Source organism: Mesocricetus auratus, unplaced genomic scaffold, assembly GCF_017639785.1.
Source record: "Mesocricetus auratus isolate SY011 unplaced genomic scaffold, BCM_Maur_2.0 Super-Scaffold_2245, whole genome shotgun sequence".
In the NCBI taxonomy this organism is placed as follows: Eukaryota; Metazoa; Chordata; class Mammalia; order Rodentia; family Cricetidae; genus Mesocricetus; species Mesocricetus auratus.
This window is the reverse complement of record NW_024429180.1, coordinates 17,753,914-17,898,092: the sequence shown is the minus strand read 5'-3', so window position 1 is coordinate 17,898,092 and position 144,179 is coordinate 17,753,914. Positions and strand designations below refer to the sequence as shown.

The 144,179-nt window shown below is 42.3% G+C and overlaps 2 long non-coding RNA genes across 3 annotated transcripts; one reads left to right on the top strand and one right to left on the bottom strand.

Annotated features, from left to right (window-relative positions):
* The first annotated feature begins 46,772 nt into the window (after positions 1–46,772).
* LOC121141352 lies at positions 46,773–54,510 on the top strand. 2 transcript variants are annotated; one of them, XR_005878247.1, is made up of 3 exons: positions 46,773–46,885; positions 47,520–47,597; positions 54,366–54,510. It is a non-coding gene; the product is annotated as an uncharacterized LOC121141352 (long non-coding RNA). The 2 variants fall into 2 exon arrangements; XR_005878252.1 differs by having other exon boundaries at positions 46,773–46,891.
* A 5,186-nt stretch (positions 54,511–59,696) lies between these two features.
* LOC121141345 lies at positions 59,697–107,692 on the bottom strand. The gene is made up of 2 exons (XR_005878236.1): positions 107,222–107,692; positions 59,697–60,243 (listed from the first exon to the last, which is right to left on the bottom strand). It is a non-coding gene; the product is annotated as an uncharacterized LOC121141345 (long non-coding RNA).
* Between the last annotated feature and the right edge of the window lie 36,487 nt (positions 107,693–144,179).

The following is a 144,179-nucleotide window of genomic DNA, read 5'->3' as shown; positions in this document are numbered from 1 at the left end:
TGCTTGACAAGGTTAAGCCCGTTGAAGATCTGCAGTCCTGTTCAGCTTTATTTTCCATAGATTTCTCCCGATAACCATGGCATGAACTCTAAACTATGTGTTAGGACTGAAAAGAAGCCAGAAGGTTTTTATTAGGGGTTGTATTCCCATCTCATTAATTTTCTGAGTGGCAACAATGGATCTGTGTCCTCTGTTTTTAAAAAAAATGTGTGATTAGGATAAACTGGTTTTGTTTTTCTATATTAAGCAAGTTCAAGCATAATCTCTATTTATCGTCTCTACCTCTATCCTATCTCCCAACTCAATTTAGCAGTTGTCTTTATTCACTTTTTAGGATCCAACTAAGCAATTCATTCTGTTTTCCTGTGCTTTGTTGTACTTTGAACTAATAAGAAAATTGGCATACTTACTCTACTCTTTAGACCTCAGTAAGTGTTTTAGGAGGATTCATATTCTTTAATGTGTGTTAAAATGAGGCTGTGCAATGTTTTCTTTTTCCTCCTAACTATGGGGTGATAAAAATACTATATGGAGGGTTTGGTTAGGCTCAGATGATAGCACAGCAGTGTGTGAACTTCCATTATAGACAGATTTCCTGTCCCTGCTGCAGGATGGTGAGTGTGATCAGCTGCTGGGCCAACGTCCTCTCCCTCCAGGACACTGTCAGCTGTCTCATTTGTCTTCCTACAGTGAAACAGTAATTTCAGCACTTAGGGATAGATTTCCAATGAGACGAGTGTAGTGACCTTCGTTTTGTTCATATTGACAACTACAACAGATTAAAAAGGTTTTTTTTCATAAAACAAAGCCCAATGTGGTTTAATGGATTACAGATCCAAACTTTATCTGGAACTAAGAGATTGTGAATATTTAGGACAGTTTTTCAGGTCAGAACACATCCTGTGCTGTTGAGATGACTCAGTGGATAAAGGCACTTGCTGCCAAGCCTAATGATCTAAATCCAGTTCCTGGGGCTCTCATGGCAGAAGGAGAAAACTGACTTCCACAAGTTGTCCTCAAATGGTGCTCGGTCATAGAAGTCGACAAGAGAACTCAAGGCTTCTGGTTTCCATTCAGCAGGGTTTTGTTTTGCTTTCATTAAATGGTTCTGCTGTTGCCAGAAAGTAAAACAAAAGGAGACAAATTTGCAAGGAGGAATTTCCTACTCCTTTTATTTTCAAAATTACAGTTGAAATGGCCAAACAACTTGTAGTTCTTCGCTCTTTTCTTCACTCAATTCTTATTGCTGGTCAGCTGTTCACTCTATCTATAGTAAACATAGATGCTACACAGGAAGCAGTCCCTGCAGACGCAATGGGAACATTCCTAAAAGAAATGTACTTGGTTTCAATGATGCTCACGTAGTTTCCACCATGTATCAGACCTCAAGAGCGTTTTAAATTTTTAGCTGTTTATGTCCCTCGTCTGTAGTTAGGGTGATAAAGCCAAAGAGTCTGTACATGACCCCATGTCTGTGGAGTGAGAGGTGGCAGATAGTGGCTTTTATTTAGTGTGTTTGGTATTGGATGCTTAAACCACTCATTGTCTTAATTACTTCTTTATGTGAGTGTTTAGGTCACTTCTAATTTATTGTCATCTGTCTTAGCATTTTATACTAGTAAATTAAAGATTTATTTAAATAAACTAAATAAATGAACTAAAGTGGGCAGACTCAGCATCAAATGGAAAAAGGACTTGGGGGCCAAACTTGGAAAGCTACTCTTGCAGCTTCAGGCTATTGCTGGCTGAAAACAAAGAATATGGCAGAGTGAAGATCCAAGCACACAGGGCTACTGCCCACAGAAGACTGGTCTAGGCATTAAGCAAAAGTAGTCATGATTTGTCCAGTGACTGTTATGGAATGAGGGGACCTGGGAGGGGATGGAATACAAACCTGAATCCCATATTTCAGATGACAGGATTATTTGTGTGTATGATCCAAAATAATTTACCAATAAGTCATCATCTTTTAATGATAAAGCTTATTTTTGCAAGGTCTGTGGGTAGATGTTAAAACAGCTCTCAACTCAAGGTCAGTGGACTTGTATTGGATATTCAGAAACACATACACAAGCAGGAGGACATATTAATGACATTCAAAAAGTGAAATCCAATAATTTATCACCCTAACCAAGCCATTTTCCAAATATTAAGGCTCAGAAAACATTCTTAAAGTGCAAGAAAGTGTATGATTCAGTGCCTGAAGAGTCTTCTATGTTAGCACGTGGTAATTGGAAAAATGTCCGTGAGAGAATTGGTGCATGTAAGTCATTTAAGACCACTAAGGTGGACAATGAACTTACAAGTGCCATATATTGTGATAAAATAAAAACAATGCAATAAAAATCTAAGCAAGGAAGTTTGAATAAAAGGAGAAAATAAAAGGAAGTTCACCATTACAGAAGTGATGGCTAGATATCAAAGGAAACTAGATGCCGAAGTCCTTGATAAGTCAGATGGTAAAATCCAAACAATAAAAGAACACTAAGCATGTTGAGAAATATACAAAGGCGACTGCTATGGATATGACAGCACTGTCCCTAAATACTAAAGAAAAAATAATAAGTGAAAAAGTTCATGCCATATAGTCCCGCAGAAAAAGAATGTTCAACAGAATCCATATAATTAAAACCATTATGATACTTTGGGCAGAGTTCATCATTAACTATCTGGGAGTGACAGGAGAGACTTAATTTGCCTTATCAGAAGAGGAAGACTTACTCTTGGCACACACAAAACTAGGCCTGAATTGTGTGTTTAGAGAGAGACTACCAGTTTTTCCCTTTGTAGAAGTAACCCTGGAGATCTTTCTGCACCAGATCACCATGAGACTTGTAAAATGTTGATAGTAGGTTTTTTCTGAGCAGTAGAGGCTGAAGAACTCTGTGCTCATCAACCTTTAGGATCTAGAAATAGAAGCTGACATAAGACGATGTAGTATATAGAGCACATATATACCAAGTAAAACTATGAAAAGAAGGGAGAAATGTTTTCTTCTAGAGGGAAGGAAGAGATTACTGGGAAGGGATACCCATGACTTCTCAAATACTCTAAGTAAATGAAAAGATGAATATTTATATATTTGGCATAAATGATACATAAAACTACCTTAGGGAGAGCATTTCCTGGAAATTATCTCATAAGTTGTCAAAAGCCTCTGCCCATATACAGTATTCCTTAGAGCTCGGAGGTAAATACACAGAATATTGAGTCTCTCTTTCTCTCTCATTTGCTAGTTAAAATGAATCTTTCTTTTTAAAAAGACTGTTTAAAAATGGGGTCATGAGTTTCAAGGCTGCCTCACTGATCAAGGAAAAAGCAGTGAAGATAATAACTTGGCTTTGGTTCCAACCCACACTTAAGTTACCCAAGAACGTCAGTCTCCACTGGGCCACGCAATGTGCCGCCAGGCCAGGGAAAGCAACTCATGGGAATTCAGCATCTTATCTCTCTGACATTCTGGACATAGCGCTGTCCATTGAGCCAGAATCTTCCCACAGTGTGTCTCAAGTTTCATAGCCCTTCTTAAGTCCCTTGATAACATCAGCCCTATCCCCAGAGAGCAAATGTTACCATCATTTAAATAGAATCTCATGTGGGGGCATTTGAGGAACCAAATGAGTACATGGAGGTAGTGTAAGCTCAGAGAAAGGAAGAGTTCTTGCCTCATCATTTTGTAAACATTTAAACATGTCCTTGAGGGAGAGGGAGGAGAGAGATGGGAGTAGGGAGAGACAGGGAAGGGAGAGGGAGTGAACGGTGAGGGAGGGAAGGCAAAGAATGTCTGAGTTTAACTCCTCAGTTTTGTTGTGAGCAGACGAGGACCTCTCTATATCTCTACCATTTTTTAAAACATCTAATAGTTCCAATTGTCAATCCTTTGTATGGGGACAAAGTTAAAGTTAAATATTAGGAAGGACAACGTTTCCCTCTTTTGCTTCAATAGGTTGAGTGTGAGAATAGATGACCTCAGCTTGCACACACTTGCATCAATACTTATTGCCAATAATCAGGAGGCAGAGGCAGGAGGATCAGGAGTTTGGGGTCATGCCTGGTGCACAGTAAATTTGAAGCCTGTGTTAAAAGAGATCCTATCTCAATAGACAGACAGACAGACTTAGCAAAGGAGTAAAGAGATGGAAAACTTATGGATGGAAAGCATTTCAAAGAAAAGTTTTTGTGAGGAAGCTGAATGAGTGCATAATATGGTCAGTTTTGAGGCATGAGGTCCTAGACTCACAGAGATCCCTTTGCCTGATTCATATTTATAATGCATCGTGTGTGTTTGTGAAACACAAAGTAAAAAGTGTAACCAACAAGTATTTCAGAGTGAAATGTGTTACAAGTACTTGTGAGTAGGGACTGAGGAAGCCTGAGGGCTAGCTAGCGTGGACCTTGATAAAATGTTGGGTGCCACAGGTACATATTTATTGGAGTGCTATAAGTCCATTTTACCAGAAGGGTAAAGAAAATGACTCTTTTTGGCAGAGGGAACTGACTTTGCAAATTCCTGAGGAATGCTGACTTTAATCTAACCACTGGAAATCCTCCTGTAGTCTGGCTTGACCTCACTTCTAGATATTTGGACTGCCTTTTGGAGTATGGGCACTTTGAGTTTCCTTTAGACCTGACAGTGGGGACCAATGTCACTGATGGCATGAAGTCATTCTTGTGAGTTCTCCGAGTTTTCTAGAAAGTGTTGTTTAAGAGCATCAAGGCTGAACCCACCCATCGGTCCTTCTTCCTGTGTTGGCCTCCTATGGAACACATGCCCACCTTGTGGACTAGCATCAGAGTGGAGTCCAGATGTGTGTCATTCCCTGAAACTTCCAAAATTGTGAGCTCAATGCACCACTACTTCCAACGTAGCTTGTCTTGGTTATTTTGCGATGGCAATGCAAAGCTGAAAATTAGAGAAAGCACAAGCTAATCTGGAGAGATTAAGAAAGAACAGTCAGAATATGAAGGTATGTCTGAAAAACGTTTTCTGCTGTTGACTTGAGCACTTTGCAAACAAAGTAAAAGGTACAAATTCACTTGGGCCCCTAAGACATTAAGTGCCAACACATATATTATCACTCTAGTGTGGATTTGCTTTTCAAGTTAAGAAGCCAAAAGCAGAAAAATGTGAATAAGAGCATTCTACGAATAGGATAAAAGAGAATTAGAGTAAATGGCGGCAATGGTGCCGCACTTTCAGATCTCTGGGAACTCTTCCTGCAGGGTTTTTCATTTTAACACAGGATCCAAACTTTAAATTAAAGGGATTAGGCTTTTACTGAGGGGATTTTGGGCTTCGCCCAGCGTGTGAGGGTGCTATCTAGGGGGACAGTGAGACATTTTTTATCTTCCTAAACCCACACAGAAGATGCAGCTGCTTACTCTATTCTGATGGGTGATTAGCACTTGTGAGAGGGTTACTTAAAGATGGTGTTTCAAAAAAAAAGTTCAAAGTTCAAATAGGTAGTTAGCTCCCCATGATAAATACTTTGAAGAAGAACACCTTCTTTTTGTATATCCTCTGGTATATATGATAAAAGAGTTCCATTTAAATATTCTCTGCCTTCAGGAAGTTTGCCACGAGGAAGGAGTAATTAGGAAGAGCATGGCTTTGAAGAGGAAGGCAGAGCTGTTTGAAACCAGCCTCCATGCTTGCTAGTGAGGGGACTTTGATTTAGCCTCAAAGCCCACCCAGGTCTCTGCTTCCACGCTAGAAAACCTGGCTATTGTGTGAGGTTGTTGTAAAATGTATTTTCATGTCCTTCCTGAAATAGTGCAGTGGCTTCACAGAGGGACCCTCGATTAGCTAAGGAACAGAGACAGCAAGAGTATCGTGCTCAAGATGGGAGAGTAATGAGAGCAGTTGTGACACGTGTGATCAACCCAGACAATGGGAGAGCACCTGATGACCACTAGCCAGGAAATGATGGTGAATAAATTGCTTTTCGTTGGCACTGCTTCCACCTTCAACAAGATGATAAGGAGGGGTAGATTTTTCTTTTAGTCAAAACTAAAAGATCTTATTTGTGCTATCCATATTCCTTGACAGTTTTTGATAATTTTCAGTAATACTGTGACACTGACGTCATTTTCCTTTTACGAAGGGGGGGGAGGAGGGGGGATTTTGTGTGAAGGCGGCTGGGAGGTAGAAAGTCAAGATGGCATAGGTCAGGAGGAAGAGGGAAGGCCGTGGTGGGCAGAACTAACCTCTGCATCCTCAAGGAGTGTCTGAATGGAGGAGTTTGGAATTAGCTTCCTCACACTGAGTCTCTTATATACTTCCACATTGCTTTAATTAAGAGTAGGTCTCAAAATATTACAGAATTGGTCATCTTTTGTATTTTCACATTAGACTCTGTCATATGAACTATTTTTGATGAAAAAAAAGAAAACTCTTGCTTATGGGGCTATGGGTAGTACTTAACCCTGGCGCACAAATAGACTTTGAGTGCCCATGCCACGATATGGGAGGCTCTCTCAGCCGGGACTCTTGGGGGAGGGCCTAGGCCCTGCCCTGGATGAAGTGACAGTTCCTGGAGATCCACCATGGAGGGCCTCACCCTCCCTGGGGATTGGAGTGGAGATTGGGTGGGGGACTAGGGGACCTGGTGGGGAGTGTAGGGGAGGAGGGGTGGGAGAGGGAGCTGGGATTGACATGTAAAACAAGATTATTTCTAATGTAAAAAAAAAAAAACCAAACAAACAAACAAACAAAACCTCTTGCTTGAAGGTGCTCCCAGGTATAGTGTTGTGTGGGTGTGACTTGTCCCCTGTAAACTCATGTCTTCAGCTGGTGCACAGTCTTGGGGGGGCGCAGAAACTTTGAGACATGGGACCTAGCTGGTGAACACAGGCTGCTATGATTGGTCCTTTGAAGGTTATACTTGCCTTCTGTTCTGATCCACTGACATTCGAGGAGACCTCCAGGATACTCCCTCTGTCGTGGTGGACCGAAACTGTGGTGCAAAAGGAAACCCCCCCTTCTCTTAATTTGCTTCTGTCAGCTATTCCGTCATAGCGCTGAGAAAAGTAACTATTGTCAAATGCTGTCCTCTGGGCACAAAAGCCATTGCCACTTTAGTCAGAGGAACTGTGATTACCCAAGGAACCCCTTAACAAAGTCAACTTTGTTGTTTTTTTCCTCCCTGGAAGGGGGAAAAGGAAGGACCATTAGATCTTTACCTGACACTCTGGCCTCTCCCTCCTGCGTCTCTCTCCAAGCAGAATGAAAGTCTGCCCCATTACCCATCATCTCAGAGTACTTGTGTTTATGGGAGGTGGAAAGTTTTAGGGCTGAAGGAGGAACAATATTCTGCATCTATGGAGAAGTTGTTGTCCATGCTGGGGTGAGACTTCAGTGACATACTGTTTTAGAGTTACCCATACCCCTGTAAATAACCCCTTGCCCATGCATGTATGAGTAAATCCAGTTAAATCATAGAGTCACTAGCCCAGATTTTGGGTGGTGGCATGATTACTTTGATCAGTTGTTGGTGTCCTGTGTGGAGTGAATAGACATCTGGTCATGTCTCTCCAGGAAAATTTCATGCAGCGTTAACTGCTACCTACATCATAGGTGGCACATTAGTGTAAGATTGACTGAAAAGATGATATTCTCATAAGTCACTTTGGTGATGCTGTGTTTTGAGGAATGCATCCATTAAGGGATCTCATTGTTCATGATGACCACAGAGAACACTCCACTTACCTGGGAGTACAGCAGCCTGCCACACAGCTAGGCACTATGGTACATGCTGTCACACATGCATCCATCATTAAGACATCAATGCATGGCACACAGCTGTAGTTCACAGATCTCACATTCTGTTAAAAGGTCTTGGCTGCTGTGCTGATTTACAGAAATCTCTCTACGTGTTCCCAATCCAGGTCAGACACATGATTAGTTTAATTCCATTCTTAGATTTCCTCAGTCATGTTGAATTCGTAGCACTTATCAAGACAAGTTCCGTAGCAAATACCTTCAGCTGTACTGTGACAGTTGTATTGTGCATTGTCCGCCCTATGTTGCCCCAAACAACTACATGTCAGGTGGCACTGGCCCAAATCTTTCCTTGTCCATACTGACAAAAAAATCTCTGGAACCCAAAGATGGACTGAAATATACAAATGGTGAATGACCAAGCCATATATAAACTAGATCTCTGGCCTGTTTTGATATCAACCACCCCAGAAATCAACCAGTAATTTAAATAATCTGTCCAGGAAAGCCAGTCTACTGTCTGCAAGTCATATCTGTGGGAGCTAGACCACTATGTATAGAAATTAGCCAGAAATTCCAACAGTTACCCCCATAACAAGCAGCTTCCCCACTTCCAACAGATTCTAGTCAACTCTTACCCCAAGGCTGTTCCCTTCCCATTTTCTGAGGTCTTTATGTCTGTAAAAAGCATCTATTTATTGAGATTATATTGATTTCTGAAACATTAAATTAAGGGATAAAAGGCAACTTGGAATTGAGAAATCCGAATGATGGTGACTTGCTGTAGCAAGCCCCGGATACATAGCCATTACTTTGTTTTCTTTTGGTTGGTCTTCGCGTGTTTCTGTGCCAGGTCCCGGGATGGCCTGGCATGGCTCCTCAGGTTGGTTTTGATACCAGTTTCATGCCTGAGAAAATATGCCGCTTCTCAGTTCTAGCTGTTGCCCCTTAGCCCAGGATGGCTGCTTCTTTACAGCGTGGGTTACTCAGCTCAATGGGGCTGCATATAGGTCTCTGAAACACAAGGAACTGGTCCTCACTGCCCTGTTGGATTGTTTCTTGACCAGTTCCTTGATGTCAAGAACCCCATGTCTTTTCTCAGAGCCAGAAGTGCACTCCAACTCTTTCTTACATGAGTGTTTGTTTCTTTTCCTTGGTAAAGAAGGAAAAATTAGAAATGGAGTGTTTGACACATTAATCAAGTATCATCTCCCTAGAACCCAAATAATTTCTTTGGAAGTTACCTGAATGTTAGAAGGCAAGCAGGTGTTTTAGCATAGGAATAGATGAAGCTAAGTGTTTCTGTGGTGGGAAACTCTATGGTGAGCCCTTCAGTGGTGATCTACTTGTTCTGCCTTTAATATTCCATGTCAAGTGGCACATGTATTCACATCTCGACGAAAGCTCATTTGCCAATCTGTAGCTTATCTTGAAATCATCTTTAATTTTCAAAATCAAGAAAACAGTTTTTTACTAATTAAAAACAATGTTTTCCCAAGTCAAATATGTGTTTTATTTATAGTAAATTTGTATCTGCTAGCTTTTCTCATGTATTTCTTTATTGTTCTGCATACACAATACCTTATTGTTGCAAGACATCATCGTGGTGCAATCTCTTTACAAACAGTTAACTAAGACATGTTAAAATGTATTGTACATTGTGCAATTGTTTCAAATAACCTAGGTGACTTAAACCTGATGAACCTTCTGAGTTCATGTCCTTATCCATGATGACAGTGTAATCACAGCTTGCTTCTCTGGAGTTTTCTTTCAATACTATATAAGACAAACGCTGGTTTCAGAAACACTGAAGTATAAAAAAGATGTCTGACAACTGTGACACAGTACATATAAAAAAGACAAATCTTATCCTTCCTAATTCATCTTCAGCCAGGTTTAGAATGAAGGTGGTTAGGCACTCAAGAGAGATATCACTTTTAGAGGTCTATTGCAAAAAGCCTATGCCCAAGAAGGCAATAATCTGTATCTCTTTCCTGGCAAAGATAGTCTTTTGTCAAAGGCAAGTCCTGTCATTCTTCTTCCAGATTGTATCTGAGCTCTGTCCTTGAATCCCTCCATCCACCACACAGACTATGGAGTCCTGGCATTTCTGCAGTGCCTCTCCTCCATTAGCCACCATTGTCTCCACCGTTGCTTCTTGCTCTCTTTTTCTCCACAGGACAGAAGAAATACCTTTTAATAGATGAGGCCACCTTAGTCTTCTGCTAAAATGCTTTATTGAGTTCCAGCTGTAAATCAGATAAAGCCCAAACTTGCCTGCTCGTCTCTGCCCCCTCCATCACAATGCACACACTGGCCTTTTCCTTTTTGGTACCACTCTGATTTCTTGCCTCAGGGACTCACGCCTTGGGAGTACCAGCACTTTGTTTTCAAAGCACACTCACAGCATCTCAGGTGCTGGCTGAAGTGGTAAAATGGAAGAGGACTTTCCTGAAAGCTCTGGAAGAGGAACTTCCTCTCCCTGCTCCTCCCTCCCCCCACCCCACCTTCGTGAGCTACAGTTCTAAAAATTCACACTTTGTTTTGTCACCGTCATATTGTCAGTGGGTAGACTGACCTTGGGAAAGGTTACATCTTCTTGAATCCAAGGCTGGGCTTAGTAATGATCCATAACTCTCTGTGGGAAATGCATGGAAGGAAACAGTCACTGGACACAAGACTAGTAGAGGTCTGTGTTGGCCACCAAGGTCCCAGCTGAGATCCTGGAAGAGGAAGCACTTCTGGTGGGTCTGTAGGGTCTTTCCGAGTGGGAACAAACCTTGGATGGGGCTGAGAAGTCTAACTTCAGGTCTTGGAGGATAACAGCAGTAACTAACTTAAATGTGTACTTAATTTTCCTATGAGTCTATGACTTTATTTTTTAAAGGAACGATAATCCCTTCATTATTTATTACTTATCCCCAAAATGGTATGAAGCATTTGTAGGTGGAATTGCCTTGCAAGGCTAAGTAACATGCGGACGTGGAAATAAGGAACTTTCTATACGAACTATTTCAAGTCAGGCACCTGCCTACAGCTCCTGAGAAGGGGTGCAGCACATGTCGGAGCTACAGGACCTGGGCTGAAACTGTAAGGGTGTGACTGACCAAAACTTTCTTGGATTGCTGTGTTTAAGGTCTTTAGTTTTCTACTGTCATGGTCATTATTTGCTTTGTAGGGACATAGGAAGAGAGCATCTGTAGGGTCCAGGCTCAGGCACTGACCACACAGAAAAGTGTTCTACAGCTTTTTTTCTTGATCTTCTCTGTAGTTTTCCAGATCTCCTTCTTCCAGTATCCTTTTCACCTGGCACGTTTATTCTTAGAGGAGAAATAAAAAGGTAAATTAACTATGTAAATAATTAGAGACTCTTTGCCTTACAACAGACAGTCACACTCTTAAGTTAATGAAGCTCTGTAAAATTTCAAGCATTATCCAACAAACTGGGCAGCATGTGAGAATTGTTTCTTTGTGTGCCTCGTCCTTATAGGTGAGTCTTGGAGCAGGGATGACTAGCTGCCTCCTCCCAGAATTCCTGCTCTCTTTCAAGGGGTAGTGTCTATAGGTAGTGGCTGTCCAGCCAGGACTGTGTGTGTGCATGTGTCTTATTACCTCCAAGTAGGGCCACGTATGATATGCACCCCATCAAGGCCAAGGTGTAGGATCAGTGCTGTCCTTCTGTCTGCTTTTTAAAATCTCCTTTTACAGGTAGGTATGGAACATGACTCAGTGCCTAGACCACGATCTCTCCTCATACAGGAAACTCTTCCCTGAATGCCCATCCTGGCTGTCAGGTGAATGAGAAGTGAAGTTCTATTTGGTTGGATCACAGAACTTTAAGTCTTTTTTGTTGTTGTTGTTGTTATAACTACTAAGGTTGTAACTACTATAGAAAGATCTTGTTAGGATTAGAAATGAGTATAAGAAGTAATTTTATCTCCTTACAATTAGGCATATTATATATGTACAGCTATAAGCAATGAAAATATCAATTATGAGGACTAATACAGAACAAAGAAAATAATTTGTTGAATAAAAATGTTCTAATATGCAAATAAATTCAAAAACAAATTTTCTCCATCTTCTAAGACATCCAAACTGCCAAAGTGGAATTATGAAAACCCGTAAAACAAGTTAAAGGCTGTTATCTTTGTATTTATCATACAATGATGATTTATTTTTATTTTTGACATTGTGTCTTCCTGCTCTTTTTATCTTTGTCTGCTTCATTGTTTCTAATGTTACTTTGAAAATAAGCCAGGAGGTGGTAAAAGCTCTTGTTTTTCCAAGTCACGGAAACAGCTGACATCCTGTCTCTCTCTATTAATGAGTAATAGACAGGTGGATATTTACCAGTGGCTCCAGTTGAATTATGACAAGACCCATCATGAGCCCGGCAGGGAGGCTGTCTACTGTGTGGTGTGAGTAAGGATAGCTCACAGCACAGCTCCTGATTCTCTCAGCAAGTAGGGACAAGTTTGCACATTGCTGGCTCTCTCTAAATAGTCCTAACAGTTGTTTTTGTAAAGGGCATTACAATTATTCTCTTGGCTGATGTTTATTCTGTAGGAAATCTCTCTCAGGCCTTTTGTTGGAGACGCTAAAGCACACAGATTTTAAACAAGCACTGAGGATTAACAACAACATAAGAGTTCTTCGTTTCTGAGAACTTGACATGTTCCTGGGACCTGTGGCAAGATATTGGCCCTTCCACACCGAAGTTGCCCTACTGACTTCAGGGCAAATGAAAGAGTGTTTTTGGTAGCCATTGAAGTCGTGCAGCTTGTTAAAGTGTTACCTGGGGAAAAACCTGTATACGGTAATGTTGGATCAGAAAGCTCCCAGGATTTACAGCCCTTGTCTCATTCTCTCTTTCATCATGGGCCTTCACTGAGCAGGTGTGAAGTATTACCGTCCTTTCAGAAGGAGGTGGAGACAAAGCAATTTGCAGAAGGTATAATTCACAGCAAATGTTTTCTTTAGCTCTTCTGGAGCTGTCTAATCTACCTGACTGAATGAGGGAGTGCAAGAGGTGAGCTCGGAATGACTGAGTACATTTTGGGAGCGTGATGTTCTGTTAGTAAGAGACTTCCTAGAACTGAGAAAGAATAGCTTTGTGCTGCTCTTATATAATTCTTATCTCAGGACATTTCTTAAATGGGTTGAGCCTCACTCTCAAACACTTATTAGCCTAGCACAATTAATAGAAAATAGAGAAGTTTCTGGTCTTGTAAAAATGGGCTTGGAAGCTAGGTATGGTAGCCCTTAGCTGCAATCTCAGCACCCAAGAAGTTGAGACAGGAGGATTGCAAATTAGAACCTAACCCTGGCTGTGGGGTAAATATGTGCCAATCTGGGCTGCATAATGAGACCCTGTCACAAAGGAATAGCAAAACAAAGCCAAGAAACAAAAGAATAGAACCAAGTAACCAGTTACTGTGTGTATGGTAACAGCTGAACAGATGAATAGATAAACATAGTTGTTCAGGAATTAAATAATAGAACAATAATGCTAATTGTCGTGTCTTTACAAATATAGAGAAAACTGAAATGCATGATGAAATTAGGGAGTAAAAGACATGTGGATGAGGGTAGAAAGAGTATAAGAGGCAGAGGCAGTGGGTAACTACAGAGAACCCCTGTCTTACGGACACAGTAGGGTAGCATACACAGGAATGCAGAGCAGTATGATAGCATGCACAGGATCAGTGGAAGCCCAAGCCAGATCAAATTTGAGCACAGGGATGGCAGTTGGGCCAAAAATCTTACCCCAGCTGTGGAGAGGGCAAGACCATTTTCTGTAAGAGTGTAGCCCCTGCTAGGTTGGCCACACTCCAGTGGAAGACTACACTTGGGCAGCAGAGCTGATTTTAAGGGCCTTAAAAAACACAAAGTTGGCTGAGGTAGGGAAGGGGGTGGACCTGGGAAGGACTGGAGGAAGAAATTAGTATGATCAAAATAGGCACAAAACTCTTAAACAGCCAATGAAATAAGGCTTTTACAAGGCAGTTAGCTCATGGTTTCTCCTGTTCCATACATCTGAAATATCATGAGCCAGGCTAAATGTCAGGGCAAAAACTGAGGCTAATGTAAGGTCACTGGAAAGATGGTGTCATCTTCCGCAGTGACTGGGCCCTTAGTGCCCACACTCAGCCATTTATACTCATCATTTCCCTTCATCTTCATAACTCAAAGAGGTTAGCATCTCTATGCTCACTTTGCAGGTGCCAAAATTGAGTCTTTAAGAAATTAAGCAATGTAGAGAACTCATGAGAGTAACACATATCAGATGTGTAAAAGTAGAAATTTTCAACAGATGTTTTTCTTAAGTACCTACCAACTGAGAATGAATTGTTATCTAATGCCTTCTAAGTATCAGGGATAGTGCTACATACTGGGGGTCTCGTGAAGAACAACGTTCTAGCTCTCTTGAAGACAACAGTCCTTACCTCTCACATATCTTTCTACCTGACCAATCACCTTCTGTGTGACAACACTGGATTACACAGCGTCCACCTGCATGTGTGCAGGTGCAGACTTTTTCTACATTTTTAATCAACAGGAGAGAGAAATAAGTAGAAAGCCCGCAATAAACATAGATCTCAATGAGGAATGCACCCATCACCCGAAAAGATGGACTCTCACTGCCCTAGGGGAGTCTCAGTTTCTCTAGCTGCAGAGAAGAAGAGTCACATTGGAAAGATATCCAGCTGAACAATGAAAGTCAGAAAATCCATGGGGATAAATATTGGTAAATGTTTTGTAGTTAGACTCAGAAATACAAATTCTTTTCATTTCCTAACATCCAGTTCATTTTTCTACTCTTACCTTTTTTTTGACACTAATAACATTCTTTTAGAATTTATAGAACCACAGCAGCACAAAAATAAAAGTGTACTACAGTTCTTCAGAATTACAAGCCATTCAGTTATTGACTTTGATCATGTTCCATTATCCAATCCATTGCTAGCTGGCCAAACTCCTGGTCTCACAATGAGGCCCTGGTATTTTGTATCATTCAGAAACCCAGGGATCAGAAGTTCTCATGAGCTAGAATAGCCAAGAACGTGTAGCTTCCATAGTTAGACAGCCAGTGGCCTACAGTTCCACTACTTCCAAAACAGTGGACCTGGAGAATCTCAAAGTCCAATCTCCCTCTCACATACATGAAATCAGTGCCGCACTGCTTTGGAGGACTCAAGAGATGATAAAAGGTCCTTGTTGGTATCTGCCCCAAATAAGTGATCAGTATTAATCTTTGTGATTACTATTTTAAGTAATCATTAGTAAAATGCCCCATTATATTTTATATATTCAAACTATATTTTAATTATATGATTTCATTTGGCTTCTCTTGCTCTAATTTTCTTTTTTCATGGCTTTTTAAAAACTAATTTTATTCATCCTATTAATCTCATAACATTTTGCCTACTGTGCATGGAGTTCTGGGAAAGTCAGGAAGGGAGGCAGGCAGGCAGGGAGAGAGGACGAGGAAGAAGTTTTGCTAGAAGATGTCACATACCTGCAGTTCTCACAGGGGTCACTGTGGTGTCTTGTGAAAATGCTACTTCTGATGTAACAGGTCTGTCATAGGGCCTGATAGTCTGCAACTCTTGTGAGCTCTCTGTGATTCCAATTGGCTGGCCCTTGGAGCTTACTTGGTAGAGAATATCCCAAGCAATAGGATTTCAAGAGATTAGTGTTGGCCCTACTTCACTCATGATATTAACCTTTTTAAAAAGTGCTTTTCATATATCTTTACAAGGGTAAAAGTTTGATAGTTTTTCACAATAGTGAGTACAATTCTCCTCTACTAAGAGAAGCCTGGGTAACACTTTCTTACAAATTATTCATAGCAAAAGATAGATTATTTTTATCCCAAGGTCTAATTTTTTCTTTAAATTTCTAGTTATATTATGCATGTTTCTTGCTGCAAATCACTCCACAAATTCTTTACTTGAAAAAAAAGTAGAATATAAAGCAATTCCTTTAACTCTATACTTTTGTTTGAAGTACCACTGCCTTAAAAAAATCTAAAATTTTAAGTAAAAAATTAAAGTCAAGTGAAATAGAGAATATTTTGGATAATCTTAATAATGTACCATCTTTGGACCATGAATCAGAAACTACTTTGTGTAAAAACGACAGCAGTTTTGTATTAGAATAGACTGACAAGACGATCACCAATTTCTGTTCATTTAGCTATCATGAAGATCAGCTAACAAGTTGTTAACGCTCAGTAGAAGTAGCATGTAATAATAAGGACTAGAATCCTATATGCAGGGGTTTGCTAAGATATTTATACAGACTCAAGTGTTGGAACGTCAGTGAGGGTTGTCAAGACATGGCTGGGTCCACAGGCGATGACTGGTGGAGCTCTCCTATTTATTTCACACACATGTCGGCTCCATTCACTCTCATCTGCTATTATCTCAGCTTTTGTCTTGATCTACTTTCATCTTCCATATCAGGAGCTGAAACCCTCATTCTTCTAATTGTGTCTGACATGAAACTGTCAATCTTATCTTTGAGGCTTTTGTGGAGATGTTCCAGATGTGTGGGCAGAGTCTAGGCTTGTGGGCGCGAATGGCCCCTGGTGCTTAAATGTCACCCAGCCTCCAGGGCTGTCCACCAAAGTCATGCACGTAATGGCACTTCAGAGCACCTTTGTGATCCAGCCCTTTATTTTACCTCTTCAGAAAATGACCAGTATAGCGTGTCATTTTCTCTGCCTGCCACTCATCAAGTCTCCTATTCCCTAAGCAGCACTTAGAAATGTCTTTCAGAAAGCTGTGAGCCTTCAATATATCGTCTGAGACTTTAGGAAGTATACCTAGAATGAAACCGCTGATGCGATTCCCATCTCCACCTATTCTAAACATTAAACACAAGTATGTTTTGCGTGTGTGTGTGTGTGTGTGTGTGTGTGTATCATTTGTCTTTTGTTTTTTTTTTATTTAAATTAGAAATAAGGTTGCTTCACATGTCAATCCCAGGTCCCTCTCCCTTTCCCTCCCCCCCCCTCCCACACCCTCCCACCAGCCCCCAACACCCCCCTTTCCCCAGGGAGGGTGGGGCCCTCCATGGGGGTGTCCATAGTCTATCAGTTCATCCAGGGCAGGGCCTAGGCCCTCCCCCAAGAGTTCAGAGTAAGAGTGCATCTCTCAATGTGCGATGGGCACCCAAAGTCCATTTGTATGCCAGGGATAAATACTGATCTACTACCCAAGGCACAATAGATTACCTAGGCCTCCTCACTGACACTCACATTCAGGGAGTCTTGATCAGTCCTATGCTGGGTTCCCAGCCATCAGTCTGAGATTAAAGAGCTACCCCTTGTTCAGGTCAGCAGTTTCTGGGGGGTTAAACCAGTCCAGTCTTAACCCCTTTGTTCACCAGTCCTCCCTCTGTCACTGGGTTCCTTGAGTTCGGCTCAGTATTTAGCTGTGGGAGTCTGCCTCTGCTTCCATCAGTCATTAGATGAAGGTTCTGTTTCCCAGACTCTCTGGCCGTGGGATTATAGGCTGGCACTCCCCAGATCTATGTCTAAAATCCATATATGAGTGAGTACATACTATGTTTGTCTTTTTGTGACTGGGTTACCTCACTCAGGATGTTTTCTTCTAATGCCATCCATTTGCCTGCAAAATTCAGGATTCCATTGTTTTTTTTTTTTTTCTGCTGAATAGTACTCCGTTGTGTAAATGTACCATATTTTCTCTATCCACTCTTCACTTGAAGGGCATCTAGGATACTTCCAGTTTCTGGCTTTTACAAATAACAAGCATGTTTTGATGATATGATTATCTCTTCATTTGTGAGTGACCTTTACGATTGTAGGTGTCAAAGGGGTCAAGACCATGCTGGGGAAACACATGAAACAGCTGACCTGAGCACGTGGGAGCTAACAGTCTAACAGCTGGGGAACCAGCATAGGACAGAACCAGGCCCCCTGAATGTAGGTGTCAGTGGGGGGCCTGGGCAGTTTATGGGACCTCTGGCAGTGGAAACAGTATTTATCCCTAGTACATGAATGGGCTTTGGGAGCCCATTCCCTATGGAGGGATACTCTCTCAGCCTAGATACCGTGGGGAGGGCCTAGGTCCTGCTCCAAATGACGTGACAGACCTTGATGATCGACCTCACTCACCCCGGGGAGTGGATAGGGTGTGGAATGGGGGAGTTGATGGTGAGAATGGGAACATAGGATGGAAAGGGAACTGGGATTGGAATGCAAAATAAGATTTTTTTTTTTTTTGGTTTTTACGAGATAGGGTTTCTCTGTATTGTTTTGGAGGCTGTCAGTCCAGCCCGGCCTCGAACTCACAGAGATCTGCCTGCCTCTGCCTCCCGAGTGCTGGGATTAAAGGCGTGCGCCACCACCACCAGGCTAAGATCGTTTTTAATTTAAATAAAAATTAATAAAAAAGATTGCAGGTGCCTAGGGAGATTTCTGAGGACTCACATGGTGCTTTTTCTTATGCATGTTTTACCCTTTATGTCCTCTTCCGGTCTTCATTTGGAGCAGATGATAGACCCCACATAGACTCATGATTCACTGGGATTGTCTAGAAGCGGACTGTGCCATTGTTCCCTGTCGTTGCTTTTAGTATCACTGTCTGAATATGGCATTTATGCTTTCTCACTTTTTCTCTTTTGCTTTAACAACACCAGTGAACTCATCCTTGGTAAATACACTTCAGTCTAAAATTTGTTGCTTAAAAATCTTTCCCTTGCTTTTGAGTGGTACTAAGTCAGTAAGATACATATTAGGCATTACTGAAAATTTATGTAGCCAAGCTGTACACAAAATTTTGATTATTTATGGCTCCTGATCACTTTAGAATTTCTATTTGTGTAATTTTTATCTATTTTCCCCATTTGATAGCTTGTTTGTCTCTTTCAGCTTTCACACGTGAGACTGAGGGCATGGTCTAGAGTTTGACTTTCTGTCTCCCACAGTGCAATGTCTGTACTCAGGGCAAAAACACTTCACTGCCACCCAATAGGAGAAAACCTGTTCTTGTAGAAACCTGCTTGTCCTTTGTTCAAGCTATGAAATAAGATAAACATATGCTTATCTGTTTCAAAGGGTATTTTTCACTATTATGAAAGTGAATTACATGTCCCAGGTGATAGAGGAAGTATTTAACATGGGTGGTCATTATTCTCTCACTTTAATGGGAATGTTAATGTAGACATTGAATGGACCAAAGAAATACATGGACAAAGCTGTTGTTGGTATTCCAGGGACCTTATTTTGAATGGAGAGACCATTCAGGTCATAGACTTTCCTCTCTTTTCAGCTACAACTGATGGCTGGACTTCCTTGATAATTAAATAGAATACTGATTAGCATGCACTACTTTGCACATTGGTGAAGTTGAGTGTGGTATTTCAACAAATCCACACAATGAGCTCTGATGAAATCTAGTCCCACCTAGTCCTCCCTCCTGTTCCCCTCTTCCCCTCTTTTCCTTTCTAATCTCTGGTATTCACTTTTGTGGAGGGTGGTATTCACTATTGTATATTCGCAGTGAGTCTTTTTTTTTTTTTTTTTTTTTTTTGGTCTTTCTATGTTTGGCTTACTTCATTTAGCATAATGTCCTCAGATTCCATCAATTTTACCGCAGGTGACAGGAATCTATTCTCCATTGTCTTTGAATAATATTCCATTGTATATAGATATAGACATCCTTCTCCCACAGTGATTAAATTCATCAATTACAAAAAAAAAGCAACCCTCAGACATGACAAAAATGCAAACTTTAGGAAGCAAAAGGTCCCAGTACACTTCCATCCCAGGTGAATGCTGTCAACAGCTTCATGTATATTTTTCCAAATTAATTTTTCTTCCTTTATGTGTCTGTGACCACCTTTTACAAAATCAATCCATATAAAGCATGCTGCAATTTCCTTTTCATTTTTCAATATATACATGTTAGCCTTTTTCCCATATAAGAAAACATAGGTCTTTAAAGGATAGTTAACATAAACATTAGGTGTTAATTAGAATTATGTTAAAGGATGAATTTCTGCAAACAAAGCTTTAAAAATATTATTTTTACTACGTGTGTACATTTGTGTGTGTGTGTGCATGTATATGAGGGCATGGGGTGTCAGGGGACAACTTTGGGGAAACCATTCCTCAGGTTCCATCTTTACAAGAGGATCCACTGCAGGTCATCAAGCTGGCTCGACAAATTCTTTACCCACTGAGCAATCTCCTTGATCTTAAAAAATCCTCTTTTTAAAAATAAACACAACAGCAGGACTTTTGAGCCAATGTCATGTAAGAAAATAGTTTAAACTAGAAACAAGCCGATGTCTCCAGATCCCACAGTGGAGACACTTTCAGAGGAATAGAGTAAACAAGAGAGAGTCTGATGAGATACTAATTATAAAGGACACAGTCAGTTCCTTCTACAGGATGAAAATCTCCTAGGGCTTCCCTGGAGGCCTGGGTCTGAAGACTTTAAGAACAATGGCTGGATAAAAGATACCATACCTTAGATCCCCTTGTGAAGGCGAGGATGTAATGATATCACCAGACCCAAGATAAATGATAAATGGGTGTTTATTGGGAACAATTGCACAGAAAAATGCAAAGAACTGCCAGAGCGATTCTCTGCTCTCCCTACCGGATCTACTCACCCAACAGAAAGAGCAGGCAAAAGAAAGCCATGCCTCAAGTTTCTCTCTTTCCGGTTCCATCTGCCTGGAGACACACCCAAAGGGGTGTGGCCACGGTTTCAGGTCCACAGACCAGATGCCTACAGCCTTGGGGGTCTGAAGAGGAGATGGCCATCACCACTCACCCAGATGCCAGGGCTACGGTCACCGAAACGTTTCACTTCAGGCATATGGGGGGTGCGGGGGTAAGCTGCACCACACAACTGCGCACCAGCTGTAAATTTTCTCTGAAACAGAGGCAACATGGCTTCCTGGGACACTGACTGTTGGACTATGGAGAGCAACATAACAGGCCCAGCAGAGAGGCCTACTTTCCCTTGAATGTGGAGTTGATGGCATGCGTTCCAGGGGCCCTCATAATGCCTGCGAGCAACTGGAATTCTCCACCCAGAAATGGGTGGATGTCTTATACAAACAACAGACAGAATAAATTTAAAATCGCTCTTCAATGGCTGTTTAGGCTTCAAGGACACCTGTGTTGGCTTGAGCTGGGAGTCTTTGATTCGACCCCAGAGATTCATAAAAGCAAATACCTATGTCTTTTTCTCTGTGTCTCACTTAAAAATAAGGATTCCTGGCCTGAGGATTCTCTAAATTCCAGCTGGAATTGGAATGACCAGCCTAAGATCCCGGCAATTAATTTGACTGAGAAGCTTTGTGCAATAAAAAGACACTCTTCCCTCCCTCCTAATCAGGCTGGAAATATGATAGATTCAGTTAATCTTCACCAGGCAACGTCAGACATTTTAGATCCACTTCTGCCGTGTGATTAATTGCCTCAGCACTTGGCAAGTCTGGAGCAGGACAGTTGTGCAGGAGGTGGAAGGGGAGCAGGCTGCAGCTGGCCCGATGTCTGTTACTGCTCAGGCCTGGCCTCTGTTCCTCCTCACCAAAGCGCAGCTGCTCTATGTCTGTCACAATCAATGGGATGACATTTCCGAACTGGTAATTACCAAAAGGATTCCTGTTGATGCCTTTTGGAGCTGCCAATCTTCAGGGTAGCTCTTGGCTCCTTCTGTGGACAGTGCGTCTGCAGTTGGCTTTTTATCTCGCTCTTCATGCTTGAACTGAAAGAGAGGTTTGTGTGGAGACTTGTACCTCACTCCCTGGTCCTCTTTTCCTTCCCTCCATCCCCAGAGGGAACACTTAAGAATATCACAGAGACCTTAAAACCCCCCGCATGCACACACGCACGCACACACGCAGTACCGGTTGAGGAGTACACTGGAGAAAAGGTATCTCTGAAACATGCATGGAAACTGAAGTGAGATATAAATGTTCTCACCTCCTGTGTAGCAAAGGCCTTCATTTTCTAAGGCTTAAGTGAGAAGACTATTCCTCAGAATTCGGCACACACATCAAAGGGAAGCGTTTGGACAATCCACTGGCTTCAGTAATCCAGGAGAAGTGTTCCACGTTGGCCTGTGTCTCTTTGCACTGTTATAGTCTTTCAAAGACACACATGCGATTTAGTAGGCAATTTTGGGGGGAAAACAAATTATGCTTTGGCTTAAGGGCTCCTTGGGAGGGGGAATCCTAGGCACTGGACAGGAATACGTCTGTTCCTTCCCTCAGCAGAGACTTGCTGCAGGCTTGATGTGCCAGGCATTGTTTAAACAATGAGAACTGGGAATGGTACCAGGAGGATCCTGGAGAGGGAGTTGGAAGAACATTATTTAGATTTCCACTGAATTGCACTTGAGACACTTTCTCCTTCTGTCTGTCTTTTCCTTCCTAATTTCAGGCTTTAAAATCCTAAGGCTTAATATGTCCTACTCATTCACACTGTCGTAATTTGACGATGAAACGTCTATTGCCTCTGAGCCTTGGAGCCACAAGAATTAAGACGAGTTTGAAATAGGGATGAGTTTGAAAGAGTGGCACAAAATAAATAAAAAAGTCAATAAAAAGACAAAGTGGCACCTAAACATTAGCCAATAAGAAATTTAGGACAAGGCACACATTTAGAATGATAAAGGAAATTTAAAAGCTGTGAAAAAGAAAGGAAACGAAGAAAAAAGATGACAGATGTCCTTGATGTGCAATTCGTTTACACCTTTATAATCCTGTCACAAGTTAAAAAGATAGTAAATGAAAAGGCTTTGGTTACACATAGCAAACACCATGGTGGGTCTACATGTACGTCAAAGGTCATGGGTGGTTGATTCTTGGGATGGCTTGCCTGAGTGGATGCTAGGGTTTATGACCACAGCATCTTACATGAGAAGATTGTCCTGCACATCACTGACCCAGGAAATAAAGTTCCAAACTTGAAGTATGATTGTGTATCATTTTCATACATAGTAAAGCAAAAATGGAAACCACCTAAGCTTAGTTATAAGCTGGAGACCATCTGTATTTTCACACAGAGTGTGTTGTTTCAAAAGCAAGAACAAGAGGATAGACACCAAAAGTTCATTAGTGAGTTCCAAGGTCTACTGGTAGAAGACAATGGAGAGTCACACATTTTTATTTTTATTTTTTTTTGCTTGAAGAAAACATAGATGTGTATTCCAACACATCCAACACATCAAACAGTGAGCGACAAGAGTTGTATAAAACTGAATACACTGAAAGCCCCCGAATTACACAGTTTAGTTGAGGAATGCCTATGGTATGTGATCAGTCTCAATACAGCTGCTAGTTTTTGTTTTGTTTTGTTTTTAATGGGGTACCAGGGCCACTGAGATGGCTCCATGGTTAAAAGTGCTCGCCAAACATGCCCAATGACTTCAGTCTGGTCCCCAGAACTGACAAAGTGGAAGGAGAGAACCAACCACTTGTGCACTCCTCTAAATAAATGATTATCTTTTTAACAAAGGAAGCTGGTCAGTGGTGGCTCACACCTTTAATCCCAGCACTTGGGAGGCAGAGGCAGACGGATCTTTGAGTTTGAGGCCAGCCTAGTCTACAGAGAGAGTTCGAGGACAACCAGGAGTACACAGAGAAACTCTATCTCGGAAGAAAGCCATAAATAAATAAATAAATAAATAAATAAATAAATAAATGAATAAATAAATAGATTCGCAAGTTCAACAAGCTGATGCACCATTTTCTTGTGATGGAGGAACCTAAGTCATTTAATAGAAGCTACTTCTGAATTGCTGCATATACATACTACCAGAGTATGTATTGTGTGGGTTACAGTTGTTTGCTGAGGAAGCAGGAGACGGTGTCGTGAGAAAGCACCGCTGTGATTCAACTGGTGTTGTACATATCCGTAGGTGCAGCTGAAAGCTTAGGAGAAGCTGGCTTCAACCTGGGGCTGTGGGAAGGCTCGCTGCCAGGTGGGTGACTGTTAAGTCACACATGTGCTTCAATTAGTTACAAATGAACAAATCTAAAAAGCTTACGTGGTCCTTCACACTGACTGTAATACAAATGCTGGATAGTCACAAGTCTTCAGAGGTCCCTGGGTTGGGGCAATATATAATGTTTGATTGCCCATCTCCGTTCCAGGTGCTGAATGATGTGGTAAGATAGCTTACAGCACTCTGCATGTTGCCTCTGTGGGAGAATCTAGAACAGTCCCTTTTCAAGAATCTATGTGTAAAGGCCCCTGACACTCAGAATGAGCCTAGTGAATTGTGAGCCCCGTTGTTTCACTCAAGGGAACTGGGAATTTTCCCCAAACCCTGTCTTTGCATTCAGGAAAGTGGGTACCATGTGATGACTGCATTTGATGAACACAAGAGTCCATCTGACAACCATTTACTTACCCATGCATTGTTTGCTGCAGAGGAAACATTATTTGCCTTTTCTTTCTTTGTCCCTTTCCTCATATAGACAATGTTGCTTGACATTTGTACCATCTTTCACAATGGCAAATTACAATTTGTGTTTTACTGAACCAGATGCCGCAAGAAAACAAATGTAGTTCTTAGATGTTCTAATGTCAGTCATTCTTATGTTAAGAATATTGGGTAATGTGCACAATAGTTACATAAAGGTTAAAGTCACGTGTACGACATTTCTCAAGGTCAATATTGTAAACATTTGATTTCATTCTTTTTCCTTTGCTACACATACTAAATATGTCATTTCTAAGCCAAAGTTAGTTGAAGATGTTATTTTCTCTCTTGCTGCCCCTGTGGGCCACTTAAGAAAAGAATGTCTGCTGAAGGAGCCGTGTTATCTTCGGAACTAAGCATTTGAACCGCCCCATTGCTTAAGGACCAGTCAACCTCTTTCTAGGCTTCAGACTCAGTGGAGTCTTGGTGGAAAAGGAAGCTGATATTGCGGGATAAATCATAAGAGGGTCTGTTTACTTTGGGTCAAATATTGAGGGACTTCTGATATGTAGTCATTAAGGTGAGTGGAAGCAAACATCCTCCTCACTATCCAGGGCAAAGAAAGCTCACAATAATCTCTCTTGTTTCTTATCTCTGCTTTCAATGAGGTGTCACCACGCGCACACCCTGGAATGCGCCACTTCCTCTGCCGTGGGTTCAGGGCAGATCTGTCACTCACTGGAAGCCTAGCTTTCCTCTCGATGGTGACGGAATGACTTGCAAGCGGTAACTGATTTAATCAATATGTTGTCTTTTCTTAATGTGCTTCTAATGTAATAGAAATTAATTCGTAACAGTAACAGGAGAGACTCTGGAAGGCTGTTTGACCCCTGTGCCCTTTCTTCTCTTACTAGTGACCCCTGAGTCATCAGAGCTCAGGATTCCCATGAAAACCACGATGTCGTGTTAAAAGAGTTATGCAGAGGAAGAGATGTTTTTGACAGGTTTGTTCTGCCACGTTATTTATTAATATTTTCCAAAACTCTGCGTTGTGTTTTTAGTTTTTGAAGAAAACCTGTTACAGTGGCTGGTGCAGTATTGACTGACTTGTCTCAATGTCAGTCAGGAGGGATGGGGTTGGGGGAGACGAGCCTCTGGGGTGGATGGCTGAAGCTCGCTTGGCACACGCCAGCCGAGTTGGTAAGCTCCAGGTCCAGTCATGGACCCTATCTCAAAAGTAAAGTGAAGATGACTGGAGAAGACACGTGATGCCAGACTCCGGCCTCCGTAGGGACACACGTTCAAAAGTATCCACGTGCACACACCCATGTGACACATACACACAAGAGGAAAACTGTTAAGTAACTTCAACTATTAACACCACAAGATTAGGTTGGCTTATGAACAAATCAACTGACAATATTAAAAATATCTCATACAGCAAGTTCTGCATTTATACCTCAGGAGATGTCCAAGAGGAAGTTTAGAGTAAGCATTTTCTTTTCTTTCTGCTTTTTCGTTTGAGATAGAATCTCACTGGTAAGTACTATTAGGCTATGTTTGGATATTTCTCTGACACAACGTTAATTAGGACTTTCCAGAACAACATCATTGCTTTGGGTGTAGTATGACACAGTATAACCAAAGGGCCTAAAAATAGATACATGGATATTGCACATAAAACATGATTTATTTAAAAAAAGTTCACACGAGAACATTTTTCCCTTAGATGAAATATCTTATTAACTAATTAGTTGTTATAAATAAATTCATTTCTCTATATAATTATGCTTTTTAAAAGCTTACAACTTGATACTGTGATAAAATTCATTACTCTATATGGCACCTAAAATACAATTTTAAAAAGTATTGCTTTTCTGCAATTTCATTAGATTCATGCTTTCATAGATTAACTGCAGAGCAAATCATATGATAGGCAGTTTTCTAGGAACAGTGGGGCACAGCCGTGGTTGGGGGTGGGGTCTTAGGTCTGGTGAGGGGGAAAGACAGCACTTCATGATAAACAGAATGGAACCCTATTCAGAAGGTCGTGGGAGTGTTAAAAGATGGCACCTGACTCCCAGAGGCAAATTAACCTGGGGAGATTTTCAAAGGGCATGTGCTTCCCTTCATTCTGACCTCTAAGTCTCACACCTGCCATCTCCCACCTGAGGGTCATGTCAAAGTCTTCCAATGACAGACTTCCCAGGGCCGATGGAGTCTAGCTTCCCTCCTGTGTAGCTCACCAGAATCTTAGTAGAGCAGCTTCTCATGTTTCACATTTAGCAGACTCTTCAGGCCATTCCCCTTCATAGACAACAAAATTTAGTCTTGTTTTTCTTCTAATGGATGATAGTCTTGATAATTTGCATATGTGTCTAATCACATGTTGTGGCATGGGAGAGAGGATACGGGAGGAGGAGGGGGAAGTCCAGGAGGGTTCTTGTGGTAACCGTCTGGATATTTTTCCTTCTTAATACTTTTTGGTAGAGATATTTGCCAATGATATTCCGGGAACAAAATCTGGGAAATCTTGCTCAGGTTTTGTGTGTGGCTCTCCAAGCCTTTGTACTGTTCCCATTAATGGTCTGTGGTTAATTCCAAAGAAATCCAGACGTAAACACAGCAAAGCCAGTAAATGGCGTGACGATGTTGCTTCTGCTTAAACAAACAATAAGGGAGAAATCCCCAACTATTTAGAGCGAAACCACCAAGTGATGGTAGCACAGTGAGTGACCCCCATTAAGTATCTGCCTAGGGTATCAAGTCTTCAGTCATACATACCTTGGGAACAAAGAGATTTCTACTGCACAATGATATCAAGAAGACAGCCTTAGGGGCTGGAGAGGCAGCTCAGTGGTTAGCAATGCTTGCTATGCAAGCATGGGGACCTGAGTTTGGATCCTGGCACTCACATCAACAAATGGGCACCGCCACACACCCCTGTGACACCGTGACATCCCTCCTCCTCACATCTGGGAGGAGAGGCAGCAGGTTGGCTGGGGCCGGCTGCCTAACTGCAGCTTCAACGAGAGTCTCTGTTTCAAGGGAATAAGATGGAAGGCAATAGGACAGGTCACCCCGTGAGAACATTCATGGGTGCATGCTGTGCACGTATGTGTTTAGGTGCTGCACACACAATTGAGAGGACCTTCCCAATCCTCTTGTGAACACGGTGAGGTAGATCAGGTAGATCTTCACTTGGTAGGCAGAAAGACTAAGCTTCAGGAAGGTGTGTGGACTGTTTCTTCATCCAGTACGCTTTTCACCGTGGGAGGCTCGGGAATATTTTTTTCTGTTGATGAGGTGGCGACTTGTGGCAGTCCTACTGTTAACACAAATTGTGAGACACAAGGCTGCCCTCTGTTGCGACCTACAAAGTGTATCTGGAATTTGACTGTTAGAAAACCAAAAAGCACCGAAAGAAATGCCCTTGTCTCACGCCACGCCCCAAGACAGTTCTCTCGGCATCTTCAGAACCGTGTAAGCCAGTCAGGTGGGAGCTGCCAATGAGAAGCTCCCATTTACACCAGCATCAAACCGCACTTGAAACTGTGCCATTTAGCTAATGGCGGCTGGGAGAAGGAGAGCCGGCCTCTCCCGTGAGTGAGCACCCTTACTGATTACCTAGTGCGGACTGGTCACCTCTGAAGTAACACACACGTGTGCACAAGCACATGCAACAAAAGCTAGATTCAACAGCTTGTCATTGCACACACGTTTGTGCACACACATAGATATATGCACACACGTGTTCCTATCAATAACAACAAAACAAGAAGAGGCTATGAACTTGAGTGGGGCAGGGGAAATGTTTCAGCGAAGATACTGGTGCTGGGGGAGGAAAGCAGGGGAAAGTGATGTAATTGTGAAATTTAGGAAAATATTTTAAAAATAAAATAATAAGATAGTTGCCACTTACTTTATGGGTGCAGGCAAGTGTTGAGGAGGGGTGCTGGGTTTTTCAGCTTCCACGAGCCACATGTAAATCATGAAACATGAGGAGGAGAATCAATATCAAGGGCATGGTTCCAATCTGCCTGTCACTTCTGGTGCGACAGTGTAGGGGTGAGGTGGGGTGATAAGAAGGGAAATGAGTATCCACACTCTCATTTATGCTTCTGAAGCAGTGACTTGTAATTCAAAGTTCATTTGTAAGTTTCATAGGGTCAGTAATTTAGATAAGAAAAATCAATTTCTGTCTGGTCTCTTCCCGGTAGTCTGTCTGTAGCTGAGCTCTGCTGGAGGGGGAGGCTGAGCTCTGCTGGAGGGGGAGGCTGAGCTCTGCTGGAGGGGGCGGCAGTTACTGTTGCTTCCTCTGCAACTGCCGCTCTGCAGAGAAATCTGGGTTTGGTGACCTCACTCATGATGATGAATGGAAAAGTAAGAAAGCCCTGCAGGCCCCAGGCAGGGGTCTGTGTGTCAGATATCTTCCATGGACCAAGAGTCCTGGTCACCACATAAGGGGGAGAAGACTTGGACAGAAAGTGAAGAGGTAGGAGCACGACCAGAGGAATACAAGGAAGATTGTGCTTTGACATCTGGGCATGGGTCAGGGCTTGGGTCCCAAATGGAGCAGGAGGCCTTCAAGGCTGTTATGACTACCTCCAAGGGACAAAGTTCATATTCCCTTCCTTCTTGTTTTTGATATTCCATGAAATAGGTGGCTGATCCCGTGACTCAGACAGACATGTCCACATGAGTCAAAACTCCCAGAATAATAAAACTGATAGTTTCTTCTTGTACAGAAGTACTGACTGCCTCCTTGATGTTAGGAAAAGCAGGACCCCCCAAATTCTTAAGGTTTCATTTATCGTTAGTATTCTTGCGAACGGTAGGGCTTATGATAGAATTATTGAGAAAATGAGCTGGTAAGCTCACTACAGGGAGCTAACTCTCAGGAGCACAGAGGTAGGAGGCCAGATCTGGAGATGTCGGGAGGGAATTCCCGAGGCTGTAGAAGAGCGGTGAATCTGAGACACTGAGCATTGAACAGGCCAACTGTCTGTCACTGAGCCAAGGATGGAAAAGGGTACTGGATTAGTAGAGAGAGATGGTCAGAAGAATTTGCATTGGAAACAAATTTAGAATAGTTTTTTTTACATACTCTTTGTTGTGTGAATGTAGAGCTGATGGAAGAATTATAGTTAGCTTTCATATTACCCTGCTTTATGACAAAGTTTGCTTGCATTTCCTAAGATCCTGACGGACAATGGTGAGAGGCAACTCTCCATTCCACCATCTTAACTGCTTGCATGTACAGATTGCCCCCTTCTCCCTGATTTCAGAACTTGAGTAGACTTCACGTAGTGTCTATGTGTGTCCCCAACAGACCCATCGAGTCTCATGGTCTAGAACTTTCTACCCTGCCCCCATTCTCATGACTCACATTTTAATATATTTGCTTTCTTCCCATTTTTCAGTACTTTTCTGTCCACTTTTAGGGATTTGACAAAGTCCTATCTTAGTATTTAATGTGCTATCCATCCCAGAAAATGCACTGATATAGTCTAGTCAGTTGTTGGGAGATACAGTGATCTCTCAGAATCTATGGGGAGTGGTCTCTGGAATCCCCGGAAATACCAAAATCTAATGACTCTGAAGTCTCTTATACAAAATGTCACAGTATTTACATGTAACCTATATACACATGTTTCTGTATGCTTTAAGTCACTTCTAGATTAGTTATAATACATAGCACAGTGCAAATAGTTGTACTGTTTAGGGATAATGACTGTTTAGGAATATACACAGAAAGTAATGTCTGTGTATATTCAGTACAGATACGGTCCCACAGACAGAGAGAGTCACCAGTATGTTATTTAAACACAGAGGGACTTCAATTGTTCAGGTACTATAGGAGTCACACTGGTAGATACATTGGGAGTAGAATCTGGCGATATGTTGGAAGGACAGGAGGACTTTCTGAAACGCTTTGAAAATGCTGAATTTCAATGTCTTACAATAAGATAATACATTAATTATTTGGGGATAGTTTACATGGAAAATCGTAGCCAAAAGCAAAATATTAGTATTCCTGTCATTGTAAAGTCCCAGAGTAGAGAGCACAGAGGAGTTTGCAACTAAATATCCTTCTCCAGGCCCTTTAGCACCTTCTAACGATTTCAGTTTGCTGAAGGGATACGCGTTTGAGAGGCAATGAAGTTGACTTGAAGAATTTAGAGTTTAGTTTTATTTGAAGTACACTGTGAATGGACCCACAGTGCTGAGGATCCTCTGGGCCTGTTTAAATAGTGGTTCCAATTTCCTTTTTGAACAGTCTGCGTGTCAGGCAGGGAGGGTTACAAATGCTGATCTGTGCTATGTGGAGCCCTGTCCTGGGACAGGGCATGGTGGGAACTCCTTGCAATCTAATCCTTTAAGCTCAATTCACACACCTGCAGTGACGTTTTTCCTTGACAGCTTCAGGCTCCGGTCCTTCCTTCCACCAAACGCATATGTACTGGTTGAAGTTGCACTATTGATCCGGCCTCTCAAGCATGGGCAGCAGTCTGGAGAGCTTTGTCCACAGAGATTCTGGAGATGGATGCTGCTTGGGAGAAAATATCACATATTTATTGACTTCCTATTATGAGCCAGGCACCATTCAGTGTCTGGACACTTAGCAGTAAATAAGGCAGACGAACATTCTGGCTGGGGAGACAGACAATGAGTACCAGACAGGAAAGTGGAAGCAGATGAGATAATGGCAAGCATTATTAGGGCGTGGGGGGAAGTAGAACAGGAGCGTGGGCTGCATCGCGACTTGGGCCAGCTTTCAGGAGGGTCACACATATGTGGTTTAATGCCCCCAAATTGTGTGGACTGCCGAAGACCGTGTCTTAGGAGTGTGAGTTTGCCAACGGAGGTGGGAGATGGATGGGACACCAAAAGCCAGCACCAATTTTCTTGCCATGTTCCTTTCTTTGGGGTGTGGGACAAAGCCTGGGCCGTAAACTACCTTACACACGCCTAGTTCTTCAATATTGCCAACATGCAGAAATCCAGGAGCAGGGTTCTGCAATGAGACACCTGGTTCTGCAGAGTTTCTTGCTGGTTCAGTGCCATGATGCTTTTGACAGTTTGTTGGAGCCTATAGAGTTCTTTTCTGAGTAACCATGTATAAGCATAGTACATGAGCTTACCATGGAAACTAACAATAACAAATACAGTATGCAGTTCTCTCAGCTCAAGGCTGATAACCAGTGAAAGACTACACAGGTTTTTTTGTTGTTGCTATTATTGCTCCCCCGCCCCCACCAGAAATATTACCATGCAGAAACTGAACTGCTGCAACCAGAGGTCTTGTTCTATAGATAGAGCAGAATGAGCATTGGGAGAGAGGTGACAGTTCGTCTTCTGGGTTTATCTGCAGATGAAGCTGGGCACATGTTTAATGTAGTTTGTCAAACCGAGGCCCAGAGCATAACTGGTCATTTACTGGTTTGTTTCATTAGTGAGTTCTGGGACTTTAGGTGGAAATTACTTGGGGGATGACCAGCTTAACCATATTATGACCATAGCATAGGGAAGAAAGGGATTTAGAGGCCCAGACAGGCTAGATCATCCTGGAGCCAATGAAGCTGGAACCTGGCCAGTCTGATTAAAGATGATGATAGGCATGAGGTAGACGGGGCCATAGAATGACTAGGACCACAACGGAGGAGCAAGGGTCCATGGTCGGGGCTACAAACATGGAAGGCAGAAGTCTCTAGGCTAACTGTGAAGCCCAGTTCTCACCGAGTGGAATTCCCTGCTAAACCACAGCAGCCCAGAAATTAGTCCAGTCCTTCCAAAAGAGTTGTGCTATCGAGTAAAGCTCCAGCTTTAGTTTCCACAGGTGACTGAGCAATGAATGGAAGAGCAGAAGAACCAGAAGACTCTCGATTTCTCATCCTCAGAAAGCCGTAAGAAGGCCACGGTAGAGTGCTGTACCAGGTGACTCACCCTCTCCTTCCACATGCACCACAGTGGCCTCACTCTCAGCACAGCCAAGGCTGATCTTGTCATGCACCTCCCTTTTTTGGTGTGTGATAACTTTCTGTCTCAAGTTGCACTGAAAAAAAAAAGCAAACACACAATGGAGTTTTTCTGAGCGTCTTTGTCTTCTTGGTTTGTCACATGTAAAGTGTCGTGTAAACTCCATGGGTCCTACATTTAAAGCAGATCATGCCACCGCTTGTTGGAAAACAGCTCCTTTTTGGCGGGACACTGTTACCTCAGCTTTAGACATCTCCCTAGAGCTGGTGATCAAGAATCTAAGTTTTTTTTTCAATCTTTTTTGTTCTTTTCCCATTAAAATTCTCAGTTCTCATCACAGAAACGCAAAACATTTTCAGTGATGCTTTGGTCTTTTTGCATTAATTAATTCACTTTTAATGTTAATTAATCCACTTACGTTAAGTAATCCACTTTTAATGCTCATCAATCCACTCTTTCCTGGTTACAGGTTATGTTTTCCTCACTTCTTTGCATGTTTGCTTATTTTTTTTTTTTGTTACAGAGCAAATAGTGTGAATTTTATAATTTTAGATGCTGGATGTTTTTCTTGTTGTTTAAACCTTTGGGGGTTTTGTTGTGTGGTATGATTAGTCAGTCAGGTCTTCTGAGGCAGGCTGTAACCCTTCCTCGGCATCTGTGGTGCAGCTTCAAGTGTGCCTGACTCAGTGTCACTGGTAAGGGGTAGGAAGGTGTCTAATATTCGTTATTTGTTATGAGGTCTCCTCACGCTGGCTTGTGAAAAAATCCAGCTGTTCTTAACTCTGGCAGATGCTCTTTCTTGGGTGTAGTAACGAATCCAACCCCTTCGTACTCAAAGAAGCCAGGCAACCCTCCAGCTTTCTAGGCTCGTATTGTCCAGCTCATCTATAGCATCAAGTGATGCTAATTCAGCCCTCACCTTCTGTCTTCCAATCTTACTCAGACACAGCACAGACCTTTTCAGGCCCCTTCTCTCTGTGTCACACTGGGAAACTCTCCTTAGATTTGGGACAGAAGGCATCTATTTGTGGAACTCTGTTTTGCTTTGTCTTCCCCCCCCCCCCCATCTCTGAAGGTGCAGTCCCTCCTGTCCAGAGTCTGAATATTAACTTTTCTCCTTAACACATACTAGTAAGTTACATGAAAACACCCCTGTTACTGTCAGAATTCCCTGGCCGGATGCAGAAGACCTTAATGACGAGTCTGTGTTTTCCCTGTCTGTTCTTCTCCCTTACTAGTCCCTGGTTTGAACTACATTTTAGTTTGTTTATTCACAGCTACGCAGGAGCCTAGAGCAATCAATGGTTCACATGTGTTGGATGTTAAGGAGAAACCCTTTCTCTAGTACATTTTATGGCTTAGTAAACAGATCCTACACAAACTCTAGATCAAGTAGTATTCATCTTTGAAGCCGCATATTTGTCTCTTCAGGCGCTCATAGAATGAAATTAATGTTATGCTTCATGGGTAAGTAGGTAGGCAGACACTAAGTGAAAACCTAAAATGCTCTGAGTAATTATATTTAACGCCCTTCTCCCAAGTCCTCTCAGTGTGTCTTTTCATTCAGTAGGTGCATGTCAGATGGTATCTTGACGTTGGGCACGGGAGTCCCTTGTAGATGTCACAGAATGAGTGCCATGCAGCCACTTTGTCATCCAGGTTCCGTACAGCTGAGATACTGAGATGTAATCTGCCATACCTTATATTAAAGTTCACTAAAAGTTCTCAAGGGCTGGACTGAAGGCTCAGTGGTTAAGATCACTGACTGCTCTTTCAGAGGACCCAAGTTCAGGCCTTATAATCCCCATTGGGAAGCTCACAACTTCCTGGAACTCAAGCTCCAGTAAATCCCACACCCTTTCTGGCTTCCAAGGGAACTACACATTCTCCTTCTCTCTCTCTCTCTCTCTCTCTCTCTCTCTCTCTCTCTCTCTCTCTCTCTCTCTCTCTCTCTCTCTCTCTCTCTCTCTCTCTCTCTCTCCCTCCCTCCCTCCCTCCCTCCCTCTCTGTCTGTCTGTCTGTCTTTCTCTCTCTTCTCTCTCTCTCTCTCTCTCTCTCTCTCTCTCTCTCTCTCACACACACACACACACACACATTTTTTTTAAAGGCTGTTAAGACGAAACCCATTTTATAGTTAACTGAGGTTTAAAACCCCAATGATCCAGTCTCCAAGGTTTCTATTTCCAGACTCAAGGAAAACTTTCTTAAGGTCCAGAATAATATAGCAGATTTTGTTCTTTCATGTTCAGACACATGCAGTGAAAAGCTCTACTATCCAAAACAGTGAAAAATAACTCTGTAAGCTTCTGGGTTTTAAATTCATTTACCCAAGTCTTTCATTATTGAGAAAGACCAAAACTTTTTTTCATGGACTAGCATTTTTTTCTTTTACTTGTGGTACATAAATATTTATGTTATAAAATATCTTTAATTATAACCTCACAAGCAATTATAAATGTCTTTATTCTTAAAATATATAGATCTTATTTGAATGGAAGAACAAGAGATTTTGAAATATATTTTACTGAATTACATAAAGTATGTCCTGGGGCCACCATTTACTAATTATGAACCTTTTAACAGTGAAACATCAGGACAATTGCTCTTAATTTTAAGGTACTTGGAATAATAGTTATTTTCTTGACTTAAAGTAAATGTAGACTCTTGGATTTCTAAAAAAATAACACAACTCTATCTAGTCAATGTTCATCACTAGCCATCTGATTCAGGAATGTGTCTAGTTAAGTCATTGGAATGAAAGGGCATGTTAGTACCTCGATTTCTATACCTCATCCCTGCTTCTACTCATTTCTGGTCAGTGGACCAGTTTCTCTTAAAACAAAAAACAAATCTAGGAAGTTGAGCGAGAAGGGGAGAAGGGATCATCCTGGGATGTCTCTGATCCTCTCAGCATCTCAGCTTGAGTGCTTTGACAACACCTCCATCTCCAGCCTTTATCTTAGATCTTAGGCTTGTGGGTTCCTTGAAAGCGAAGACACCATCTTCCATGAAGACATCCCCTTCCATGATCACCTAGAACTCAGTCGACATTTCGAGAATTCCCACAGTTCCTGGAGCATCATTCCGACGGCATTTCTTTGTCCCTGTCTTGCGCAGGATCTGCGATGACCTTTCTTCTACTGCTTGCCCAAGATTCAGGTTGAATGTGTGAAAAGTTTACACCTGAGGTCTTCTACCTGCAGAAACGGTATCGCCTCCCAAGCTAGTCTGTACTCTGCTTCTCCACCCTGGGTGATGTCTTTGGGTTGCTCAGACCCGAATCAGACATAGCCTACTCTGCTCCTCAGTTTTCAGAGGACACGTGGGAGCTCTGAGAATGGTCTCCTTTGTCTGCACAGTGTTCCATGAGGCTGAGGCAGAGCTCTGCATTCCTACTCTGTCTTTAAAATGGGGGTGAGGGAAGACTCACCACACAGCTTCTGCGCCACCCCCCCAACCTCTCCAAACGCCAACTCCTTTGTTTTTCTAAGATTAACTATTTTATTGGCAAATAGTGGGCATAAAGCATCAGTGTTACAGACTGTCCACTGTTTCCTCTGCTGATTCTGTCATATGTGGACATGGAATTAAATCTTTTTAACCAGGATGGTAATTGTCATTTCCTACTATTAAAAGGCTGAGACTGAAATAGTTCCATGTTAAAAAACCTTTCACGTTCCCATTTTAAGACATGCTAACTTGTCCAGACCACAGAAAGAAAAATACCCCCAAAGGAACATTTGAGAATTGACATTAAATATTTGCTTTACATTCTTAATGTTTGTAGGAAGCAAATTTCATGTGCTTTTAAGGAGTTTATTTTCTGATCGGTTTTGCTATTTTAATGTTGCATTCCACTCCAAGAATGCAGTCTTAATTTACAACATGTGCCGCTAGGAAGTAGGTTCAGGGGACCAATTACATTCTAAATCATGGGTTACACTTATTCATGTTTTATACCCAAAATTCCAACTGAGTGCTCAATGTGGAAACAATAGAGATGAGTACAGCTTAGCACGGGGAACTCCTAAGAGTCCTCAGGGAGACTAATGTTGTCTCGGAGGCACAAGGTGTTCCTCTCTGGTATTCTTCACCACAGCCGTGAGAGCAAACGCTTCTTTGTACTGTCTTCTAATTTCCCACCCTTGGCTTCCTCCAGGAATAAGAAAAGGTCTTCCATATTGAATGAAATCTTAATCTGGGAACCGATGCTATGAGTCAGTAGATGACCACCAGAGGGCAGTTAAGTAAAGCGTGTCACCTTAATCCTGCAGGCACTGGGGAATTATGGAAGGTTTCAGAGCAGGGTAGTGACCAAGCCTGAAGCTGAGTGTGGCAGGTGAGATGAAAGAATGGACACAGAATCAGACGCGTGGGCTGCATAGCACTGTGGGGAGGGTGCAGGGGTGTATAACACTGTGGGGAGGGTGCAGGGGTGTATAGCACTGTGGGGAGGGTGCAGGGGTGTATAACACTGTGGGGAGGGTGCAGGGGTGTATAGCACTGTGGGGAGGGTGCAGGGGTGCTGAAGAAGATACTTCAGTGTAGAACAGAGTTCTGGAGATATCAAGTGAAGGAATGTTCACAGAGTCAGGTGCAGGGTGTCTATAGAGGGAGGAGAAGCATGGAGAACAAGTTTCCTGTGCTTGGGATTTCAATTCTGAAGATTGAGTTATCGTCACTTAGGAATCCATTTCCACAAAGTCCATTTCATTGTCGTAAAATTAATAAAAAATTAAAATGTGGTCTTGAAGTTTTGATTCATTAAAAGTCTCCTAGAAACCCAGTGACAGAGAGAGAGGAGTGATGAGTAAATTGGCAAAGAATGGTCTGGCAAAACCAGCAGAGACAGCTGATCTGAACAGGGGAGAGCTCTTGGACCCCAGACCGACAGCTGGGAGGCCAGCATGGGACTGATCCAGACCCCCTGAATGTGAGTGTCAGTGAGGAGGCCTGGGCAACCTATGGGACCCTGAGCAGTGGATCAGTGTCTATCCCTGGAATACAAACAGTCATCGTGTGCCCATAGCACAAAGAGGGATGCTCTCTCAGCCTGGACTCTTAGGGGAGTGCCTGGACCCTACCCTGAGTGAAATGTCAGACTCTAGATATCCCCTATGTGGAAGGAATTGGCAATAGTGTAGGAGGCTGGGGGGGGGGGGATGGGGAGTGCGGGAGGAGGGGAGGGAGAGGGAACTGGGATTGACATGTAAAACAAGCTATTTAAAATTAAAGTAATAAAAAAAAGTCTCCTAGAACATTTACAGTATTGGTCTCTGATAGTTTTGGAGAATCTAGGATAAAGGCATCAGCTAGTTCTGTGTGTGTTTGTGTGTATGGGGGGCAGACGGAGAGAGGGGAGAGAGGAGAGAGAGAGGAGAGAGAGAGGAGAGAGAGAGAGAGAGAGAGAGAGAGAGAGAGAGAGAGAGAGAGAGAGAGAGAGAGAGAGAGAGAGAGAGAGAGAGAGAGAGAGAGAGAGAGAGAGAGAGAGAGAGAGAGAGAGAGAGAGAAGCAAATGCGGTATCTGCCTTCCTTTGTTGGTTCCCTTGGTTGCTCCTTTATTAAGTCACAGAAATGTGGAGAGGGGGCCCTGAATCTGCCTCTCTGGTGTAGAGGGCTGGCCGGTGGGGAATCATGGGTACATATCTCAGGAGGGCTTTGGGTTAAGTCCGCATTACGTCATGGCACTTACACCTCACCTAATTAGCAGACTGGAGATTCAGTGCAATGTTGCCCTAGCATCGCTGCATTCAGCCCATACTGCTCTTGCATCTTGGAAAGCTTTAAAGCTAAGCCCCAGAAGATGGAAACTAGAAGCCAGATGCTGACAAACACCACTGTTAATATGACGGATGGATTCTGACATTTTTAATTTCAGTTCTGCAATTTCTTTTCCTCTGTCCTTTCACTGCTTTGGCTAAAGCAAAAGTAGATGATGTCAATTACAAAAATATACACTAAAGTTTGTTTCTTTTCTATTAGAGAGCCTGAATTTTTGACATAAGATTCGAGATAAAGAACATCATGCCAGACTTTCCGAATTATGTAATTGGTTTTAGCAAATAAGCACTTAGGATAAGGGTTTCAAAAGCCACATGTATCTGGTTTCTCTCTTACGCTCCCCTGGAGTTTTGAAGCCACCTGTCCCCAGGTCCCTGCCACACTGATGCCTGCTTTTCTGATGATTGTCTATTTCAGACTCTGTTGAGACCATGTGTCTAGTGGTGGTCATCCCCATGGGCTTTCCACCTTACTTTGTGCCATCACCTTGAAGGGCTCTGTCACTCATGATTAGTTCCTATTTTGGATAATGCATTCTTTTATATCCTCTAAAATATATTCAGGGCTAAGGAGTTGGCTCAGAAGGTAAGGTTTTTGTCATGCAGTTAGTAAATACCATGTGTGCCATGTGTGCTTGTGTTGTGGTGTGTGTGTGTGTGTGTGAGCCTGCTGATAATCTAGTGTTTTTACAACAGAGCCATTCATCCTGGGAGTGAGCTGGACAGCTAGAATAGTTGTATGAACAAGTTTTGGATTGAGAGACTGTACGCCAATGAATAAAATAGAGAGTAATCTAAGGAGATTCCTAATGTCAATTTCAGACTTCTGTATGTATGTGCATATATATATATATGTGTGTGTGTGTGTGTGTGTATGTGTGTGTGTGTGTGTGTGTATCCAAACAAATGAAGACAGACAGACACATGCACACAGACACATACACACACGATAACTACCCTTGACCACCTGCCATGATCTCTTCCCTGGATCACTCCAATTGCCTCCAGCCAGTCTCCCTGTATCTGCCATTGCCTCTGTACAGCCAACGTCTTAACCTTATAGGCAAGGATTCTGGTCCAGCTCAAGTCACTCCTTGGCTGAGAATTCTGCCATGGCTCCTGATTTTAATGAAAGACAGTCCTTCAAAAGACCTAGAAGTTTTAGCTACTCTGACTTCATCTCCTATGTCTTACCCCTCCCTAACACACTCTTATTAAACCTGCTTAGAGCATTCCAGGCAGAGTAAACACCTTAGTTCCTTCAAGTCTTGCTAACAGGCTGCCTTTTAGATAAGACCAACTCCAGTTACCCTGTCTTATGTTGCGGCCTGTTCTCTACCTTACTGATTTGTTGTTGACTTCCTTCTCTGATCCACTTTCATGGTGTGTGTGTGTGTGTGTGTGTGTGTGTGTGTGTGTGTGTTTCTAATATGCAATATAATTTATTTACCCTGTTTTTAACTTAAAATGATCTATTATTTAGGCTTCTGTCCATTGGAATGAAACTCCACATGGACAGAGATTTTCATCTATTTTATTCATTGGCCAAAACACGCTTCAGAAAGCGTAATAGCACTCATTAAATATTGCCAGAGTACATTGTCCCTTCAACCACAAAGGTTCACTGGTGAAACTGACATAGTTTGAGAGCTATGGGTGTCATTGTTTAAGTTGGGGTCTCTCACTGAGCTTGAAGCTCATGGATTCAACAAGACTGGTCATCAAACCCATGGGTTCGCCAATTCCCACCTCTCCAGCACTAGGATTAGCACCCTCCTGCACCTAACTTTTTTATATGGATCCTACTCAGGTCCTCAGGCTTGTATAGCAAGCACTTCACCGCCTAACAGTCTTAGCTCCAACAACTGGCTTTCAAATCATGTTAGAAACGGTGACTTGTAAGACTGTAGCATTTTAGTAAGTTAGAGATATTTCAGGATTAAAATCACAAATTATCTTCATTTCCCATGGGTAAAGTAAGGAAAGAGAGAAGGGATAGGTGATAATCAGGAAGGAGGGGATCGCACTAAAGAACGAGTTTTGTTACCAGCAATGTTTTATTGTTTATTTGTGCTGCTGATCCTGTTCCAGGGCGGGAGAATTTCTCATAGAACTGTAAAGATTAAGATCTTTCAGTTTTGCCCTATGTCTGTTGCCTCTCTTCAGTGCCCAGAACTCCAAGGGCTGGGCTAGGCGACCCTCACCTTGGGCTTGGAGTCAGTGCTTACTTACTTACTGCTGGGACCATTTATGATCACGTCAGTTCCTGATCACCTCTATCTTTAGTGAAGTTTCTACAACTTAGCACATTTTACCACATAGACAGGAAAAGCACACCCCGCCCCCAGAGTTTGACATGAAGCCTCCACCAAGCTCATCCCCCTTACCTCTACATGTCTGCCTATCATACTTAAATGGTTCCCTTTCTGTTTTCCTGCCCCCATTTTCTTGCTTCATTTCTTTTGACAATACTATCACTTCTAACCCATTATTTACCCATGCATGCATTCTGACCCAGAGAAAATATAAGATCTAGGATGGTAGATGACCTTTTACTACATTCGTTATTGATATGAGCTCAATGTCAAGAATAGCACTCAGAGTATCACAAGTATAAAGTGAATGATATGAATGGATGCATTTACCACTGTGCATAGCTTCGAGGAGTTATACACGTTTTGGGACATGAGATTAGACTGACACCACATTGTGGCCTTCTGCACCTCAGGTGCAACCTCATTGGAAACCTGATTGTATTTAAAAATAGAGATTATCTTGTCAAAACAGAAGTATTCTTTTTAGTTTTAGCAAAGGTTGGGAGATTGTCATGAGAGGGGACACAGATTTGTGGAGTAAGTGATACACACAACATTAAAACATTTTTTACAAGTAAAATTTCCCGCAAACAGGGTATAAGAATATTTGTGATCCTGTTTTGGGAAGGGGGAATTCTCTCTGTCTCTGTTTCTGTCTCTGTCTCTGTTTCTCTCTCTCTCTCTCTCTCTCTCTCTCTCTCTCTCTCTCTCTCTCTCTCTTGCTGCTGAGTCAGCTACTTTATGACAGGACAAGACAGTGCAGAGGTTCCTCCATCTTGTATTCTTGCTGAGGCCATTTTAAGTTTAGCTGGAATTTTATCTCCTCAACGGAGAACCCTGTGAAAATCACCCAGCTCTATTCTAGGAACACAAGGTTAAGATGCCCTGAATAATTTATCTTAGCTTATGTTAAACAGCCTGCTTGTTCATACTTCCTGTCTAGCTGCCAAGAAAGATGTGGGATATACTTTTTGCCTAAAGCTCTTTGCTCTAAAAGTTTGGATCCACACATGGGACGCAAATACCTGAGTGCAGTCCCAGCCAGCTGTAATAAATTCCTTGAATTGCCTGTAGACTGTTTGAGTCGTCCTCTCTGGTGGGCTTCCTGTAACAATTTCTCTCAACTTAATGGTTTACAATAACATGCAGGCATAGTGGACTCTACAAATTAGATAGTGCTCAGTGCAGACAGCCTTTCTCTTCCCCTTTCGGTACCAGATAGAATAACTCCATATCTTCGGAGGCTGGTATCATCTCAAGTGTCTTCATCCACGTGTCGTATGGCTCTAGTAAGGGTTTTTGCTGGGTCGGCTTATGTCTTTTGGTAAAATGTTCTATAAATGATTACCTAATATGACATGCACACTAGTATCAACAATAAAAGCTCCAAATTAAGATCAATTCTAGATGTGTCTATCTTTATAATGTATTAGAGCCCCAAAGACAGAATTCATGGAAAACATTAGAAGAGAAGAAAATTTTCCACTTGGGAGGGAATATGGTGGGTGAAGAAGAGGGGAGTGTTCTGGTTGTTTCTTGGTGTTCAGCAAACTACCAACACTAAGAAGCTTATGCCTCCATTTTTTCCCAGGTTTCTATCAATATATGAGGAGTTTGGAAATGGTATGGGGTGTAATTCATGGCTCCTTTAACTGTAGCATCTCATGTTAACATGGCTTCTTTCCTCATATATTTAGTGTTTCCTTGCCTTTCTCCACATGGTGTCCTACTGCTATGGACTCAATATTTGTGCCCTCTCCCCCAAACTCGTATGTTGAAATCCTGACTCCAAAGCGATAGTATCTGGAAACAAAGACTCTAACAGGTGATTAGGTTCCTCGTGAAGAAGATCAATGCACTGTGGAAAGAAATATGGGCACATGACCTCTTTGTCTGTTCTCTACCTGGTGAAAGTACAAAGAAATGGTGTTTACAAACCAGACGGCAAGCGCTCACCAGACACCAGAGCTGCTGGCATGCTGGCCTTGGCTGTGTTAGCTTTCAGAGCTATGAAAAATAAATTTCTGTTCTTCAAGCCTCCCACTTAATGGTACTTTGTTAGAGTTCATACTGGAACACTCATCCTCCATGGCCTCTGTAGGCATTTTGTGACTTTAAGATGATGGCTTATGGCTAGAGAGAAGTCTCAGTAGTTAAAAGAGTGCTTCATGTTCATCCAGAGGACCCACATCCAGTTTCTAGCACCCATTTTTGGAGTTTTGCAAACCCCATAACTATAGCGTCAGGAGATATGATACCTTCTTTTAGTCTCCACAGATACCTGCACACACACAGCATACATTCAGATATTCACACTTACACATAAGTAAAAAATACCTCCCGCCCTCCAAAAGATGGTAGCTTAGGGCTATCAAAAATGGTATCCATTAGATCTTAACAGGAGCTACAAGGATTTTGATCATTTAAATTCAGTATTCCTATGCCACCTAAGTTGTGTTTTACAAACAAACAAGTCACTAAGACCTGTGAAGATTAAGTAGGAAAAGAAGCAAAGAATTTGTAGACAAACTTAAATCTACCTTTTGGTCAGAAATAATTTATATTCCTCCCAAACACACACACTATATTTGTATGTCTAAAGGTACCTGGATCTCATCATCTGCCAGCATTGGCTTCAAGTCCAGATGTAAGTAGCTCTACTGAAGCTCCCTGACTAAGCATACTTCTAAATCTGAGGCTGTGTGACCTGAAGAGATTAGTTTTCTCACCTTTTCATCCAACAACCATATCAAATGGGGGACCTGGCACAGCATAACTGTAATCATTCAGGTTTGCCCAGGAAAACAGAAGTCTTACGAAGAGCTACTGGTAATGACCCCATGGAATCTACATGTACAGTAAAGTCCTTGATGAGGCTTCATTCTGTTCTCTCAGGATGAGTCTCTGTGTCTGTTTGCTTTGTTTTATGGATTCTTTGCCTCTGGTTACCAAGCCAGTTTTCTTTTCCCTAAGAAAATATCCTTAGGGGTTCCCTTAATTTGCTTTCTTCTCAAAGAAATTCAACTATTTGACAACCTTTTCATTTTTTCAATCTCTTTTTTCTATATAGAAATAAGGCTGGGGAGGAGAAAGAGAAGGGGCACAGATAGGATGAGATATAATCATCAAAGCCTTGCAGTGGCCCATTTCTTTCAATAGACCTACCTTTTGATAGTCCATTCACCTGTGATCTCCATCAACTGATGAGACTAGCACCTTCGCAATCTAATTATCTCTTGATAATACCATTCACTAAGCTATGCACCAAACTTCCACACGTGAGCAATTGTGCAATCATTTTGTATTCAAGTCTTATCATCTTGTAACTCTTGGTGAAAGAAAGAATATGCAAGCAAGCAAATAAGCAAGCAAGGGAACAGATAAAGGATTTGAAACACCACTGAATAAGTAAAGAACTTGAGTTGTGGGAGGTTGTACCGGTACATTAGATCTTTAGAATTTTATTCTTGACGAGGGTACCAGGACATCACTTACTTCTGTTTTTTGCAAATGCATCTAGGCTATGTTGAAAATATTTTACTTTTAGGAATTGCTAGCTTTAGTCAGGAAAGGGAAACTGCCATGGAGATTCTTAAGGTAACAAAATTTCACGTCTATTTATGAATGTACTTTCATAACTAAGCTTATAGAAATGGAACCAAAAAGTCCAAATCAATGACCACATCTACTGATGAGCAGTCCTTGGTACTCTGACACTGGGCCATCGTGTGATTGGTTTATTTTATTGAGTTCTTTTGACTTTCAGTCAATCTTAAAGAAATGGAACACTCATTTCAAGTGACATATTTAGGAACATGTAACAGGAATAATAACAGAAACAAAACAAAGCCTCTAATTTCTGGTTTTATGTGGCTCTAGATTAATGGGAAGACTCTGGGAAGAACTTCTGCTTCACCTTCTGTTCCCACACTCTGGTCGGTGTCCTTTCTGAAACATCCTGCTGATATGGAAGAAAAGAGGTCTAGGACCAAAGTCATTCAGATCCTGTAGCAAAGGAGGAAAACCACTGACCCTTCTCCTTCTTCTATTATTGCTTTTAGTTTTTTAAAAAATGTTTTTTTCTGTAAACATGGAAGACAAAGTTTCTGTCATAGAGATAAGAGGAACTATGGCTCACATTTCCTGTTGTAGCCCATGGTCACCCTGAATTTTATTGAAGCATTTTCCTATCATCAGACTTTTAGAGACATTGAGACCTTCTGGAAAATTGATGAATTTTCTTAATGTGATAAAGGAGAATAAAACCAAACTTACTCATCAGGCCAACTTTTTTTCAACTTTTCTAAATTTGCTTGCATAGATGGTTGAATCTTAATTTTACCACAATCTAACTTACACCATTTTCTCCACAGCCTGGTAACTATTGGCTTTTTAATTTCCTTCTCAGGCTAAGGGTAGACAGGCATGTCCAGCGCACACTTGGAATTGATGACAGTCATGAGATAATGACTTGATAACATGCATATGTTCCTCGCTCTGAATGGGAACTTCGCTAAGTATCAGTTATGACAGGCTGGGATTCCTTATCCAAGTTGAAGTAAACCAAGCCAAATATTGCTGGCAGTTTTCTGGTAGGAATAAGATATTTCTTATGAAACAGCATGATTCTGAGTTAGAAATAACAACTCCTAAAACCAATGTGCTTCCGTTCCCATCTTCAGAGGTAACTGTCAGTGAAACAGCAAAGCCTTTGTGGACGATCTAGCTTATTTGGAAGCTGGACAGTGATCAGACAAAATAAAAAAAGGCATGCCCATGAAAATACAGGGTTTAGAGAAAGAAACCAAAGTCTTAATTTCACAAGAGGGGAAAGATGGCAGCTGATAAACTCTTCTGACCCACAAAGCGTTGCTACTACAGTGTATGAGAAAATAAACCAACCACAGGGAAACCACACCAAACCCTGAGGAAATTCTGTGCGGGGTCTGGAGTGGACCGTAAAAACATTTCATGTGTCTCTCTTCTTCTACCATGTTCATTGGTCATTGGGAGAATTTGTTTGAGTGGTACCTAGAAGTTGGAGTTGGTATAAAAACTTAAAGGTTTTTCTAGCAAGTGTATAAGCTAATGCATAATCAAAAGAGTCTGGGACACTTAGCTCAATGCTTCTGACTGTGTCATCAGAGCTCATGACCGAGACCCGCTGTGTCTGGCCACTCTGTTACTATGATGAAACCCACTGGTTTTCTTCCTTTTTTGCTACATATTTTATAACAGTGGTGTTACCTGTTTTCTAATTTTATACAAAAAATGTACTGTTGTCTTTGGAACTAGGGATTCAAGAAGGAGGAGAAGGAAAGTAGGGAGGGTCAAAGTCAAAATTACCCAGACATAAGGGTAATGTGAAGATATTTATGTGCGCTCTCATGTGTGAAGCATGAATATGTGGTGTGTGTGTGTGTGTGTGTGTGTGTGTGTGTGAGAGAGAGAGAGAGAGAGAGAGAGAGAGAGAGAGAGAGAGTACAACAGAAAAGAGACCATAAGTAAGAAGGGAAGAAGAGATCACAAAGGAAGGGTCAGGAGAGTGGAATGCACACGTATGACATGAAAACACAATGGAGACGGTTAGCGGAGGGCGACAGCAAGAATGGAACAGGGAAAGAATGGGGACAGTACAGTGAGGGAAAAATAAGAACAGGATATGTAGCTGACACAGTGGTGTGGCAGTTGCCTTTACTCCTAGCACCTGAAAGGCAGCGGCAGGCAGACCTCTGTGAGTTAGGGGCCAGCCTGGTCTACATAGTAAATTCCAGGACAGTCAGGGCTACATAGTGAAACCCTATTTGGTGGTCTGAACAAGAATGCCTCCATAGGCTCATGTATTTGAATGCTTAGTCACTGGAGAGTGGCACTGTTTGAAAGTATTAGGAGGATTAGGAGATGTGGTCCTCTGGAGGAAGTGTGTCACTGGGGGTGTGTGTGAGGTTTCAAAAGCCCAGTCCATGCCCAGTCCTCCCAGTCCCTTCCAGGTCCCTTCCTTTCCCTCTCTCATTAGAAAAGAACAGGCTTCTAAGATATAACAACCAAACACGACAAAATAAAATATGGTAAACTGAGGCAAAAACTATTGTATCGAACTTGGACATGGCAAGTCAACGGGAGGAAAAGAGTCCCAAGAGCAGGCACAAGAGCCAGAGACTCACTCGTTCTCACAGTCCAGAGTCATATAAAAACACTAAACTAATAGTTATACACCCAGAGGACCTAGTGCAGGCCCACGTTTGTCCAGCACTTGCTGCTTCAGTCTCTGTGGTGAGCTCACATGTGCCTTGCCCAGTTGACTCAGAGGGTCTTGTTTTACTGTTGTCTTTCTGTCTCCTCTTCTGCAGGAGCCAAAGCAAATACGGATCTGTGAAGACAGCAGGCGGCTGCAGCAGGAAGCACCACACATCACCTCACTGACTTTAATTCAGTTGTCAGTGTGGTGCTTGGCAGGCAGCAAATCCAAATTTTTCATTTTGAAACATTCCGGAATTTTGCTAACAGTTCAATTCATGACTCACTGAGTCCACAGATGTGGGGTCCATGGATACGCTGGCTGCAGCTTATGTTTAGGGAAGGAAGGTGTGTTGGGGACAGATGGCATGGTTTTAAACCTGTCGATTGTGAGGGGTCTCTGATTCATGCAATGGGAGCCCGCAGCCGGTGAGTGTAAGTGTCATTCTGGAGAACGGGTGATGCCATAGCTGTGAATGGATGTGCTAGTGATTTGCACACAACCCAGCCTTTGCTGGCTGCTCCTCAGCTTCCTGAGCCTGAACGTTTTCTTCTCTCATGCTACTTCTTTTCTCTCGGTCTTTTCTTCCATTTTATGTCTTATTTGTTCACATTCTGTTTTCATCTTTTCTCAATTTTTCCTTCATTCTCTGCACATTTTTTACTCACACACAGCCAAACATAAGCAGAGAGAAAGCCCAGGTTGGATGTTTCTATCAGGTCCCTCCCCTTGGAGCTTGGGACCCCACAGAAGCGGGGAGGAGGAATTGTAGGAGTCAAAGGTATCAAGGATACCATAAGAACACATCCCACAGAATCATCTAAGCATGGCTCATATGGACTTCAGAGACTGAAGTCACAAACACAGACCCCTCGTGGGTCTGTGGTAGGTTCCTTGCATATATGTTACAGTTGCGTGCCTTGTTCTTGTGGGACCTAACAGTGGGAGCAGGACTGTCTCTGATTCTTTTGCCTACTCTTAGGACCCTTTTTCTCCTACTAGATTGCTCTTTTAGCTCAATTAGAGGCTTTGTGCCTAGTCTTATTACATCTTGTTATGCAGTGTTTAGCAGATGCCACTGGGAGACCTGTTCTTTTCTGAAGGGAAATGGAGGAAGCATGGATCTGGGGGAGAGGCGAGGTAAGAGGAGTAGAGGGAGGAAACACTTCAGTTGGGGTGTATTGTGTGAGAGAAGAATAAAAAAATGTAAATGGGGCGTTGGTGGCGCACGCCTTAAATCCCAGCACTCGGGAGGCAGAGGCAGGCGGATCTCTGTGAGTTCGAGACCAGCCTGGTCTACAAGAGCTAGTTCCAGGACAGCCTCCAAAGCCACAGAGAAACCCTGTCTCGAAAAACCAAAAAAAAAATGTAAATGTATGATATAATAAAGATCACTCATGAAAAAGATGCAATTTGGCATAATATGTATAAAATAACCTCCAGGGAAAAGAAAGTTATTAAAAATAAGGAACAGACAGGTAAATAATTTGCCTGTGCTTAGATTAAGACATCTATTCATCACAGGACACCATTAAAACGTGACAATACAGTCGTGTTTTACAGAGCTCAGCCCTGCTGCTTTGTAATCCTATTTGTTTTTCTGGCCTACTCAGAAAAGCATGACTTTCCCCTTCCTTTTTTCTAGTCCTTTCCTAGGAACACTTTCCTCACACTTTTGTCTTCCCTAACACAGGATTTCACTTTCTCTAAAGTTCCCCTGCTCAGCATGTGGCGGCCTGCTGCCACCTGCCTGGCCTCCTTGTGGCATATTCCTTGTCTTAGTGGTACTGGTGTGAAGAGACACCATGACCATGGCCACTCCGATAAAGGAAAACATTTAATTGGGGCTGGCTCACAGTTCAGAGGTTTACTCCATTGTCTTCATGGAGGGAAGCAGGGTGGCAGACAGGCCGACACGGTGCTGGACAAGGAGCTGAGAGTTCTGCATCTGGATCCACAGGCAGGAGGAACAGTCAGCGAGCCACGGGCCTGGTTTGAGCATCTGAGTCCTCAAAGCCCAACCCCAGTGACACATTTCCTCTAACAAGGCCACTCCTCCTAACAGTGCCAGTCCCTGTGGGCCTATGGGGGCCATTTCCTCTCATGTGACACAATATTAGGGAAAAAATTAGGTGAACAAAAGACTTGGACTTAGAAAAAAATTAATCACTTTTAAATTAATGAAGATAAAACTGGAATGAAAAGGGTGTAGGCAAAAGATGGGTAGAGCTTCTTATAAGAAGATAAATAGCTACGAATGTATGAATATTGGTATCTTCACTGGAAACAGGAAATGCAAAATTAAGAGAACAATGAAATAGGGTTTCCCATCCATTAGGTTGGCAAACAGTAATATGCTGGGCATATTCGATGTCTGTTGAGAAATCTCCTGTAGGTAACCTCAATTAATCTTACTAGGTCACACACGCATGACACATAAAGACATGAAGGTAGGGGTAATAATTAGGGAAAGGGTATTAATGGGAGGGGGCCAAGAGAAGAAATGGGGTGAATATGAGTTACATACATCATGTATGAAAAAATCTCATAATGAGCGCTATTATTACCTATAATTTATGTATATTTGAAAAAACTTTCTAAACAAATCTCTCATGTGTAACTGATGGAATTGTGAACCGGATGTTTCAGAAAACAATTTGGCGTTATAAAGCTTAGCATTTGTCAACCTGGAAATTGAGCTTCTACAAAACACTTTCAAAATGCTCCCACATATTGCCTGCTTTTAGCAGGATTAATTATAGCAGCAATAACATGAAACAGTACATGTTACTGAACTCAGGGGAATGAGTAAGTTACAGTGGTGAGAATTAGTGCACTGTAGTTGCAAGGTCTATGTGAATTAACTGTTAAGAGTATAGTATTTGGTCAAAATATCAGACTATAGTGCTTAATATCAATTAGCCTAATCATAAAACCGTGGCATTTCACAGCGTGTTGCTTAGGCATATGTACATGTTGCAAAAGTCTCATTGCATAGATTTCAAACTGCCGTTTGTTCTGGAAGGAGGTTTCCTGAGGCAACAGGGAGAATATAGCAAAGAGACAGCTGCTAGGCTCCTTCACGGTGGTAGAAAGCAGATGATTTTATTTGTACTTATGATCCATGCGCTGGTTACATGTTACATGTGTTTGTATTTCCACAGAAATAAAAATGAATCAAATGGAGAACAGACAGCATCAGGTCCAGAATGGGTACCCATCTCAGTTGTCAGACCAGCTGTCATGGGATCGCAGAGCCTGCATGGCTCAAGTTATCTTTCTTGACAGTGACCCCAAATGCCAAGATAGCAATGCTGGCGATTTATTGTGGCATGTTGTTGTTACATTTCGTTACTGCTCATTATTGCTGAGGTCTTCCTGAGCCTAACTCATAAGCTGAACTTCACCGAGTGTTGGTCTGCGTTTGAACAAACCACATACCTACAAGGTCTGGCGCTTCATACGGTTTTGACGTGCGGTGGGGTTTTAGGAAGTCAGCCCTTGGAACAACAGGGACTAGGTCATACGTTCTGGGGCTGGCTATCAAGTCTACTGCTTTTGACCAAGTTTCTTTGCCGAAGTCCCCTAAATTGTAAAAGGGGGATAAAGAGAAAAATCTTCATAGAATTTTTGTATTCAATGTGTAACATTTTCAGGATCTCATTTCCTGAGCCTGTTTATGTTCTTTTAGGTTTCTGAGGAAGGATTTTGCTATGACCTTGAAGTTTAGGCAATCCTCCTGCCTGAGTTTCTCCAGTGGAGGTATTATTGGTGTGTACCTCACTTCCTGTCTCCCAGTTATGTTCTTATTTAATAGACTCGTTTTCCAATATAACATTACTTCACAGTAAAGGTCTTTTTAAAGAAATTCTTAGATTGCTATTGTACGGAGCTAATGACATTATCTTCATTTTATAGATCAGTAAAATGATACATAGTAAGTTTTACAATTGGTACAAGCTCTTTCTTAAGCACACATGCCAGGCTCTGCATAATGCCAAGTTCTGCTATCTACCACCAGCCCGCGTTTTACCTGACCAGGTTAGCCTCAGCAAAGCACAGGGCAGACTGGCATTTTGCGTGGTAGTTATTGTACTCTGGCTTTGGGTTTCACACTTATTTCTTGTGTCTTCAGGTGATATTACTTAGCACTCTGTTCAACCCTGAGATGTATACTCAGTGGTGTTTTGTTGAGCTAAAAAGCAGTACAAAGCTACTTTGACAGAAAATAAAACCATTTCTGTTTCTATCACTGCCCTCATTGCCCTGATAAGGAATAATTGTGAGATGATGGTTTTTATAGAACCTGCAGTTGGAAAGTCTCCCAGGTGTGCTTTGACTGGATTCAGCTCATTTTCCCAGTCATGAGAATCTTTCCCTTAAGCGTCTGTAATGCTAATCGTACCCTGTTGGGGTTGGTCCAGAAGTCTCACAGGATGGGACTAATTGGCCAAGCTAGGAAAGTACTGACAACCTGAAACAAGTTGGTCACAGGGTAAGCAAAACAACCTTTGCTGCTTGGGCCTTCACCATCCTTCTTTGCTCCAAACTGGGTGGAGACAGGGACAGCTGGTTACCATTTCCACAATAACAGGCATCGCATATCTGAGGACTGTTTTCATGTCCTTGTCATTTTTCTCCTTGGGCTAAATGACGGACTTTTTCTACAGATTCATATTACCTAGAGTATTGCTCTCACTGTTCCCAGGGTAGGGGAGTGGGAGGGTGCTGGAAAGTTCTGCCCCCACGGAATTAGAGATGTTTCTAGTTCCTTTCACCTTTGCCGGTCGGCCTTGTTTCCCAAGCCTTTAATTATCTGTATTGATTTGCTTTGAACACTGGGCAAATTCGCAATGCCCCCTGTGATTTGCGGAGACCAGAAATGTGCATAAGATTTAACTATTAGGTGACTGTGCCCCAAGACATGAAGTAAGATCCCATGGGGGCTCTGGGGACCTGCCGCTACTACTTTTATACTGATTTGCAAATTTTTAATTGCAACCTCTTGAAACGATTACCATACCATTGTGGATTCCAGCTTTCCGTGCAGAGGGTTATGACTCTGGAGATGTGGCTGGAGTTGAGATGGGATCCTCATTACAAGAAGCAGGACTGTCCTCAAGTGACTCCGCTCTTTATTAATCTCTGCGGTGTAGCATTTTAAAACTATGCTTGATCTTGTGTTTATAAATAGTTTTCACAACAGAAAATATGGGCTGCATGTATTCCATAATTCTAATCATCTGCTCCTCAAATCTGCCTTTTATTAAGTTGCACTTAAAGTACTTTTGCTAGGGAAAAAAAAAAGTCACGCTTGCCAATTGCTCTCTCACACATGTTTGTTTGGGAATTCAAGCTCATGTCATTGTGACCTTGTTCCTTGGTTTGAATCTTTTCACTATCTAAACATAGGAAATGTTTTCTTGGAACAGGTGTTTAGAAATATCTGGGGAACAGTTTACGAAAAACGAGTTGGCTTTGTGCTTCTAGCTCAGGCCCTGGAAATACTTAACCATTTAGTATTTTGCTTTTGAAATACTGTGTCATTAATGGTCTAGACACCACCGACAGCTGTTCAAATTCAATCCAAGTGGGCCTGGTTTCTGCCTTATTTATTTATCATGTCCAGCTAAATTTGAGTAATCTTGGCTTGAGTCCTTAACGGGGGATTAGAAGATACCCATTGTTGGTTTTGCTTTTTTTCAAAGTCCAAACCCATGTAAAGTTTTCTACAGGAGTTCAATTATTAGCTTCATGCAAACAATTGTAGTCATTTTTAAAAATCTGTTGTTCTTTATAGAGTGGTCAGTCATCCTTGCCAAAAATTTAGGAGAAATGAATTGTTGAATGAATGTGAATGGAAGTTTACATTGAAATATGAACTCTTAAATATAGAACTTTGTGTTTCCCACCTCCCTGCTGCCCTCATTGTACGCTGTCACATGGAAATCTATAGCTGCTTTCACAGTGAGGACACTAACTTGAATTGTAGACATATGTAAAAACATGGTTTTTCTGTCTTGGTCATTAATACTTAATTGCATACATTTCTTTGAAGCTGGTGATGGCATTAAAGTCTGTTTCCTCTTGGCTATGGTTTGATAGTTAATTTGTCAAAAGAATAGTAAAATTTTAAATATACTTCCACGGCACACAATCATGAAAACACTGAACTTTTCTGTGTGGTTTTAAATTTAAGAATAATATTTTTATATTTGCACTGAAGAATTGGTTTACATTTGCCTCCATCACATGAATGATTTTGAAGTAGCCATATATTATCATAAGATCATGTGTTAGGCAGATTTTCATTGCTGTGACAAAAATACCTGAGCAAGTCAACATGTAGGAAGAGACACAAATTTTGGTTGACTGCTTTAGCTATAGCACCTTGAGCCCTTGCTCTGTGTGGTGGTTTGAAAGAAAAAGAGCCCCGTAGGGAGTGGCACTATTAGGAGGTGTGGTTTTGTTGGAGTAGGTATGGCCCTATTGGGAGAAGCGTGTCATTGTGAGGGTAAGCTTTGAGGTCTCCTTCGTTCAAGCTACACTCAGTGTGGTACATTGCTTCCTGATGGCCTTCGGATCAAGACGTAGAACTCTCAGCTCCTACTCCAGCACTATGTCAGTCTGCACATGGCCATGCCTTCCATCATGGTGATGATAATGCACTATGAAAGTGCAAGCCAGCCCCAATTAAATGTTTTCTTTCATAAGAGTTGCCATGGTCATGGTGTCTCTTCACAGCAATAGAAACTCACTAAGATACTATGTGCAGAATATCACAATGTGGACTGTGTATGGTAAGGCAAAGAGGCTCATCACATAGGTCCAGAAGGTGGATTGAAGGCATGTATATAGGTATAAGATATGGTCCCCTAGGACTAAATCCTTTTAGCTATGTCCCACCTAACAAATCTCCATCATCTCCCAATAGCCCATTAAACAATGAAGCAATTAATGAATTACTCCACTGATAATGTCAGAGCCCTTATGATCCAGCCACTTCCCAAAACTGGACTTCTGAACATTGCTTCCAGATTGTAACAGCTCATTTTGAATTGAATTTTGTAAATACTATTGTTCTACCTGGCTTTCAATGGTCTCAGTGATTTTTAAAGGATGTAGTCCCTGCTTGTTCTTGACCAAATCCTCATGTATGGTTGTTTAAAATTGAGCTATGTTTGGAATATGATCAGATATCATATATTTTGGAAATTATTTTTAAAAGTAGATTTTAAATAAACAAATAGGTATATGATGTGGTACATATATTAATTAGCTTGATTTAATCATCCTATAATATCTATATGCATCATTACATCATATTCTATCCTAGAAATATATATGTAACATATGTATGTATAATTTTTGGAAATTAAATCTCAACTTTTTTTAGAGTATGAAACATTGTGGCCTTTATGTATACTTTACAGTAGCATGTCAATATTCTTTTCATATTGTAAAATTACACTGCCAGCATGAAACCTTCATCAAAATGCTCTGTTGTTAGATAAAATCTTCTTAAAATGTAACTGTAAATGTTCCATCCCCTCCCTCTAAAGATGAAAATTCAAGTCCAAATTCATTATGAACCTGATATTCATTAACATACAGCAAATGATCCAAATACTTTCCATCTACTTAAGATAACTTTATTGTAGTCAACTACTGCTACTACTGTTCACACACATCTGCAGTATTGCTACTGTGGTTTTCTGCCAATATTTTCCCCTCAGAGTCTACACAGCTGCCCACCTACCTACCCAGCTAACATGTGCTCATTCACTTAGTTCACAGATGCCCTTTAAGTACTCACACTGTGAAGGAAATTGTGTCAGCCTGTATTTACATGAGTCTTATAGCTGCCTGCCCTTCGGTGATCCCTCAGTAACACCACCTCTTTTTCAGGATGAATGATGCTGTGGTGTGAGCCTGCACCTGTTGCAGCTATATTTACCACTGACTTTGGAAGCCATCTACACTCATGGGCATGAAGGCAGATCTTTATTAACTCCTCCAATGACAATGATGATAATAGCTAACATTCATTAAAACTATGTATCAAACTGTGCTCTTAGAATTGTGTGTGTGTGTGTGTGTGTGTGTGTGCATATAATGCTTGTGACATGGCTAACTGCATAGAGTAGTAGACATAGAGTAGCATTGGAAGACTGAGCTTTGTCTGTGTAATTAAGAAGGAGAAAACACATGCTTAACTCAATTTATGTGGATGCTATGGGAACCAAATTATTTACAACCAGTACAACAATAGTGCCTTAGGTGAATGCAAATTCATACTGGCTCATGTTGATTTACAGCTGTTCAGCTTTGACAAAGCTCTTAGTTTCTTTTCCTGTTGCCATGATAAGATACCACAACAAAGATGACTTAAGGGAGAACGGGTTTATTTTGATTTGCAGTTCAAGAAGACACAGCAGGAAGCAGGGAAGACTTGGTGGCAGGAGAAGTCTAACTGGTCACATTGCATTCATACTGAGGAATCAGGCGTGAACAGGAAGTAGGGCCTGGGCTGTCTCAAGATCCACTCTCAGTAACTCATTTCATCCAGCATTGTTCCACAGCTGGGACCAAGCGTCCAAACCCACGAGCATCTCATTTTCAGACCAGACATGTTCTCTTTTCTCTAATTACTGAAGCTTTCCTTTCCTTATTTTCCACATGTTGTGTGAGACAGGGTAGCCCAGACTGTCTTTGAACTTGAAATTCTCCTCCAGCCTCCTGAGTGCAGAGATTGAAGGTCTGTGCCATCACACAGACTACTTTGCGATCATTTGCCTGAGCCTGGTGGGTCTGCGTCTCCTCTGTTCTGTATAATTGGTATTGATCACATTCACAACCCTGTGGTCACCAGCACATTTTGGTTCTTAGTAGCCCGGGCTTGTGAGTCGGCGGAATCAAGGTTTACTAGAAGAAATATCAACACTACCAGGAAGTGGTCTTGCCCAGCCTATGAGTCTGATTCATAGTCAAAAGAAATGAGGCATTTGTTAAGAGTATTGGGAAACTTAAAAAGCACTGGGGAATCAAACTCAAGGCCAGTTTTCTGGGCATAGGATTAGGAGTCAAACACAAGCCATCTATGAGTAAACCACTTCTCTACAGCTCTGAGTAGGAGAAATGAGTGGTGTGGAGTCACCTCTGCCTCTTGAATTCTGCTGCTCTTCCCTGCGACTGCACTGGAAGGAGAGACAGCGTGGGCTCTCGAGACCTTTGTTCTCATCTTGGTCTTTCTTCAGATGTAAAGCCTTGTACTCTGACTGCTATGAGTCTATCAATCTAGCCCCCATGACGTCTTTGAACTGACTATAGCTCTAAGTGCACCATTGCACAAACTATGTTTCTCCATTTTGTTCCTTTGTACAGTCTAGATCACATGCCTCCTTCTGTTTACCAACGGGGCCTGGGAAAATAAGGATCTTAACATCTTGAACTCCTCGAGTGGATGATGATTTTGGCAATAATCTTGAAATAGGGCAGGCCCCAAACATATTAAGAAGTTTAGAGCCATGTGTTGTACCTATCAGGTACCCACCACAGACAGTAAAATGTGCATTTACAGAAGAAATTCTACTTCATAGTCACTGGTAGGTTGCCCTTGGTCCAGGGCATGGTCTCCATCCGTGTGCACATGTGGACAGACTGCTTAGAAACAATGGGGTATTAAGACAAAAAATAAAAGGGGAGATGTTTGGGTGGATATAACTATAATAAGTACATTGTATACCAATATAAAATTATGAAAGAATAAATAAAAATAATTATGCAGATAAACTCCCCCTGTAATAGTTCCTCTGTCCAGAACCATCTGGTCTAAGTGCAGGCAGCCCCCAAGTGCCTTTATGGCCCTGACATTATTCCTGAGATGGCGTCCCACCTCCAGTGTTCAGACAGAGAATTCGAGATGCGGAAAACTTGTTGCCTTTACTACATACATCACAGACTCACAAGCTTCAGGACCAAGGGTATGAACGTAATTGTTGTAAGAAATTCTGTAGTCTTTCCATGATGCCATTTCCAGGAGGCTTTCTCTTGGATGAGTGCTCATTGAGTGGATACTGGTTCTAGTAACACAGCAGTTTCAAACATTTATCAACAACGGAGATCTCGTTGACATAATCTCATTTGGTCCTTGCAAGAAGCTTTTAAATACTGTTAAAATAATTTTTATGGATTTTGAGAAATTTGAGGATTGGCAGTAACTTGTGTCACTTTCTAAGTGAAAGATGAAAAATGATTTAATGTACACATGGTTTTTTAAATGATTGATGCCTTAAAATCTTCATCTGACTAGTATCTTAAGGTATTGTTTTATCTTAAAAGGAATCTGTGCTATAAGCCCTCCTCAAAATTTTTTCTTTCATGTGCAAATGGACAAAGAGGTACAAAATCAAACATGCACACATGCGCGTGCGCGCACACACACACGCGCACACACACACACACATGTCTCCATTTGGTGTTATAGGCAATTGAAGATTCATTTAATTTCTATATTAATTAATTTCTACATTAATATTAATATTGTCATATATAATTAATGGAAAGAAAAAACACATAAGGAGCAAAAATCTAGCTCTTTATAGATGTTACACTTAATCTTAGCTAGCAGGCTGGGAAGGGATCTAGCCTTTACAGAGATAAGCACATATAATCATTTGGCTTCTAATACATCTGGGGATTATTTAGTTATCTTTAGCAACAAACCAGTACAGGTTCTCTCTCGTGTCAACAGTAGACAGTGTGATAGTTAATTTTGACAGGGTCGAGAAGAAACTGGGAGATGAATAAAACACACATCTGTGTGCATTTTAAAAACAATTGCTAATGTTTTGAAACTATAATATAACTACATCATTTTACCCTTCTCCCTTTCCTTCCTCCAACCCTTCCGACTCACCATGCCTTGCTCTCTTCCAAATTCATGGCCTATTTTTGTTTAATTGTTATACAAACATGCACTCACACAAGCACAGCCTAATAGACCTTGGTTTGAATGGTTAGCAGCTCATTTACACTTGTATTTTGGTATGTAAAAATATCCCATTGCTTTCTTATGGGTGTCCTTGTATTTTGGGGGGCACAGGTGCTATTTTAGAATAATTTTCCCACTCAGCCACTGCAAAAATATAATTTTGGTATGTTTACTTTTTAAAAATAAAACTAGTTCAAGATTTGGAAAATAATAAACACATTTTTGATTTATCTGAGTGTTTTGAGTTCATGCTGGCAGTTTCAGAAGTTGAAAGGTGAAAGGTCGGTAGTTTTTCCTGTTTTAGTCATTTATATAAATACCTTTCCAGGTGCATAAGGATGACCTTGTGTTTTCCAAAACAATAGATATCTTAGTCATGAAAGTGTGCTCTGTGATAGCTGTGTTGAACTACTGCTCACAGATCAACCACATAGATCTAAGGTGGATATAAGTTTTGACTTTTCTGTGTTTGTGATACACACAATTTCTGTCACAACCAAGGCTGTAAACACAGCTGCCACTGTTAACAGCTTCCTTGTACTCTTTGTGGTTCCTCTCTTCTGCCTCCCCCTCTATCCCAAACCTATAGATAAATTTGAATTTTCTGAAGTTTTACGAAGATAAAACATAGAAGAGACACCAGAGACACCAGTTCTCTTCTATTGTTTTATCTTCTTTCCCTTGGTATAATTATTTTTCAAAATTATCCACATTGTTATCTGTATGAGCAGTCATTTTTGTTGGTGAATAGCATTTCGTTATATCACATTTCTTTTTTTTTTTTTTTTTTGGTTTTTACTTGTTTTGGAGGCTGTCGGTCCAGCCCGGCCTCAAACTCACAGAGATCCGCCTGCCTCTGCCTCCCGAGTGCTGGGATTAAAGGCGTGCACCACCACTGCCTGGCTATATCACATTTCTATATAATATTTTGCTTATGTTTACCTGAGTATTTACAGCTAGACGCTCTTATAAAACTACTATGAAAATTCCCATACACACCTTTATAAGGCATGCTGACACTGTAGCTTCAAGACATTTGGCCTGAGAAAATGACTAGAAAAAATGTACTTGCCTTGGACAATGAAGTTGAAAGTTTTAAGAGGATAGGTTTTTGCCTACAGCAGGGTGTTGAGAATAACTCAGCAGCTTGGCTTTGGACTTAGTGGGTTGAAAGAGTCTCTTAGAAATGCGGGTGGACTCGGGAGGCAGAGGCAAGCAGATCTCTGTGAGTTTGAGACCAGCCTGGTCTACAGGAGTTAGTTCCAGGACAGCCTCCAAAGCCACAGAGAAACCCTGTCTCGAAACCCCCCCCCAAAAAAAAACAAAAAACAAAAAACAAACAAAAAAAAAACCAAAAACCAAAAACAAAAAAAAAAAAGAAAGAAATGTGGGTGAACATTTCGGGTGAGACACTGTTAGATTGAGCCAGAAGTTTCTGTGGAAAGTCTAAACAAGACAGGAACTTGAGTGTTGTCAAAAGCAGCTAGTATTTAAACTGCGGTGGATGAATAATGGTCATTCAAAGATATGCACTTAGACACCATAAACCCCTTAGTTGGTGAATATGTGATCTTACACGGCAAATCGATCTTGACAATGTGGTTGAGGGTCTTAAGGTGAGAATATTATCCCAGTGTATACAGTGTCATCCCAAGTACATAGTCATAGGCAGAAAAAGAGAGAGAGAGAGACAGAGAGAAACAGAGACAGAGAGGAAGACAGAGAGAGAGACAGACAGACAGAGAAGAGTTTAGACAATGTGCTCAGGGATTCCAGTGTAGAGCTAAGCTGATTGCAAGCCTGTGTTATGGAAATATCCACCTTCTTCGGTGCTATGCACAAACTCTTTTAGTTTCTTGGCCTTTTAAGATGACTTGTTCCAACAACATCTCTCCCTTAGATAAACCAAGGAAGGCCCAACCCAGACTTCTCATTCCAGTTGTTTTGGCAAATAGACATGCTTCTGTTGTTAGCTACCTCTGTCTATATTTATAAATTATTTTTTAAATAAATATTTTCACATTTGGCTAAGTATATTTAAAACATGCAAATTTTAGTTAATTATGTTTTAGGCAATATATTCAATATTGAGCCTTTGGTTCTTTTTCTTGCCAATGGATTAAGGGCCTGAAACATCCTTATTAAAGAAACTATACCCTTTAACACCTTACTAGAAACTCCCCTAACTCTACTTTACAAGATCAAGGAGAAAACATCAGCAATGAAATAGCTACAAAATGTTGCCATTATGGTTAACAAAATTGTTTTTATCAGTTGCTCCATTGATGTGTTCTATTTCTTTCACTGTCGTGACAAAACACTGCTACAAAACCAGATTAGGAAAGGGAAGGTTTGTTTTGGCCACCATTGGAAGACGTAGTCTGCTGTGGCAGGAAGGCACTCTGGAAATATGGGGTGGCTGGCCAGTTGTGTCTCCATTCAGGAAGCAGAGAGAGATGAAAGCTGATGTTCAACCAACTGCCGTTGTCACCACTCCAATCTCTATTCAGTCTCCCCAGCCCACATTTGAGGGTTAGGGTGCATCTTCCTTCCTCGTTTAAACTTTTCTTGAAACATCCTCACTGTTTATACGTGGGCCTCCTTGGTGATTCTTATCACGGCCAAATTTGGAAATGAAGACCAGCCGTAACCGTTGGTTATTTCTTATTTCACCCTGTGTCAAAGACCTGGCTGACCCCCAGAGACACAAACTCAAAAGTCCCACAAGCCAGTGATTCAGCAAGATAGTTCCTCTCACGACTCAGTTCAGCTGCAAGAGATAAAACACGTATCCTGTAAAAAAAAGAAAAAGCAAGGGAATTGTTATTTCGTGCAAAACTGCGTTACTTGAGTTTGGTCGGTCTTCAGATCTAGGCTGTGCCTTTCAGCTGTGGTGGGCCTCCATGGCACATGTTTACATGTCATAAGTTCTGTCTGGGGTCTGGGTAACATCTCTGGAGACTCTTTCTAATGTCCCCGGTGGACTGCTGTCCACGCTGAATCCTGGGGCCAGGAAGGTTCTGTAAAGACAGGCTAACACCCAGAGAGCTCTTGGGAACAGGTCAGCAGCACCAAGGACCACATAGCAGGTTGAAAGGGATCTTTGGACCACGTCCTGAGTCACCAACGCTTCTGGCACAGCTGGGGTCACAGCCCCAGGAGACCCCAGAAGCACTGCTCATGGTTTAGTGGGAGCGAAGTCCTCCTCACGCCTCCCCTGCGTACAGACACACAAAGATGAATGGCCGGCAGAATGGCAGAGTTGCTTCTCTCTGCAGACTACATACAGGGCGCTTTGTGCTCAGGACGATTGCAGTACTTACCTTCTGGCAGAGGGAAGCCTGCTTCTCCGGAGCTGCGGAAAGTAACGCTTGTTTCTGAATTGGTCGGAGTTCAATCTCAATTATGTCTGGAAACAACACACGTCCCTTTCCCCCTTCTGTATGCCTGCAGTGTTAATTTCCAAGCAAATGCGTGCAAGTTGAAGTTGAAATAGCCACACAACATTGACATTTATTGGGCACTCCCTGCGGAGCCTTCCTGGCAGTGTGGTCGCAAAAGGTGTTGCCACCGCACTGGGGGCTTAGCGGCTCACTCTTTCCAGACTTCAGGTACCACCCTAGAGCGAGGCTGGAGAAGTTTATTTGAACAGGATCTCCTTCAAATCTGCCTCCGCTCCACCCACACAGAGCAGAATCGCAATTTTTCTTCCAGTAGTACAGAGCTGCTACCCCGAACCAACAAAGGATGTTGTAATATAATTTGCTGCCATTTATTACAGGGGTTTTATACTTACATACTTAGCCGGCTATAAAATAAAAAAGTAATCTCTCTAACATTTAAGTTCAGTATTTATTGCTTTTTTGGAAGTCTTAGTATTTCATTTGACCATGTTGCTGAGTTCCCTCCCATGCTTCTAAAGTTCATTGTACGTGAACGCTGATCTGATGGGGAAGCGGGTGCTGCTTTTCTCTGGAAGTCCACAACACAAGAGTGGGGAGATGCACCTGTCTTTGGTCTCTGCAAACACTCAGCCAGGGTGTGCTGCTGAGCTTGCTTTTGCAGCTGTTGTTTTATTTCAAGAATCCTGCTGTAGTTTTTTGAATGCTTCAGCCTTGTGAACTCTGAAACTTGGACTTGTTAAAGGGAGGTTCTAAGACCCTGTCTGGACTGCTGATAGTAGCGAGATAAAAATCTAGTACTGACCCCAACATAACAGCACTGATCCCAATGGGAGGAAATGTCTGAAACAGCACACAGTTCAGCAGACTGCATGTGCACCGGACTATGCAAAATTAATGATTAACTGCATGCCACTGAGCTTGTCAGGGAACACTGTGGCTCTTTAAGGGGCTTATATAGTCTATGAAAGAAATTAGCTCATGAGAGGGACTCATAAGGATAAAAGAAAAAACTTAAGTAGAGGCTTGACATGTCCTGCTTTTCTCACAGGGCAAAAAGTTAAACATAATGGCCTCCTTTTTATAGTATGAAGCTCTGACTCTGAAGTTGGAGCAGATGATCCACTTGTTAAAACAAGACATGAACGTTCTTGTTATTCCTTTAAGGGGGAGGGGGATGGTGTGCACTCAGTTTGAACTTTAAATGTACCAGGATGGAGGGGGAAATTATCCAACAATTATCCTAGACATTGAAGACCGTGAAACCAAAAATAATTATGAAAGTGACAGCAAAGAAGTTAAATAGGAAGGGATGTTCGTAATTCACTATCCGTTTGGATCACATGAGCTTTGAGAATCCCAGACAATCTCATCAAAATTCACAAATGAAACTGAAGGTAGGCCTTAGTTGAGCATTACTAACCTTGTAATTTATCAGGAAATATAATCTCCCAACATAGCGAGTCAAAAAGAATTTCATAACAGTATTTTCTTTACTTAGTATAAATTATCTTCCTGCCTTCCCATTGTGGTTCAGTACACTAATGATACTAGGAATCCAGGAACTGTTAAGACAAACGTAAAACCCTGTAGTGTTCATTTAACTGAAGATCTGCTGAGGTCGATGGACCCTGCCAGCCTGCAGGTCTTCCAGAGTACAATCACCTAACATGACTTGGCATCTGTGTACCAAGGCTCAGTCCATGAGTATTAAATGGCTGCTCAAGGAATTTTCAGGCTGGTAGATACATTTCTCTCCTTCACTCCTTCCCTCCCTCCCTCCCTCCCTCCCTCCCTCCCTCCCTCCCTCCCTCCCTCCCTCCCTCCCTCTTCTTTCTTTCCTAACCCCTGCAGGCCAATGAAAAATAGAATAGAGGGTTGGAGAGACAGCTTAGTGGTTAAGAGTACTCTTCCTGCCGATGACCTGGGTTCACTTCCCAGCACCCACAAAGGCAACTCACAACCATCTCTAACAACAGTTCTAGCTGATCCAATGTCCTCGTATTATTCCTCAGATACTGTGTGTCTGTGGCACACTTACATACATGAAGGAAAAACACTCATGCACATAAAATAAAAAATAATTATATCTTAAGGAAGGAGAAATAGAATTGTGGGGAGGAGGGTATGCTAAAAAAACAATAAAAAGGAGGGGCATGCTTTGGCTTTTGCTAAAGTCTTGTTTTCCAGCTTCATTTGCCTGTGGTCAAAATTCTCCCTTCTCCACCACCATCCTGCATCTGAACTGCTCCAGTCAGAGAGGCAGGTTTCTCAGCTGCTTCTCCGTGTGTGCTGTCTTTATGAACATGGAAAGTGGTACAGGATGGGAAACAAGCTTTGTAGACATATGAAGACTTCTACTTTGAGTGTGTGATGAGGAACCCTAAGGTGGTCTGGGGTGTCTTTTCACAGGGACAACTCTCTTGGCAGCACCTTTGCCAAATCAAGAATATAGCAGAAGGGCTGAAGAATCGGCTCCGTGGTTAAGAGCACTCGCTCTCTTGTAGAAGACCCAGGTTCAATTTCCAATATCCATATGGCAGCTCACAGCTGTCCGTAACTCTAGTCCCAGAGCACCTGATGCCTCCTTCTGACTTTCATGGGCACCACACACAGATGCGATATACACACATGCATGCAAGCAAAAACTCTCATGCACATAAAATAATAAGAAAAAGTAAATGTAAACAAGAAAACAAACAAAAATAATATGCTAGACAGCCATCTTACCCCTTGGAGAACTGGCAAATAGTAGTACTTATCTGAAGAAATAACTCCAAGTTTGGGGCAATTTATAATGTATTAACTGTTTAAAAATTGGGATACTGACTACAAAATTATTTTCTATTTAGTGAATAAGTGTTAAAAAGTAAAGGCAGAAACTAATAATCATTGCATATAATATCAGAATGAATAATAATAATTCCTAAAAATCTGACATAGTTTACTTTCTGAAAAAATGTAGTCAGGTTATTCTAGCTTTACAAGGACTCTAAGAATGCTAGGATGGAACCCTGCTAATCCAGGGCTGGGCAGGTGGAGGCTTTGGCCTGGCCCATGCAGAGGAAGTTCAAGCCACATTCCTCTCTCATCACTTGGCTGGCTGGGAGAGTGGACCCTGCTTTGTTTCAGAGTCTCACGTGAGGTCTTTCTGCTGAACCAGTTCCCCCAGGGAACACTTGTAAAGAGGAAAGACAGACACGCAGGAAGTGGGAGAGGCTGTGGGAGCACGCACAGCACAGCTTTAAGAGTTGCCAGTTTGGGGTCTGTAGAGGTGACTTGGGCAAACCCCTGTGCAATGGAGCACTGTCTGTCTTCGGTAAGGCTCCGCCTCCAGGGACTTGTTCATGTGCTTCTGCAGTGGGCCCTGTGCTTTCCGGAGAGTCACTGTGGTAAAACTATGCATTTGGGAGGAACACTGTAACAGCCCCCCTGAATGGAAGTGGGGAACAGCGCATACAGTGAACTCAGGGTGGCTGGAGCATGTTTCAACTTTTTGTGTGTTCCTATGCTGGGTATAGTTTCCCACGTTCACCTTTTTTTTTTTTTCCTCAAACAAAATGTACACAGGAAAACATGAGAAGGCTGTGTTATATCCAAATGACTCTACAACATTAAAATAAGTTGCATAGTCAAACTGGCTGCATGCACATTTCCAAACAACAGCAAGCTCAGCAAACAATACACACAAGTGTAGCTATTTCAAGCCTAGGAAAACACTTTGCTTCTATGCAAACCAGACACTGGATGTGAACACCGCCTGACTGTTGATAAAAATGATAGACCCATGTAGCCTTGAGAAGTCTACACATCCCTAAGAGGGCCATGTTATGTAGTAGGCTTGCTACTTTCTCGGGTTCTAGAGTCTGAATATCTCTGTAGAGCCTACTGCCCTAGACGTGAAGCTCAAGCTTCCCAAAGACCCTCATTAGAAAAAAAGCACCAACTTGCTGTTGTGTTGATCAGCAGCTGGTACGGTGGGGGATGTAAACGGAAGGAGGGAAGTATGTGTGCGTGGTCATGGACCTAAACTCCTTCTCTGTGGTTACCTTGGGCCAGCTTTGCCCATCACAAAAGGTCATAGTTTTCTGAAAGTTGAGCCTTGTACATAAGCTGGTGCTAACCATTACATTTTTTTATCCCTATGAACTAACATTAGTAATTTCAGCATGGGGTTAGCCATGGTGCTCCTACATGGATCCCTTGAACTGTCTTCATCTGTTTATTAAACTTTCCAAATCCTGGTACATAAATGATGTTTATTTCTTACTTCAGCTATAGCAGGAATAACTGGCTATGAAATATACATCTATTGTTTTCGTTTATCTAAAGCAAGTTTGCTGGAACTATCTGTTTTTATTTGTCCTATCTATGAGACGGAGGTAGTTGCACTTCAAGGATTTGCCAGAATTCAATAGGATTAGATAGATAGCTAGGTAGACCAGTGCAGTACCAAGTGGTTCTGTGTTGTAGTTATTACTGCCCTGTTGGTTTCCTTCACACTGAATCTTAGTAATGACAAGCTTTGGCTGAGAACTATTTGGGGTTTCAACTTAAGGCAGAAGTGTAGTTTTCTGTAAAACTGAGCATTGATTGTAAGAGTGACGTACAATTTCCTTATCCTGGGAGACTTGCATGACCCCCTTATGGACACTCTGAGCTTCTATAAGCAAGCCCTTTGCTGTGTGGGGGAGCAGGTGCTGTGGATTTCCGAAGGGATTCACTGAAAAGAATTACTTTGGGTATCTCATAGAACAATGTTTAAGCCCAGGTGAAGCATATCTTCAAGCCTTTGCCCAGCCACTCCTTTCCTGGATGTGTTTGCTACTTTCCCCCTTTAGGCCGTTTCCCTCACAGAATCTAGCTCTGATCACCTTTTTCTTCGCAGAGTCTCCTCACCACATTCCCTACTTTCAATTCTTCCTGCCTTGAGATTTCTGGGCTCTGCCACTAAGCCAAGAAACAAACCTGTCACGGACAGTGAAGGTATCTATGAAGGTGACAAGACATCTCTTTCGCTGATACACATTCCTCTCCTCACCACCCATAGACTTTAATCGTTTTTTTTTTTTTCCCAGCAGCCCCAGCCCTGGAACACATCATTGAGTGCACATGGCAGGCTGTGGGTTAGTATAGCTTGAGGCATGCTTTCTCCCCTGTTTAGCATGAGAGATAATCTCAGGCAGCCGCAGTGGCTGGTGAAGATCAAAGGTTTTGTGCCTGCCTGAGGTCAGGATAACTCTGGCTTTGCAAGCCTGGGAGCCCTCAGTGTGTCTGCAGATGTGAGAGCATGGCTTTCTCTTCCAAAAAGTTTTAGCAAAGGAGACTAAATGACAATATCTTTCTGAGGCTGCTCCTGGATCAGATGAATTGGATTCTTTGAAATTTTTTTCTGAAGGTGGCGGAGACTCAACTCCATATAAAATACTTTGTTTAGTGTCTCTCTGGAGAGAGAAAAGAAGCCACACTTTTACCAATGTCATGCACAAGCTCCGCTTTTGCTCGCCAAGCCTGCAGCCACAGGCTGTGTAAGTGAATTAAGAGAGGGCTTCTGGAGATGGCTAAAATGAACACCTCTGCTACGTAAATCTCTGACTGTTCTTAAAACCACAGGTGAATGTTCAACAATCATTCTGTGGGTAAAAGGAAGAAGAGAAACACAGCAGAACTACGTGGGCGATTTTGTGCCATGGTGTATCTGAGGAAGAATCCAGAAAGGGCAAGATGACTTCAGTTCCAAGCAAAAAATTCCAAGATAACTAGCTTACATAAAAATGAAAGTTTTGCAGAGACATGAATATACATGTCATGGATCTGGAAGATAAGGAAAAGTTGAGTCAGTAGAGAGTAGAATAAGAGTCTAGACTCCAGAGACAGTGAATATCCCTGTTTTTCTTTGACGCGTGGCTCTACTTTTCTCTGTACATAAGCTTTCGTACCCTGTCTCTGTGTGTAGACTTTTTTTTTGCCTCTTCTCACATATGTTAGATCAACACTGTCCAACGAGTTTCTGTTGTGACTGGAATATTCTATGTGTGCTCTCTTATAATAGTTCACCAGCCAGTGTAGATCTTGAACACTTGAAATATTTCTGAAGTGATTAAGCATCTGAATTTTAAATTTTAATTAAAATTCAACTGGTCACACTGATTTATGGCTACAATACTAGACAAAATAATGTTAATACATAGCTCTAAAAGAACTCCAAAATTTATTTTTTAAAATATAAGATTTCATACACACATATAATGTATTTTGGTCATATTTAATCTCCATTTCTTTCCCCAACTCCTCCCAGAACTACCTTTATCCCAGTGTGTATGCTTTTACTTTTCTTTTTATAATTTACTGAGTTCAGTTTGTGGTGCTCACATGCTCAGGGATGTGGGACCATCCTCTAGAATGTGGCCAATCTACCAGGAACACACCCTTAAAGGAGACTGACGCTCTCTCCCCCAGAACTTGTCACCTGTCAATAGGTCCTCAGTTAGGGGTGGGGTGTCACGAGTCCCCTTTGCCTCCATGCTGGTATATTGATCTAGTGCAGGTCTCATGCTGAAAGCTACAGCTACTGTGTGTTTGTAAATGTGGTAGCCCTGTGATGTCCAGAAGACCTTGATTTCCTCTGGTCATCCCAAACCCTACATCTTGCAATACTTTTGCCTCCTCTTCTGGGATGACTGTTGAGCCTTGAGGGAGGCAAACAGCATATGGATGTTTTGTTTATGGTTGAACACTACACAGACCCGTATTCTCTGTACTTTGACTAATTGTAAGTTTCTGTTTCAAGTGCTGTAAATCGCCAAAAGAAAGATTTGGTCTGAGAGCTTCACTAATTACAGGCAGAGTGGTATCAATTCAGAGGGCAGTCTGATACTGCTGCATCTAAACATAGCCAGTCAGGTTGGTCCCAAAGCCATGCACGTCTCTGCATGCAGGCATGATTCTATGTATTTGCTTAAATTCCTGGAATTACAAATGAGAGAAAACAAGCCTTGGGTCTTCCAGAGATGGCTTAATTCACTTGATGTGATTATTTCCAGGAACCATGTTTTTCACTGCAGGGAAAATTCTATTGTATATATGTACCATATTCCTCTACGGTTGGGCACCTACTGGAAGAGTTTGCTTCCAAATAATTCATAAGTATGATATTGTCGCAATTCTTTTTTCTGAAGAGAATTAGAGTCTGAATGCCAGAGGACATTCACTATAGGCATGATGCAGACCTTTGCAAAATTATGTCGTTGTCCATCCAGTCAATACACTGCTTCTCAGTTAGGCTACTCTAAAGAGTGAATACAAACTTCTGTTTGGACTTTTGTACCAGATTTATTTTTATTATCATTTTTTGGTCTATCTTGTGAAAAATGAAACACCCTGTAAGTGAACCAAAAACAATGTACACAATATTCTCATCCCCAAAGGAGTTTTTAAACATGCTTTCCAAATGTGGGTCCCTTAAGTAGGAAATGCCTCCAGTATACTTAAAATACAAAATTATGTAAATTGAGGAAACAGAATTATTTCTAGAAGCACAACTTATATGTAAGATATACTCAAATCTTTCTATGTATCAAGTAGCTACACCAGAAGGACCTTCCTTGTGTTAGTTGATATCTTCGGTTTTTGGTTTTCTTTTTGTTAGTTTATCTTCTTTTATTTCTCCTCCTCCTCCTCCTCCTCCTCCTCCTCCTCCTCCTCCTCCTCCTCCTCCTCCTCCTCCTCCTCCTTCTTCTTTTATCAAGACGGGGTTTCTCTGTATAGCCCTGGCTGTCCTGGTACCCACTTTGTAGTGCTCAAACTCAGAGATCTGCCTGCCTCTGCTGCAGAAAGTGCTGGGGTTAAAGGGGTGACACTATGCTTAGCTGACTCCTTCAGGGTTTGTAATGTGAACTCTGACTTAAAACAAAACCAAAAACGGGTAAATCTGGCACCAGTAAACAGAGTTGCTCTTTGCTCCACACCTCTGCTCTTACCTTCTGGTTCCTGCTTGGGTTCTGTCCTGACATCCGTCAATGACAGACTGTAACCTGCAAGAGGAAATGACCTCTTTCCACATTGTCTTTGGTCAGTGTTTTAATCACAGCAGTAGAAAAGCAAAGTGGGACAAAGACAGTTGGTGGGCAGCGTCCCTCAGATTTGAGTTCAGCGTGCTGGGACAAGGGCTGGCGATGTCTCATTTCTGACATTATGAGAATGAGATTCCTGGAGAGTTCTGGACAGGTACTCTAGAAGGCTGGTTTATAACCTGTAGGTGGTAGCTACTCCTAAATCTTTCTTGGGGACTCAGGATTGAGTAGGACTCTTGGGATCTGTCTCTCAAGACTGTAGAAGCCAAGAGCCACAAGTGGCTGCTTAGAAACACTGAAGACCGCCGGGTGGTGGTGGCACACGCCTTTAATCCCAGCACTCGGGAGGCAGAGGCAGGCAGATCTCTGTGAGCTCGAGGCCAGCCTGCTCTACAGAGCAAGTTCCAGGACAGGCTCCAAAACAATACAGAGAAACCCTATCTTGGACAAACCAAAATAAAAAAAAGAAAAAGAAAGAAAGAAACACTGAAGACCTCCAAGATAACAAAGAGGGCAACCTCAGAAGGCCTCCTTCCTGTGGGCCTCACTCGCATCATTCATCCGGGCCGAATGTGTGAACTGGCTCCCAGGTGAACCACACCTCAGTGTGCTGACCATCCAGTCACACAGCGTTTGCTTATTACCGGTTGGTATATGGGAAGAGGAGTCTATTTCCATCCTGACATCTAGTCAAATGAGCCTCAAGCTGTAAAGAGAAGCTTTTCCTTGTCTGCCGCTTGGTTTATCCCCCGCCAGTCGCCTAGGCTCTGCCGCGTTGTAGTCCCCAAATAACACACAAGACACTGTATTAATTATGAAGCTGTTGGCCTTGCTTGTTTCTTACTGGCTAGCTCTGACTTAAGTATTTACCCCATAATTGTTAATCTAAGTATTTCTCTTACAGGAGAAGTTTCCGGGCTCCTTACCCCTATGGCGGTTACATCTTGACTCCCTGTGTTTCTCCTACCCAGAGTCCTCCTGGACTCCTAGTCCCACCTATCTTGCTTCCCTATTGGCCAACAGTGCTTTATTGACATATACACAGGATTTCCCCCATCATCAAGCAAGTAACAAAGACAGGAGAGTTTTTGTTTGTTTGTTTGGCTGTTTGGTTTGGTTTGTAATTGCAGTTATTGGAAACTCAGCCAGCAGATTCCCAGCATGGAAGAAATGGAGGTGACTTTGACTCTCCAAGCTCCCTTGTGACAAAGGCCGAGAAAGGCAATGTGCACAATTACTCAGCTTCTACCTGGATCTCAGATTTCACGTTCATTTCTGTGTCTTTGAGACAGGCTGTTCAGACTTTTTTTTAAAGACAGTATTTCACTATGTAGCTCTGGCTGTCCTGGAACTAATTATGTAGACCAGGTTGGCCTGAAACTCACAGAGATCTGTGTGTCTCTGTCTCTTGAGTGCTGCACTTAAAGGTGTGCACCTGACAAAATAAGTTTTTCCAATCTTCTTTTCATGTCTTACAGATGTAACTGGTCCATGTTTACCATTTAAACTGTCATAGTTGAGTTTCCAGTATGTGTATCTGTACTCCTTCCCTCTCTTATTAATGGGTTCTTTCCAAGGCATGACATCAACATAAGAAAAAAAATCATCTCAATTTGTTGTCATATGTTCTTTCCTAAACCTCTCCCCATCCCATCTAAGTAGCTAGGTGCTTAATATGTGAGGGCCTTTGGGGAGAGAAAGTTTCCTCCAGAGATGTCTTATGTGTCTGCCAAAACTACCCACCTGAGCTCTCTCTGAACAGACCCACCCAGCCCTGTCAAGATGAAATCTGTCCCCAGCCCTACAGATAAGAGGCCCAAGGGCATGTGGGATGCTTTCCTGTTTCCAGGATTGGAGAATGCCTTTAAGATTGAACCAAAGCTATAGAACTTTAATTCTGTCTGTTTGTCTGTCTGTCTGTCTATCCATCATTTATCCATATATAGTTGCTTACTTGTTATATGTGGTTATGTATTGTGGTGACTACATGAAAAGCATACTGCCAAAGGATGCAAAACTTATTTTTCCTTAGCAATTTCTCTGCTCACTCTTTTGCCTCATTTTATCCAATTAAAATGAACAAAAGGGTGGGAGAGGGCAAAAAAATCTTGGCAGTTGCTCATGTCCCTGTGGTAGTGTGCTGAGATGATTAGGATAAGGCTCACCTCTTACAAATTAAGATGCATAATTCTATGAATAAACTTTTATAGGAGGAAGAATAAAATTTAATGCATCCTTGTCTATTCTTTTATTGGAATTATGAGACATATAGGAAGCATTTATTATGAGACATAGGGAAACATCTTGGGCCTCAAGAACTTTCTTTTTCTTCATTGTTCTTTTCAGTTCAAGTTGAAAGGTTTAGGGTAATTTCACCAATAAAGCTGGAAAAGATTATTTTTATATGGTCATTTCTGTAGGAAACAGACATTTTAGTACCTTATGAATATAATTTGGAAAACTATCACAAAATGCATATCATTTATAGATGAAAAGACTTCTGGAGCCTGCTGCAAAGTTACATAGTAGGAGGCGGGTGGAGGGAATGGAAGAATAAAACATGATTGGTCACAGGTTAGTTTCTGAAGTTCATTAGAGAATAATTGAAGTTTCATCAACTAATATCTTTTAAGTTATATATGTTCTAAAGTTTATATGTTGAACATTTAAAAGAAAACACAGGGATATACATCTTTCAATTGCTTTGTGTGTTTCTCTGGTACCTGCTATTGTGTCAGACACAATTTTCAGTACGGAGGATTTAGCAAGGAACTAGAGTATCCCTGCTCTCAATGAACTCAGTTTTAGGAGTTGGAAAAACCTATAAGGATGTAGAAAATGTACATAAAATATATCAGGTGGTGACTGCAGCTATAAAAAACAGGAACTGATTGAGTGAGTGGCAGGCGGGACTGGTTTTCTTTCTTTTTCTTTTTTTGTAAATTTGGGTTTTTAAGACAAGGTCCTTAGAGAAAGCCCCTCTGTTCTCATAACACTCAAGCAAAGAGTTAACTATGCCTAGAAAGCAATCACTATGGTTCCTAGCAGAAGAACATTGCAGAAGCATTCCAAGAAGAGGGAACAGGAAGTACAATGACTCCGAGAAGAGAGGATGCTCGGTGTGCATAAGACAGTCTCCGAGAGAAGAGAGATGGCCAGAGACGAGAGCACAGGGACTTGTTGGGCATTGGAAAGGTGGCGGCATTGTTCTTACAGTGATCTAAAGCCGGGAACTTGTGGAAGAGGTGGGCAGCATGATCTGACTTGTCTAAGAAGGAAAGCCCGTCCAAACGAGGAGAAGCAAAATCATGAAAATCTGAAGACTGCTTTAGAAGCATTTATCTCCCCTAAGGGAGAAATGACAACTGGAAAAGGTGTTGAAAAGCCCTTGGATTCCTGAACAGTTCATTGACATAGTTCATTGAAGACACTCCTCGGGAGTCACAGATGGTTTGCGCATGTAGAATGGGAGGAAGAAAGAAGTCTCCCAAACTTTGACTTGGAAAACCAGTCAACACAGTTTCCAGTTATGTGTTCATGAGCTTAAAGGAAAATCAAGGGTAAAGTACTGACTAAGACATTGGGTTTATGACTCTAGAGTTTGAGGGAATTGTAGAAACTAAATGAATAAATTTGAAAGTGGTTGCTCAGAGATGATGTTAAAACTACCCACCAAAAAGAAACTATGACTGAGAATTGAGAGAGAAAGAAGATGCCTACAAGATGGGGCTCTTACAGATTCAGGGTTAGAGATGAGGATCCTATGGAAGACTCGGTGGAGCAGGGATATGAGAGAGAAAGCTTCTCTAAAAGAAAGTGAGCCAAATGCTTCAGGGGGAAGGACCATTAATTCATGCCATCAATTGCTCTAAGAGGCCCAGAAAGGCAAAGCCTGGATGTCTGAGCTTTGGATTTGGTATCGATAGGTACAAAATGTTTTCTCATGACAAAGGACAGAAGCAGTGTGAACAGTTTTCCAAGACGGAAAAGGAAGTGTTGACAGTAAGTAATGGCAACGCGTGTGGGGATGTTGCTGTAACAGTGTTGGCTCAGTCGGCAAAGCTGTGAACTAATGGCACATATGTGCCATGTGTGGGCGTCAGAGAGGCCATCAGATCTCACGGAGCCGGGGTTAAAGGCAGATGTGAGCTGCCTGACGTGAGAGCTGAGAGCCCAGCTCAGGTCCTCTGAGAGAACAGCAAGTACTCTTTAATGAGTGGAATACTTGTAAATGTTTGAGCAGGGAGCAGAGAAACCACCATTGACACATGCTACCCCACTACTCCCTAACAATGGGTCTTGTTCCTCGGCCAAGCGTGGTTTGTAGTTGTAGGAAGCCATTTCTATAGTCTGGAGGCAGAAAGGAAGAGACATGCATGAAGACGGTCTGGCAGCACCTGGAATACAGAGTGGTGGGATGCAAGCAGCCCATGACAGACATGCCATAGGAGACAGAGCAATACACATCCTAACACCACCATTGACACCCATCCCTTAGCTGTTGTCATCCCCTGGCAGCTGAGCCAAGGAGCCCCGTGTCCTGAACCCCAGAACAACGACCGGAGAGTGAAAGAAAACTCTAAGAACTGAGAAGACCGAGACTAGAGATTCAGAGGGAGGGAGTGAAAACAGATGATACCAGAAACCCCACTACTTTCTCTTGAGATATACTGATTAACAAAATTTTAGAAACAGATTTGCATTTTAGATTTGCTGATAATAGTGCCACAGAAATGGCTCGGTGGGTAAAGGATCTAGCTTCATAAAAACTGATGACCTGAGTTTGAGTCCCAGAACCCATGTAAAGAGTCAGATGTGGTGAACATCTGTGATTCCAGCACTCCTGTTGGATGAAGAGATAGAAGCATTGCCCAGAAATTTGTGAAGTGTGCAGCACAACATCAGAAATAAGAGAGGTCGTGTCTCTAAAAGATAGAGAAGACCTGAGTCTTGAAGGTTGTCCTCTGCCTTCTAGATGTGTACTGTGAGAAATGTGGAGACACAGAGAGAGAGAGAGAGAGAGAGAGAGAGAGAGAGAGAGAGAGAGAGAGGGAGGGAGGGAGGGAGGGAGGGAGGGAGGGAGGGAGGGAAGGAAGGAGGGAGGGAGGGAGGGAGAGAGAGAGCACACACACACACAGAGTAAGGAACTAAATAAAAAGAATTGCTGATAGTAGCATAAAGTGAGAATCTTGCAAAAGTTTATCCACACAATGAGATCTGGAATAATGTGAAAAAGTACAATCATAAAGAAAAATACTGAGTAAATACTCATAAATTAATTTCTTTAATATTGAGGACCATTACAGAATAATCACGAATTGCTATCTAGATAGGTATATTTCTTAAAGTGCATTGTTCCCATTATGAGGAAACAATATAGTAGGAAATATATCTTTTTACCTAAAGGAAAAACTGAAAGCATTTGCAGTGTTAAATAACTTTATCTTTGAGTAACGAAAATTTGTTTCTGAGACACGGTTTCACTCTTGCTGACTCACTATGTAGAGCAAGCTGGCCTTGTAGCCACAGTGATTCTCCTGCCTCTACCACCTAAGTGCTGGGCTTACTGCAAAGTAAGGAAATATTTTGTTGTTGTTCTTGTGGCTTTTACCATCTAGAGTATAAGATAGCTCGCTTTATTTAGTATGCGCATCTCACACAGCCTGTAGTGCTGGACACAGATCTACCGGTGTTCCTTGCTCCTGTTAGATTTACGGGTGTGATACATCATCAATCTTTGTGACTGAGCGAGCATCAAAGCTCTATCTGTAGCCTTGGTCACATATTCTTCTCTGACTCTTTCTGGTTTTTGTAATAGAAACCCCCAAACTGCGTTGACCGACTGCCACATGGACACAGTTGTCCCAGGATGTCTGAGTAGAGGGAAGCACCAGTTTAATAGCAGGAAGCACGTTAGTTTCTCGCTGTTGGTGACCTTGGAACGGTCATAGGTGGTATCTACAGGTAAGAGGTGATCCTGAGAGAGACAGGAACCACTCAAAAGGCTGACGAATCCCTGTGGACCTTCTGTTCACGTGGTCACTATAAGCAATGCCTGGGATAAATTTACATCAAATATCAATTTAATAAATTTTATTTTTGAGTCCCGTTTTTGCCTAGTGCTAAGCTGAGAATTGTGAGGAAAGGCCACATGTTATTATTTTGTTGTCAAAGAACTTAAAGTTCAGCTTGAGAATAGTGAGACATGCATATGATTAGATTTAATTAAATATATAATGTTTTCTTACAGGTTATAAATTCTATGTGGTCATCAGGAAACCAGAAGTATTGAGTTAATTAAGGACTTGCAAAGAATATGTGGTCAGACTCTGAAAGAACAGAGCTTGAGGAAAAATCTGGGCAGCATCCTGTAAGACCTATGATGGCTGAAGGATGCAGGAGCCAGCCAGTGCAGGCACAATGTAGATTAAAGCCTTAAAAAACAAGCAACAACAACAATAAAACTGACCTTTCCCAAGTTAACATATCATAGTTTCCTGGTGCTAGGGAGAACATCACATCCTTGAGCCACCAACTGACTGTAGGAGAGGTAACTGCTTTAAAGTGTCTCTTAAAGAAGACTGATTCTTGGTAGAGAGGCCATCTAGTTTAACAGACAATGGGACAAGAAGGGAAGCATGACTTTTAGAATTTGTCATGATTCTCTTTTGATGCTAAGTCTGCTAGCCACTTTGCCCTTACATCATGGAGTACTACCACATAAGGACTGTTGCTCTATGTTAACCCTCCCTCTATCTGTCCATCCCTCCCTCCCTCCCTGCCCCGTCTCTCCATCCCCCCTGCCCCTGTTTCCTTCTCGTTCTCTCCATGTCCCCGCACCAGAGAACTGCCTTCAGTATCACTCCTTATTGGGTGTCATCTACCATTGCTTGATGCTTGCCAATTATGCTAAACTGGTCAGCCCTAGGGATCTGTTTGCCTCTGCCTCCCTGGAATCAGCATTACAAGTTGTTACACTATGACAACTTGTTGACCTGAGGCTCAGGTAGAGCCCAGGTCCTCATGCTTGTGTGTCAAGCATTAGTGGACTGAGTTACCTTCCCAGACCTTATGGTGACACATCAATGAACCCTCAGAACCCTGGGATAGGATACTTGTTTTAGTATCTCTTAATTTCCATCATACAAATGAGGAAACCAAGTCTCCCAGAAGTTCAGAAATGTACCCACATCCACACATCTAGAAGCAGTTGAGCCAAGCTTAAGCCTACTGACTCTACAGGACCACATAGTCATGATTTCAGGATGTCCAAACTCCATAGGCATGCAGTTAAAACATATGGGAAGGTTTGTGTAAATTGGACATTTTCTAGCTCTCATAGATGGCTGGTTTTCCATCTTGTGATGGGGCGTGACTTAAATCATGACACAGCTGCGTGTTTCACAAGAGACCTCCTTAAAAATTCAAGTATCTGTTTTCATATAGCACTGAAATTCTAGAGGCTAATACGTTTTGCAAGAGTGAAAAGTTCTTGGCCCAGGACCAAGGCTCAAGAGTCTTCTGCTATGTGCTTCTATGGAAACTAGCCAGGGATGTCCACAGCTACATAGCTGAGGAGTGCAGTCCTGGAAGAGATAGTCTCGGATGTTCTCAGCGAGAGGAAATGGCACCATTTCAGTAACCTGTGTGACTTAGAATTCACAGGAAATGATTTTTTCCCTTGTGGGAGCTGAGGCATTCCAGTAAATCTGAGCTTCTGTCAAGGCAGTGGTTAGCGCTCAGCCTGCTGGTTGTAATTGCAGTTAGAATATTTTTAAAGCTAAACAAAAAAACTCAAACCTCAAAAACAAAGCAAAAGCATCCCCTACTCATAGTATCCTAAGAGTTCTTACTTTGAAAACTACATCTTACAGGGTTCTGTGCTAATCTTTCCTATACAGAGCTTACTTTTCCCTTCACTGAAAACTCCTGTTGCCACTGGCTGTATCACCTATGTAGAAGCAAACTTACACGTTATCCGTGGAATTGAATGCTGGTGTGTTAATCAATTTCTGCATGTCCAGCTCTGCCTGCAAGGCTGGGTGATTTCTAACACCCACCCTTTGCCTCAACTTCACAGAAGGCCATTCATGTTGCTTGTTGGGTTTTAAGCTGGGTATCTGATTGGTTTCCCCAGTGGGACCGTGGTTTACATGAGAGCACTGTATTCTTAAGTCAACCAAAAGGCGAGCTGTTCAGCATCCCAGATGTCAGAGTAGCCTGCTGTGTGTTCCCTATGAAGGAAAGCTGGAAGCTCAGCCAGAAACTTACTGCAGCCCTGTTTAACTCTGAGGAACCTGGAATTTTAGACGTGTCTTTTTTTGTTTCTCTTTAGTACCTGTAAGGCTTCGTGTAACTTTAGGACTGTGCAGACAGAAAAAAAAGAAGCACCTGGAAGGGAAGAAAGGTCTTTAAGCAACACATGCTTGTGTCTTGTACATCCTCCTGGGAATTGAGCAGTGGCCACTGTAGAGAGGCCAGACTGGCAACTAGTGATGTAACGTGTGCTGAGTCTGGGGACCTGTGTCTTGTCCCACAACAGGAATTGCCATCAAGTGAGAACAAGACCTCAAGATGCCATCAAGCTTACTTCAGCTGTGCAGTGGAAGCCACCTTAAGCCCTCTGCAGCATCCTGCTCTTGTTCTCCAAGTCCAGCGTCGTCTTGGAGATGGATGGGGTGGAACTTCTCTGTAAGGATCATCACCACAGCAAACTCTTCCCCGTGAGTTCCCTACTCTTCTCAGCAGGTGTCTGCTGTCTTCTGTATCCTTCCCTTTCTTCTTGTCTCCTTTGTATACTTTTATCTTCTCAGCCTCTATCCATCTTTCCTTCTCCCTTTTAGATGCACTCCCATGCATTGGAGTGTCCAGCATAACTGAGGAACATGTGGGCTTCCCAGAAACCTGACTTAAACTTCACCCGGGTCAGCCTGTTCTTTGGACCCTTTGAGAAGGTCAGAGCCTCAGGCCGCTCTTCTAAAATCATTGACACAGCAGTAGAATTGTAAATAATCTGGAACATTATCCTAGATCATCTTTGTACAGTTTTGAGAACTCAGTTGTGGAGTCAAATCTTCATAGAAAAGCAATTCAGAATGCTTAGTGACAGAAACATCAGATAATGTAAAGGTAATGTGTTCAAAATATCATTGAGTCCCCATTATTTTTACAACACTTCAATAATTAAGACAAGACATGTATGAAATCATATCCCAGCCCTCTCAACCTGAAGTATCTCACAATTATTTTTGTGAAACAGAGAACAAATAGAAGAAAAATTAACTAGAAATGTCTACTACTGGGTGGTAAGATGGTTCAGTGAATAAAGGCACTTAGCATGTAAACATCCTGACCACCCGAGTTCAATTCTCAGAACCCAGGAAAGTGTGAGGAGAGAACTTATTCCTGAGAGTCATCCTCTGACTTCCACCATGGCACCCATGTGCCCATACACACACCCGTATACACACACACACACACACACACACACACACACACACACACACACACACCATCAAATACTACAGATTACCAGACTTCATAGTGAGCTTCTTACATGTGTTGTTTTGTAAAAATCTTGAGGTTTTATGACTGCCATATCTCAGAAGCTTGCTCTGGACCTCAGATGTGGCACTTGACAAGCTTAAATTTGAACTAGTAAAATCCAGAGTGTGTTACTTAACAAACAATTGGGATTGAAGAATATCCTTGTGATTCAGTGCTAGGCAGTCACTGTGTACTTTGGAGGTTGCAAAAACATGGCATTTCAAAACTGGAGGAAGCCTGGAAGACCTGGACCTCCCCTCGCAAATGTGTCTCCTCCATTTGGGGAGACTGCAGCACCCGTGGAGGGAGGCAGACAGTGAGTGATGTTGAAGAAGTAAATTGGACAGTCAGAGAAGTCTTTTTATTTATTTATTTATTTTTTGGTTTTTCGAGACAGGGTTTCTCTGTATTGTTTTGGAGGCTGTCCTGGAACTCATTCTGTAGACCAGGCTGGCCTCGAACTCACAGAGATCCGCCTGCCTCTGCCTCCCGAGTGCTGGGATTAAAGGCGTGCGCCACCACCGCCCGGCCAGAGAAGTCTTTAGGACATTGCTACCTAGGGAAACATGAATTTGGGTCTCATGGACTGTATTCCAAATGTTTTAGTCTTACTTTCAGACAACAACTTTCTTCAACATATGACATCCAAGGAAAGGAGTTTAGGGAATAGAGGAAGAAAAGGAATGTTTTAAACTGTTGCTGCCTCCTGCCCTGTGAGCCCTGCAAGTGTCGTCATCCCCACAGGACCCTAGGTCTGTAAGCCTTGCAGTTGTCCTGACCAACCCCAGGGGAGGGGCATGGGGGCTAGGGGACAGAGAATTGGGGCTGCAGAGGACAGGGCTGGATGGGGGGCATCGGACAGTATAGCCAAGACTGGAGAAAGGCATGAATGAAAAAGCTGTGGTGGAAAGAGGAATCTGTACAAAATGTAGTTTATTGACAGGGGAAAAGCCACATGTGCTGGAAACCTGGCAACTCTTTCCTTAGTGCTATCCCTGCACAGAGCTCGTTTTACATAGGACATTTGCCTCCGAATGAGACACAAACAGTCCCTAGGATCAACGCTGAATTTCCTGGATTTGATGGGCATAAATTGAGGCCTTCATGCCGCTTTAACACATCTTGAAAACAAGGTTCTTGTGAATAAATGGCCAAAAGTGGGTCAGGTAATGCTTTATTCATTAACAAGGAAAATCTAGAACTCGGAGGAGTGTTCCTTAATTATGAAATGGGCAGCGCTCTGGCCTGCGCTCTGATTGGCTGACATCAGTTTGAATGCAAAGCTTTATTTCACTGCAGAGTCCTGGCATGCTTCACACATTAAAATTCTAAGCTGTCTAAGTAGGTGTGAAACTAATTTTATGTTTATGTTTTAAAACCCACCTATGATCATTTAGGCCCATCCACTTCACTTTGGGAGGGCAGCACCGGCTTGGAGGTGGGCCCCGAGAGACAGTAAAGCAGAGAATAATTTCTTAAATGCCTTGAACTAGAGTATTTATGGCTTCCTGGAATAGTTGTAACGACTTATCCATTTTTCCAGCCACAACTTTTCTTAATAAGAAGGGCTTTGAAAAACCTGCTAAATCTGGACATAAAAGGAAAGAGAAGTTTTCCGAGAGCAGTGGAAATTTTTAAAGTCACATAGCGAGCTTATTGATAAAATAAGGAAGAGAGCACTTTGAGAGAGTATTTACAAGCTATGGGCTTCCCTCTTACAAGCCATAGGCTTTCTTTCCTCTTACTTACAAGCCATAGGTTTCCCTCTTACTTACAAGCCATAGGCTTTTTTTTTTTTTTTTTTTTTTTGGTTTTTCGAGACAGGGTTTCTCTGTATTGTTTTGGAGGCTATCGGTCCAGCCCAGCCTCGAACTCACAGAGATCCGCCTGCCTCTGCCTCCCGAGTGCTGGGATTAAAGGCGTGCACCACCTTTTGATGGGGGAAGTCCTTCTGTGTATGCTTATCTGATTGGTTGATTATACAAAGCACTATTGGCCAGCAGGGAAGCAAGATAGGTGGGACGAGGAGTCGAGGAGGACTGTGGGAAACAGAGGCACAGTCAGTCACGATGTAAGACACCAGAGGAGTAAGAGGTCCAGACCCTTTCTCCGGTAAGAGCAGACCATGTGGAAATACTCAGATTAGCAGTTATGGGTTAATAATTAAGTCAGAGCTAGCTGATGAGAAATGAAGGCAAACGGACAACAGCTTTATGATTAATATAGCACCCTGTGTGTTATTTGGGGTCTAAAGCGGGAATGGGACCCTGGCGGGAGTCCCACAACAAATGGCGGTGGCTGGCGGGAAGACTACACGTTACCGGCTTTCCTCTTATTTACAAGCTGTAGGATTTTCTCAGTGTACGAGGAAAGCATCAGAAGTTTTCTGCAGAATGGCTGGCTACCAAACAGATCCACTTATCTTGAAGTGAGATAGTTCAGCAGGTACAGGAGCTCTCTGCGGGAACCTGACCTGAGTTTAATCCTCAGGATGAGAGAATGTACAAGTTGTCCTCTGACCTCTGCACTTTCAGTGTGGCATGCACATGCCCACACTCATCCAAATACGCCCCATTCTCCCCCCACACACGATAAAAACCCTTCTTCAATGGGGACTTTGCATGTTCTTATAGCCACTGAGTCTTTCAGAACCACAAGGAGGACATGAAGAAGTCATATGGTGCTTTCAAAAAGGAAAACAAACAAACAAACCTAAAAAACAAAAAACACTGTTGATATTGAAGTCTGATTCACTGACAATTAAATTGAAAAGAAGGTACACGTATTTTTTTTCTGCTTGGGTAAAATATAACTTCCTTGATTGCTCTTCCCATAAAAACACTTTCATGTTTATGAATGCCCATGCTGATAAAATTTCATATTAAAGTCTGGTGCTTCCTTTTAGGCCATAGACAGTCAGCCTGATGTACATTTTAGAAATGTTATCCTCATGTTGACCATCATTAAAAACAGATGGTATGGTCTCTTCCGCAATGGAGTTTTTTAACTATATTTTGTTGCAAAGACAGCGCTTCTAATTCGGTTTCTTCCTTGGAAGTTGTATAGTCAAAAGTAGTTGTTTCCTTTCTCTCAGCAAGTATTGAATAAAATAATTCAGCATGTTCTGAAGGCTCCCTTTCCTGACTGGTGATTTTCTACTCTACAAACCAGTGTCCTGTTGTTATCCCTGCCTTTGTTGGGTAGAAACTGACAAGGGAAAGGATTCATACAGCCAATACCTTCTGGTTGTGTCTGTTCACACTGCTGAGCCCAGCCAGTGTTAGACAGCTGTGTTTCATGATGCTGAAACATGCCAGGGAGGCTGGGGGTCCATCCATCACTGTGGTTCAGGTTTTGTGCCCTGTTGTAGAAGGGTCAGAGGTATCTACTTTGTACAATTAGGCCAGTCCTACGCTGAGGGCACGGCATTAGATATAGGTTCCTTTCATATTTCAATAAATATTATGAGTCATTTTCTTTCTTCAGATCATTGCCCAACACTAAGAAAAATGTAAAGATGTATACAATACAAAACTTTCCTTAAAGAAGTTTAAAAACCTCTAGGTGGGAGGATGCATGACCTACATTGTGAACTGAAAAATGGCTATGAAGTGGCATAGAAAGCATGAAAGGAAGGAACTAAGATTTGGAAACTTCACTTCTAGTTAAGCTCCCACTTTCAAAATGTTGAGTATCTAATTCACAGTGGAATCATCTTACATGTATGATTTGATCTCACAGCAACCATTTTCACAAATGAGGACCTGGGGTTTACCCAGTAAATGACATACGCACAGCATGGGTGCACAGTGTGGATCAGAAAGAGTATCTGGACACGCATTGCCAGTCTTCAAAATCTACGTTATTAATCACAGGTTAGCTCCCTGTTTCAGATCCTGTTTGCCAACCCTTCTGACCTAAATGGCAGTCCAGCCCCTTTTGTCTTTTCCTGAGGCAGCTGAAGCAACCATTCAAACACAAGTCCAGTTCTCTCAGAGCCCAGAAGACAGCACGGTGTAAAGAGGCAGGGAGAACCCTGGGTGAGGTGGCCTGAGTTGATGATAGAGACGTGGAATATTGCGTGTCACAATAAAGCAGGAAGTTGGATAAATATATAATAGAGGGAATAGTAAAGAGTGTCTCTGTTGAGGGAGGAGTGATGAGCAAAGGGGTCAAGACCGGGCTGGTGAAACCCACAGAAACAGCTGACCTGAACAAGGGGGTGATCATGGACCCCAGACTGATGGCTGAGAGACCAGCATGGGACTGATCCAGACCCCCTGAATGTGGTGTCAGTGATGAGGAGGCCTCAGTAATCTATGGGGCTTTGGGTAGTAGGTCAGTATTTATTCCTGGCATACAAATGGACTTTGGGTGACCATCCCACATTAAGGGATGCTCTCTCAGCCTGGACACCTGCTGGAGGGTCTAGGCCCTGCCCTGAATGAAATAACAGACTCTGGAGATTCCCCCATGGAGGGCCTCACTCTCTCTGGGGAATGGAGTGGTGATCTTGTGGGGAGCTTGGGGAGCTGCGGGTGGGGGAGGAGGGAAGGGAGAGGGAGCTGGGATTGACATGTGAAGCAAGCTTGTTTCTAATATAAATTTTAAAAAATGGTTAAAAAAAAAGAAAAGAAAAGAGTGGCTCTGTTGTTATGAGATTTCATTGCCCAGTTAGTTTTGGAACTAAAGAAAGAGTAGGAATGACCATGATCTTTTATTTGGTTAGAGAAGATTTAATTGATTTAGCTTCTCCTCTCCTATTCCTCCTCCTCCTCCTTCCTCTCCCTCCACCCCTATCCCCCCTCATTTAATGTTGATGTTTTCATATGGTCTCAGGAAGTTCATCATCCATGAACTCTTATTGGGAGCCACATGGAGCTCTGAGGCTGTAAGCAGGTTAAATTTTAGGGCTTGTCCTGATTGCGAAGACACAACAGTCGACTGTGCAGGAATTCGTGCATAGAGACCTTGTTTGCCCTTCTCTTTAATGTTGACTTCTGTGCATTTTCTGTGATTTAAATCTCCATTTAGAATCCACTAGTTAAAGTCATTGGGATGGTAGAGGGCAGGCAGAGCTGTTTATCTACATGTCAGGAAAAGGGAACTCCCTAGAGAGGGGCCTCTTTAAAAGCTTTCTTGGAAGTAATTCAGGTTCTCATCGCTTTGGATGTTTGTGTGGACCAGAAGGTCACAAACAGTCTTCAAGGCAAAGACCCTGGCTCTGTGTTCGCTGGGTTAAGTACAAAGCACCGGGGGTCCAAAGATCTGCATCTTGCATCTTTGTATTACAGATCAGTAACTCTCTGAATGTGCACAATTTTCACAGGAAAAAGTCACAGTGTGCTTTGCCTATATTTGGGTTACTGCATAAAAGAAAGTAAATGCTTTGTACATTTCAAAGCCTATTATAGATATTCTCATTGGAGTTCTGGATTCTTGGGTCATCACTAGGTTCCAATCAATAAAGAAGTATGGGGGTCTAGCAGGGGATCAGTATCATCAATGAAGATCCATGTGGTGCTCTAAATGGAAATGGCTCCCATGGACTCATAGGGAATGATATTATTGGAGGTGTGGCCTTGCTGGAGTAGGTGTGGCCTTGTTGGAGGAAGTGTGTCACAGGGGGTGGGCTTTGAGGTTTCAGAAGCTCAAGCCAGGTCCAGCGTCCCTCTCTTCCTGCTGTCTCTTGATCCAGATGTAGACCTCTCAGCTACCTCTCCAGTGCCAAGTCTCCCTGTGTGTTACCATGTTTCTCACCGTGTTGCTAATGGACTAAATCTCTGAACTAGTAAGCCAGCCCCAATGAAATGCTTTCCTTTGTAATAGTTGCCGCGATCATGGTGTCTCTTCACAGCCATAAAATACTAAGACAACCTAATTCTTCTTAAAAGTTGCATTAAAGATTATACTAAGGACCTGGAATCAAACCAATGGTCTTTTAGTACAGACTTTCAAAATGTGACTGTGAAATGCATCTATAAAGTTCTGGGGGCCAGATTTGGCTGGTGACGAAACACCTTAATTCTAATCCTGTAGAAGGCAAAGCCAGGGTACTAATGTGCTTTGCAAAGGAGGAAATAAACATAGTTCCCTTCACTGCCTGCTTATTCTTGATGACGAGTAGGCGTTAGTGAGAGATAACAGAGCCCCTCTTACTTTAGAGACAAGGTAACTCCCCTCACTGAGGAGAGTAGTCTGTCATCCAAAAGCTGCTTCTCTGACACAGATCAGCCAAAAGCTTCCATTGGAAGCCATGATAGCACAGGGAGGTAGGACATAGAGGGGATACTGGAGTTCTGTTTTGTTTTAACTATTCAAAATGTTTCTCTGGGAAATTACTATGTCTTGGTAATATATTTAATGTTAATATTTTCATATAGTCTCCAGAAGCTCATAGATACTACCCATGGGCTCTTATTAGAGGACAGACGCAGAATTCTGAGGCTATTGAGACTTTTCCTTAATATGAATGAAGACCAGAGTCTATAGCAAAAATTCCCATTTGATTTTCAAAAGTATTGCCCAAGCCAGCGGTAGTGGTACACAACTTTATTCGCAGCACTCAGGAGGCAGAAACAGGCAGATCTCTGTGAGTTCGAGGCCAGCCTGGTATATAAAATGAGTTCCAGGACAGCCAGAGCTGTCACACAGAGAAACCCTGTCTCAAAGCCTGCTAGCCTCAAAAAATAATGTTTTCCAAATGGGTTCTTGACACATTATTTAATTTGTGTTTACTTTTCCTTAACTATTAAGGGGTATTTGAATTAGGAATCCTAAAAAACTTTGACATCAGAGAACATTGTTTATTCATTTTTAAATGACTCATGAGAATCTTGCTTAAATAACAAACTGTAACAACTTGTTTAGTGAGTAACTAGTTGCCCATGCTATCTTGCTGATTTGTATTGGAGATTATTTTGTTGTGAATCGGCATTCCCATCCTTAACTGGAAGGTACACAGCAACCACCTTCATGGAGCATGGGACAACGGCAGTCATTCTTTCTCCTTTGTTCTCCTCCCTGCTTTTCTGTGTAGCCTTCTACACAGATGTAGCATCGGGCATTGGCCAGCAGTGTGGCCCTTAGTAAAGGACACTGCTGTCTACTCATTCTAAGTCACTGCAACCAGATCTCCCTTAGTCCCTATGTGCCCTGAGCACCCACTCACCTCCGTTGTCCGTGCCCTGTTTACTGTAGCCTCCCCTCAGAATTCAGTCACCTCAGCTTTGGAAAGCTCCCTGGCCCACTGTCTAATAAGCATTATTTATCCTTGATTTATCATTTAAGCATGGGGTTGGTGAACAGAAGTGACAATGCCCAGTAGGCAGCTGGATGAACAGGTGGTTATGAGAAGAGATATCCAAGTCAGAATTCTATGTATGGTGCATTTATCCTGCATATGGTGATTACAGTCACTCGAGATTAAGTTTCTTAGGAAGAAATTGCAGATTAACAAGGAAGGGTTAAAAAGACAACAGCATTTAAGGTGCTCTGAATGAGATTTGGCTATGTCTTGGTTATGTTTTTACTGTGGAGAAAAAAACGATACCTGGTAGAACAATTTACAAGGAGAAAGAGTTTATTTTACCTTATGGTTTCAGAGAATTTACTTGGGTTGTTTTTTCTAATACTGAGATAAAACACCGTGAACAAGGAAAATTATAGAAGAGGGGTTTATTTGGCTGTGGTTCTGGAGGGATAAGAGTCCATCATGGTGGGGAAGTGTGGCATCGTGTACGGAGGAAGGAATAAAAGAAGGAACAGCAGAGCGCTTGCCCCTTTTTTTCGGCTTCCGGTTCAGCGGCAGAAAACTGCTCGACTCATCAGAGTTATTCGCTTCTCTCTTGTGAGTAATTTCTACAGCAAACAGTTACATATACCCTCAAGTGTGCCGTTTATTGTTGCAGCACCAGAGCTCATGTCTCCAGCCACTAGTAAGAAACAGAGAGTGAACGGGGAATGATGCAAGGCTTTTGAATGCCGCCTCTCCCCAGTGACATCCTTTCTGCAGCAAAGTCACACTTACTAAGCCTACCCAAACACCAATTGGGCAACAAGTTGAAAACACTTGAGATTATCTAATTAAGTTAATTAGGGGCATCTAATTAAAACCACAGCATTGGCCAGTGGTTGATTAGCTCTGAGTTTGTAGGCAGACACCATGACAGTAGAAGTGTGTGGTGGAGTAGGTTGTTTACTTCCTAACGGATGTTATACTGGGGCGGAGGTGGGGGGAGGAAAGGGACCAAGGATAAGCTTCAGTGTCACAACCCAATGACCTATTTCCTCTAACTAGGACTCACCTTCCAAAAATTGCGCCACCTCCACAATTAATGTCACCAGTTGCAGACTAATGTTCAGTACCTGGGTCTGTGGGGGTGTATTTCATCTGCAAACTGAGAGACTGGGATGTGAGGAGAGAGGCAGTGTATCACTTTGAGTGGAATATTCTAGATGTAGGAAGTTGACGAAGAAGGGAGATAGCTAACTGGACTGTTGAGTCATGGGGCCAATCCAGGAAGTAAAATGGAAAATGGATAAAGAGGGGAGTTTTAAGAAGATATCAATGCAGTTATTCCCCAGATGTATCGAAAATTCTAATTGGTCTTAATAATAAAAACCTGGAGTCAGATAATAGGGGGTAAAAGGTGAAAGATCAGAGAAGCAGAGCAGCCAGTGATTAAAGTTCTTACCTCTATGAAATCCTCAGACCAAAAAAGGGTTGGTCTCCTGTCTCTATGAATCCTCAGACCAAATGGGTGAGAGATCCTGTTTCCACACACCTTATATTCCTATCTCTACCTCCCTAGTACTGGAATTAAAGGTGTGTGTCTCCAAAATACTGGGATCAAAGGCATGCTATCCTAAGTCCTGGGATCAAAGCAGTGTGCCACTACTGCCTGGCCTCTATGGTTAACTAGTGGCTAGCTCCGAACTCTGATCTCTAGGCAAACTTTATTTGTTAGAGCACAAACAAAATATCACCATATCCAGATCCCAAAACAGAGGGATAAGAGAATGAGAGTGTAAGTCAGGGATTAGGCAAGTTCAAAGTAGGATGGTTAGAATACAAAAAAGGATTCCATAGCCCAAGACAGTGGCACCTGAGAACAGGCATAAATGAGATGGCTTAAACATTTTAATCTTTCAAGCTGTCCATCTTAGGAACAACAAGAGATTGCAGTCCAGACAAAGTCATTTCCAGTAGACCCATGCAGCTTGAGGTCAGGTTTCAGTGCTTGGATGAGAGATGGAAATGTATAAACAATGAATTGAAAGAGAAAATAGGCAGAGACCAAGACAGGGGGGGGCATGAAAGGAAAGCTGTCTGTTTTACTGGAATAATCTGAAGAGCTGGAGAAACGAGATGGAGTGACAAAGAGAAGTGAATGGAAAACATGTCACAGTTTGGCAGGTTGAACTTGAAACTGTAAGCGGATGTATTTGCATTTTAGTAGGAAATAATGCTGTAACTCAGAACAGTGTGTTCCAATAAAAAGCATAATAGGAGCCACATAGGAAATTTAACATTTTCTTTTAGTTATAGTTTAAAAAGTAAAAAGAAAACAGCTGAACATGTCTTAATAATGTTTCATTTAACCCACAATGTATAAAATATTATCATTTCAACATGTATTTCACATAAAATTATTAATGAAATATTTTATGGTTTCTTAGGCTCTTCAAAATCTAGCATTTAACTTACATGAATAGCACTTTTCAGTTTAAACCAGCTATTAAATAATGGTAGTGGACACTGTTGATAGAGCTGGTCTTAACTCTCAGCCAATTTTCTGTTGCTTTCAATTTGGGGGCGTTTGGGGTAGAACCTGATACCCTGGGAGTCAATCACCAGAAGCAAGATCAGTCTGATTCTATTTATGTTGTCAGGTCACACAGCATAATAAGAAAATTGGGGTGAATTACTGTTTGGTATTATGAATTACAATCACAAGTAAAATTTCAAAAATTAACACAAGATGAGGAGGTATTGGAAAAAATGTAAAAAGGAATTTTTAATTTTGTGTCCAATGTGATTTTACTTGGTGGACCATTAAAAGCAAAGAATGGAGGTTAAAGAAAATCTATTAAGTATACCAGACATTATGAGAAAGTTATCCCAAGGGCCAGTGAGATGCTCGGTGGGTAAAAGTGCTTACTACACAAACCAGGCGATGTGAATTCAAGCCCTGGAACCCTCAGGTAAAGACAGACGGTAAAAATCAACTCCATGCAGTTGTCTGCTTTTGACTCCCTCATTGATGCTGTGGCAATGTGGGGGTGTGTGCACGCACACGTGTACACATGCGCGCACGCGCACACACACACACACACACACACACGAGCACACATGCATGAACTCATGCACAGACCTACACACACACCAAGAATAATTAATAATAATTTTTAAATTAAAAAGAGCAAGTCTTCACTAAAGGTGCAGGCAGTTGTCTCAAATCTTGGACAAGAAGCACCCAGGAAATGCAACCTGTTTCTAGGAATGCACCCTCATAGGCACTGATGACAGAATAAGGCTATTCGTGCCTTAACACTCAAGGTACAATTGCAGGAATTCTCCAATTTGCTTGGCCACCCAAAGTGTCACCTTTCCAGGTTCTCTAACCCAAACTTCCTAGGAATGTGTAGGGATGGCTGTTTCCATGTCCCATTACCTGTCCTGCCTGTTCTTTGGGTACACGGTCTTGCCTATCCTTTGGGTACACTGTCCTGGCTGTCCTTTGGGTCTGTATGTAGCTAGCTATGAGCATCCCTGTTCTGAAAGTTACCCTGGGCCACCATAAGTCCACTGCTGCTGTTGCCCTTTTCCTCGTTTGTATACTCATAGTCCAAGCTGGGATGATTCCACCACAGCAGAACTTAATCACATTTTTAAAAGAAACAAGGAACAACTAGACTTTAATAACATTTCATTTAGCATAGAACAAATAAACTATTGTCACTTAACATGTAATGTACATAGAAAGTCTACTGTGCTGTGGCTAAAGAGGTAGACTCACGGGGGAATTTGCCTTTAGGTGTCGGTCCCACATGTTGGGCTGGTCATGGATGCTCACACGGTCATCAGGCCCAGACCCTTTCCTATGGTCGTCTGTGCTGGGCTCTTGGCAGACTCCACCTTCAATGGGTCACTACTCTTTCTTGGCTTAGTGTGGCCTTTTTACAAGGAAAAATCCCTTCAACGTGTTTCTTTCATCTGTCTGCCCCCAGGTTCAGAAAGAATGAATTTACTAGAATAGTCTCTCTGGCCACAGACCGCTTCAGCCATTAGAAAACATTTTCTCTAATTTCCTAGTACCTGCAACGTTTAAAATCTTGTGATTCCGAAGGGGTCTTGGCCTGCACATTCATGAATTCCAAGGTGTCTTTTGGGGTGAGGGAGGAAAAGAGGTAAGGGGAGAGATAGAATCTTCAAAATAGCATTTAAGGCATTATTTTCAGAAAAATAAAATCTACTTATGCCTAAAATGGGAATTGATACCGAAATTCCAGTGTATCAAGTTTTTAAAATAAGCAACAAAAAGTGCTATAATCTTCCAGTGTATAATATATTTCAGTGCCATTATAGTTCATAGATGAATTCTAGGATATAAATTAAATGTTAAAATACAAATAATGTGTTTCTTTGGTCTCCTTGAACTTATAATTATTACTCATCAAAATTAAAAATCAGTTTCTCTTTTCAGTTTAAAATTATTTAAACCAAGGTAGGTGATCCACTCCGTGGTATAGTTCAAGCCTGTACCTCATTGAGATGTCTAGCCATCAGAGTATCAATGACATCTAATACTACGCTTAAGCTGCACAAACACCAAACAAACTCAGGAGCCCTGAGCCTTTTCCAAGGCGATGTATAATCATGTCCAAAATTCTTAATGGAGAAGAAATCTGCGTTAGAAATGGCTTGTCAGCTAGGAATCAACAAATGAACAACAAAACAATCCAAAACACAATTGTCATGTTTGGCCAGTGCTACAAAGTGTTTGATAAATATTATTTTTGTCTTATGTTAGTTTACTCGTACTTATACATGTATTTTAATGCCAATGTCATCTTAGGTTTAATTGACAACATACTTTAGCAGGCAAAAATGACTAAATGTAGAAAAATGGATTGTAAGGTGATTTTTCTGAAGTGAACAACTCAAGCTCTGGAAATTGACTCTCCACCCTGGCCCCACTGACTCTCCCCTGTAGGTCAAGAGCGCCCTTCTTTTAGAGATAATGGTGTTTTCTTGATAAAGAGTTTGTACTAATGCAATCTGTTTGTCAGAGACTGTCCTGAACAGACATAAATTTATTTGTATGTATTAGGCTTTTGTCTAATATTGCTAATTAGTCTCCTTTCCTTTCTTATGCCACCTGGATGTTCCCACTGGGTGAAAACACACCATCTAAAGAAGAAGAATGTGAAATAGGCCACGTTTCATTATATTGGTTTTAACAGTTACCCACATTGATTTGATTTGAATTTTTCAACACATTATTTTATCACTGAGGGATAAGAAGTGCCCCAAACCAATGGTTCTCCATCTTTCTCATGTGGTAACCCCCAATTATAAAATTATTTTTGCTGCTGCTTTGTAACTGTAATTTTGCTGCAGTTATGAATTATAAGGTAAATATCTGTGTTTCCAATGGTCTTATGTGACCCCTGTGACATTTGACCCCCAAAGTGGCCGTGACCCACAGGTTGAGAACCACTGCTATAAATGGCAATAATTGCTACTTTTGTGTGTTCTAGTTTGCAGAAGCTTCCTTATTTAATTCACTGTGAAATAATATCATTACTTTCATTTTATAAGTAAGGGAAATGATACTGCAAAAGATCAAAAAGCTTTGCCGAATTACTTGGAATTGTGAGGTCAAAATCAGGTCTTCTCTTTTATAAATTGTATCCATGTTGACTTTGTTGTATCATAGTTTTTGAGTTCAACATTTCTACATTTAACAGCTGTCCAATAAAAGGGAAGTGGAATTAAGCTGTGGATAGTGACTGCATTTACTGATTGCCCAAACATGCTAGCAAGTTTTCACATATCATTAGCTTGGAGAATTTCTATGAAGTGGACAGGTATAGGACCATAATCATCCTGGAACTTCGGATCTCAAGGTTCCTTGTTTTATATGATATACATGTGTATGTGTTTGAAATGAATGAATTTAGTTCTCAAAGCAATCCAGAAGTTTGGTTTAACTTTAGGCCCTGTTTTAGAAGTGAGATGATTTAGACACAGAAAACTTAGTAATTCAAAAATAACATGTGTGTTACATGGCCAGGAAATCAATGTTCCCAGACTAAATATATGCAAGTATTAGAGAACATGGTAAAAAGTTGCAAATACTCTAGAATAAAATAAGAGGTTTCTTCTTTCAAGTATTTTTTCCTGTTTGTCTCACTAGAAATAAATAAAGTGGTTAGAGTTTTTTTCTTTCTGGTGATGATTATTCCAACTCCAGAAATCTGTAATGCAAGTTCTTAGTGGTTAAAAAAAACCTGCAGAAATCTCTAACACAAGTTCTAATTGGTCTTAGTGATAAAAGCCTGCAGCCAGATATCAGGACAAATGCTGAAAGATCAGAGAGAGAAAAGAGCAAACCACAGTCAACCCTTACCATGCTAACTCCTCAGTCGGAAGAGAGTGAGTGCCTGTTTCTTCCAACCTTATCCCTTCCTCTCTCTGCCCAGCCATATCACCCTCCCCACCCCCGTCTGTCTGTACCGACCTACAGACCTCTATGGTTAACTAGTGGCTAGCTCCACCCTCTCATCTTCAGGCAAGCTTTATTTATAGAGTATTTATTGTTAGAGTATAAACAAAATATCACTGCAGAAAACCACAGCCCACTCTTTTGACTTATGATCATAGGTAATTTTTAAATGATTTTTAAATTTTATGTACATTGGTGTTTCTCCTGCATGTATGTCTGTGTGCAGGTGTTGGATCCCTGGGATTGGAGTTACAGACAGTTGTAACTGAGTCCTCTGGCAGAGCACAAAGCAGTTGTTCAAACTTATTCGTCCTTATCCTGACTCCACTAACAGGTGAACGAGCAGTCTTTGAAAGGTAATTTCTTCATTTTTGTCCTCTTCCAATAGTAAACTTGTCTCTGTGCATATACAAGTGCATATGTAACTTGACACAGTATTTCTTATAAATATAGATATGTAAGAGCATATATTAAATACTGTTAGCTATATTTGACAAAATATATTGCTACAAAGAACAAAACTGAGAAGATCCTAAAGGTCTTCTTTGCCAAGGTGCTACCCCAGTGCATTATTAGGTGTGATCTACAGGCACTATGGATTTCTCTGCTTAGATAAGCACTTCAAAGTTCATTTACATCCTACCTAGGTGTACATGTCTCCTGAGAGTTCAAAAACATAAATGACAGGATCATTTCGATGCTCCATGGAAATCATTACTCACTCGCTTTGTTACCTGCCCTTGCAGATCCAGAAAGCCTCTTTGTGTAAATAATGGCATCTGTGCCATCCTGAGGGATGGCTGAAAGCAACACATGCAACCCGCCTTTGAATAGAGAATTGGTCTTGACCACTTGGTGTTCACTGCAAGGCAATGACAAAACAAATGTGCTCCAGGAAGGGGTCCCCAAGAGGTACTCACCTAAAATTGGACATGTGGCTCAAGACAGAAGACTTAATCCAAAAATATGAAGAAAATGAAGCCAGAAATTCCAGTTATGACTCAAACAAGATTAGAACAGCAGCCAGAATGCCAAAGAGTCATAGAGTTTCTGGAATAAGGCAAGTGGCAGATTGAGAAGTTAAAATTTCTTAGTCAGAAAATATGAACAAGTTTCTAATGTCAATGGTAATAAAAAGAGACACTGAGAGTTGCAGAGGGAAAAAAACTCAGTAAAAATTTATAATAAATATGAAGTAGAACTAAATGGAGAGAAACACAATGTGATTCCTCTAAAATCAGGAACAAGACAAGGCTGTCCACTCTCTCCATACCTCCTCAATATTGTACTTGAAGTTCTAGCTAAAGCAATAAGACAACAAAAGGAGATCAGGGGGATACAAATTGGAAAGGAAGAGGTCAAACTTTCACTATTTGTAGATAATATGATAGTTTATATAAGTGACCCAAAAAACGCTACACGGGAACTCCTATAGCTGATAAACATCTTCAGCAAAGTGGCAGGATTCAAGATTAACTCTAAAAAATCAGTAGCCCTACTATATACAGACAATAAAGGAATTGAGAAAGAAATCAGAGGACCATCACCCTTTACAATAGCCACAAACAACATAAACTATCTTAGGGTAACACTAACCAAACAAGTGAAAGACCTGTATAGAAAGAATTTTGAGTCTTTAAAGAAAGACATTAAAGAAGATACCAGAAAATGGAAATACCATGCTCTTGGATAGGTAGGATCAACATAGTAAAAATGGCAATCTTGCCAAAAGCAATCTACAGATAAAACACAGTCCCCATCAAAATACAAAATACCGGCACAATACTTCACAGACATTGAAAGGACAATAATTAACTTTATATGGAAAGACAGAAGACCCGGGATAGCCAAAACAATCCTGTACAATAAAGGAACTTCCGGAGGCATCACCATATCTGACTTCAAGCTCTGTTATAGATCTATAGTCCTAAAAACAGCTTGGTGTTGGCACAAAAATAGACAGGTAGACCAATGGAATCGAATTGAAAACCCTGATATTAACCCACACACCTATGAACACCTGATTTTTGACAAAGAAGCTAAAACTATACAATAGAAAAAAGGAAGCATCTTTAGCAAATGGTGTTGGCATAACTGGATGCAGACATGTAGAAGACAGCAGATAGATCCATATCTATCACCATGCACAAAACTTAAGTTCAAATAGATCAAAGACCTCAACATAAATCCACCCACACTGAACCTCCTAGAAGAGAAAGTGGGAAGTACCCTTGAATGAATTAGTACAGGAGACTGCTTCCTGAACATAACATCAGTAACGGAGACACTGAGATTGACAATTAATAAATGGGATCTCCTGAAACTGAGAAGCTTCTGTAAGGCAACGGACACAGTCAATGAGACAAAACAGCAGCCCACAGAATGGGAAAAGATATTCACCAACTCCACATTTGACAGAGGGCTGATGTCCAAAATTTACAAAGAACTCAAGAAGCTAGTCTTCAAACCACCAAAGGATCCAATTAAAAAGTGTTGGGGGGGTAACAGAACTAAATAGAGAATTCTCAATAGAGGAGTCTAAAATAGCTGAGAGACACTTAAGAAAGTGCTCAATATCCTTAGCCATCAGGGAAATGCAAATCAAAACAACTCTGAGATACCATCTTACTCCTGTCAGAATAGCTAAAATCAAAAACATCTATGACAGTTTATGCTGGAGAGATGTGGAGAAAGAGGAACACTCCTCCATTGCTGTTGGGAGTGCCAACTTGTACAGCCACTTTGGAAATCAGTATGGATATTCCTCAGGAAAATGGGAATCAGTCTACCACAAGATCCAGCAATTCCACTCTTAGGCATATACCCAAAGGATGCCCATTCATACAACAAGGACATCTGTTCCACTATGTTCATAGCAACATTATTTGTAATAGTCAGAAATTGGAAGCAACCTAGATGCCCCTCAACTGAAGAGTGGATAGAGAAAACATGGTACATTTACACAATGAAGTACTACTCATCGGAAAAAAAACAATGGAATCTTGAAATTTGTAGGCAAATGAATGGAACTATAAGAAACCATCCTGAGTGAGGTAACCCAGTCATAAAAAGACAAACATGGTATGTACTCACTCATATATGGATTTTAGACATGGTGCAGGAGAGTGCCAGCCTACAATCCACATTTCCGAGAGGCTGGAAAACAGTGAGGACCCTAATAGAGACAGACATACATGGTACCCCGGAGGAGAAGGGGACAGGATCTCCTGAGTGGATCGGGAGCATGGGGGGAGGGGAGCAGGATCTGGGAGAAGGAGAGGAGGAGAAGAGGAGGGAGAGGAGAAATGGGGGAGCAGGAAGTTTGAGTCGGGGGGGGGGGGGATAATAGAGCGGAGCAGGATGAGAGATAGCACAATAGAGGTTTGAGGAGAGATGTGGCACTAGGGAGATATCCAGAGATCTACAAGGATGGCACAAACTGGCAGTCTAAGCAATAGTGGAGAGGCTACCTTAAATCCCCTTCCCCTATAATGAGATTGATGCCTACCTTATTGCTATCTTAGAACCTTCATCCAGTGGCTGATGGAAGCAGAGGCAGACACCCACAGCTAAACACTGAACTGAACTCCTGGAATCCAGTTGCAGAGAGGGAGGAGTGATGAGCAATGGGGTCAAGACTAAGCTAGTGAAGCCCACAGAAGCAGGTGACCTGAACAAAGGGGAGCTCATGGATTCCAGACTGATGGCTGAGAGCCCAGCATGGGACCAATGCAGATCCCCCCCTATGCCTGGAATGTGGATGTCAGTGAGGATGCCTCAGCAATCTATTGGAACTCTGGTAGTGGATCATTATTTTTCCCTGATGTCCCTGACATAAGAATGGACTTTGGGAATCCATTCCACATGGAGGAATGCTCTCTCAGCCTGGACACAAGGGGAGGACCTAGGTCATACCTCGGATGATAGGACAGACTTTGGGGATTACCCCATGGAGTACCTCACCCTCCCTGGGGAGTGGAATGAGGGGTTAGTGGAGGGCAGGGGAGGAGGGGAAAGAGATGGAGCAGGGATTGACATATGAAGCAGGTTTGTTTCTAAGTTAAATAAAAATAAGATAAAATAAATTATGAAGTAATTAGGATAGGAAATAACTCTAAGCAGTTGGTAGCATGCAATACAAACCTTTGATGTCTGTTGGTGATGCAGAATCATTACAGTCTCTGGACCTGGGGTTTTGTAGGTGTGGATTCAGCCAAAATTGAATGGGAAAGGATGTATTTTTAAAATTGCATATGCAGTGAGCATACACAGACATTTTTCTCTTTCATTGTTCCCTAGACGATACAAATATTTATGTATATCTTACAATATGACATATAACTAACTTCATTATACACAACATATTGGATAGTGTAAGGACAATGCAATGTGTAACTATGGATACATTAACTGCAGTATATCAGATAATATAGGGAGTCTAGGGATGATTAAGGTACATGAGGGGACATGTGTAGCTTATACACAAATACCCTTGTGTATCAAGAACTTGAGGATTCAGACTGTGGTATTCACAGGATTCCTGGAATCAGTCTTCTACAGACACAAAGTATTGACTGTATTTCTGTATGTGCATCTTCATGCTGGCCAAAAAGACCACTGTTAGGATCTTTCAGTTTTGTTCTTAGGGAAATACATCAATACCTAAGAAGGGACAGAGTTGTGTTTTAAGAATGGGAAAATTATGAGCCGTGCTGAAGTTCTCTTGTTATCTCTGACTCTTCTGAGAGGCAGAGAGAACCCATGGCCCAGGGAATTGCTTCTTAACCCCTGGGTATCCAGAACAAGAGTGGAACTGTCCCAGTGCTCTGTGTAGGGAGAATACAAAACACTTGTCCTAAATATAGAAACTTTCAGTCTGGAAGGGATCTAGAAATTATCCCGTCTCAGCCATTCACTTTATAGATAAATAAATATGCAAAGTCCAATTACAAGCAAACTTACAAAATACTGTAAAATTAGTGGATTTATGAGGGCTAAACTTTTTTATAACAATCATATGCTAGGTACTGAAATACATTAATGTATGCATACATACATATACACAAGCATACATATAATCTTTAGAATGATATTTCGAGGCAGTTGTTACTACCTCCCTCCATATACTGATAAAGCCTCAAGGGTTAAGTCTAACTTAAGAGTCTCTTGTGGATTCAGCCATGTTCTCCTTCTCCTTCTTCTTTCTTTATCCTCTTCTTCTTAGATCATTAAATTGTGAGTGGAGGCATTAAAATATCCAGGAGAGGGGAGGGAGGGAGGGAGGGAGAGAGAGAGAGAGAGAGAGAGAGAGAGAGAGAGAGAGAGAGAGAGAGAGAGAGAGAGAGAGAGAGAGAGAGAGAGAGAGAGAGAGAGACTATCAAAAGAAGTTAAGAAGCATGCAAAGATGCATAGTCAGGGCAATCACAATTACCTGTGATGTGGTCAACTGGTTCCTGAATTTTGCTTGCTTATTTTGTGAGCAGAAAAGGCTGTTGCTTTCAAGTTTCTGCCACAATGAGGTGGCTTAAAAATACTATCATTGATGAACCCAATGCTATTTGTCATTTCAAATTCCTCCCCCTGCCCCCAGTCACCTCAGGATTCTATGGTGACCAGCCACCACATTTCCTTCCTTCCTTCCTTCCTTCCTTCCTTCCTTCCTTCCTTCCTTCCTTCCTTCCTTCCTTCCCTCCCTCCCCCTCCCTTCCTCTCTCCCTCCTTCCTCCCTTCCTTCTTTTTTTAATAAAGTCTTTGTGGAACTGTCCCCTAAGATTGTTCCAGTCCCAGCCTTTCCTCTTGAGTTTGGGCCTATAGGTGGCAGCAAGTGTTAGCTGTTGAGCTTGGGTGACATGCTGCACAAGCTCACTTGAAATACTTTGAATAGTTTAAATATTCTTAGATATTTAAAAATGAATTTTTCTCTAGGTTAGGAAAGTGAAAGGTCAACCTTAAGTTGTGACTTGTGAGTGGTTCATACACTAGTGTTCACAGTACAGAGATTAGACATGACACAGGGACTTGACATTCTGTCTCTAGAAGTTTGTTCTACGATGATGTTTGAGTTCTCTTTAAGGTTTGTGACAAGTGTGGCCAGACTGGTTATTTTTTTCCATTCAATCATTGTGTATAAAAGATTTCGAGTCTACAGAACCAACAATATGGTCATCAACTTCTCGGTTAATCATTCAATAAACGCCAGGATTTTAACTCATACATCATTTGTTTTACTTATTGTGAATGTGCCATAGGAACATCTGATATAATTCAAGTTCTTGAAAGTCAAACTTGCAAAAATACTAGCATGCATAAAGCAGCATATGATTTAAGGGAAATTTATCAAGACAATCCCATTATAGTTTGAGATATTTTGTTGGTTTTTATTTTGTTTTGTTTTGATGGTGTAGAATTTTGTTTAATCTGATTTTCAAGGTGAGGAAGACTTGCATTTAGTAATGTTCTCCATTTATCTGTTAGGTTCTGGAGGAACTGCAACAATATGTACTTTAGCTGTATACAGGCAATTGATATACTATATTTTGGCATGATTTAATCTAATTACTTGAGTGATCTTCAGGGTTTATGTTTTTATAGTTCAATCCATTGGGGGACAGTGGATTGTATCAGTTACATTTTAGCTAGTTAAACCCAGTTTTTGTGTTTCCTCATTCTGAAGATAGCTTTAAATGATGCTTCTTTGTCCAGTAGACCTAAAATACCATGAAGAAAAAAGAACTTGCTACTTCAAATATAGACCATTGACCTTTCAGCATAGACCAGTTGTTTGAATGTAATAATTAAAATAAAAGTAAAGTAAATTAAGCAATTTTTTAAAAAGATGATTTTTTATGCGTTATTTAGTTAGTCTATTTCTAATATGTAAGGAAGTAGATTACATATATGTGACTGTAGCTCCAACTCTGGAGTATCTGACACCCTCTTCTGGCCTCCATGGGCACTGCACGCATGTACATAGTACATAAAGACACACACACAGACGCGCACACACACACAATTTTTTAAATCTTAAAGAATCAGTTAATAAACAGAAATAAATATGACTATATTAGAGATATCAGGATTTCTTTTAAGTAAGGTATTGGCATTTTAGGGTATAAGTGTAGCAATAACTCATACATTCTATTTTGAAATAAGGCTAAGACTGGAATTGAGTGTGAATAACATGAACATCGTTTGTACTAAGACTAAAATCAAAGGGTTAATGTTCTCCTAAACCATCATTAGTTTGTATTTCCCTGGTTTAATTTCTTTGTTAAGAGCTTTATCTCGGCGGGATGAGAACACAGAGAAGACACACAGAAAGTGACCCATGAAAGCAGATATTTTATACAGTCCACTCAGGTAGAGCCAGTCTGTGGCACTGGATAAAAGTTATTGAGCACCTCAAGAAATGGCATTGGAAAATGGATATATCACACAGCGTAGGCAATGCTGGGTGAAGCATCCAGGAAAGGTGAAGAAATGAAAGAAAGTGCTTCAAACTGATGGGCATTTTCTATAGAGAACTTCCTTGTTGTCCTTGCACTTGAAAATACAGTAGGTCCCATTTAATCTTTTCATCCTTATCTCCAGCGATAAGGATTTCCCCCCAATGATTGTTTTATTATTGCTTCAAAGTTTATATAAAGTGTAACAAGTCACACACAGATCATAGATCTTTGAAGAATACTGTCATTGTACTTTGCAAATTCAAATTTATTATTGTTAGGTAATATTTGTCTTTCCTCTATGCACCAAAAAATATTTAGTGGAATTACTGCTTAATAAACAGCTCAATTCCAGATTCCTTCCCTCCTGGGAACCAGACCATCTTTTCATATCTTAGGACTTGTTTGCAGTCAGCGCATATTCTCAATGGTCTTCTCTCTTCCTGGGTAACCTGCAGTCACTTAACCCTGAGGGAAACATTTTCAGCAAGCTAGAAAATAATTTTTTCTCCCCTCAAGCAACCCTGTTATTTTGGAGGTAAAAATATTGAGTGCTTCTGAGATCAATGTCTTTTCCCCAAATCGATTCCTTCTCTGTGATGTTTTTGGAATTCCACATTTTAAAAAGCCTCCTAGCTTACCCAAACAGTCTAACGCATGTCAGCAAGTATGTTCACATTCACCATCATTTAAGGTGCAGTTACATAAAGGGTCTCTTTTTTCCATCAATCAGATTAATTGTAAGGTTTGGAGTGGTGTGTGTGTGTGTGTGTGTGTGTGTGTGTGTGTGTGTGTTTGTGCATTAACATCTGAAGACTGGAAGTACACTTTGGAAATCCTTTTCTATAGCCTTCCATATTATGTTTTGAGACAGGGTCTCTCACAGTATCTAGAGCTTACTACTTCCAATAGACTGACTAGACAGTAAGACCCTTAGATCTGCCTGTTTCTACTCCTCTCTATCCCACACTGAAATTATGGACGTATACCAGGCTTGACTTTGGTTTTTGATAGGAATCTACTCAGGTTCCCATGCTTGTGAAGCAAAGCCTTTTCTCCGCAGGCACAACTCTAAGGTTTTAGCTTAATATTTTAAATGTATGCCATTAGAAAGAATGGCCCGCATTGGTTAAGACCAACATTTGTGGTTCCAGTATGATTGTATTAATTATGCGTCAAAGTCATAATATCTAGGGAGGGTATCAACTCCACAAGGAAAAAAAATTCCCATCGGATTTGTTCTTTGGGGTTTTGCTAGCACATTAATGGAGTTTGGTACAAAAGAACTGCTCGGCAAATACCTGCTAGACGAGTGAATTATTGAGAAAAGTACTGGAACACGTATAATGATTTTGCTGTTAAAACTTTTTTCTGTTATTTCCGGTCTAGAATTCAGACTCTTGCAAGCACACTGTCATTCTGATTTCTCCTTACATTCCTGTATTTCCTAGAGACTTCCACTGCAGCCATTCACTCATCAGTACTGAGACCAGAGTGGCACCATTTTTTTCTCTCTGCAATGTTCAAGGAATCTGTCTTTGCCCTAGGAAAGGAAGCTCTCAGGCTTGGCTCACAGTGAAGTGCTCTAAGGCATTGCAAAGCTTTGCTGTCCACTTGAGCAGCCGATAATAGCCCTTTGATGTAGAGCTTTGAACAAGAGATAAGAAATAGTTATCTAACTGTAGCCTTTACTGACAGTCAACAGGACCATCTTGCTAGTCAAGCCATTAGATTTCATTTTCCATGTGGCTATCCAGTCAACAGGAAAAGTCACCACACATTATGTAGAAGTCATAGAATGTATCTAGAAATTCCAGATTTCTCTCACCTTCTCCATTCCTTTAATGCTCTTCATTTTTTTCCTGAGACATATTGCAAGCTATAAACAAAAACAATAGTGATTTTTCTACATCAGCCCCATTTTCTTAGCTCTATTACCTGAGTGGAATTTTACACATCTTTCTTTTTGGTTAGACAGTTTTAAACAAGAATCCAACAGCAAAGGTAATTGTTTCAAAAAGGTATGAGCCACAGACACTGAGGGATTTGTCATGAGTAAGGAGATTTTTGAATAAGGAGACTTGATGAAGCCACAGTTGGTGTTGAGGCAAATGCTATACTGTCTGCTTATGAAGTCTATGCGGGGGAGGGTAACAGACCTATGTGTCTGATAGTCTCTTCTTGTGTTCTCATGCTATAAGGAGCCTTCAGGTAAATGCTCAAAAATGGGCTAAGTACCCACAGCAAAGTTCACTTTATCTTTAAGGGATTTTTCCTAATTATCTAAACCCATTTGGGTTATTAATGTTTTACATTAGCATATCATTTAATGTGAGACATCTATCTGAAGAAAGCACTTCCAACAAGACAGAGAGAGCATCACCTCTAAGGCTTAGCTTTTGCCCACTGTCCCTACATGGAAAAGCTCATCCTGAGAATCCTGGCCACCAAGACAAAGCCTGGGTCGACACATGTATGTGGATCTGGTTAGTTCGCATTTTCCTGTTTCCCCATGCTCTTATACAACCCGTATCTAACAATAGTCACAAACCCTGACGTCTCAATAGGGACAAATGTCGTCTCAGCTTTTCCAATGAATTTAGATTCCTGCTCTTAATCATACGAAGAAAGAGGAAGATCTCTTTTGGTTGGAACTTGTGATTGCTTGAAAGATCTTCAGAGACAAGGTGTCCCTCACAATCCAGCAGGCTTCTCCCCTTTAGAAGATTCCCATCATCCCTCCACACTTCCTCTGTTTCTTCTACACATTGTGGGGGAGGGGTGAGCCTAGTTAAAGGACTCATTCGAAAACATTTTCATCTTACCAAGACGGGGTCAGACATCTCCCCAGTCTCTGTCTACATCTATCTGGTTTCCTCCTGTTGCTGCTCTGTTCCCTGAGCTTTAGACACTGACTGTGCATCCTTTCTGTGGTTTTGTCTCCACGGTAAGCTGACTTACTTGCTCTGCTAACTCTAAGATATCTCATTCTGTGAGACCCCCCCTGGTCTACACCGGTTTGAAAGTAGAGCCAGAGGCAATGACTTCTCTTGTTGAGGACTGCAGGCAAAGGACTGGACACGCCAGTGGCTCCCTCTGGTCACCCCCTCCTGCGGTGTGGCTGCAGGTTCCCGGAGTCTGACAGTGTATTGTCATGCGGATTACACTGATTAGCTCCAGGGAGTTAGGTAACAGGAGCTCTTTGAATGGGGTCCTAGCTTGCTGTCAGGTTGACTGTTCAAACACTGGTTTTTGGGATTCCCTCCAGCATTCTTTAATGTAATCCAGGCATGTTATTGCAGGTTCTATTTGAGAAGGGGCTACTTACTTGTCACTTGAAATATTTTTTTAAGGAAAAAAACCCCAAGAAATGAGAAAATATGGCATAAAGAGGAGGTGACGTGGGGGAGGCAGAAAAGGAGGAACAAAACACAGACGCGTCCCAAACGCCAGGCTTGCACTAAGTGCACGTGCGCTTTGGGGAGCAAGGGTTCTGTTTTGTTTTACACAGAAACTCTGATGACTGTGCATGCTTGGGGGTTTGCTTTTCTAGGGAACTTCTCAGCTCCAGTGAATTCAGAGACGGCAGAACCACCCTGAGCAGGAGGTAGTGGCTGGTGCCAGTCAGTCCAGACCCGTAGTGTTTGGCTGGATGTTATCAAGACATAGTCCAGTGTGACAGAGAAGAAGGGCATGTCTGGGGGAGGACAGAGGAGACACTGTAGATTCTAATCTCTTTCCCTTCAGATTCCCTGTTCTAGTCCCATCCTCGGGAGCTTTAAGGATACTTAACCCCAGGGAACTGCTTAGGTTCTGGAATGTAAACATAACATACCTCACAGAGACATCTTTGTTAAATGGAAAAGAAATGAAGGCTTCATGGAAGCCCACCAGCTCTTTCTATCTTTAGACTTTTCTGATTATTTATTATCGTGCACCCTCTCCCTCAGTATGCAATCACAAATACACTTGTACAAAGCACGGAACTCCAACAAGTTGCAGGGTGCCCTTTCTTTTTGCTAGACTTTACCAGTGGGTTATGGTGTCAGCCCAGCCTGAGCAGCAACTCAGCAAAACAAAGAGGACTGAAAATATGCCATTATCAGTTGAAGCCTTGGAGAGTGGATGCAAACGCTCTACAATTCCCACCCCAAACCCTGGTTTTCCAAGATAGGCTTTCTCTGTGTAACCCAGGCTGTCCTGGAACTCCCTCTGTAGACCAGGCTAACCTTGACCTCACACAGAACCGCCTGCCTCTGACTCCCAAGTGCTGGGATTAAAGGCGTGTGCCACTGAGGGTCTCAGTCAGTAGAGAAGGCTGCACAGCATTTATGATGTTGGTACAGCACTGTGTGGTTTTCATGTATGTGTGTTCCTGCTTACATACTTGTGTTTGTAGTGATCTGTAGGCAGCTTCGGGTGGCCCACCTCACACACCTTCCAATTTTTGTTTGAGACAAGGTCTCTGTGACCTGTAACTTCACATGTAGGTGAAACTAGCTGGCCAGTGAGCTCCAGAGATGAGTTTGCCTCTGCTGGGATTGCAAACATTTGCCACTACATGCAGCTTGTTTACATGGACTCCAAGGACTAGACTCAGGTTCTCATGTTTCAGAGGCCAACACATTACCACTGAGCACCTCCCCTTCCCTGGGAGCCTCTTTTACATACGTTCATTTTAAAGTGTCTAGCTTGATGCCTGATATGTTATAGCACCAAAAGAATGGCATTTCCATTCATCTTCCCATGCCGGATTGGCAAGACCTCACAAGAATGGATGCTTAAAACAATTTACGAGTATTTCAAAAACTGAAGAGCTTTGAAAAATGTCTCTCTTAATTTCTTAATTGCTTGCAGTTACAAATGTCATTAGGCTAGTGTGCGTGTGTGTATGCTGGTCTTCATTTACAGTGATGGATAAGCCAATCAATTATTAGTTCATCAGTAAGATTGGTAAGAAAAACTGGTAACAGTGAAACATAAGAATATCTGTATGTATTTGGTCTACACGATATATCCCTGCTTCTAAAATGGTGTAATTCTTACTGGATTTCCTTAACCAACCCCAGCATAGATCATTTATCTCTGATACTATTTATTGACCTAGTGCGATTCCCTCTGGGTCCAATTTTCTAACAAATGAACTTAAAGTTAATGACATTTTCTTCAATAGTCACTTCAGGATTCCTTGTCAGTTAGATGCTTTAGATGTACTTCCTTCCTTCCTTCCTTCTCTCTCTCTCTCCCTTCCTTCTCTCTCTCTCTCTCTCTCTCTCTCTCTCTCTCTCTCTCTCTCTCTCTCTCTCTCTCTCTCTCTCTCTCTCTCTCTCTCTCTCTCTCTCTCTCTCTCTCTCTCTCTCTCTCTCTCTCTCTCTCTCTCTCTCTCTCTCTCTCTCTCTCTCTCTCTCTCTCTCTCTCTCTCTCTCTCTCTCTCTCTCTCTCTCTCTCTCTCTCTCTCTCTCTCTCTCTCTCTCCTCTCTCTCTCTCCTCTCTCTCTCTCTCTCTCTCTCTCTCTCTCTCTCTCTCTCTCTCTCTCTCTCTCTCTCTCTCTCTCTCTTTCTTCTTCTTCTTCTCCTCCTGACTTCTCCCAGCTGTTAGCAGTGTCTCATTATACTGCCAACTCCCACAGCTTCCTGGGGAAACCGTCCTAGTAATGGGTTGTGAGATGGGTAGATGGGGGAGGGGCACGACTCTGCTTCATCTGAGCCAGTGGCCATATGACCCTGTATCCATGCTTATGTATTTTTTTCCCCTCACAAGTAGTGGTTAGGTTGTTAATTCTGTTTTTGATAGTCAGGTTTTAAAGGGGTGGGGTGGGGTGTTCAGATCCAGAGACTGAAGAGGGAAGAGCAGGAGTGGTTGCTATGAGCTTTGCAACGTGCACACGAGCGTGCACGCACACACACAAATACACGGACAAAGGATACATTGAAAAAGAAAGCAGTAACCCCTTGCTTGGTTCAGCAGTCCGGTCAGCCCCACAGATGAGGAAGTGCGGCTTTGTCCCAAGCTAAAGCCTTGTTTTCTCGTTCATTGTCTTTTGGAGTAAAATCTGGGGGAAATTCACCTGTCTGATGCAAAGTTAAACTGCTGGCTTTAATGTGCCTGCATGGGAACGCGGGTTTATTAATGAATACAACATACCCTCTTTGATTTGAAAGCTTTCACCCCGCTGAAAAGATTCAAAAGGCATCGCTTCCTGCACCAGCGGCATTCCTTTATCCGTCTCAGTGGTTCACCCCTACCCAGCTGCTATATCTCATTAACAAGCATTTGACCACTGCAGCCGGCCTGGGAGTGTTGACACTTGAAAGGGCCAGGCAGGCGTGGGCAGGCCATCAGCTATGGCAACAGGAAACTGCCCCGGAGACAACACTGACAAAACGGCAGCTGCAAAAGCCAAGTCCGCGTAGACATAAAGAGCTGTCTGTGCCCACGTTAGTCTGGGGTATCCGTGCGTGCCTGAGGATCTGAGTCTGTTTACTCAGGCATGGGCTGGAAGTGCTGCCATCGGCGTGTATCAGACTCTCCGGGCTTTTTGACAACTCAGGATGGATTCTTATTTTGACTTACAATGTTCTTATGCAGAGCCCCACGTTTCAAAAATCTTCTTGTTCTCCAAACAATGCTTATGCACAGAAGGCTCACTAGAGTCTTCAGGCTTGGGAGCACATATCTGCTCTGGTGGACATCATAGGTACCAGGAAAAACCGATATGCCTGGATTCTCTGACATTGTTCATGCTACCACATTATCCTTTAAAAACAAAGGAACCCGTGAAATTATCTTATAAATATGCGAGATTAATAGCATTTAGTGTCGGCATCAAGCTGTGATGCTTTAAGAAGAATGCGTAAGAACAGAGGTATTGTTCCAGTCGTGTAAACATAGCTTGAGGAATTCCGCATGAGAATATTGGTTGTAGTGATTTTAAATACAAATTTAAATAACATGTATTCCTTACTCTGTGAGTTGTGGGCTTTTCAGTACTATATTTCTGAATCTACTTATAAGTGTGTCTGTGTAGGCATCGGGGGATCTCAGGTTACATACTATCTCATGTAATACTTGGGGCATGAATTTTATGTGTCCATTTTCAAAGTGTTCTAGTGGCCAGGCAACCCCAGAGGCCAGTTCCCACCCCAAAGGAACTGTCTCCTATTTGTGTTCAAAAATGTAAGTTTTCATCCTTAAGAATAAAAATAACACCACTCCCCCACCCCTATTCCCCTCTTAAAGTCATGACAAAAAGAAGTAACTCCCCAGTAGAGGAAGAAAGAATACTAATTTAAAAAGAAGGAAGGAAAGAAAGAGAGAAAGAAAGAACATGAATTCAGTGAGTTCCAAATGATGTTAGGTGACTATGTGCTGAGTGGTGGATTATTTTCCTGTCACCTTCAGTACAATAGACAATTGCTGATTATTACATTGTAGTATGTCATTACCTTAATTCTTTTCAATAATTTAGAGCATTTGCTTTTCAGTCATTAAAAAAATAACTCTCCTAAATTATTCACGTTGTTACATTGTCTACGGTTCTGTCTAAAATGGTTAATTAGTTAGAAAGCACTTACTATGTTGAAAATTCTCCATCTTCACTTACTGGGGAGGGAACAGGAGACTGGAGAGCGTTTTCCTCCACTCTTCTGTCTTTCAGGCCTGCGCTCAGGGGGAAGAGAAGTCGCACAGCTGGCACTGAAGGTCTGTGTCCTGACAACACGGCAACGACAGAAACAGGGTCCCGAGGGCCATTCGGCTATTTCCGTTTGACTGCGGCTTTCCCATCCTAGTGGAACTGGGCCAAACTCATGTCCAATAGGCAGAAGGATAACCAGAGTCTGGGAGAAGATGATGGGAGGAGCTAATTCCAGGTCTTCTACCTCCCGGGTTATACCTAGCTAGAGCAAGTGACCGCTTCCTGTACCTCTGTTAAACAGGAACCAAGTCAGTAACACTAATGCCCAGTGTTGGGTCCCTGAGAAGGGCATGTATATGCATATACACTGTGGAGATTATGGGACCTATAGGTGGTAGGATCTTGCTTGAGGAAGTCTGTCATTGAGGCGAGCTTTGAGGGCTTGTAATCTTGCCCTGTGTGCAGTTGAGATGTGGTCAGCCAGCTTCCTGCTCTGGCCATCTGCTACCCTGCCTACCCTGCTGTTGTGGATTCTCCCTCTAGAAACATATGCAGATAATGTCTTCCCGCTTTAAGTTGCTTTTGCTCACGGTATCACAGCAACAGAGAAGTAACTAATAATTCATGATGAATCCTGGTGTTATTTTCTGTTAGAAGTTTTCCTTTCTTTCATTTAATATTTCAGCTTGAAGTTTTCTATTTGTGTGTGTGTGTGTGTAATATACCAGTTAAATCTCTTGTTCTGTCACTTATTGTTTCTCTGATTTCATGAAATTGTTTCTCCATATTTTCTCAAAGTTGCTGATCTTCCAAGAGAAATGACTTTGAATTATTTGGGAAATTCATATTACTTTGAGGTCACCTACTGGGAGATTATTCTGCCTTTTTGGTGTCATTGTAGCTCCTTGGTTTTTCACATTTCCTATTGTTTGAATATGATGCCTGCACATTTGAAGAAGCAAGACTTACTCTAGTCTTTATAGAAATATCTCTCAGGCATATTCCTTTGCCAGTCTGTCCATTCAGATGTTATGGGCAGGCTATCTGGAATAACGTGAAATGCAATTACTGATGGAGTCCTCATGTGTGAAAGCTGGTTAGTAAGTTAGAGGCCTTATATGTAAGACTAGTGGTTTGGGAATGGTGTCTGGATCTTCCAGGGTTGACCTGTTGATTAGATCTGTAACGGTAACCATGGAGATAGTATCTGAGGAAATTTTCTGACATGGATTTCTCAGGACTCTCATGGGGGCTCAGACAGGCTAAGTGTGTGAGTATTAGGCAGCCTGTACCTAGAGCTCGCCTTGAAGCTAACTAACTTTGTGAATGCTGGTCTGGATTCTGATTGTCAAGTCATTCCTCTGCTGAGTCCAGAGGAAATTTGAGATCTACTGGGGTGAACCTGGACTAGGGGTGAGCATAGGCCATGCCTGCCCTCAAGAAAAAGGAAGAAAAAAGAGAGAAGAAGGAAGGGAAGAAAAAGTGAAAAGTGCTAAGCAGATCTCTAGACTGTCTGCCCCTACCTGTGAGCTGGACCTTGCAGACTAAACTTACAGCGCATGGCCAGATCCACACCAATCTCCTTGAGCTCTGGTTCGCTTCTCTCTTAGTTAGAGTTTCTATTGCCATGAAGAGACACCATGACCATGGCAACTCACAAAGGAAAACATCTAATTGGGGTGACTTACAGTTTCAGAGGTTTAGTCCAGTATCATCATGGTAGAACTTTGTGGTCTACAGGCAGAGACGGCACTGGGGAAGGATCTGAGAGTTGTACAACTTCACCAGAGGCAACAGGAAGTGAACTGTGTCACTGGGCATAGCTTGAGCATAGGAAACTTCAAAGCCCACCTTGACAGTGACACTCTTCCTCCAACAAGGCCAAACCTACTCCAACAAAGCCATAACCCCTCATAGTGCCACCCCCCATGAGCTTATAGTGGCTAATGATATTCAAATTACCACACCTTCTCTGCATCACAGTAGCTTTATCAAAACTAGGTATGCTGACCTAGTTTGGGGATGGGCTTATGAATACCAAACTGGTTCTTAACCCTGAAAGTAGGGCTGGAGTCAGTGGGTTTTCATGAAGGCTTGGGTTTGGTATCCAGAACTTCAAACAAACAAACAAAAGTTATGGTGATAGGACTGAAACTCACTCTTATGTGTAGGTGCTATGTAGAGGCTATTTGCAGTGCCTGTTGTAGTACTATGGAGGCTAGTCTGCTGTTGGGGAAACTTTGAAGAATTGGTCTATAAAGTAGGTCTGGCCCATACATCTTTTTGATGTATCTGCTGTGTCTAGCTGATCAGGGATGACCTTACTGAGATGATGCATTTCTTCCATATCTCATTCTTCCATCTCTATCATACTCTCCTGGCCTTCTCTTCATGGTCATAGCAGAGTTTCAATAGAGCTGAAGGACTATCCATAACCTCTTAAATCCTAAGCTGGGATCCATAATAATGTCATATTTGCCATAGACTAATAGAAATTCAAAGGATGGGGGAAACAGACTGTGAGTCTTAGTAGAAGGAGATACAATGACATGTTGTAAAGGGAATGGGTAAAGGAAGACAAATGATTGACTTTTGAAGATAATGTATCATATCTTGCAAGGCTTCAACTTTGATTTTTTTCTAATCATACTAACTCAGTTATAAAGGACAAATAAAAGTTGTATATATTTATAGTGTTTCACTTGATGTTTTGATGTATGTGTGTGTGTGTGTGTGTGTGTGTGTGTGTGTGTGTGATATACTGATAAGCTGACACATCAAAAGGATTCATGGATGGGTTCAGTCCAGATCACCAAAGTTTGATCAAAATCAACAGATATACCACTCAAATTGTGGTTTTTAAAAAGTCAGTTGCCATCTATCACTGGTAACTTGTGGTTGATGGCTATGAAATTATTGGGGTACTAGTTAACTGACATATAAGACCACTCTGTGTCAGGACTTGAACCTATATTTTGCTTCCAGAATATGTGTCCCTAACCACTTCACTACCTCCCATTCCTGGAGGACTTACATAGAAATCATGAAAGAAAGCTAAGGAGTAAACATGTTGTACCAAGTGGAATAAAATAAGCATAATGTGGTATATTTAAAGAAGAAGTAATCAACTCTTTTTTTTCTGGATTGGTGAGGGCAGTATCACATCATCAGAGCTGAATCTAGGTGTACTGGGAAGAGAAAGCTTTTTTGTTACAGTCTTTTATGCTAGGCAGTGTTGTGATGAGGTTCATGCCTATTCAGGAAGGTCAATATGGCAGCATTGTGGTAAGTGCCTTTGAAGGTGGGCTTGACCAGAAGTGGATCTGGTAGAGGCCATTGTAGAGTTCCAAAAGTATGGAATGATGATAATGATGGTGAAGATGGAGATGATGGAAGAGAAATTCCTGGGGAACGTGGAAGGGGAAAGGCCTTCTAAGGAAATGATATTCAGATAGACAAGTGAATAAATAGATTTCAAGAGTAGAAATGGGGATAATGTTATGCTGGGTTGAAGAAATGGCACAGATGAGGACAAAAAAACATAAGAAATTCAGATCATCCACACACCATGTCTTTGGGCACTTATTTTTTAATGTCTATTTTAAAAAAGAATAGAATGTGTTGATTATATTAGACAAAATGGGTAATCATTATAAGTGTTCCAGAAGTTAAAAATTTTCAAAACCTGAATTTTTCTCTCAGTTGTAGATGCTTGACAACGAGTCAGCAATGGTCAGATGGGAGAGGAGACTTGCTATCTGCCCCTTGCTGGACGCCTGCCACCTACAGCTTGCACTTCCTTCTTCTTAGAAACCATCTCTCAAGGAAAAGGAAGACGGTCAGGATAAGATTTTCTATTAGCTTAGGATGTCTTCTAGGTGAGTGAGTTCATGAGAAGTCTAGAACTTCAAGTTGGTAAAGACTGACCAAAACAAAACGATACAAACAAACACATAAACAAACAAACAAAAAACTATGGAGGATAAAACAATGGAGCACCAAGGTTTTTTAGATTAAGTTGAACCTGTACTATGAAAGACTCCAAAGGCCAAATAGGGAATTTGTTAATTTATTATTTCTTGGGGATCACTGTTAATTTCTGAGCAGCTGTGAGTAAATGTTTTGTAGTGGTCTTTGAGGGAGTTCAGAACTGAAGTTGCTTCCTGTCCAGGGGAAAGCAGAATGCAGGTTTGGAACATCCTGACACAGCAGAATTAATGAAACATGACAGATAATTGTCAGGAAAACTTCAAAAGAGGGCTGGAGAGATGGCTGAGAGGTTAAGAGCACTAGCTCTTCCAGAGAATCTGAGTTCAGTTCCCAGCAACCACACAGTGGCTCACCACCATCTGTAATGAGATTTGGTGCTCTCTTCTGGCCTGCAGGGATACCTGCATGCAGAACACTGTATACATAACAAATAAATATACCTTAAAAAAACTTCAAAAGAGACGGTAACTTGAGTTAACATTCTTGAGTCTATGGTTTTAGAAGGACTCTCAAAGCAAATAGATAAGGGAACTGGGATGCTTAGGGCTTTGAATGAAGAGCATGAATTAGAGTAGGAATTTGGAAAAATTGATGCTGGGTTTTTTTGTTGTTTGTTTGGTTTGGTTTGGTTTGGTTTGGTTTGTTACCAAGCTGAGGCTTGAACTCAGTCTCTTTCTTCCAGCCTCTTGAATATTTAGAATAAAGGTGAACATGCTTAGTGATGCAGTGTTTGTTGATACAGAAATAGATGTTATGGAAGGAGGAAGGGAGAATGGTTAAGACTTAGAAAAGATACCATATAATTTATCCTCCAAAACTGGGGCAGTTTTGAGAATGAAAGTCATTGATACTAAAACCATGTTGAGGACAAAATGCTGCGTTAAGATTACCCCACGTCAGGGGCTGGAGAGACGGCTCAGAGGTTAAGAGCATGAACTGCTCTTCCAGAGGACCCAGGTTCAAGTCCCAGCACCCATATGGCAGCTCACACCTGTCTCCAGGTCCAGGGCTTCTGGCAAAACACCAATGAACAGAAAGCAAAAACAAATTATGTATATATAATATGAATATATTCATACATATGAGATTCTCCCACATCATCCGGGAGGAGTTGACACCTCAGAGAGAAAGTACACTGTGGGGGTTCTCTAGAGTTAGTGTTTTTGACAAGGCAGAAAAATCTGGAAGGAACAGGAGGGAAGATACTAAGATAGGGCTGCGTAGGCTACAGAGCTCAGTCTGTAGTAACCCTGGTAACCACACAGGATTTATTGAACAAGGCTAGCAAGCCAGGTACAGGAATTCTACTGACTTCAATGAAGGCAGATCCCACTAGAATTTTCTACATTTCAAAGCTTCTACCTAGAAGAATATCTGTTTTGAGAAGCTTGTTCAACACAGTGCCACCTCCGTTTTTCTCACACAAGAGAGCAATTTTACCCGAAACATCACTAGGTCCATGTCCCAGGGCAGTTGTATAGCTGAGTGAAAGGAAGATGAACATGGCTGTCTGTTTCATGCTTGGGATTTACAGGTGTCTATGGCACAGATTTCCATAATTTCTGCAACTGGGAAATGTATTTAAAGTTTCTGGCACACCAGGCTCTGCGATTTTGGATAAAACTGGTTTTTACAGTTGGTTATGTGCTTTTAATAATTCATATGCTAAGAGAATGAGAAAAATAAAACAAAACAAAATGAAACACTGTGTGTAATATTTTAGGAGACTTATTCGGTGCAGTTTGAATTGGGAAGGAGACTCTGCTTTCTTTGTTAAATGTAAACTATCATGAAAATACCACTTCTTACATTGTTGTGCCTTCCCAAAACAAAACCAACCAACCAAAGAAACAAACAAAGACTTAGGGATTCTGTGGTATCAGGGTGGCAATTTTCTGTTGGGTGGTGGCTTCTATTAAGCGACTTTTGAGACCTCCATCTTCTTGATGCTGACACATCACTCATTGGCTGAGGTGGTGAGTCATGGAGCTTCAAAATCGTTCTGGATGTTTTCTTCAAGGGCCTTGGATAACTCCAGATCTTACTACTTCATTTATCTAAGTAAATGAATCCTATTAACTGAGATAAAAAGCTCCAATCAGACAAAATAATCATTTTTGTGTTTTCACTAGTCCTTTGGTCATCCATCATACAATGAGTTCTGCTGACTGATCCCTCCTTGCTAACTGGTATGGATCTACTGGAGCAAATTTGTAAGGCTGAGGGTAAAGGCAAGCATAGTGGACAGTGGAAGGTTTGTTCATTGTACTCATATATACATCTTTGCAGTATTTGAAAGTATCGTTGATTTGGGAGTTGAGCATGTGACCAATTTTCTAAGTAAAACATAGCAAAAATCATTTTCTTCAATGAAACATTCTCCAAGGCATCCAATGTCAAGTGAATTCCAAAGGACCTCTCAGCCTTCACTGGAGTAAGTTACCATTACCTTGCTTGGTTGAGATCTCATACTCACTGGTGTGATGCTATGGGTAGGCTTCAAAGCACAGGTGACCAAAGGCCCTCACTCTTGCAGCAAGGGGCAACCTGTGAACAGGTGAACTAGTTAGAGTACTGTTGTTGGCTTTTCTTTTTTCTGCTTTGGGGGCCCGCCACCAGTTCACAAATAAATACATGGAGACTTATTCTTACTTACGAATGCTGGGTAAGCTTGGCTCGTTTCTAGTCAGCTTTTCTAACAAATGTAACATAAAAGAATGCAACACAGCCGGGCAGTGGTGGCACACATCTTTGATCCCAGCACTCAGGAGGCAGAGGCAGGTGGATCAATGTGAGTTTGAGGCCAGCCTGGTCTACAGAGCTAGTTCCAGATCAACTAGGGCTGTTTCATAGAGAAAACAAACAAAACGAAAAACAAGCAAACAAAGAATGCAACGCATCTTTGCATCATTAAACAAATGTTTTACAACATAAACAAATATAACACATGTTAAAAAATATTCCACAACAGAGTTGGGGTTAAGTTTGGAACCAGGTCATTGATATCTCATGTGTTTCCCCTGGTCATTCAATTCATGTGGCCAGAAAACCAGCTGCAGACACCAGTTGTCTAACACCTGGGGTGACATATAATTCAGCTAAATGGTATATGCTTGTGCTCCTTACAGAAAATTCCAGAAGCTCAACTACTTGCTGCTATAGGGCATGTTATTGGTTGCATAGGTCATTCAGAAAAGACAAAAATGATCACAGGGTCCCAAATCTTACTTTAATTTATGTAGGTGACATATGGGCTCTGGGAAAAGGAGAATGTCACTTGTTCATTGTGCAAATATTGACGTGGTTTTTCCTTCCTGAGCAGAAGGGTTATGGTACTGGGACCAGTGGCGCCTGATGTGTGCATTCTCTGTGTTGCTCAGTTCTGTCCTGTTTCCTTCAAGACACCAGGGGACGGCATGCTCAGTAGCTGCTGCTCAGTTTTCACTTTGAGTCTGTGCTCAGATTATGAGCAGCTTAAGTTTGCTGCTGTGGGCCATGATAAAAAGAATATTGTAAGCTACGCTGTGTGGAAAACTCTGCAGGGATGGTTATATTGGGTATGCGGCTAAAGAGAGGTTCATAGGGGCAGGAAGAAGGGGTTAGAAGCAACTCTGTGAAGAGACTAAAAGGAGATGGGCTTCAGATAGGCTTTCCTCCTCATCTAAAGATGGCACCTCAGGTAGCCAGAGGCGGCTTCTCCACCAGTCTGCCGCCTTTCCTTATTAACTTAGGTCATTTTGGCATGGCCCCACAGAAACTCTTGAATGTGCAGTGTGTGTCTAACTTACACATTTGGTTGCAGGAACTATGGACGCTCAAGTTCTAGCTGAGTAGGAGAGATACTAGAAGTATGTATGCCTCCAATGTGTAAAATATATATATATAAACTAGCATTTAGTTCTAAAATAATGTTTGGGCTAATTCTCCCTCTTTGGGTGTCATTAAGTAGAACAAGATATATTTTGTCATAATACTCAAGAAGGAAATCTATCAGGTCTTATTACTATTATTGCTGTTGTTGCTGTCGTTATTTAGATTTTATGACTGTATAAGCTTCAGGAAGGGAATGTTTGATCTATGACCTCAAGCTTGACCTTGACTGTTTTTTTCCACAGTGTACTTTTGAAGACATCAAAATGTCGTCATGTACTTGGGATCACATCTCAGAACAGATCTCAAGGCTCTCTCTTAGTATGATTTTCTAAAATATGGAATTCTTTTTTTCTAAATTAAAGCCATGACACTCTATTTCATTGGAAAGGATTTGATGACGACCCAGTGCTTGGAAGTTAGGAGCAACAGTAATTTTTCTGAGAAATTCCCAGGCACACACAAAAAGGGTAAAGCCATCACAAAATGCCTTCTGACTCTTTCTCACTCTGTTTTTGACTGGGGTGAGTTTCTAGAGTCCAAGGTTCCTACACCTATGCCTTCTGCTTTATTGTCTGGTCCTATAGGGCCCTTGCCAATTTACCAGATCAACTTAAGATGACTGTAGTAACTCCCAGAAGACCAAGGAAGGAAACGAGAAAGGAGTGAATGAAATCATTCCAGTCAAACACAGATGGCGCAGTCTTTCCAGCGAGAGCTCAGGGAGTGCTGACCTGCTTTCTGGGTGGGTGCAGCCAGAAGGGTTTGGTGGCCTCCAGCAGATGATTTCAGTGCTGCATTAGGACCTATTTGCTCCTAAACACTCTATTGGACCTCTTCACACTTCAAGTACCAAATCTGTGATCTGGAAAGTAACAAGACCCTTTTCAGGATGATCAACATGATTGGAGGAGACAACGGGCTTAGTGGGAAACATACTTGCATTATACCCCGGAGTTTGTATAAATCCAGTAAAAAGAGGCTACATCAGTGCTGTTACTACCACTATGAGATGAGTCACCTCATGACATTTATGTCCATCCCCCAACTTTTTTTGAAAGATTTATTTATTTATTATGCATACAGTTTTCTGCCTGCATGTATGTCTGCAGGCCAGAAGAGGGCACCAGATCTCATCATAGATGGTTATGAGCCACCATGTGGTTGCTGGGAATTGAACTCAGGACCTTTGGAAAAGCAGTCAGTGCTCTTAACCTCAGAGCCATCTCTCCAGCCCCCAACTTTTAAAATGCTAAGATACAGGCAAAAGAAACAGGAAACCGAAAAGCACACATATGTAACTATATGTGTGTAAATATATATATAACATATCAAAATACTATATTCCTTTAAAATATATGCTATATAGCACATCTTTATAAATAAGATACAAGCCCGGTGTTGGTGATGCATGCCTTTAATCGCAGCACTTGGAAGGCAGAGGCAGGCAGATCTCTGTGAGTTCAAGGCCAGCCTGGTCTACATAGCAAGTGCCAGGATAGGCTCCAAAGCTACACAGAGAAACCCTGTCTTGGAAAATCAAAAATAAATAAATAAATAGATTATATGTTTCTTATGCCTGATTCAGCATTGATATATCTGGCACACCCTTTATTTTTGTCACATGGCAAAATAAAATTTGAATGTAGGGCATTACTGGCATAGAAACTCTAATGTTTCTATGAGCCAGCAATATGGCTCAGTGGGTAAAGGTACTTACTGCTAAGCCTAGCGACCTGAGTTCAATCCCTGTCACCCTCATGACGGAAGGAGAGAACTCAGTCCTGCAAGCGGTCCTCTGACTTTTGCATGCACCCTGTGGAATGCACGTTATTTCACCGCACCCCCAAAATAAATAAATAAATAAATGAAAAAATTTAAAAACCCTCCTGGCCAGGTGCCATATATTCATAATTTACTCTTGTCATCCCTTCTTAAACATTCCAATAGACCTCAGATGAGTAAGTCCGTCGTCAGTCAATGGCAGGTATTTGACTTTCTTGTTGGAGCCAAACCCGGGAGGACAATAAAGAGGGTCCACTAAGTTTGGTTTTGGTTTAGTTTCAGCTGGATTGATATCATCTAGGAGTCATTTAGCAAACAGACAGCATACACATGGCTTTGTTTATAGCAGTCTGTGGGAAGGAATGCACACCATCAAGCCATCTCTTCCGCAGTAGTTTAGCTGCAGAACCGTCTCTATCGGGTTGATGCATCAGGCTAATGTGAACTGTTCGAAAATGTAGGCAAATTGATGTTTAAATGCGTGCGTGCATGTTCATGTGCGCGCACATATGTGTGCGCGTGTGCGCGTGCTGGTTAGTTAGGCGATGTGCTTTCTCCTGGAAAACGATGGTTTTGCAAGCGATGGTTTTGCAAGTAGGAGGAAATTCAGTGTTTGGACTATGCGTATTTTCCCCTGAAGTAGGCATCATCACTTTTTAAACTCCGGTGCCAGTTCAGAGAGTGGGATCACACGTCTCCTAGTGATTTATACCCTCGCTGCTTCCTGCCATGTGTGGGTAATGCCTGGCTTGTTCCGGTTGCACCACTCGGATGGTATCACACTTCTACCCTTCAGTCTGAAATAAACATTCCCCGAAGCTCTCAAACAGATAGTGCTCAGAGCTTCCCCTGGGTCCTCTTTGAATTAAATCAATTAGGAGCAGGCCATATGTTCGCCATATGTATGTCAACTTGCCAGGGCTTCGTAAAAGAATGAGAGAAAGGCTTTTTTTTTTAAAGATCACAAATCACTTGAAAACATACAAACTGAAAAAGAACTAATCAGTCAACTAGTTAAATCTCTATTTATACATGTCAAGGGTTGATTAAAATTAGACAAGATAATATACCCCCTGATTACTATTATATATTGTACGTCCATATTTTTAACTCTCATATGCAATTAATTTCTTGGGCAGTATAGGAAATCAATCACTCTTTATCACATTTTCTTCACCTGTTTACTCACCTGGAAAAAGTAAAATGATTGCCAGGCCAGTGGTAGTGAATCTTAACCAAGTTCATCAGAGTTCAACAATCTGCAGAACACTGTGTGCATGTTTTGGGGGGGATTCCAGCTGTCCTTCATTTACGGTAGGGGTGGAGAGCGCTCGACTGAATGCGGATGGTTGGACGGTAGAGTTAGGACCTTTCACAACAGGTTTCCCGTTCTGATTTCCTCACCCTATAGCTGCTGTAATTCAACTTTGATCTTTTAAAAACACCTGTATGGCACTTGTCACAGCAGAAGTTCCACACATTTTAAAAATACCGAACCCTTGAGGAAAGGAGAAGTGGGCAGCAGCAGACCCTTTGACTCCCAGACACTTTGGGAGGCGAAGAGGTCCCTCCGCCTCCTTGGTGGCTGCACACCACTGTATCTCGGCATGGGTCACAACTGTCCAGTCATTACATGCACTTGGCTTTATCCGCATTTGTCTGAATTTACTCTCTCATTCCTCCTTTCTGCTTTTTCAAGCTGTTTCCATCACGTCATTTTCCTACCAGTCTCTGCCTGGCAAAACTTGCTTTTCTTCTTCTCAGTGGAGTCGAGGGCAAATGCAATAGATGGTAGAGATTTGGAACCCAATGCGGCGGCTTCTGAACAAATCGGTGGGAAACAGCAAACGGTCTTAGGTGATTTCCGGAGCTGCGGCAGAAGTACGCTCTTCTTTTGAAAACTTATTTTGTTACGGCTATGGGTGTTTTGCCTGCAGGTATGTACGTACGCCACATGTGTGCCTGGTGCCACTGGAGAGCAGAAGAGGAGGTCAGATCCCCTGAAACTAGAGGTATAGAGTCTTGGCCATGGGGATGCTGGGAATTAGGAACAGAACCGTTGTGCCCTAGAAGGTCAACCAATGCTCTTAACTGCTGAGTCATCTCTGTAGCCGCAGAATTAGGTTCTTTCTCTCTCTCTCTCTCTCTTTCTCTCTCTCCATATATATATGTGTGTGTGTGTGTGTGTGTGTGTGTGTGTGTGTGTGTGTGTGTGTACACTGATATATAAAACACCGCTTTCATTATGTATAGTCATGATAATACATGGCCATATGTTACATAAAGTCATTTTCATTTTCATGCACATATATAAATGTACCTTGAGCACCTTGTCCCTCTCCCCCTCCCATTATTCCCCTTGTTCTCCTAGGCCGTTTCTCTTCTACGTTCATGTCATGTATACATACGTTACTTTAGGTGTCTATATAAATTCCAAGAACCACAAATGAGAGAAAACATGGTATTTGTCTTTCTGAGAATGGTAAAATCTGTTTAATATGATTATGGACAGCTGTGATCATTTTATTAAAATGACATAATTTCATATTTTATGATTGAAAAATTCCACTGTGTATATACCGTATTTTCTTTATCCATCCCTCTGTTGTTTTAGACACCTGAGTTGGTTCTGTAACTTGGCTATTATGAATAGAATGCAGTAAACATGGATGTGTAAATATCTCTGTGATGTGTTGGTTTAGAATCCTTTGGATAAATAACCAGGAGTGGTATCCATACTGGTATTAAACTAAAACTCTATTGAAATTCTATTTCATTCGTTCCTTAAGAAAGCAAATAATAAATTGGAGAAATAGCTCAGTGATGAAGAACACTGGCTGCTCTTGCAGAGGACCCGGGTTCAGTTCTCAGCACCCACATGGCAGCCCACAGCCATCTGTGACTCCAGTGCCAAGGGAGTCAGTGCCTCATCCATTCTCCAAAGGCCACTGCATGTACAGGATGCACAGGCATACACACAGGCAAAGCGCCCATACACATAAAATAAAAACAAATAAATCTTTTTAAAAATGAAAAAAAAAACCCAAAACTGTTCTATGAGAATGTAGACAAAAGAAACCCTATCTCCTGTTGGTGGGAGTGTCAACTAGTCCAGCCACTGCAGAGTTTCCTCAAACTAAAAATAGGGCTAGAGATCTAAAAATATGGTTTAGCGGATAAGAATGGTGCTGGGCTTTCGGAGGACCCAGGTTCCGGTTGCCAGGCTGTGTACAACTGTCTGTAACTCCACTTTCAGGGGACCCCCTAAAGCCCTTTTCTAGACTCCTGAGTTAGCAGGTATATAGGCATATATGCAGACATTCACACAAACACATAAAATAGTAATAAATAAAAAAGAAAACTTAAAAAAAGTCTTGAATGCAGGCTGTCGGATGTGTGTATAGCCCATTCCAGAGAGCTGAAGTACTAAGAATTCAGGGTAGAGGGTCTACATGGACTCAGCCTACAGAACTCTTGACCTTTGCTGAGATCATTTTAGAGCACTCCTATTATTCCCCCCTTCTTTAGCAAACCTTTCCCTTTGTCTCTTTCCCCAAAACAGTCAAAGTCAGTAACAATTCTTATACCACCCTCAAACTTCTTGTCTCTGCAGAGGTTGGAAGAGTAGATGCGTCCTCTCAGCTCTTGTTGTCTCTGCAGAGGTTGGAAGAGTAGATGTGTCCTCTCAGCTCTCGACTGTAAGAGCAGCCACCGCCACCACAACACATTCCTTTTCTCTTCATGAACTCTTTAAAAACATTGTTTTATTTTATGTGTATGAGTGTTTTGTCTCCATGTATGTCTATGCACGACATGTGTTCCTGGTGCCCTTGCAGGCCAGAACTGGAGTTCTGGATGGTTGTGTGTTCCATGTGGGTGCTAGGAATTGAACCTGGGTCCTCTGGAAGAGCAGCCAGTGCCATAAACCACTGAACCATCTTTCCAGGCCCATAACAAAATTTTAATAGTGTTTACCATGGGTCAGATACTGTTTTAGGGGGAAAATAGACATAGACAGATACTTTCTTTAATTGTCAAACATTTTGGAGTAACTGTAATTATTCCCATTTTAAAGGAAGCAGGCATGGAGAATTTAGTGAACAGTCCTGATTATCCTCCGAGTCAGTGCAAATTAGGACTCAGGCTCAGCCAGCCTGGCTTAGCCTATGCTTTTCACTGTGACGTATCACCGTTTGCTCTAGGGTTTCAATCACCAGGCCACAGCCAGTTTTGCTTCTAACTCTGGGTCCTGGCTGAAGTCTGTCTTTGGATTTCTCTCTCTCTGTCTCTGTCTTTGTCTCTGTCTCTCTCTCTCTTTCTCTCCTTATAAACTTTCCCCATCTGTCCTTTCCTTTTCTTTTTGGACTAAGCAGAGTTATGACACATTTAGTTTCTAGACGTTAATTCGAATTGTGCTTTCAGTCTTGTGAATGCTTCTGGGTAGCCATAACTTCGAGCTCCCCATCCCTTCAGAACCCTTCAGACTTTTTTGTTGACTAAAAACACCTGCCACTCCCAATAGCTCCATCTCCTCATAGCTTGCACAATGAAATCTACCTGACTTGAAGCTAGTTCTCCGGTGGAATGCTGTCTTCCTTGTCAGTCAGTTTTCCTCTTGCAGAAATCCAGTGACTATCTGCACTGGAGATCTCACTCACTGATGTTTCTACGGTAGTCTTCACAGATCTGAAACCCACCATTTGCATTGTGGGTAAGACAATTTTAGCTGCTTTGTTAGGTACACAATTGTTGAATAGTCTTTGGTGACAGGTATGCGATAATTTTTGACACCGGAGCAAAGTCATTTATAACCAAGCATGTTCCATTTATTTGTATTTTGACTAAGGTTCTCGAGATAGAAATGGGAATAACATCACAATAATAAGTCACAATTAAATTATAGAAATGCTAATATAGTAATAATTGTCAAGGAAATTATGATAGGATAAAAAACAAGATGCAGCTATGAGAAGGAAAATTTAAGAAATCCTAGACGATGTAGGGAAGGGGAATCATATGTTTTAGGGAAAAAAACCACTTATATTTGAAGAAAAAACTGAGTGGGTTGGAAGTATTCCGTTGCAGCTTATCTCTTGTTATAACAGGAAATAAACAGACAAAATGAAGTTAGCCCGCGGGACTCGATGTTCTCATGGGTTTCTTGGAATCTTGCAAAGAGGAGGGACCATATGGCAAGAAGTACCTTTGTGACAACATGGGCTCAGATGGAATCTCAAGGATTATAAATCCTCTCGTTTCATCTCATAATTTGATGAACAGCTGGTATCAGGAAGTATAGCATTGCACGATTAAGTGCCTGCATTTCTTTTTTCTTTTTTTTTTTTTTTTTTAGTAACCTTTTTAGCAGCATCCGGGGTTTGGCTCCTGGAAAAGGGAACATGGAACTACTCCAGCATCATCATTAATCTGCCTCAGTTGGGCAGTCTTCCCACATGGGGACCATTCATAATGGTCTGCTACAGCGATCTGTCACCCCATGGGGGGGGGTACATGGAGCAAGACACTGAGTAGCAGAGGCATATGCACCAGTCAGAATTCTGACTGAAGGAAACAAGGAGAAGAAGGAAGGAAGGATCCCATGTTATCCATGCACGTAGTCCAGAAGAGGCCAAGTGATTGATTACATGCCTACCGCGAGGTCTTATACAGGCATGAAGGAGAGCGAGAGATCCAGGGAAGAGAGTAAACCAGCGGTTTTGGCAGTGTATCCAGTTAAATACCCTTCCTGTGGTGTCCTTAAAGGATCTGTTGAAGACAATGGGGCCCCTGAGAGCACCGGTACGCTAGCTGTAGGATGCCTGCTCATGTGCCACAGGTTGTACTGAGAGGGCCAAGTGAGCTAGGAGGTCAAGTGTGAACATGTTCCACACTTCCTTCCTGTGACGGCTGCTGAATGCTATGCCCTCTTCCAGCCCGTCTTCGCCCGTCTGTTATACCACTCCATGCTGCAGACATGCCGAGTGACTTTGCCCTTAAGAACTTGGGCCCATCTGAAAGAGGAAGAGGTGAATGCCAGTTGATTTATTGGATGAATGAATGTATGCATGAATGAATAATCGTTCACATGCCCCAACACTTTCTTATCATGTCAGCCTGTTAGCATCAATCCTAGCTCCTTGATTACTGTGCTCCTCTCCTCGAAGCAGAATTGTAAGAGGGCAGTAGCAGGTGAGGTCGACAGAGAAGACATATAACGAGAGAGAGAGAGAGAGAGAGAGAGAGAGAGAGAGAGAGAGAGAGAGAGAGAGAGAGAGAGAGAGGATGGGAGTTTTATGAATTCCTTTATTTAAACCCGAACTTAGCCCAAATAGTCTGCTTTTACTGATACATCAGTTGTTTACATTTTGCGCTTGCTTAGAACATTTTCAAAGGAACCCAAAAAGCGTGTTTTTAAAGCAATGTTCAGGCTAGCAGATGTTAAGAAATTCAGACTGGGAAACTTGTTGAAATCACATGGAATAGTCAGTGTTGCTTAGTCCTTCAGCTCTCCCAGGGGTAAGTGGAGCTGATGTCAGTCAGCGCAGCTGCAGCAGAGACAGAAAGGGGTGACTACTGAAGGGACAAGGAAGGCAACCTCCTTTTGACATCCCTGGGGAGACGCTCACTCGGGAGGCAGGGAGGGTCTCACGGCTCAGGGACAGCGACTGCATTGTGCCAGTAGACAACAGGAAGTGAGCACAACCAGACCCCTCCTCAGTAGACACACACACAGACGTAACCTATGGCTACACGTCTGCCCTTGAGTGACCGGCCAGTGCCATTAGGACCCAGGTCAAAAGGTCGTAGCGTGACAGAAAATGGAGCCTTATTGAATGAAGGAGAAATACAAAATTCTTTTGTTTGCTTCACTCTGGGGTTTGTATAGCTCCTGTGATGCCATCACGGAGTCCAGAGTGGGAAGGAGAAGCTCCTGGTTTACCCCAGCCGGAGACAGGCCATCGGAAATTCAGTTCAACACGCAGGGAAAGCACAGCGACAAGAAAGACGCCCCCAGAAGCCAGGCTCTTTCCTGCGTGTGTGTGGGGGGGGGCGGGGCGGTACAGAGGTCGTCTCTCTGATCTCCATCAGAAGCTGCCTTCATCTCTGCAGCATGCATTGTAGTAGAAGGACGGATTCTGAGACTCTTCTGACTTCCTTCCCCAGTTCCCAAGGTGTCCTCATCCACGGATCCTGAGAGCCTATTCCACAGCGGTGTAGAAAAACTCAGACACACATGCTATACATACTTAAGTACATCTATATACAAATCATGTACAAAAAGGTGTGGAAACATGACACATATCCGACAGAGTGCTTCACTTTACAGACAAGGGCTTCAATTTGTTTTCTCATTTCTTTTCTCAAGCTCTGCGCAGTTTTGAAGTCTGGAGAATTTAAAATTTTTTTAACCAGAATTTTCTTCCGGGTAAAAAGTTGTAACCATAAAAAAGAGTTTTCTCTAATCCATTCTATAATTCTGTTGATAAAAATAACAGTTGGGGAAGGACACTATATCCATTTAACTTAGAAAATATGTATATGTAATTTTGGGCGTTTTCTCCAATTCCAAATCTGGACCCTTGATTGCCACGTGCTTTCTGATAGGTTTGGTCTGAGCTGCAAATGGTTCCTTTATTGTATCAACAACTAGGGAGCTCCCGCCTTTCAAATTGAACTGTGCGCTGAAGAGAATCAAACAAGTTTGCCTAGCGCATGCCTTTTTAAATATGGTTTCCGAAACCTGCCTTAAAGCAGTCGTGAGTTTGTGTCTCTTTACACCCTTGTGAAAACTCCGCAGGCCTTCAGAAAGGAAGCTCCCGGCCGCTTGCAGGCGCTGGGCAGCCTGAACACCCTCCTGGGAGATTGATGAGCCCTCTTAACCTTGGTGCGGAGATGGAGACTCAGAAACAAAGTGCCCCGGGGGATTAAGAGGAAGTCAGTGTCAGCACCAGGATTAGAATTCACACTTGCCTGGTTTCTCAGCCCAGGGACCAGCTCCCCCGTGGATCTTAGCTTTGTCTCCCTCCGAGTGAGGAGGGGACAGGGTCTTTCCCCATGTGGAAAGACCCCTGCTATTCTCAGGGCTAGGCCTTGTAGGAAGGCCCTTCCTTTTAATAAATCTCAGAGCCGGGAAGTAACTTTGAGGTGATTTATTCTAATCTCCTCACTTTATAAGTGAGAAAAAGGCCATAAAAATGCTAGAAACAGTAAGAATGCCCAGCTTGCAGTAACACAATAGGGAAGCAAATTGGTGTGTTGCAAAGCCTGGATGGGGAGGATTTGGGGGCCTGGCTTTGAAGCCTGGCTTTGCCTCTGATTGAAAGCAGAAAGCAACATTGCCTTTGGTGTTTTCTGACAAGCAAACATGCAAAGGTACCTAAGCTTTTGGGGGCACGCTTCTTACATCTCTTCCTCTCCCGTAGGGGTCTTAACGGCAGTTATGCACGGACAGCTTTTGTTCATAAGACAAAAAATGACCTTCAAATGGCCCCTTGTAAATGTTTAATCACAAATCAGCAGAACTGTATGGGACTTCACTCTTGGAATTTCCTTGAACTTGCTATGGGGAACCGGATTCTAAAGGCAGAGTTGCCCAGAGCTGTCAGTGGTATCTTTCTCCTAACTTAGTTGAAGTTCCCACAGAGCGCGGAGGGCAGATCGTGTCACGAAGTTCTGGGAGGTGTTGTCAGCGCGCGTGGGTACTTATGCTGGCACATGATTGCCAAGCTTCCTGTGCGGAACTTGACTCTCTAGTCCTGGTCTTGTTAGTTAGCCCTCCCCGAGCCCTTTCCCTTGCCACTCGCCTTGGACGAGCCTCCCCTTTCCTAACGAGCCTCCCCTTTCCTAACTAGACTCCCAACATGCTCTTTGTGCTCCCTGGGCTCGCTCGGCATCCTTTGCCTCATTTCCACCCCGAGACAGGCAATTCATCTTAGTGAGTCTGAGGACCCGGGGCCAGGTCTCCTTTGACTCTTCCATTCTGAAGGCCACATGCCTTGACAGGGTGGTGAGGCACACGGGCGCAGGACGCCTCTGCCAGGGGATAGGAGTCCTTCCTGCCTGCTGGAGAGGTGCCTCCCTCTGTGTTTTAAGACTATAAAAACAAAAACCAGGACGACAACAACAACAAAATCCTGGACTGCGCTCCAGAAGGAAGGATTAAGAGTAGGCAGGACTGGAAGGAAACATTTTTGTTTAAATAGGCCTCAGAGCCTAATGGGATTGTTATGATAATAATGATTTAGCATTGCTTAAGTCCTGCGTCCCGGGCTGGCTCTTTCTTTACAAAGCCTCCTTTAATTCTCCACAGAGCTTCCTGAGGGCGGCTGGGTACCGCAGCCGTCCTGCAGACGGAGGACTGGGGGGGGGGTTGGGGGTGGGCAGGGTCTTACAAGCCCGATGTTCCTTTTGTCTTCTTCTCTCAGGCCCTAGGATCTGCCACCTGTGGCCCGAGAAGGTCAGCTTCACCGTCTCGGTACTCTGGCCTCAAAATCCAGGTCGACAGCGTGCACCACACACTGTCTGGAATTCCGTGACACGTGTGTCCCACACCCACGCCCACGAACCAGTGCAGTGTGCTCCACCGGGTTGATGGCTGCGGTTCGGCGGTGATGCCAGATGAGCCACCCGTTCCGAGGGACACCGCTGAGAGTCTGACGCAGCGGCTTTGGTGTCAGATTTTGTAATATAGGAAAGGAAGATCGGTTGGTGCACGGCCCGGAAGGAAGCAACATTTTCATCAGCCCCCAGGGAGGCCTTTTGTGTCCCTTTGGGGATTAAAGGCACCGTGGATTCTCCAGTAGCAACTCACTGTCGCTGTTAAACCTGGTCCCTATTCAACTCAGTGCCGACTACCCAGAGCGGAACTCTTCTACCCGTCTCTACTTCCTGGGTTCAGAAACCCCCTCTGGCTTGGATTGTTCTCATCTCTCTGAGTTTTCACAGGTGGGCAGTTGGACGCTGTTTTCAAGGGTTTCTCTGATGACAGCTTGTGTCTCTCAGGGCTGGCCAGAGTCCTTTAAAAGCTCTTAGTGGGTAGTGCGGTGAGGTCGCCAAGCGCCTATAGATTCGAGAGCATCTTCGGCCCCAGATGCTCTTATGTCATTTTCTACGTCTAGGCTATTCCCCACCCCCACCCCCTCTCACAGGCCAGGCACAGCCTGTCAGCCTGGAGCTGACCTCTCCGTGGAGAAGTTAAAGGAGACGCGGAAATCCTCTCTGGTTGAGCAATATCCATTATTACTCACCCCATCTAAGAAAGGGCAGCACTTTCCTTTGGTCTTCAGCCAGAACCTGCTGGGTTTAGAAATGAAAAGAATGTAAAGAATGCTTATTTTTTTTTTCCCTCTCAGCCGCAAACGCTCTTGTGGCCTTAGGTTTAGGAAGGAGGGCAGAAGGTGGGCCCGGGCTAGCATCCAGGGTGGTGGTACTGAAGGGTGACTGATACACCAGTGAACCTCTTTCTAGTTTCTTCTGCAGTCTGTCAGTTTCCGCCTTCAAAAACAACCGAGTGGCATTTACAATTCGACTCCCCCTCCAGCGTGAGTGAGGGGCGTGAATGTTTAGGTCTTCTTTATGCCTGGGCTCCTGAAATAGTGTTAGCATCAAGTCAATGTTGGCTGGTGTATGAACTAGATTATAATGACCCACTTTCAGTATGAAATCACTTAGAATTCATCCCAGTTGCTGAGCAGGCCACACCAGGCTCCTCCCTCCGCTACCTATCATCAGGCACCTGCTTGACTGGGCACCCCAACGGTTACAGGCGTTCTGTTGTATTACTGAGCCCGGGGTCAGAAGGAAGGTAGGGGTGGGCCCTGGGGGACTATCTCAAGCCCTAAATTGCTCACAGCATAAGGTTTTGTGTCTTAGGACAATAAGAATTTGGAAGGTGCCATCCTCCCTATCCGAGAGTTATAAAAGCCACTGTCTTTTTTTTTTTTTGTTTTTGTTTTTTGTTTTGTTTTACGAGACAGGTTTTCTCTGTATTGTTTTGGAGGCTGTCGGTATAGCCTGGCCTCGAACTCACAGAGATCCACCTGCCTCTGCCTCCCGAGTGCTGGGATTAAAGGCGTGGGCCACCACCGCCAGGCAAAGCCACTGTCTTTTACCAAATCAACATGCTGGCCTGTTCTCTGTGCCAGTGACCTTCCTGCAGGGGTTGTATATACTAAAGATTCCTTTGATTTTACTAGTTTCTGGTTTGTTATTACCTCACAACAGCGCAATAACTGTGGTTAACAGCAGAAGAAAACTCTTGAATGAAAAACACTTGGCTTTCCTTCATTTCAGTTGCTTTTAGAATACAGTTTTTCAGAGGTAGAAAACCAAAGGGAAATCACAGTTTTTCTTATTATTTGTGATTAGGACTTAGCGTTATTGGGGACTTAGCAAGCTCAGTTCTTCTTATCCTCAGAAAACTGTAAACTATACCTTAAGTTTATACTCGGCCTTAGTTCCTCAGGAAGTTTGTATTTCAGGAATAGTAATTCAAAATTGGGGGAAATTGACTTCACCACAATCAAGACAGCCAAACGCCTCTCCAAATAAAAATTAATAGCGTTCCCTGTGGGGCATGATGGTTGACTGCCCAGATGTTTAAACTGCTATAGTTATATCTGTTCACACTGTCACCATTCCTTCTAGCCTTAAACAAGCACTAATTACTTTTCATCTCCATAGACTTGTCTACAAGTGAAATCATATAATATGTGATCAAGATCTCTCATGATTGGCTTTCTTTCATGTATTGTGATAGTTTCAAGGTATATCCATATTATAAGATATAGGAGTGCTTCCTTTTCAAGGACAAACTTCTACTCTATGGATATATCAAATTTTGTTTATTCATTTTATCTGTTGAGACTTGAGTTGTTTCTACCTTTTGGCTTTTATGAATAACCCCACTATTATGGGTTTTGGCATAGACACATATTTCCAGGATTTCTGTAGATTTCTTAGAGTAGAATTGATGGATAATTTGAAATGGTGGCTAATCTACATTGTCAATTTACTGGGGTTTAGAATCAATATGGGAATGTGCCTTTGGATGAGGCTATAAAGGTTTAAATAAGTAAGGATAACCCACCCTAAATGTTGGCAGCATCCCATGGACCAGAGTCTCAGACTGCACAAAAAGAAAAAAAAAACAATCTGAACATTTGCATTCATCTCTTCCTGTATCTGAAACAGACACAAAATAAGCAGCTGCTTCAGGATCACGTTGCCATAACTTCTTGACATGAAGAACTTTATTCCCTCCAGTTGCAAGATGAAACAAATCCTTGCTGCATGTTGCTTCTGTTCAGGTATTTGGTGGCAGAAATGAGAGACATTAGTAATTCATTTGTTAAGTCTACTCTGAACCTTTTAAGGTCTGTTAGATGAACTTCCCACATAGTATATATCATTTGCATGCTGTTTTAAGGAACCTGATTCTTCTACACCCTCACCTTCTCTTGCTGTTAATAAATCCTTTGATTCTAAACAACCCAGTAAGTATGAGCTAGCTACCTATTGAGGTTTGAATTTTGAGCTATTTGATAATGACATCAAGCATCTTTTTATGCTATTGATGATTTATATATTTTTTCTTTTGGAAAAAACAGATCCTTTACATATTTTTACAGTTGGGCTATAATGCTTTGTTTTTTAAATGATGGAATTATAAAGCTTCTTAAAATGTTCTAGATACAAGGTCCTAGATATTACAGTAGGTGGCTTGGTATTTAAAATAAAGTCTTATTTTTACTTGTTTGCCTTAACCTGGTCTATTTCCAGTTTGTACTAAAGGGTGGCCAAATATAAAACAAAACAGGAAAAAGCAGATATTGAAAATCCCCCCAAGGGATTGTGCTGTATCGTTTCATTTTCTGGGTTTATTTTCCTCTTCTGCAATCTTGAAGAAATCTGGGAGTATGATTCCAAAGGAGATACAGACATCTCAACCAAGAAATCAAAAGAAACCTTCAGATTACAGGGAAACACTTGATCCCTCCTCCCCTGGAAGCAAGCTCACCTGTGTGCCATGCTGTCAGAGGGAGAGAGACCAAGGGCTCTGACCCTGTGCCCCTGGCATCACAGGTGGAAAACAGCACGAGAGATAACTTGGATGAGATGCGGCTTAGGGCACTCTACAGAGCCAGCTTGTAAATTTGTCTATTTATGAGTGTCTTGCAGGTATTCCAAATATCTGTGGACAGAGCTAATGCTAGAAGGAGGCGGGACGTACCAGTGCTCTTCACAGATGCCATTTATTAACAAGAGGCATGATAAACAAGTGCATTGTGCACTGTTTCCTCCTCTGCATTCCTTTTCATGTTCCTGAGTGCAAATGTGTGCACACATATGAGGCTTCATGGACTTGCCTTTTTCTCACAGTCTTTCTCTCCTGCTTTCATGACAGCATGGCTGTCAAGGAGACCTTTGAGAATGCGAGAGAGACCTTGGGCCTTCTCCCTAGGAGTGGATTCAAAGCAGATGCTGCTCATCACTCTTGTCCCAGCGTGCTGGGAGGGAGCAGTGACATTTGGGTTACCTCTCCACACCAGCAAGCATTAGCCGAGCAGGGCAAATTATTTATTTCTCATTAAAATTGCCTACCCAGAAACCTTAAATGTCATAACCATGAACTTGCACTACATTAGGGTGACTAACAGCCATATGTGGCATTAAATGACTTGAGTGACAAATTGTGGCTTCGTTGGCCTGGGGGGAAAACCCAACACGACAACTCATGTTTTGGATTAGATGGCTTATTTAAGGTCAAAAGGGGGAGCAGGTGAATTAGCTGAGGCATCAAGGGATTTGAATACCCTTAATTAAGTGCTCACTTTTGCAGAGTTCTGCTTTTTTCTTTTTTTTTCTTTCTTTTCTTTTTTTGAAGTCCCTACTTACTCATAATTTAACACTGTCATCTCCCTGGTTACCTATTGCCACTGGTGACACCTGTTCTGAAATGTCAAGAGTGCTCTGTCAAACAGCTTGCATGGAAATGCTCTGCAGCTCTAGATGGAAAGAATACCATGGCATGTGACCTTTGGGTCCCTTTAGCACTCCTGGAAATCAGCTGGAATGAGATGGTTTTCTTCCATGGGTGGTAGTCAGTGTGGAAAAGACAAGTGTGGTTTAAGCTCCAACAAGCTTAACTTTTTTCCTTTTTACATGGAAAAAGAAATCTTGCCTATATTTGCTATGTGTGTAAAAGTCTTTTACAGCATAGACAAATCATTTGGGGAAAAATGGGAATTATTGTTCTCCTTGTCTCCCTCAAGATATTTAATTGATATACACAGGTTCGCAGTCATTTAGAATTCATACGCCCGTAACATGGAGTGAGGAGGATACTGAATGTTAACTGAGTCTTCTATGTTTTAAGAAGAAAAGACGCCTGATTTTTTTCTGCAGGACCCGTCCATAACCTTTGTTTCTTACCCTTTCCTGGCATTAATGTGCAGATGGTGTGGTGGTTCATAGCTTGACCCAAAAACTCATTGACTTGGGCCAATAGTTAATCATTCTGTGTTTTATTTTCATTGGTTAAAAAAATGAGACTATGTCCTCCCTACTGGCTTTTACAATGCCTACAAGTTTAGATACTGGGTAAATGTCATCAATAGTACCACTCTCATGAGGACCCTGCACTACTGACCTATATAAGGTGTGAACATCAGGGAAATAGTGACGTGGACTTGACGGGTATAGCCAACTGCTTTCCAGTTGGAAAGGCCTGTTGTATAGGAGGAATTCATGTCTGGTACAACAGAAGCTACTGGTAAATGGATACTATGCATCCCTCAAATGGCCTCCTTAATGTTATGTTTATGCTCACAGAATAGTGTGCTGTTGTCAGCTTTGCTTAGAGAAGCTCCCTTGGGTAGTGGGCAGTGGTTACTGCAGAGACATCTGGACAAAGTACTGAGAGCAAGTGACTGTTCCATGGTGTGTGTATTAAAAGTGACGTCGGCATTACCCCCTCCAAGGCTCAGAGGACACCCTAGAATAATTGTCAGAAAGAATGTAAGAGTCAGGGGAGAGCGCTGCTCGGGAGGCAGGAGCAGCCAGATCTCAGTGAGTTCAAGGACAACTTGGTCTACAGAGCGAGTTCCAGGACAGTCAGGGCTACAGAGAACCCTGTCTCAAAAACCAGCCAACCAAACAACCAAAAAACCAAAACCACCAAACAAACAAACAACCAAAACACCAAAACCAACCAACCAAACAAACAAAGAAGTGGAGTGTTACAGAACACTTGTCTTTCAGATGTGAGATGGCTGATGAACTTTTGAACTCTCAGCATCTTGGGAATACCTCACAAGACCTACAGAAGATCTGGCTTGTCGACATTCCATCCTGAAGTGGGAAGGGACTCATGGGGCCATACCCCGCCCTGAGGATTTAGACAGTTGATGGTTATTGGGAGAGAGTCCCTTTTCCTCCCAGTGGTACAGACACAGGTAACTTACCCATGGTCCTATGAATAAGTCTTCACCCTGGGCTCGGGAGCTGGTTCAGCAGCTAAAGGTGCTTGCCACCACACCTAATGATCTGAGCTTGATACCTGCAAACCACATGGTGGGAGAGGATCAAGTCTCATGAGTTGTTGCGTGACTTACACGTGTGCACCATGGCATTTGAACACATGTACACATGCGAATAAATATAACTAAATATGGATGTATATGCCTTAAAAATCCTCTTTCTGCATTCCTGTAAACTGATTAAACTCATTGTATCATACACACACATAAAAGACATACAAATAGTAGTGGAACTAATTAGGAAAAGGAAGGAATCAGGAGAGCAGGAGGGGGACAAGAGACAGCCACTGAAATTGGATGAATATATCATGAAATCTTTTGTGAATAATTAATATGTGTTTAATATATGCTTTTGGGTTTGGTGTCTGTTATTGTGATAAACACCATGACCTAGAACAACTTGAACAAGCAAAGGGTTGATTTCAGCTTTGAGGGAATGTGAGGCAGGAACTCAGAGCCGTAACCCGGAAGCAGGAACTGAAGCAGAACCATGGAGGACTGCGGCTTATATTGGCTTGCTCAGCTCCCTTTCTTATACAGCCCAGGCCTACCTGCTCAGGGATGGTACCACCATAGTAAGCCGGGCCCTCCTCATTAAGTAACAATTTAGAAAATGCCCACACATGACCCAGACACTGCCACAGTCTGGGTTGATGTCCATGGTTCCTGTTGCCCTTGGGGGCTGTGCAGATGCCCAGGATCTGAACAGCTACCTGAGACCATGCTGTGTCAGTGGGCCATATTGATGTGGGTGGCCTGTGCTGCTACCAGTGTCACAGTGACATCTGGGCCAAGCTGCCACCGAGGGCCACGGCTGATCCCATGGTCCTGCTGCAGCTGGGGTCTGTGATGATGTCCGTGGTCCGTGTTACCACAGGTGGTCATAGGAATCGTGTGTGTTGAAATCGGAGAGACAAGCTGAACCAGACCTGTCCCTTACTGGCCCTGGGATAGCTGGCCCTGCCTGTCGATGGGCACCACAGTAGGAGACCTGGCGCCCTCACTCAGGAGAGATGGCTCCAACGACATGGGCCTAGGAGAGCTGGTTCTGCCCTTAGCCCAAGGAGGCAGTCCCGGTAGCCTGGACTGACCGGTTGGGCTACCACCCAGACCCACATCCTGGGTCTTGGATTTGTCTATCCAAACGTCTACTCCATGTATGACCTGGTGGAACGTGTGAAGGGACTGGTCCTGAGGAAACATAGCCACAGGATCTCCATGACTCAAGGCAGCAGCAGGATATCTGAGAGGAGTTTTGGTGAGGGTCCAGTGATGATGGTGTGCCAGAGGCCTTGAACCAGACCAACGACTCATTGCAATGAATATTTTGTGGGTAGGGCTGATTGGGCAAAAGGGTATACTGTGTGACACACTGCAGTTCCCAATGCCACTAGGATGAAGATGTATTGGAAAGATGGAGGAGTAAGGTGACTTTTTAAAAAAATTAATGTTGGGGGGCCATGCTTCAGGGATGAGGGGCAGATATGGTGGATTGGGGTGCATGGTGTGAATTTCCCAAAGAATCAATAAAGGATTATACATTTTTTCTGAAGAAAATGCCCACAGGCCAACTGATAAAAGTAACCCCTCAACTGAGATCTGTCTTCCCAGGTACGTCTAGGTTTGTGTCCAGCTGACATAGTTAACTATGACAGTATATTAACACAAACTCAAAAGAGAGATTATGTACATTATACTGTTACTTCTATTTAAAGATGCAATTGTTAATTTGAAAGTGTCTTAAAAAGCAGATGAGGATAGACAACGGAAACCAGCATGTGATTGAATAATCAACCTCACAAAGCCTTCTCCTGAGCTGTGTCTTTATCGGCACCCTAAGGTGATTCTGCTCAATAGTAGGACGGTTAGGAATGCTGCTGCCTTCAGCACAGGGCCTTAAATGTGAAAAGGGTTGCTTGACTCATACAACACGAGTCTGAAAGCAAATGATTGCTCTAGATAACGACATCAGGGACTCCTGTATTTCTGGTCTTTATGGTGAAGTTATTGACTGACACCAAGCATCTCATCTTTATTACTGAGCCAAGAGGTACCAGAAGACAGGAGGTGGGATCACCAGAGTCAGAACTTTCCTCATAAATCCCGTCAGACTTCTGCATCCACCTTATTCGTAAGGTGTCATATGACCCCTGGGAAATTTAATAACTTCATGGACAATGCTGCTGAAAGAATTGTAGAAGGCAGAGAAGAGTCCCTACAGTAGTCTTTCTCTCAGGAAAGAAAAATGCTATAATTTAGAGGATGAGGGAAGGAAATGTTTTACTCACTAGCTTGTGTCCTTGAACTTCTGCACAAAATATGGTATCAATCATTTTCTTAGTGTCAATTTGGGCACTCGGCTCTACAAACAAACTTGTCAGCCCTGGCAATGAGATATGTATGTAGTGGGACACACCTCTTCCTCATGACCCATGGAGAAAAAACAGGGCTGCCTGGGTAAGGATAGCTGTCAGATGGTTACTTGGGCCATGGAGAGAAGTTGTAGATATGTTTATAGATATGTCTTGGTTAGGGGCATAAAGGATCCGATCTCAACATCTGACTATTATATCCTATGTGGAGCTCCTGCATTGGGGCCATTTTCCAGGGGGCACGCCAGGCCATTCCATGTTTTCAACTCAATGCCTGTCCTGAAGTTCATTCACTTAACTTGTTCTTGAGTTTCATGTATCAGCAGCTTCAAACAACTCTCCCCCAGCCCTTGACCAACAGAGCCAGATCAATAACCACACCCCAGAAACTCAAAGAAGCTCATACTACCACTGTCCTAGGCAAGAGGAACACACCGTCCACTCAGCGTTGTGCTAGAATCTACAGTGTTTTAGGATCACCCTTTAACAGCACTCTCTTTCACTCAGTCCCTGTCTACGCCATCCCTAAAGCAGATCCATTAATTCAGTGATGAGATTACAGGCCTTCTCATGCCTGCCCATTTAGAGTTATAATTGCTTCTTAATTTGCTTCCTGTATTCTTCAGGTGAAGGAGAGTTGATCCAGTGAGTTCTACATGGCGTTAAGGCTCAGGAGCCAATATAAGGATTGGTGATCATTAAAAAGAGCCTCTTCAGTTACTCCCTAGGCACTGGGGGAGAGATCACAGGATGGGTTTGAGTGTCACCATATCTACTGCAGAATCAGAGCAGATGAGCAGGTCAGGCATAGAAAGTCTGAGAAATGGGTCTAAGTCAAGCTTTATTTTGGTATCTATGGTCTCAGTGTAAACTCAGATTCAGTGCCCACAGAGAAATTATTTTCTTTATTGGTGGCAGTGAAGCAGGCAGAAGCAACACCCACACTTAGCTATGTGATAAAAGAGGTATCCAGTTTTTCTCTTATCTAAGCGGCTTTGTTGTTGACAGTTGATTAGTGTCTGGTTGGGGGGCAGACGCATGACTCTATCTCACAAGGCCGTCAGCATCCATTTATATGCCTCCAGAACGCTTTTGTGGGTCAGACCATTATCTGACACTTCATTTCCAAATTAGGTACCTTGTATTTTATTAGATTACACTTACAGTTTTTCCTACCTTTTCTCTCTTTTCTCCATTTTATTTGACCATTCTGTAATTAAGAATTTTGTCTGGTAAGCCCACTTATTGTGTTCATTTTAAAGATCAGTTTGTTTTTCTCTATAATCTCTCTCTCTCTGTCTCTCTCTCTCTCTCTCTCTCTCTCTCTCTCTCTCTCTCTGTGTGTGTGTGTGTGTGTGTGTGTGTATGCATGCATACATGAATCTGTACCAGTGGGAACCCAAAGCCTTGTACATGTTAGATAAGCACTCTGTCGCTGAGTTATATCCTAAGTCCCCCTTTAATCTTGTTTGGAGACAAGCTTGCACTAAGTTGCCCAGGCTAGCCTTGAATTCACTCTACAGGCTAGGCAAGACTACACTCTACACTCTTAGTCTACGAAACACTTGTTTTGTTCTTTAGGCCACATTGAGTCCCAGTGCTAGACACTGGTGAGCAACGCTGAGAAGACTCTGAGGGAAACTGCCCAATGGAAGCATCTGAATAAGAGCTGGAAGGTTCTTTACATCTCAGGAACCTTCAGATATTGGCTTCTGTTCCAATTATAACTTAGTTCCTATCTTTACACTACAGATGGGGACCCCTTTTTATTTTGGATTATAATTAAGCAAATGAGATCGCCGTTATCTGGTTTTGGTTTCTAGAGTACTCAGACCTGTAGCCACAAGGAGTACAAACTCTTTTCAAATGATCACGTTCTGAAAGGGACTCCAGGAAGGAACTAGGGATCAAGGGTGGAGGGGGCTGGGCTGGTGACAGAGGCCAGGGAGTCCTAGGCAGACTGCTTCAGTGTTCTGACCTGTGCCAAACTGAGCTACACAAGGGAAAGGAAGGCGTCAGTTTGGGTGGTGTGCAGAGGCAGCACCGGAGAAACCAGGTCGGAGCCTGTCTCGCTGCTCCTTCTGGACATCGAGATGCCTTTCCACAGACAGCAGGCCCCAGAAGAGGAGGACTGGCAGGAGGAGTGGGCGAGCAGGCTCAGGTGGCTGTTAGCTTTCCTTATTGAAATAAAGGGGGTTTTGGTTGAGATAATTGCTGTGTTTAAGCTAACCAACACAGAGAGTGGTCAATACCTGGTTCTCCAGACATTTCTGCTTCTTGCACTGTTTTTCTTTTGCTGTAGAGAGTGGTGGATATCCTGTACAAGACTAAGGGCTATTTCCTCTGCTACTATTACTTCTCTATTGCACTGCATATGGAAACTGGCCTACCACTGCCAATACTTTTTATAACATTGCCCAAATTGTACAGGTGCCTGTCACTGATAAGAATTTGATGAATTAAGGAACACAGGCTAGTATTATAATTTAAACGTTTTTTTTCACAGATACTCTATCTCTAAAGCAATTTATATTTCTGATTTGTGGGCTTGAGAATTTAGTTTTATTGTGTAGGGATCTTAGATAAGAGTCCTCTCCTGGGGTGCCTGAACCGGCCTTCCCTGCAATCAGATTGACGACTACCTTAATTGCCATCATGAGCCTTCATCCAGTAACTGATGGAGGCAGAAGCAGAGATCCACAGCTAAGCACTGGGCTGAGCTCCAGGAGTCCAGGTGAAGAGAGGGAGGAGGGATCATATGAGCAACGGAGTCAAGACCATATGGGGAAACCCACAGAAACAGGTAACCTGAGCAAGTGGGAACTCACTGACTCCCGACTGACAGCTGGGAACCTGCGTAGGGCCTAGCTAGGCCCTCTGAATGAGGGTGACAGCTGTGTGGCTTGGGCAGTCTGTGGGGCCACTGACAGTGGGACCAGGATTTATCCCTAGTGCATGAACTGGTTTTTTTGGAGCCCATTCTCTATGGAGAATACCTTGCTCAGCATAGACACACGGGGGAGGGTCTTGGTCCTGCTTCAATGTGATGTGACAGACTGTGTTGACTCCCCATGGGAGGCCTCATCCTCTCTGAGGAGTGGATGGGAGCAGGGTCAGGGGAGGTGGGGAGAAAAAGGGGAGGGGGAACTGGGATTGGTATAATAAATAGATCATTTTAAATTAAAAAGGAAAAGAGTTTTTTCCTTCATCCGAATTGACTCACTTGATTTTGAAGCTAAGAAAACTGTTTCCAAGCACAATTTCCTTTGAAATATTTTCTCCTACACAGAGGAGAAAAGCTGACAGCTTTGTCTGTGGCTCCCTCAGAAACTCCTCAGTGCAGTCAGGAGAATGGCCCTGAGTTCTCTTTTGGCTTCTGGTCCCCCATCATTGGTCTTTAGCATTATCAGTGCCTCACAGAGGAAGGCGGGGGAGGGGTGGGAGCTGCATGTTGTGAACATTTATATTCCACTCATCATATTCTACCCTGGTGCCTGAAGAAGACTGACCTTCAAACATTCACGAAACAACTGCAGGGCTTTCTGTCCCACACAAACCGTCTCTAGCAACTGATTGTTGGGCAAATAAAGGAAGTCTGGAATCGCTTCCTTTCAAAACCCTGTGCAGGGCAGTCCTTTTGGTTGTAGCGCCCGGCAGAAGCTTTGGAGAGAGCCTGAAATCTGGCTCGGCTGGAACTCGCGGACTGCAGGCACAGTCTGAGAAAGGACTGTTCCCATGTTCTCCGTCTCAGAAAGATGCTCGGGTGACCGCCCGTACCAGGCCAGGATGCTGAAAGCTGCCAGAGCAGCAGCCAGGAAAAACACTCCCCTTCTTTATTTCTTTTGGATCTGACTTGTCCCGAAACGTCCAGAGACAAAAACCGCTTCGGCTGCTTCAGTAGCAGGACTGGAGCAGCAGCCTGCCGGAGCTTTTCCTAAAGCTGTGATCGACACGTTGTCTCGCTGACCAACGTTCATTCACATGGCCAAACCCACTCGATGCGCAGCTCCTGCGGCTCCGGAGTCTCCACACAGGATCCTGCTCCAAAGAATACAGATTACAGTTTGTACACATTTTCCTGGAAAATTGTCTTCAGAAATGTACTTTGGGGAAGCAGCGATGAGAAGTTTGCTTGAATCAACTATGAGCTCTCTGTATCAAAGGCCTTTGCTCATTTCTGTTTTTAACCAGTGGCTCCTACGAGCATTTTTTAAAAAGCTATACATCATTACATAAAATAAACGCTGGGGCACTTTGGATGCACAGCCTGATTAAACTTTGGGAATGTGTCCTATCTAGCACACTTCAAGGTCATTCCAAAGTCAGTTTGGGATTTCGAATGCCTTAAAAGTCATCTGACTCCTAAAACCCCAAATGAAGGCTGCTGAATGTGGTGACACAAACCCATAATCCCAACGCTAGGGCAGAAGGCTCATGAATTGAGGCCATCCAGGCAATATAGTCAGGGTTGTCTCAAAAAACAAACAAACAAAAACCCAGAAAATGACAACAAGAGAAAGCTGAATTTCCTCACCCATGGAGTGTTCCCAAACAACAGAGGAAGTAAGTGACAATAACGTAAGCGCTATCGGTACACCGAACACCGATGATGTCACGATGCAGAGCCAGAGGCGACATGAGGTGTGGTGTCCACTGGGGTCATGGGAGGAAAACCCTGGGAGCTGAAGCTGGCTCTCCGTTAAAAAATACCTGTGACTCAGGCTAATTACCCTGGCCCACAAGGATCTTATTCTTCTCACTCCTCATCCCTTTTCTGTAGCTCTTATCTCCTCACATTTCCTTCTTTCTTCGGCTCCTGTTGTTTTCTTTGCCGGGGACTGTGGGCCCTTAGCTTTCTTGACTCCTTGGGGATCTGTATTCTTGGTCACCTGCTCTCATGGCTTGGCCGCTGCTGCCCTGTTTGACGTGAACCGTACCTGGGCTTCTGTGCGCAATGTTTTCTCCTATGCAGATGGTGCAAGGAGATATTTGGGTAGAACTGTACTCTATCCTCGAAGGAACCTAACATTCTACTGGCCTTGGAAACATTTTTCGTTGAACCGTATTTCAGACCAGCTTTCTTCACTATGGTCTCAAAACAGTAAAGAAAGCCCCCCCACCTTGGGAAGAAGATGTTATAATGTTTTCTGATGAAAATGAGAGAAGAGGAATACATACTCACCCCTGGCCCTTGGGGCATGTGTTGTTTCATCTGAGGTTCATAGTGGTCACAGTTCTGAGAGAACTGAGGCTTAAGAAAGGTGCACTGAGGCTGGAGAGATGGCTCAGGGGTTAAGAGCATTGGTTGCTCTTCCAGAGGTCCTAAGTTCACTTCCCAGAAACCTCACGGTGGCCCAGAACCATCTGGAATGGGATTTGGTGCCCTCTTTTGTCCTGCTTATGTACAGGAAGGCAGAGCGCACACACACACACACACACACACACACACACACACACACACACACACGGGCCATGGGCTCAGTAGGTACTTATATTTGATGCCAAGGATCCATGTGTTGAATTGCAAGAACCAATTCCACAAGTTGTCCTCTAATCCACACATGTACACAGGCACACACATGCGTGCATGCACGCACACACAACGAAAATACAACAAAAAACAAAGAGAGAGAGAGAGAGAGAGAGAGAGGGAGGGAGAGAGAGAGAGAGAGAGGAAGGAAGGAAGGAAGGAAGGAATAAAGAAAGAAGGCTCAATGGTTAAGTGAACTTAACTGCTCTTGCAGAGGACTGGTCGTCTATTGCCAGCATCTATACTGGGCGGTACTCAACAGCCTGTAGCTCTAGCTACAGAGACTCTGAACCATTCTTCTGGTATCCATGTGGTATCCATTCACACAGGCAAGAACACTATAAAAAGGGGAAACGGACTGAAAAAAGAACAATGGGTTAAGGAGTTAATGTGCTAGATTTCTGAGGGTAGTTAACAAGCTTAGAGATACCTGGTTCCGGAATCATTGTCACTAGCTGTAAGGACAGGGAATACACATTCCCTGTAAGTGTGTACGGGTGAAAGCTTTGTGAATTATGAGGTGATGGAGGTCTGAGTTTACTTGCAGAGAAAATGCTTCCTCTAGATAGCTTAGAGTCTACATTAAGCCTCTCACATTTCTCATTTTGGGAAGTACTACGTTGGCTATACTTCCTGCCTGGCTACTGGCCAATTAGTGTTTTATTAAGCCAATATGAACAATAAATTTTTACAGTGAACACGAGCGTTATCCCATATCACTCTCATTGAAATCACCAGAGTCACAGTAATGAGAAGATATGCAAATAAAGTAATCATATGCTAAAATGATGATCCATGCTCTCTGATCTAAGATGATCACACCATTTGGGAACATCACACTTGCTTCTAAGTTAGGTGAATTAGAGAGATGTTGAAATGCAAGAATTCTATAAGATAGTAAAGAACCCTGGAGCCCAAAGCTCTTGACAAATGGTTCAAAGAATTTAGGCTAATTGGCTTTGAAGAGAGTAGTAGTCAAATATTAAATAGTATTCAAATATTAAATATATATTTATATATGGATATTTACATATCTAAATAATATATCTGTATATCTTAAATATTTGAGGCTGGTTGCTGTTGTTGTTTTCCTTGAACTCACTCTGATATAGAAGTGAATACTTTACATTGGCATGGATTGTTGGTTTGTTGACACAAATTTAAGATCAATGTTGTTATACTGGATTGCTGCTTCCATTCACTACAGGGCAAAATGGGATGCCTTGTTGTTATTCTTGAGTGCTTCCTAATAAATCTTGATATCCTTTTATTTATGCCTTCGTGCATCCACATTATCTGACCTACATCACTCTGTAGACCAGGCTGGCCTTGAACTCAGATCAACCTGACTCTGCCTTTCGAGTGCTGGGATTAAAGGAGTGTGCCACCAGTTCCCTGTTCCGGGCATATGTTTTAAGAACAACTAAACGCTGTAATCGGAGACTGTGGCATTAATAAGTTACATACACCCTCAGAGAGCAACAGTAGTACACTAGTGTGAAAGTCCAAAAGAGGTTGATCTTATCCAAGAATTATTGAGTATTTTGTAGATGACTTGAATATGTAAGGTGGGGAATTACCCTTGTACAGTAGTGAGTTTCTTGTGCGTTGGGGTATTTATATATAGCCAGGAAGAAGACATCATGTCAGAGAGATTGTGTAAGATGGCGGAGAAGCTTCTTTCTATGCTAAGATTCCTTGGTTCTTAACCCAGTAATTCACCCCCTCCTGCCCCCATCCCCACATATACACACGCCCTGCTGGATCCATGCCTCGTGGATAAGCAGACAAATTCAGGTTGATTGCTTAGGAGTAAAGGCAACCATTCAGGCAGACACAGCCTGGCCGTGGAAACACTATCCCCCACTGCAGTAAGGAAGAATTCAAAACAAAACTAAGCAAAACAAGAGGCCTCACATAAAAAAGAAAAAGCTTCCAACAAACAAAATCCCAAGGATCTTGTTTGAGAATTGTATAAAGAAATCCAAGAGGGAGGGGCAGAGTGGCAGGGGTTGTAGATCAGGAGATGAATAGTTTGCAGCGAGCCATGAAACCAGGTCCAGAAGAAGTAGATGAAATCAGTGTTAAGAGCACAATTAAGAAACACAATCAACCCACACAGGATTCAGATATGGAAGGTGAGGAATGCCAGTAGCGCATGAAAATTGGAAAAGGCAGGATTAATCTTCCCGAAGGAAGCCTGCCCATGCTAAGAAGTGCCCAGAGCAATGGGGTTGGGAGGGTTTTTATTTGATTCCCTTTGGAAGAATGCCTGGAGGTGGGCCTTTCTTTCTCTTTCTCCCTTTACCTGCCAGAAGTATAGACAATGTGTGATTCTAGCTGGAAGACATGTATTACTAGACATTCAAAGGGAGGAGACAATAAAAATCAACTCAAAGGAAAGGGTAGTTAAAAATGTTGGGAGGAATAATTCCCTCCGGTATTCTGTAAGAAAGGGGTGTTGTCAGAGAAGGGTTGCCTAACAAAGGCGAATGAGCCAGGTGGATGCCAAACCATTCACCTAAGCACCAAAGAATTTGGAGACTGGATGAAGAAGCCTGGACTGCAGGATAACTCTACCAATGCCAGAGCTAGAAAGTTCATTAACAGGAAGGGAAGGGGAACAAGTGGAGTAGATACAATCTATTTACAGGAATGCAAAATTAATGGACAAAATAAAGAAAGGCAGGTGTGTAATGCCAGTAGACGCAATTAACTTTGAAACAGCAGGATTGCGGGGTGGGGGAAAGGCAAGCAGACTGAATAATTTTGCTTGGAACAGGAAAAGAGGAAGGCAATGGATAGGTCGATAATTACAGGGTGGGAAGAATGTTCCCTTTCAGAATACTAGAGATTGTTCAATAACCTGAGTTTTCAAAGATGGCTCTGAAATGAGCATGTGAAATGAAATCCTCCAGTTCTGGAGGGTGGGTGAGAACTTGAGGTGCCAGCACAGACTCCCAAGAACCTCCTACAGCAGGGGGCTGTCCTCTAACAAGGAGCGCTTGCCTTTGCAAGGCTCAGAGTCCAGCAAAGAATGATAAAGATAATGATGTTTATCGAGAGCTTTCTCTGTGTCAAACCTTGTGATAAAAGATTAACACAGGTAATCTCATTTAATCTCCATTGTCGCATTTTCAGATAGGAAAAATGCTAATAATTCCACCATAGAGATGATGAAGTGGAGTCAGATGGCCTATTTATTTGTGTTAGTGCTGGTAGTCAACTCTGGCTCCTTTTACAGGCTAGACAAGCACTCTTCCACCAAATTCCATCCCCAGCTCTACAGAGAATTTAAACAGCACTCCATTGCAATACCATGGGAGCTTAATGCAGCTGAACAATGAATTTGAGACAGGGACAGGGTCTCAGTGGGTTTTTTGTTTTTGTTTTTGTTTTAGACAGGGTCTCACTCTGTAGTTTCAGTTGTTACTGAACTCCCAATCCCCCTGCCACAGCTTCCCAAGACCATGCCTGACAACTTTTTTTTTTGTGGTTTTTAGTATTGATATTAGAGTCTAGCACATGCTAGGTAAATGCTCTATCAACTGAACTCCATCCCTTGTCCTGTTTGTTATTCCTCACAATGACCTCTGTTTCTTGCACTGCCAATTCCCTTGTTATTAGTGATTGAGGTCATCTCAGTGCGGAAAGTTTCCCTTGCCTTCATGCATCTCTGCGAGAGATGCACCGAACCTATACTTGCTCCGGTGGACATCTCTCCTTAGGGTGGATTTGTTGCTGAAGAGATTTGCTAAGGTGGCGCTGACTACTGCTCCTCGGAACTGAATTCCATTTGGTTAACAGTCA